Genomic DNA, 112,435 nt, shown 5'->3' with positions numbered 1-112,435 from the left:
CTAAAACTTGGCCTAGATCATCAATGGTACTCTCAAATGTTTGAAAGATAGCATTTCAGTCGTTGAATTTTATTATTATATTATTATTTTTATAAATATTTTATTTGTGGTATTTTGGCACTTTCCTGTGGTCCACTGTTGGCGTCAGCGTTATACAGCATGTTTACACTTGATAGAAATGTGTTTTAATATCAGATGGCAGAGGTTTATTTTCCTTTTACATCAACAGTACAGTTGTATAGTTACAAATGTCCAGCCATGTTCTCCTCATGGAACATTTCTTTTTTACATGAATGAATGGCTGAGAGGTATGTTTTTATGAGTACATTGTTTGCACCTTGCAATAAATATTGATATGTTCTTGATAGCTTTGTGTTGTGTCCATTTGCTTAGACTTTTGTGAGTTTAATGTCATTTGTATATGATTGTAAGCCATAGACAGTCCTCACTTTAGATGAGCTCACACAAAATACTTAACTAACGAGTAGTAACTACCTGAATTAATCATTTGTTCACTTCCTGCTCAGCAGTAGACAAAGTTTGAGACCAGCTGGTGAACACAGTGGAGCATTTAGCAGCTCAAGAGTCAGATATTCTTCTCAGGAGTTGGCAGAGACCAAAGACAGAACGAAAAGAGTTTCATCAAGTGGACACAAACTCAACTCATATAAGATAATGTTGCTCTGTGTCTGCTGCATATAAATATAGGAAACTGTTTGCCAACACCTTCACAATAATAACTTACGGTGATATGATGTTAATGTTTATCTCTTGTTCCGGAACACAAGTGGCCAAATATCAATTAATGCAGCTTTAATTCAAGGATTCAAGCGTCATTAATTGTCATTATGCAACACAGGGATGCACAACGAAATGCAGTTGTAGCTCATTTTCAACACAACAAACCAAACAGTAGTACATTCCTGTAGTGCATTTTTCTAATTTGCATCATAAGGAATGTAACCAGCAGCACCAGAAACACTTCTCTGATCAGACAATATGGCCGACATCTTAACATTAAAAATTCAACATGAGGACAACATTGACCATCAACTTTGATTGTGTTTAATTAAGCAGCAAGCATCATGATGACATCACAGAGTCCTGCTCTCTGACTGTCCGCCCGTCAAGTGCAGCTTGATCCGGGATGAACGATGGAGCAGGTCTCTGTGAAGATCCATTTGCAGGTACAATAAACATTTGCAAGTAGGATTATGAAGTGTCTGCACAGCAATGAAGTGCAATGTTAAAAAATGTCATTTTAAGGCTTACTGGCTGTTCTGCTGTAATCTAAGGACAGTAAATAACACTCATTCTAACCCTGCTCATGGCAGAGGTGCTGATCCCTGCCAGACTGTCTGACCTTCAGACTCGTGCTCCTGGCCGTATATTTCCTGTCAGGGAGTAACTCTGCTGTGAAAATCTCCAGAAGAATCTGTTTCTTCATATCTGGCGCCCTCTTCTGTTAATAAAAACACTATAGAAATAGACTGTGTACTACTAAAAAGACTTAAAAGACAACTGTTGATAGAAACATGCAATAATTCAAAAGATCTACCACGTACTCAGAGCAGCTTTACTTTCAACAATTTATGAAAACATAGTCAAATCTGAACAAAAGCTGAACAAAATAAAAGACGTACAGGATAAAGCCGGGGAATGATGAAAAGAAAATGGCATAACAATTTAATATAAAGTAAGGAATAGGCTACATAAAACAATCCAATTTAGACACAGAATATGCATTTTTACATAGGGTTATTACATTGTTAGCTTTATACTGCTACTGGGCGCTGGGCCATTGTTGTTTACATCCGAAGGAGCAATGGCACAAAATGCTGATGAGTCGTGCCGTCTTCACAGCATCTCTCAGGCAATCATTTGCCTCACATGAAGCTCTTGTGAACTCTCTGACCACGTCATAATAATGATATATTTCGTTTTACAGTTACATCTCAACTAACAAATGTGCGTGTGTGTGTCAAGTCATTCAAGTTGTGGCATGTTGGGCAGCAAGATATGCCTCCTTCTCCCATGAGTGCTTTTAATTTTGGAAGTCATATAACTCTGAGTTGAATTTGTAAAAAAAAAAACATTTTAGGAGGAAGTACATTTCTGTCTCAGGCTCACCTGTCAAACAGTGACCCCATACTTGGTTGCAATGATTTTGTGTGTCTTCCTATTCCGATTTCAAGTGGACATTGAGCCTGTACTTAGTTAGGACCTGTCTCTGCTTTTTAACTCTGACAAAAATGTAAAATGTATCTGCATTTTAAACCACATTAAACCACATTTGACTTGGAATTCGGAAATTATGAAATTTTGTCTTAATTGCATTTGAGCTCTTTGATTATTTGTTGGTGCATTCACTGCCCTGTTGAAACTCCCTGATGCTGTTAGTTAGGACTCATACTATGTTCAGTGGTATGGTTATTTATGCTACGCTCATACTAGTTTTCTTTATATTTACTGCCAGGGCCCAGTTCCGACAGAACCTTTCTACTCTGTCCAGCTGTTGCTGTCCTTGTTCATTAGGAGACAGTAAAACCAGGTCATCGCTATAAAACAGACACTTCACCTCTCTATAGATGGGAGAGGCCAGGAGCAGCACAATGATTCAACTGAACAGCAAGTTCATTTATAGATACATTAAATGAAGTCAGACTAAAATTGCAACCCTGACGAACACCTCTCTGGTGAAGAACTCAGTTTGTCTGTCTCTTATTCTAACAGCTAAATACATTGATTTAACCAGCTCATACATGTTGCCCTCTGTACCACAATGTAGAAGTGATGGAGCCCTTCATATATAAGTCATAATACAGTCAAAAACAATGAAACAAGTACATTTCTTACCATTTTTTGTTTGGTGCACATATATGTTAATTAAGGTGTGAAGGATAAATGTTTCTAAAATACATTCATTTGTTATGTATTTATGTGAAAACAAAACATTACTCATTTAGTAATACAATAACAAACTTCAAAAATCATAACAAAGTTCATTTTTCGCCCCACAAACTCGCTGTTGGAACATATTAATGTCATAACGATTCTTTTTTTGTGTGCGCGCGTGCATCAGTCAAGCGCCACAACCGGAAGTTGTCGCCCCGGCAGAGCGCGTCTGCGGCCGGCGGGCTATATAAAGGAGTGGGCTGACAGCGGCGAGGCCTCTGCGGATTAAACATCACGGTTGAAAGGGGTCCATCCGTTTCTCCGTCCCCAGAGAGGAGTCAACGCGCACGAGTCACAGATACGAGGTGAGTCAGCTGGTTGGTCGGCTTGGCGTTTGTCTTTAATGACGTGTTTGGTGATTAAAGTTTAAATAATTAACATATGAAGCGAAAGTAAGGATTGTGATGCCATCAACAAGTGTTTGGTTTCGTCATATTTCCAAGTTAGTGTGGCTTTTAAAACGACTGCTCGAGATATAATATAATAATTCAGAGCTGAATTGCTTATTAAATCCTGCCTACTTGCCTAACTTCCTCGTCTGCTAATATGAATCTTGACCCAACCCACAGCAGAAGTGACTCGTGAACATGCACAAAAGGATATTTAATGCAGGGAGAGCAAAAACGGCTTTCGTGACGTTTATGTTGGTCTTCACACATTCGGCTCAGCTGTTCAGTGGCTGCTATAAATGACTGTCAAGGCTGAATCTAATGAAACACTCAGCTTGCTACCAGCATCATCTTTTGTCTGTTTACCGGCCCTTACGTTCCAGTGTGGAGCTCATCATGGTGCAGCTTTCTCCTTCCGCTGCTGTGAGTGTCAGCCCTCCATCTGAGTGCTCAGAAGAGGAGCAGGGAAGACGCGAGAACCTGTTGATGGCTGATGGCCTCAAGGTGTGCTCCCCCAGTGCTCTGAGCGCCCTGCAGCTCAGCCTGGAGACCTCCACCATCTACTATGGCTATGACTCCTACATAGAAGATGGTCTCATCTGCCTCAAACACAAAGTCCGCAATTTGGAGAAGAAGAAGGTAGGATGGTTATAGGTCAGAGTAAATTCCAGTTAATGGGTTTTAAAATGGATACGTGGAGGCAGGCACATGTTTTTGTTACAGCTGAAACTTAAAGACTACAAGAAGAGGCTGATTTGGGGTGAAGAACTTAACAAGGATCAGATGGTAAGACCAGGCTGTGTATTGGCCACCACGAAGATGATCTTGTATCGTTTGTGTTTGTCGTTTGGGCTTAAGGCAAAAACCTTAAGCACAATTTGTCTTTGTTTTCCAGGAGGCTGTAGAAAAGTATGAGGAGGTGCTACATAATCTGGCATTTGCACGGGAGCTCCACAAAAGCCTGGATGTCTTGACTCAGAATGTAAGTCTTTGGCACTAGTACTTCTTTTCATTGTTGTTGGGCTGTAGTGACAGGTCAGTATAGTTGGAGCCAGTAAAGGCTCGATATGATTTAAATTCCTGCCTCTTCTCAATAATCACCTGTTTCTTTGAAGCATCAGATGTCGATGAGCTAACAAACCAAAGTGTATCTGGACTCATGGTTCACAGGCAGCACGTCATGGATGACAAAGACCGGAGTAGTTGAACATCTGCAGTCACATTCTTTTGGAATGCAGCATGTTTTATTTATCTCTTTGCGTCTGCTTTGGCATTTTGTTGATCCAGTACTTTTCAAATTAAATTAATGAATTTCACTTTTTAGTAGAAGACTCTACAGTGTTGAGTCACTCGCTAATTGGGGGTACATGTTATGTCCATTGATATATTTACTGATTTAAGAGAAGACGTACAATAATGCCAGACAACACAAGCGCCCCCTGTAAATGTAATGGTTTCGTCCCAAAACCATGTGATCAGCATAACCGGATGCAATTTCTCTCAGTGGTGGCCATTTTTAATAGATTCTGATGAGTGTCCTCATTTTATTTTCATATTTTATCTGTAATAGTGCAGTGTCAGGCAGAATATTAACTGACCAACAGCTATGTCGGGTACATTGTTATTGTTTGCAATTCTTCCTGATTCTAATTCAAATGCATGTTAAAATGTAAGATGAACCTGATGAGGAGAAAGCAGTGTCTCAAGCATGCTCGGCCTACCATTGACATTATGGGCTAAAATAGAGATTGTCAACTACGCTGCTTAGATTGGGGCCAACCCCTGAATAACAACGTTGAAGTAACTCTACCGGCATCACTGGAAAATATCCTTTTCCTTAAAATACCAAATATTTAAAATTTAAGCTTTGCAATAGTGGCTATTTTGAGAAAGGACATTACTTTTTTTATATGAAATGTACCCCAAATTACCTAGAGTTATTTTTGTTCTTTGGTTGCTAATATATTAAACATCAGCAGAAGTGAATATGTTGGCACAATGTAGCGCCAGCTACTATGAAGGGAAGCCGGTAGGGAGAGATGGACGTCTGGTCCATGTACGTTCCTCTCTGTCTATGATATTGTTCCTCGCGTGTAGCTGCCATGTTGGATCTGGCGGTTGGTCTTTGTCCTGCCCTTCCTCTAGTGTGATTGTATGTCTGTGTAAAAAAGTGACATTGACGAGCGTGGCGTTTTAACCAAAGTTTGTCACGCTGCTGCGGTTTCTAGCACGGTGAAAATATTCAAGGATCATTTATTTTCATTATGCAACATCGGGTTGTCTGACAAAACAAGAACAGTTGCACATTCCTGTGCATATTTTGAATTTGCATCCAAAATCTAGATAGCAGGAGTTTAAATCCCCTAACTAAACCTTTTGGCTAAGCATATCATTATTATATTAAATATGAATTGATATATTCATGAACCAGGACTTCTGAAACATTCAGAGTTGAGCGTTTGCTTTTGTCTGTGAAACTGTACCCAGCTCAGCAGCCAAAGAACGATCGATAAGAGGCTGTTAATATATTTTAGCTTGAACATTGTCAGATACACACTTAAACTAGTTAATGGTTGGGCTTTTAATTATTTAGTACTAGCTTAATTGGATGGCTACTTGTTTGTCTTGATGGTAGTTTGGCTCCCACACATGGACCTGAAGTTAAACGGCTTAATTTGAAAAGTATAATGCTGATAGTTTAAACTAGTGGTTTAACGTTAACATCAGTGTGAAATAAAGTTTTACTGATTATTGTTATTAGTCAATATTCAGTAAATATGTGATCAGGACATCATTTAAGCTTTTCTAGTCTCTGATCATTTTACACTGTAAACGACTCGTTCGTGTTTAAATTGACAGGAGAGCTAGTTTAACGTTAGCAGCACCGCTAATGGCTAACGAACGAAGGTTCCCTTCAGTTACATTATGATGCGTTCAGGCTCTGTTCAGTGAAAAGGTAAACTATAACTTAATAATGATGTGTTGACATGTAATCTCGTAAAATGAAGTTTTGATCTTCTTTTCGTTTCACTGAAGCGTGATGGTTATATGACCGTTTCCCATTTCTTTACACAGTCCTTTGCATTTTTATTGAAAACTGTAAGGTCTTTTGAGTTGCAAGGGTTGGGTAGTAGAGGCAGACAAGGCAGTGCTCCATAGTATGGTCTGCTTCTCCACATTCACAGGTGGTTGGGCCTTGTAGCACAATCTGACCAGAGCAGCTTTTGATCGTCCCGTTCTGAGTTTATTCAAGTTTTGATGATTAACTTGAATAAAGATGTTTTCCCAACAACATAAATGGATATTACAAATGAATTATGAGCTGTAATACCTCCTAAGCAGCGTATAATAAATCAGTAAAACTTCTAATTACTAAACTAAGACTATGGTCTTTTAAAACTGGTTCTAGTGGTCTTTAAAACTTGATGTGCAACAACAGTAACGAGGGACTTCCAAAACATTGAATTGGTCACGATTGAGATCTTCAAGTTTCAGACCACTTGTTTTCAAACTGCTGCTTGATTCATCCTGCCACTGCAGTTGCTGAGAGCCCAGAAGAAGGCAGTGAGGAAGGAGCAGGTGGTGAAGGAGGAGACAGAGAGGAGGCGTCTGAGCACTGTGCTGCAGATCCAGCACCTCCTCCACTGCATACAGCAGGAGCACGTCAGGAGAGACCTGCTGGCTGGACACAACCAGGCGCCACACGTTGCAGCCCAACAGCTGCATAGCCTGAGTCAGCTTGCTGCCCTGCTGGGAGTCAAGAGGGATAACGGACTGAGGTGATTGGCAACATATCTACACAGACAAAGAGCTACAGGGTGCAATGATGACAGTGTAAAGTGGAAATAAGTCTTATTTTCTTTTTTACCGGTCATACACAGTGACCATAATATTGGATGAGAGGTGATCCGGTAAACGATACACTGACCCAGATTCACCAGGAGAAGAGATTTCTGAACACTGTCTTAGCGTTCTGTGTTAAAGTCTTTGGTACATTGGTATTTCAGTACAATCCCAGTTTACGCTAATCCAGCCCACAACACCCACCCATGCTGCTCATGAATGATTGCTGACGATACAATTGTGGTTCTGGTTGTTTTGTAGAATCATCCTAAATGGCTTCAAGCTCAGCCTAAAGGGAAATGACAAAGCAACATTTGCACTGCACTGATCTCTCATTACCGCCAATTTCTGCTTGCATTGACTGACTTGTAAGTAACTGTCAACGGGGAGGAATGGAGGGGGAGCTGGTGATTTTGTCAGTTAATTTCCAATGGTTCTTTTAAAGCGATTTATACAATCTAATTACAATTATTGTGATGAAGTTTTTGTTTGACTAACTGAAAGCTACACGGTCTTTACTTATATCTTATATTTATATACTTCTGTGTAAAAACACGACAAAATGGCAACATGACGATAACATGGTTAAATGGACTTGTACAGCACCTTTTCTATTCTTCCGACTACTCCAAGCACTTTTACGATAAATGTCATTCAGCCATTCACACCCCGACGGCAGGGAGCAGTTTGGAATTAAGTGCCTTGCCCAAGGATCCATGGACTGGAGGAGCCGAGGATCGAGCCATGATCATCTGATTTAAGAGATGACCTGCTCTACCTTCTTAGCCACAGTTGCCCCACAATATATGGAGTACAGTGTTTTTGAACATTATGTAGAAACTCCCCATGTCTGTATGCTTTGGTGCTCCCAGCACGTGTTTCATGGTATAAAGTGAGCCGCCACAGCACAGTTCCAGGTTGGAGCTCAGAGCTTCTTGTCACACATGGTTTCTTGGCTCATTGATGACCTCACCTGTCTATCTTCACTGTGTTACAGTTTAGAGGAGCAGATGGAGCAAGCGGCTCCGGCCTATTTGGACCTGCTAGAGGGGAAAGACAAGCCAGTGGCTGGATCTACATGTGAGTATAAAGCACATAGATATCGGAGCTTTGTTTGCTGAGCCCCTTAGTCATTTTGTTACTGACCTGTAATATCCAAATGACACTTGATGTCATTTGGATATTACAGGTCAGTTTGATTTTTGGTGATGCTGCTCACCTGTTTTTCAAAGGTAGATGGTAAATGTAGTAATCCTCCTGGTTGCAGGAGCTCGACAGAGCACAGAGGAAATGCTCGCTCCAGCGTGATAATAAATTACGCCAAAACATTAACGTACAAATTAAGAACCATTACTAACGCATGTTTTGACTTGGACGTCCTTTGACATTTTTTTTTAAATCAGAAGGGTTAAGGTCTGAGCACTGATTCCAAATGACCAAAGAGAGAAAGCTCTGCGTTTTCACCAATATTCCTCAAGGGGGCGTCTTTATTTACTTTCAGATATTTCTGCTTACTTGTAAGATTAAATTGAATGTATGAAGGCCTCCTTCTGAACAAAGCGAAGTACAGCACTCCGTAGTTTTATAGAACGGGATTCATTTAACAGCTTTTCTTTTAGTTGCTGTTTATATCTATTATATTTTATTAGCATATATTATATACACACTTTTGTTTTGTCCATCAACTTTGACTGCTTTCTGAGGAGCATCATTGAAGCAAACGATGTGCCTCCCCATGGCCTGCCCGAGCAGGGTTTAGGCTTTTAAACAATATGACCTTTAACCTTCCAGCTATAGAACAACTTCCACACGCGTGTGTTTAAATGGCCGTATTCAACACAAACCTGAGACGGTGGTTATCAACTCTAACTCACTCAGGTCCCTCGGTTCCTCAGTCTGGCTATGAGCTTGTTCACTTAAAAGGTTTAGTGTTGGTAGCGTTTTACCAAACATGGACGGGTCTACTGTCAGCAGAGCGGCGTAGGCTATTTATATATAAAGAGAAAACTAACTTCTTTGTATGGATAGATGTAGATACTCTATTCATCCCCAGGGGGAAGTTTGTTATAAGCAGTTGCAGCTGGCAAAAGATCTGACTGTTGTGTAAACGAATACATTTCTAACATCACTCCTGCATCTAGAGCATGATTACGTTAATATATTAAAGAAATGCGTTGCTTAGATGCATGTGATGCCTTGCTAACCCCAAACCCTGCCTCTTGGTAAAGGCCTCTGTTCTGATCCAACTCAGTTGTCAGCCTGCTCTTTGTTTGGGATGAAGGGTAAGCTGTGTTTTATTAAAACTGAGGCCAGAGCGTAGAGAATCAAACCTATCCCTTATGAAAACGTTGTACCTGCCAAATTGAATGAGATTTATACTGACTGTTTAACGTTGGTCCACTTGGTTTGGAAGGGAATGTGATGGTGAACTGTTCAATGACCTAAACTGGTCTGTAAACTGTCAAGACATTTACAGGCAAAGATAGTAGTTTAGATTGCTGATAGACAAATGCTCTGACCGCTACGATACATCAGTATTTAGCAGTAATTACTATTATGATTATTGCCACTGATGCACCCAACGGCTAAAGCTACAGAAATGAAAACCAACTTGTAATAACTCCTCATTTTGCTTGAGGGTCCTCTGACTTTTTTAATTGACTCATCTTTTCAGTTAAGCTTTTCAAAGAAGAGCTCAACAGGCTGTTGAACTGCAAGTACTTCAGTCGTCTTCCATGTCCACCCAACAAGTCTCCAGAGGCGTTACTGAGGTCAAACGGCCACAGCAGTAAGATGATCGTGTTTACAGTTATTGTGTCTGCACACCGATCACGTCATGCCTTGAAAAACGTGCACGTATGAAGTTTAATATGTTACTGAAACCACTCTATACCTAGTCTGACTTGTGAATTTATTTACATTTTTTGCTTCTGTCAGCCCCATCAAAAGCAAAAGACGTTTCTAAGGAGGTAAGACTGATATCAATTCATTTTGTATTTTATAAAATCTGTATTTCAGTGCAGTACGTTTTGACTGAAGGCAAACTCCAAACTGATGCTCTGTTGGTGATATGGCAGTTTTTTAACAGACTGTACCTGAGTGATACGGAGACTCCTCCTACTCAGAACTGGAAGGCGGACATCCAGAGAGAGCGGGAGCCTCCTGACTGCTGGGATATAGAGTTTTCCGATAGACCTGGTTCCCCCCAAGCTACAGTCCACAAACCATGGAGAGGAGCGGCCACTTTTATCCCCAAGTTCCCAGCCCCCACCAAGAAACTATATATTGACTGCAATCAGGTGAGAGGTCAACAGCCCCTCTATTAGGGATCACTGGTTTGTCTTAACTGTTGAAGTTAAATGCATCTTTTTTCCACCAACATGTATGCATTTTGCATAGCTTGATGGATTTTGACGTCAAACTGCTGCTATAAGTTCTTACTTTAAGGGTTGAAAAAGAGGCCATTTTTGTGTTTTTTTTTAAATTATTTTTAATGCCTTAGTAATGGATACAAATAGTCTCGCTAATCGAGAGACATGGTCTTGTTTACCATGCTTTGCAAATGACTTTTTTGCTGCGTCGTCACTATTCCTATCTATACAGCAATGCGTTTTGTGATGAAGCACACTGGTGGAAGAGGTACTAAGTTAAAGTAATGCCAGTGTAAAAGTTCTGCATCAAAGGATACCTGAAGTACAAAAAGCTAAAGTTCACATTATTTACACCGGCCCATTTCAGTCAAATATATCATTAGACTATACCTATTGATGCTTACCTTTTTTCTTTTTTTCATCACTTTAATGTTGCAGCAGGTAAAGGTGGAGCTAACTACTTTATATACTCAATCATAGTTTATTTATATTCTGTATTAAGAAGCTGAATATGCAAAGTATGAGTCTAAAGTTGCATGCAATGAAAATAATCAAGTTGAGTAAAAGTGCTACTTGAGGATTGTAAATGCACTTAGTTCCAGTCCACCACTGGTTAACTAGCGCACACAGATCTGGCCTTGATTTATGTTTTTAAGTGCACCAGATTGATGCATTTTAATTTGAATGCATACGTTGTAATTTTTTACATTTCAAAGTCAAATGCATGTGTTCACATCCTGTAGGTTTCATTTTCTCAAGAGTGCAAAGTTTAAGTTATTTAAGCATTGGTCACAGCAGCAAACGAGGAAATCTCAAAACATAGTCATCAAAAGTTCACTGGAACATCAAAGTCCGACTTGAGTTTTAAGGCTAACTATGTTTGTTTTTCTAACCTGCAGAGTGTTTTCCGATGTCTTTGTCTGACTAATGGATACTATTTTATTTAAATTGGTCCAGTAATGAGGTGTATTGCTGTTAATGGGCAATGGTGCTCTTTTAATTTCCGTTCACTAGAAGTGTTTGACGGGCTCAGATGAAGTATATGACGACGTTCCAGAAAGGAGCCTAGAGAGAAACCTTTTTTCTTTGACTGTCTGTTGATCTCGTCTGTTAGTTTTCTGTGTCTCGCGCGTTCTGAAATGTCTTGTCACACATTATCGAAATAAGCTTAATATTGAGCGAGGACATTGGAAATCTTAACACTAAGCTTTTTAGTTAACTCTGAAAACACTGGTGTCCCGTGGCACGCCTTTCTTAAACCTTCAATTCATCTGTTGTCTTCCAGTCATGACACAATACCGGAGAGCGAAAAGTAACGGACGCGTTGTTTTTCCTTTTCAATAATTTTATCATACATTTATAAAAGCTTGTCAGTGTCACAAACCTCCACTTTTAGTGAATCACATTGCAGCATGTTTAGCGGCTGCCGGCTGAAGCGGTGTCCCTCACTACTGGACCAATTTCTATATTGTTGCTCGTTTTTCGTCGTGAGAAAATGGGTGGCTTCTTGCATGGTAGCCCCGCCGTGTGTGAAGCTCTTTGAGTGGTTGGAAGACTAGATGGGCACTATACAAATGCAAGGCCAGTTATCCTATTGATGTTAAAAAATGAAAAGGAAGTTTTATAGTTTTACTTTAATACCTCCACACATATGGTTCATCAGTGCGTAACCGAGCCAGGCTTTTGGTCAAAGCAATTGGTCAGGGTTATAGATTTACTTAACAGGCGTATATCTCGGGCAATAATTAATAAGATGTTTGAGGTCCTTTTTAAATAAAACTCTCCATTAGTTCAACAGGAAGCGCCGACAAGAATATGTTGCAATTATGTCCTCAGTATTTCATACATTTGTTACAATTGTGATACCCAAATTTAAGAGACTATACAAAACAATTGTATAAAAAAAGACATGCATATTTATATTCAGCTTTCAAATTATGAATGGCTGCGTAAAGTGGGTATTCAGTTGTCTGTCAGGAAACTGTTAAAATGGTAAACTAAGACTATAGGTTGTATTGTACAGCAATTCTGCAGGATGAACTCATGAGGAGGAAATGTCTGTCTGCCTTTTCTTTATTGTAAACTGGACAGCTGTTGTGATTTGTAAGGCCATAATGCAGAATGTTATTGTTCAACAATAATTCATACTTGTTTTCCCAGAGAAAAGAAACTGGGGTCAAAAGCAAGCAACATGCCAAATCGGTGAGTGCAAAACATTTAGTTTAAAATGTACAGATGGCTCTCTGTAAACAATTTGCAAATGTTCTTCTTCTTCTTCCAGGCAGTTCCCATGGGTATACCTGTGGAGGTTTTCAGCTCTCCATACGTCTTACCCAAAGACCCGGTCCTGAGGAAGCATTACCTAGAGGATCTAATGACAAAGATCCATGGCTCCTTCAGCTTCATGCAGGTGGCGTTTGACTGTTTGCATACCCAGATCTTATTAACCACCCACTACAAGATGCAACTATGGTTTGAATATTGACTCTACTTTGCTAGTGTTGAAGATGGTTGAAGGTTTAGATGTTATGTCTGGTTTTAGGACTCTCTTCTGGATGGTGATATCTCCCCTACCAACGACCATCCAAGACTGAAGAGACGGCCGTCTGGATCTCCATCGCCTCAGGGTAACTTGGAACTAGTCAGCGAGCTTTGTAGTTATGATCGCAGCACAGCTCCACTCACAAATCTTTCTGGAGCTTTAATCCATATCACATGGTCTTCATCAGTTGGAGTTTACTCTTCATGGAAATGGAATTTTTAAATAGTGATCCACCTGCAACGGGGCGACTGAGATCCATGATAAATGAGAAACTTATCAGCTGAGGAAGAATATGGGCATGTATCACGACAGAAACTTAAGTTCACTCTGGCTCTCTTGGGGTTATCTGGCTTCACTGAACATTGGCTTTCCTGGATACCAGTATCACTAAACTAGTTAACTGCTTCTGTTTAATTGTTCCAATCCAGCTACAAGCATATCATGTCAGAAGAGCAGCGCTCCTAATTACAAGCGATATTATCAGTACCATGAACACGTAATGAGATGAAACGGGGAAACACAGGCATATTTGGTTATAGCTACAGCAAAAAGTGATGTTAAACAAGGTGCAATGTTAACCATTGAAACGCATAACTAGAAATCATTTCTAGTGTTTCTACAGCTTCTTACTCTATTCTAAACATACTATAGACCTGCATCTTTAGCCTTACTTTAGTGTTCATCAGACAAAGCAAAGATACTGTGATTACTAATATGAGTTTACAATTCACAAAGTTGAAAGTCCCTGCTGCTCGAGGGGGAGAAGACCGGTAGTTAATGACATGAGGTCTATCTGACAAATGTTTCTCTATAATCATGGGAACTAATTAAGACAACAGAATGCATAGTTCTAGCAGAGTTAAAAAGCTTTCATGCTTTTTTGACAGCTGGCTGTAGATGGCAGCCATTTTGGACTGAAACCGACAATGAGTCCAATGTGCCCAAGGAAGTTTAAAACCACATATACGATTTTCGGAGAAGCTCTGCCCGTGTGCTTTAGGTGGACGTGTAAACCAATTGGGCTGTTCAGACAATGCGCTGTGGCCAGTTTGGTGAGAAAACACACTGATAATCTACTATAAACAATATAAATGATGTTATATATGATATAAATGATCATTCTGTTAAATAATAAAATATCCATTCCATACTTCCCCTCTATACCTGCTGTTCTCTGGGAGTTGGATTGCCTTGATAACGCTCCCACATGATCCTATTTTCAAATCCATGCACTATATTAGAAATCGCCTAGTGTCACTGCTGTTTGCTCTGTTTAGAGAAAACTAATACATGGAGTAAGTACGCAACTTAAAAACCACAAACGCAACAAGCAGACAGACGGAGAAAGATTAGCTCTATAGAAAATAGAGGAGCAGAATGTGTTGACCAGGCTACTGCTTGCGCATTGATTGACATTGATTGACCTTAAAGCAGTCTTTCTCACACTCGGATGCCTCTCGACAAAGAACTGGAGAATGCACAAACCTACTCCTTTTGAAGAACTTGTACTGTTATGTTGTGCTGTAGTCGACGCGCTGCCGAATCATTGACCATGAGACAATAGCAACTGATGCTTTACACTCAAACGCCACATGTCCATTTTCTCACACGGTGAAAAATAACTTTATGACTGATACGATTAACCTGCAACACAACAAGCTCAGATGTTGCTGACTAGGTGAAAATAAAAAATCTTAACCACGGGCAGGGTATGTGCATAATGATGCAACATGTTTTTATTAGTGCTTGGAAACGATTAAACATTTTTATCGCGATTAATGTCATTGTTATGCGCAAAATTCAATAATGAATTCAAAAGTAGTGTATTGAAATCACTGCTATATGAACAAAAGGTCAATAACATTTGGTTTGCAAACACTTTAAACACATCAGGTTCTTTTTAACAGCAGTATTCCCTTTACACAGTAGCAGTTATAACACAGTTATAATGATTCTGATAATAGATATTCAGCCGGTGTTCACAACTTTATCTTCATGTGTTTTAAGAGATGCAATTTGAAATATACACCTTGAAAACTGCAAACCTATCTACGTCATGTTTTTTTCTTAATGTTTGATAAATTCTCAGTAGCGATAACTAAATGATATGCTTATTATACAAAAACACTTTGAAAACATAAAAATAATTTAAATGAAGAATAATTTTGTTTTGGTATTTTAGTCAGACACTATGAAACGCTGATTACCGTACTATGTGTGGTATTTGTTATAAATGTACGTTGGTACATGGAGGGTGATAAGAAGCTGTACATGGAGGGACTTAGGACCCAGGGGAATGTAGGTGAAGGAAACAGGAAGAGACGGAAGAGACTCCACACAAACAGCTGTTGTTCTTGTGTTAAAAATGTCCGCTTAATAATAAAAGAGAACCTTAATGCTCGATACAATAATTGTCGGCGTTAATTAACGCGTTATCTTGCTCAGCACTAGTTTTTAGATGTCCATCCTATATGGCCTACGACTCAGCAGTAATCGCTACTTTCTCTACTAAGAGCGTTTTTATCTCTACAACCTCATCCAGTAGATGGTTGTTGAAGCTCTATTTTTGTGAATTCAGTGGCAATGCCACATCAGTTGGACCCTTTCCAGTGCTTTAGGAGCGTTCCAAACGTAATTTCAACCACTTCCTCCGGATAAAATGTACCAATGTTTTTTTTTTCATGCTACTAGTATAGCCATATAAAAGATGAATATTCCATAAGACTTAAAACAATTTTATTTTTTATCCATCTGAAATGAAGTTAATTTTTTATTTCAGAAAATGTTTTCTTTAAAACACATAATTTAATATGGCACTAAATGTCTTTGGTTTTGCCAGATCATTTTGTTAAAATTATTTTTCTATTAAGGAAAGTTGATTTAGAGATCCCGTCTTATTTTCTCTTTTCTATACTTACTACGTATTACTATAATAGATAGCTGTGACTATCTAAAAAAATGACATTTGGTCTCAGAAACGCACTAAGAAACAAAGACTGCTAGCTAGACATGGCTTAATATGGACGTTATTGTGCAAACTGAGTATGTTGGCATACCTAGTATTTACCCGAGTGTTAGCTGAAAGCACTGCTGGCCTATGTACAACCTCATGGAGCTGCAAGCATGGCTACACATAGTCCTGTTCAGACCGCTCACCAAAACACCAATGTATTTGGGTGAAAAGCACTGAATACAAACATATTTTGCTTACAATAAATGTCCGCTGGGTATGGACAGCAAATGCACTTGAGCAGTGAAATTCATATGAAAATGTTACCTTTTAATGTATTGATCTTTATTTTAAACTCCCAACTAACCAGGTCAAACAGACTTGAGAAGCCCTGTTGATGTCCTGCCCAAAGCAATGCACGTAAGATGTCAGAACTTTCCATCTGTGATAAGTCTGTTGTGATCAAAAATTGAAATCATTGGACTTGTCATCACCTCATCCTCATCCCCCACTTAGTCCACCCCACTGCCTACCAGGCTTCTGGAGCACAAAGCCAGTCTGACAAATGAGGATCGGTGCCTGGAGATCTGTGACCTGGAGCTTTCCTCCACAGACTTACCTCATGTAAGTATGTTGCATGTTAGAGTTTTGTGCCACTTCTATGTGGTAGTAAATGCTTTTAATGTTACTTTTAACCTTTTCTTGGTGTTCCACAGATCCCAGTAACTGAGTCAAGGAAGCCGTCCCCCCGTATTGGGGTGGCATCTTGCTCCTCCAGCCCTCCTCAGGGGCAAACTTTCTCTACACCCCCCATCAGGCGAACTCTGACATCTGCCCATTTTCAGAACATCCAACCAGTAAGTATTAGCAAAAGTATGCATCATTCAGGCCCAAGCACCAGCTAGCGGTTGGTGAGGATCCTGTTGAAACTGAATAAATTATTAGGGCCAGAGTCGGCGAGGCCCTATCGTAATTCATTGTATATTTTTATTTTTACTGCCATCAGTGTTTGAATGGGTCATTGTTAACATGTAGTGGTAAAGCCCTTTATAATGGTCGGAAGACTAGAAAAGCGCGATAAAAGTAGTCTTTTTTTTTTTACCAAAAGGCTGTTGTCTGGATATGTTTTGACATTCTTTCCTGGGGCCTTTGCTTTTACACCTGGTATTACCAAGCGCCTTATATCAATTCTTGAACTTTGTTAAATCTCGATGTGTAAATGGAGCTGGCAGACTGGTCATGGACCTGATGCATCCCAGGTCAAGGGACGCAATGCCGGATGCTGTTGGGATTGTAACAAAGTGTAAGACCAGTATTGTGTGACAGCCAAAGGCCTCTTTTCAGTCGCCTTAGTCATTACTTTCAAAGTATAAAGGTGGTTTGAGCTTGTAGAGAAATGTGCTAGTGCTTGTTTGGCTACCCTACTTTGACACATGACCCTTGTCTTGTACACCATAGCTGCCCCTGGAGAATCTCTCAAGCAATGCTGCTGCATGGGCTTTTGGATGTTTTTTTCCTTTATCAGATAAGGATTGCATGTAAATACCCAGTAGAAATGGAGTTTTCTGGTGTAGCTTGCTGGTCTTCAGTTTGATTGGATGGTGAACTTGCACACTTGCTTCTCATTGGTATTTTGCAAGACTGAGTCTTTGTTGGCCAGATAACACTCCCGGGCTATGGTCAAATCAGTTGCTCCAGTCCAGAAGGTGGTGGCAATACACCTGAAGCTGTCTGGTAATAGCTAAGAATTGCCCGCCGAATAACAAACCTTTGCAAATGCAGGGATCACTCTCAATCAAATGTCAGTCGGTATCTATTACTGCATTGACACGGTTTTGATATTGGTTAGCTATCTGATCTGCCCAAGACACATTGGGTGTAAATGGACTGTACTTGTATAGCACTTTTCTAGTCTTCAGACCACTCAAAGCACTTTAACACTGCATGTCATTCATACACTGATGGTAGGGGGCTACCATGCAAGGGGCCACCTGCCCATCAGGACTCTAACAAACATTCATACACCGCAGGCACAGTGGTTAGTGTCTTGCCGAAGTACACATCAACATGGATTAGTCTGTGTAAATGGAAATGCTTTCAATCATCAAAGGGATGCCTAGTTTGCTTTTTACCTAAAGTAAAGTTACAGCAAGACAAACCTCAACAGTTGATTTGCCTGTCATTAAATACAAGTTTTTGAAGTCCATACCTGAGAGGAAATGCAAAATAGCCACTGTAGTAGTAGATTATTTGTTCTTAACCCACTAGAACAAATCAAATGTGGGCACAGCAGCATAACCAAATGGCATGTGGTCACTCGAGATGCATTCTGTTGTGAGATTTGAACAATAGTCTGTTAGTTTATTTGATGTACATTTTCTTCTCACTGTAGGTCTTCAAGGCGAATGCCTTCTTACCTCAGAATGGGGAATTAAATTACAAACCAGACACTGCAGTTTTTGAAAAGGCCGGGTACAGCACTGCCAGTACCCAAACGCCACCCGAGTTTGCTCCCTCAGAAGACGAACCACAGCTGGGTATGTTGATCAAATGAATTGTTCCAAAAATCTTAACAGGCATGGACTGAATGTTCAACAGCCTATTGTCTCAGACCCATTTTGTGCTGCTTCACCCTTCTAGTGTACCAGTCAGATTATACGATTGGTAATGGTGGCCCGATCTTCCTGTCCCCTGGCCAGTCATGTGAAAGCGTAGGTCGTCACAGCCATTCGTACTACACCAGAGGATCAGTGAGAGGTATGGCACGTGGCAGCAAGGGACTGGCACAACCCTTTCGCTCTTCTGGTTGGCATCGAGGTATCTATCCTCAGCTTTCCTTTTCCACTTTTTGGGGTTTTCACCACCCCTGCATTTCCTGTCTCTACTTATGCTAGATATCTTATCAAGATCCGGTGTTGTAGGGTAGCTTTGTCACAGCCTGGCTAAAGCTTCGGCTCAAATGAATCTGACTGGGGTAGTTCTGAAGCTCATCACTGAGTTCTACTCCTTAGGAGGATCCTACACCCCCCAGACTGATCTGAGAGACTCTGGTCCTCTCCTCTATGCTGCTAGGGTAAGTAAATCGCTATGTTCTCTATTTGGTGGTCTTATTGGCTCTGTGACTGAGGCAGTACTATGACTAGTATATGAAGTTAATTTTCTTTGAACTGAGCTTCAATTTTCCATCGAAGTTGAGTTGGCTGTTGGTAAATTGTCTCACACACAAGAACACTGGTAAACATACCCGTGTCGCTTTATCAGAGAAAACTTACACCAAGAGCTAAGAATTCCTACCTGTAATAATGACCTTAAACTCACTAAATGACTGGCTGAGATCAGAGTGTGACATGGCTTCATACTTACATGTTGACAGGGACTTAAATGATGAGACATGTCCCGGGTTAGCCAAATGTATTCAGAAGATAATATAAAGGCAAATGGTCAAATTATTACCAAAAATGACTGATGTACACTTAGATCACAGTTCACATTTCAGCTTCAACTGACTGCAATTGTGCACACAATGTTCTTCTATAGTGAGAGATTATAAACATAATTAAGTCTCTTTAGATGATCAAACAGGTTGAACCATCAATTTAGCCACAATTTCTGACTGCTCGTTTCTATTTTTTGGTCATTGATGCATGAGGGGCTATTCTTGTATTTTGGGCCAACGTTGATAATTAAGCAGATTTATCATTAAAAAAAAGCTATAACTTTAAACTAGAGAAACCGTGCAGATGGGACATTTTCACTGCATAGCGGTCACCGTGTGTGCGTGTGTTTTGTCCTGCTCCAAACTACCATTATTATGTTAGCCCTTTAAAAATCTTAAATCGATCGACCTCAAATTAATGTTACAAAAATGATCAATAATTAGCTCACAAACATAAGCACAAGCCAATAAATGTGTATGCTTGCAAGCTGCCTTGTGTTAAAAGTCCTGTTGAAGTTCTTGGTTTCTTTCAGGACTCTGGATATCAACACAGCTATAGACGTGGCGGAGGAAGGCATAACTTTAGTGGTAAGAACATATTCTAACTCTCATACAATAGATCTTCCCTGAGGGATAGATCACGGTTTTAAACGCCTGCTTTAGTTTATCACTAAAGGACGCTTGTTGGAAGGGATGGGTATTGGATGATACTGTTACGATAACTATACTAACACAATTCTATTACTCATATCTATTTATAAACTGTTTTTACATTTAGAGATTCTGTAAAACCTCAACTTGCACAATAATGTATCAAGGCGCACTAAATTTAGTAAGTCAGTAACTTAAGATGAGTTTTATAACAAAAGAGACTAGAACAAATGCAAACAACACGTATTAATAGTAAAGAGTCAATGTGTTACACTGTGGTAGATTAAACATACAGGATATATCCATAATACAAGGATTAATGTGCAATCATATTTCTGTTGAAGTTCCTTAAGGCAGGATTTTACTAAATGATCGGCTTAATTAAGTCTTGATCCACAGCTTCTGATTGTTTCTTAGCATGAGTATATAAGTTGAAAAGGATCAAATGGGAAAACTAACGGCTCCTCATAAGAACTAGAAGGCTGAGCCTTGGGTCTTATATGTTACAAATGTATTTGAGTGTCAAGATTGACCGACATGGCAAAGTGTGAGTCCAACCACTGACTCAGCCGGCAGTCCTGAGAACAGTTTCTGGAAGAATTTTACAAGTTAACATTTTATGGTTAACAGTAGTGTTTCTGAAATTCTGTGTGCAATGATGACTTAAAATATTTGTAATGTTTGTGTATTTGATAGAGCACATTTCTATGAATTTAGAAATGGGTTGGTTCAGATGGAGGTGAGTTCTGTTCCCACCTCTGACAAACTTACTCAGCTGCTGACCAAAATACCCAAGACTGCCGTTTTTTAGTAAATTCTGGGATGGATTCCTTTGTTCACATCGAAGTGTACGAAGTGGAAAAACGGTGTGATTTAACCAGACTAAACGATGCAAGTTTTGCAAACGACAGTGTTTACTGAACATGCTTTTTTTTCTTTGACTCTGCAGCAGCCTGGAGTGACTCTTCCCAGGTGAGCACACCAGACCGAGAGGGAGCTTTTACAATTGTGGACTCTGGTCATGGGGATTCTTTGGTCTCCACCATGGAGGTCCCTCTGACTCCCCATGGCCACCATCACACCCTGCTTCCCATGCAACTCTGCCCGCTCTCCCAGCCGCTTAGAGTGGCCTTCAACGCCTCTCGCACTGCCAACTTCGCCCCTGGAAACCTGGATCAGCCCATCGTGTTTGACCAGCTGCACAGCAACCTAGGGGAGATGTACGACACCCACATCGGCCGCTTCACCTGTCCGGTCAATGGAACTTATGTCTTCATCTTCCACATCCTGAAGCTCGCCATCAACGTGCCCCTCTACATTAACCTCATGCGCAACGAAGAGGTGATGGTGTCTGCGTATGCCAACGATGGAGCCCCAGATCATGAGACGGCCAGCAACCATGCCATCCTGCCTCTCTTCCAAGGAGACCAGGTTTGGCTCCGGTTGCATCGCGGTGCCATCTATGGCAGCACCTGGAAGTACAGCACTTTTTCTGGCTTCCTGCTGTACCAGGATTGAACTTTACACTCTTCTTCCATTACTAAATGATGATTAAACTTGCATTTCAGTATTGTGGAAATGGGGATCGTGAATACTTGACAAAAAGCAAATGTATTTGATTCCCCATGAATGTTTTGTTCTTCATGGTGGTGCTCCCATCAACTGATAACGTGTCTTCTTGTTGTAAATCACCCGTTCAAGTCACTGATTTTGGTGAGAACTCTAAAGCAATGTTTTTGCCTTTTTTTTCTGAATGGCTTTGGATGACAGACCAGATGTTGAATCGCTAATGAACTGGATTTATCTAATGAATTATTACTGACTCTATCAGCCGCTCACTTGTTGCTGGGCTCCTATGTATTCACGATACCAGCAGTATGTGAAGCTGAGAAAGTAAGGATTGTGTTCTTGGTGGTGGGTATGGTGTTGAACACTTAAAGCAAAGCACTGGATTACTGTTGAGAGATGGAGGTGGTCCCTTGATGTGCCTAAATAAAAAAATTAAAGCAGTGACGTTGCAGTGCTTAATCTTGCTTTTACAATTACAGATGGGTGTTTTATTTAAATTAGACATGCATCTGCACAACACATTTTCTTAGCTTTCCAAGCACTTTAGGCCTTTCAGCCTTTAACTGGGCTGCACAGCTACAAGATGAATCAATTTGAATTATCACTCAAAGCTCCAAATTGTAATAACAAATCATTGCTCAACATGATAATGGGTCTTGGCCTATAACCTAAACTGCACATTACTGAACTGTGTACACACTAAACACTTACTAGTACTGGATGGATGAATTACTTTTAGCTTGCCATACAATTGATCACCTAAATGAATAATGGGAAGGAGTTCTTTCTTCTGCTCTCATGTCTGTAAATGGAGGGGATGAAACATGAGCCGCATCTCTAAATATAACCTAGTACAACACAACCTTTAACGATGACCACGGTAATAAAAACACTAAATTTACACACTGCTGAAAATGTCAATCAAACTTTGTAAAGGTAGAATTTATGGCAGCCATTAAATTGTGAGTGTAAAGAGTGTACATGTTGGTGTGATTGAGGTCATGGCATGTCAACTGAGCCATCGCCATGAGAACTGAGGAAATAACCTCATTTGCTGTTGATCATGAAGTTGGAAAGTGGACACTGACTGTTTCTTGACATTTTCAGTCGTGATTGAAGACTCAGCCTTTTTCATGCAAAGTGGCATTCTGAAATAAAAGAATTATTTAAAGAAAATTATAGTGACAGCTGAAAAACTGCTGTAATGAAATAAAGACAACCTGCAATAAAGTCAATGATCGGCCTTTTGAGGATATATTGCATTATTTCACAATGTAATGGTTGTATTTGTGATGTATCCATATGAGTATTTTCATGTCTGTTTAATTTCTAACACTTCGCTCTCCATAGACGCTCCATAGACTCCACAGCAGAGACGGGTAGTTGTGATCCCAGCCTGTGATGGACCAGAGCAGCTGGAGCGATGCGGGCAGCGCCAGCAGCGCCAGCACTCCGGGTGGCAGCAAAACACAACGCAGCCCTGTGTCGACCATGGTGTGACACAAGAGGAGGAAAACCGTAAATTGTCTGTTTACTTTGCTTTACGTGCACCGACAGCTTGTTGTCGGTAAAACGGGGCAGGGCCACCGTTCTCCGTCAAGCTAACCTCAATGCAAAGAAACGCGAGTGTGCCTTCACAATAAACGCACCGTCTCCGCGCTAAAGACGTTTGTTCTGAATGATCCGCAGATGCGCCATTTATTTTGAATGCTGTGACCGGGACTTGTGTCTGTAACTCGGAGATGTGAGCGTGTTTGGGCCACAGCTGTACATCCGTAACGCTCGGCTGAATGTAAGGCAGAGACGTTATCCGACGGTACATGTGCGCGGTAATAAAACGCAGGAGGAACCGTGGAATTGATCACATATGGATCCCAACCGGATAATCCAGGCCCTGAAAGGGACTATCGAGCCCAGTCTGAGGATAGCGGCGGAGAATGAACTCAATCAGGTGTGTGAGCTAAAGTACTTTGTTTTCAGAGGGGCTTTGCATCTAAGAGGCATCACCGGCAGTTTGGCCCACAAACGATGCCGGTGTTTGTGGAGGATGGAAGGCCGTGTGTTGGTGAGTGGGCTCGGTTTCGGCCTGGTGATTCACCAACCCTGTTTGGCAGTTGATAGCAGGCCTGGGATCAGTAGTTTGACAAAACTCTTCCCCACACTGACTCTGCAGCTGCATGAAGAACAGCTCGGTCAGATGTGAGCCACCAGGAGCTGTTGTGGCTCCAAACTTTGTCAAGTCAACGCTGGAGTTCAAGAACGGCTGTCCGGTGGTGGTGACGGAAGTGATCATGGCTCCTGAATAACTGATGAAAACAATGTGATGTTTTTATAAATAATGTGAATTTACAACCTAATGGACACAGCCTGTGTGATGTGATAACCGTGCAGACCGTGCTTATAGACTCATCTACCCAAACTTCACACAGCAGGTCATTCAGATCCCACCCTCAATAATCTATATATGTTTTGCCATAAATCATTCAACTGTTCTCTTTTTTTATTATTCAAAGCAATTGTTCCAGTTTCCCCCACATGATGGTCTAAAAGTGGTTTACCAAGAGTTTCCAATATTCCTTCAGGTTGTGGAAAATATTTGGAGTAGTTGTATTTATTCATTTATATTTGTTTCTGTGCCTGCAAATAATGAAATTGAATGACACCAAATACAGTAAAACTTAATCTTTTAAAACCAAAAAACCCAAGTTTACCGTTGCTTTACTTTTTACATCTACATGCACAAGACATGATAACGTTATCCACGCACGTGTGTCTCTCGCTCCTCAAAATTCACTCATTTCTGTGTAAAATGTGTTCACTCAGCATTTGAGGATGAACCCAGTTTGGTTTGTTCCTGCCCAGACTCTGCTGGGTTCAGCTTCTCTATCTATTCATTCTTAATAGAAGACGCTAACATTCAAATGATCCTCTACTTACTACTATAAGACTTTGACTTTCATGTCAGCATTTGGTTATAAATATTTGTTTTATTGTCTAACTGCCTCGCACCTGTGCACATGTGGGACAGTGATCTGAAACCTTATATGCCACATTACCTTGATTTGTATTAAAGTACTCCAATCAGCATAACTGGGAAACTAGTCAGCATGTCCCAGGATGTGTAAAAGATGTCTGACTGGATGGCAATTACTTACTTTTACATTTCGAACTGACGTCAGTCTGGTTCTGCATTATTTTACATGGACAGCAGTTTGGATGAATGTTATGAATGAAAGTATAACACTTCTCTCGTTTGGCATCGTCAAATAGACATTGTGTTCAGTTCAATTTATTTTATTTTTGTAAAGCCCAAAATCACAAATCACATATTAGCCTCAGAGGGCTTCACAATCTGTACACATTCGACATCCTCTGACCTTTGACCCTCACATCAGAACAGGAAGAACTCTCCAAAAACCCCTTTAACGGAGAGAAGAGGGAGAGACCTTAGAGAGCAACAGAGGAGGATCCTCTATCAGGGTGGACAGAAGTGCAATAGATGTCATGTGTACAGAATGAACAACACAACAGAGTTACAACACATTCAATGCATATGACAGCAGGCAGGAGGCCAGACCGGGGTCTTATTTCCTTATTGGTCTTTTGAACTTCCACCTCAATATTATCTCCTTTTAAATTAGAGCCACATTTATGAACATTTTACAATCCTAGATTTACAAACTGCTGAGGAATAGTTCAGTGATTGATTTAATCAAAAGAATAGGCAAGTCAAGTCTTCTTGTTCATAACTAGAAATATGAGCACAGCTTTTTTGAAAACGTTTGCCAACATTCTCTTCTTTCGGGCTTCACAAGGCTTCACACAGTCATTTCAGCTTCATTTTGGTCTAAATTTGTTTTAAGAAGGACTGACACCAACCACACTCTTTCTTTCATCATTAAATGTATATGTATGTATGTATATATGTATATTAGGGGTGTAACGATTTACAAAAATCTCGGTTCGGTTCAATACAGTACAGTGGTGCCACCGTTCGGTACGTTTTCAGTACAGCAAAAAAGCAGACATGCCAAATCCTCGCTGGTGAGACTCTCAAGGGGGCGTGTCTGAAGAACATGGCTCCTCCCATTCAGTAGTGAGGTAATGTGTCGGTACAGTCAGGTAGCTTTGTGTCTGAAGAACATGGCTCTTCATCTTTGGAGTGAGAAGATAGGTTCAATATCAATAATCATATAACAATAATCACAACAATATAATAACCATATAATTATAATAATATTACTAATGATAACAACAGGTGATGGGAAATGACAGGTGATGGGAATAGTGTGTCTGTGTTTATGTTTGTATCTTTGTTGGGTGCATGTTTGTGAATGTCATGAGGAATATGTAAGGATCATGGTATACGTGTGACGGCAGATATATACGTGTGAATGATGGTGTGTACCTTTTATTGTGGATGGTGGACAGGAAAAAGAGTTGTTGAGTGAAATTTGTGTAAAACTTAAGAGTTAAGGGTATTGACAAATTAAGTCACAGTCAGCGGTTTGTTTTTTATTGAGGCAGATCATTTTTCCATTGATATTATTCTATTAGTATATTTTTCCAAAGTATGAAACTGATTTTGTGTCTTGATTTCCAGTTCAGTTTTGCACACTTGTCAGGCCTGGTGAATATAGTCATCTGATATAGGTTGCATATTGTGTAAGAAAATGGCTCTCTAGCGCCCCCCACCAGTTGGACCGGCGACGCCCCTCGGCCAGTATGTCCGATTGACTTGAAATTCAACACACATGTCCAAATCTGCTAGCTCTACAAAAAAGCCTCTCAGACCCCTAAACTCCGCCTACCTAGATTTTCCGCCATTTTGAATTTTGTGAAAAACACATTTTTGCGAACGCCTCCTACACGCTGAGTCTGATTGTTACCAAATTTGCTCCGAATCATTATTGGATCTACATCATCACAAGTTATTAAAAGCTTTCTGATATCTCTTTGCGTTTAGAAGATATCGACCAATAAACATCTTAGGGGTGTGGCTTATATATCAATACACATAACTTCTCAACCATTTGTCCTTAAATCACCAAATTTGCAGCATATGTGCACATCGCATCCTGTAACATACCCTGACATTTTCATTTCATTCAACCATTAGGGGCGCTACAGTTAACCCGCCATGTTGTGCTTTTTTGTCACTTTTCGCAGTTTTCAGCCTTTGTACTTTAACAAACTAATGAAAAGTTATCAAATTCGTGAGTTTTCATGGAAGAAACGACGTGGCGTGGCGGCCATTTTGCCTCATTCGGCATGAACAATAAAGTTGTTATAACGACGAGGTACCGCTCTGTATCGGCGGGTTAAACAACAAGCTGATTTGGCAGCAGCAGGAACAGCGAATGTCGACTTGAAGAGTAATCTTCCTTCTGCAGGTTAAATTGGGGAGCACGATGCAAGTTATTTTCTCCTCAGGGATCCAAAACTGTTTATTGTTCAACCATCGAATGTAGAACTATTCTTAGGGTTTGTCTTAAAAGCACCAACGTTGTTTCTGCCTCCTTTCATACGAATCGAATCGTGTGGGACGGTGCAGACTGAAGGTAAGCGTGTGTTTACATAGCCTTAGTGACATCAGGGCCGTGTCACAGGGACTCTCTGTGGTTCCTGTGGCCCTCGTCCAATGAGCCTCCAGTGTTGTGGTTTAAACCAGTTTAGGCTTTCAAAATTACAAGGAGGCCTCTCTTTGTTTCAGTCACATGGTGAAGTCCCAACAGATGGTTTGCGAGAATGGTTCATATTCCATGTGAGGGAGACGGGAGCATAGTCGCTCATGGTGATATTAGTGTGTCTGAGGTTTGGGAGATAATTGAGTTGCTGGTTAAAAATAAGTCAATACGGAAGTGATGAACCGGTGAGAAGAATAAACATTGTCTGGCAGTCGGGTGTTTTAATGACCAACAATCACCAAGACCAAAATCACTCAACGACTGTTTAATGCTTTCTGTGGTTTGGCAGTTAGTGTGCTGTTTGAATTGTTTGATCTGTCTATTGATGGGTTTATGACTGTATTGAAATCTCAGATTATTAGTGGAAAGTCAGACAGATTAGAGAGAGAGAGGTAAAAAAATTGCGGAAAAAGGATGAGTCATCATTATTTGGTCTGTAGACAATAGTAATTGGGCTATTGTGTATTATGATATTTATTATGATAAATCGTCCTGGATCTATGATGGTGTTATGAATAAATGAGAGATTTTTGTCTATTATTATGGGCAAAGAAAATGTGATTGAATTGTGGTGTTCTTAATTTATGAGTGCTTGTAATTTGTTTGTGGTTGAGTATTTTAAGTCTTTTTGCCTGTGAACCAATTCTACGGATGTTCCAAGTATAAAATGTAAGTGACTACATGGAGACGAGATGTGGTCAGTTTGAATGGATTTAAGTTTTGTGCATGTCTGTGTGCATGTATGGGTATATATCTACACCTATCTGGGTATGTCTGTGTGTCGGACGGGCAGGTGCTCTTCCATAGCTGTGGAGCATGAGTGAAATGTGTGTGCGTGTGTGTTTGTGCATGTGTTATGGGGGGATAGGGAGAGAGATTATGCAGGGTGGAACTAGAGCAGCCAGGGGTGATTTCTTTTGTCTCGGTAGAGTACTTTGCCATCAATGTATATTTTAGCAACTGAGATGACTGCTTTTTTTTCTTCTTGCATGTTTTGTCTTCTGATTGAGAATAGTATTTTGCATCTGTTCAGGATTTCTCGGGGGAATTAGTCGTTGAGTCCATAGTCCGTGCCTTTCAGTTGTCTGCCGTGACGTTGTACCAGGTGTTTTAGCTTGAAGTGTTTGAATTTTGCAACGATGGGACGTGGGCGTTTGTTCGAGGGTTTTCTTTATCCCATGGGATGTACTCGGTGGAATGTAATGTCCTTAACAGTGTCCGGGGAGATTTTGAGGTAAGTGAATTCCTTGATCAGTTGTTCTGGGTTGTCATATTGTGGGCACTCTGGGATACTGGAAAAAACAAGAATGTCTCTCATGACTGTAGATCGAGTGGTTTATTTCATGTCCTTGTTTTCCTTAGCAACAGAGGCGAACTGACTTGTGAAGGAAGTAACGGTGTGTTGGAGGGATTTGTTTTCTTTGGTTAGTGTGGTTATTTGTTCTTGGCTGAATTCAAGACTTTTGCGGAGCTGGTGGAATTCTCATTGAAGTACTTCAACAAGAGCTATTCTTGCGTCTAATCCGGAGAGTTTATTGTTGATTGAAACTGGTTTGTTGGATCTCACGGTCACAAACGTTGATGTACATCATGTGTAAATCACAGCATTTACATGGCATGTTAATCGAATCATCTTTATAACATGGGGCTGATTTCCTGTTGTCCGTAGTTGGCAATAACTCTAAATAGGCATGTAGATGCCTTCAGGGCTAGACTTTTATCCAGCATTTGCAATTTGAAGCAAGTGAATCCAAGTTACAACAGCTTCCTGTGTCATGGCGATACATGCAAATGTCCCGCCTTGCCACAGCAACACCATTGTGTGAAAACCCAAAAGCGTCACAATTTAGCATTGTGGACATCTTGAGATTCTGCTGAACAAATTTGAGATGGATCTGTTGAATCCTCTAGGCGGAGTTACGAAAAGGCAGAAAAAGCACTTTCAGTACCAGGGACTGTGCTGCCCTTACACTTTTCTGCTCTGGCCTGAATAATATTAGTGATCTCGACAAAGACAATAGGTTCCTCGCACTTTCAGTGACAAGGATCTTTAGGCCGTGGCACTTTTGTGTCCTATGGGGTTTGAACCCTATATAATAATAACAAACCAACACAAATTCAATAGGGTTCGAACCCTTTTGGACTATAAACACAATCATTAGTGTCACTGATCCACTGACTGCTGTAACTACTGTAGGTCCTCAAAATATGTTATCTTGTGCGTACAAATAATAGACTCAAATTTACCGTTTCTCACTTCATGCACACACAAATGAAAATGTAAGTGGAATTGCATAGCACCTTCTCGTCTTCGACGAATAACACATTCATTAACTGATGGCACAGCCTTTGGGAGTAATCAGTAGCATCTTGCCAAAGTTACTTTGACATGCGGACTGGGGGAGCGTGGGATCGGACATGATCTCTTGAACACTGGACGACCCACTCTTCCTCTGAGCCACCTCTTGGTTTAATGACTGCCTTTTTAATCCGAACAAAATGTTAAAAAACTATCTGTCTTCTGTGTGTTTCAGTCATACAAGATCATCAATTTTGCCCCGACCCTGCTTCAGATCATTATGTCGGAGCAGGTGGAGTTTCCTGTTCGCCAGGCAGGTAAGACTCAACAGTCCATAAAACAATACTGCTGTTGTTTTATGGACTATTCATTATTTGGTCACGGAACTTAAACATTGTTGGACATATCCATCTTTATTCTGTAGTTACGAAAATACTGACTACATTTTGTGCGAGGTAATTACACAATTTAATATTCATTCAATTCAATTGTATTTGTAAAGACACTCTATACAAATTTAGAATCAAATCACAAATTTGCCTGAGGGCTTTACAATCTACAGCATACAGCGTCTTCTGTTCTTGGACCCTTGCATCAGAAAAAGTAAAAACTCTCCTCAAAAAACTCTTTTAACAGCAGGAAAAATGTGGAGAAGTGCAGTTGATGTCATGTGTACAGAATGACACAGAGGGAAACCTGTGAGGAGAGAAAGCACAAAGACTCCAGTAAAGAAACCAAGGTAGTAACGTGCGTTAATGGGACATGAATTCATACAGAAGGAGAGAGAGAGGAGAAGAGAGAGTCCTAACTATAAGCGTTCTCAAAGAGGAAAGTCTCAAACATACTCTGGAGTGTGTCTGCACCCCAGACTGAAAATGGAAGCTGGTTTCACAAGAGGAGCTTAATAGATTTTGGAGACTTTAGGAACCACAAGTAACCCAGCATTCTGGGAAGGCAGTGCACTAGTGTGGTAATAGGGTACTATAAGCTCCTTATAGTATAGTCGCCTTGACATCTTTGATCATGAAGTCAGTACATCCTGGGGCTGAACGCTCTTAAACTGTGGAGATGACAGCGAACTTTAGGAGGACCACCCCCAACATTGCCCCATATCACCATACGGAACAACACTGTAACACTGTATCTGCTGTAATCATCACACTGGGTGCATACAAATGTGCGGTTAAACGCGGTTATGTGAGAACGTAAATGGGTTAATGTTGTCATGTACAGATGCAGCCACCTAGATTCCCCCCTCCCTCCTTGATGGCAGGCCCAGGCCGATCAATGACCGGGGCCCCATTGGCACCTTGCAGGGTCCTTGGTGGAAATGAATTCCCCATGATGACACAGTTAAAGTAGTGCTGAGTGATAATTCAATATGATCATTTATTGTCCTTCAATGAATGATATAGTGATGAAATCATATATCGAGATATTGTGATACACAATCATATCGTGCTGATAGCAACACTCCAGTATAGATACATCAAACCAATGTCTTAATATGATTACTCTGTATTTGTGTACATGCATGTAAACTTTCTCTATAATTTCACGAGAAACTGTTATATTCATTTTGCACTAAAATGCTTAATTGAATGAGAAAATACTCATCTGTGTGGTTATTTCGTTCTCATTCCTTTCCCGGGACGGGCAAAAGTGCCAGAGATGTCCTGTGACTTTAATGCGTTCTGGGAGCACTGTGCTCTAGTGGGGTAATAGGGTACTATGAGCTTCATTTTACAGAGAGCTATTGTAGAAGAGCTAATACAGGAGTAATATGATCTATTTTCTTGTTTTCTGTCATTACACATGCTGCAGCATTCTGGATCAACTGGAGATTCTTAAGAGACTTATTAGAGCAGCCTGACAATACGGAATTTCAAGAATCTAGTCTAAGTAACACATACATGGACAAATATCTTTTCCTTGTTTTTAGACAGGATGTACCTGATTTTTGTAATGTTACATAGGTAAAAGAAACAGTCCTGGGAATTTGATTTATGTGGGATTATAGTACATATACTATACAAAGATACCATCTTTTATGCCATCTAGAGTAATCTTATCATTGGATAATTGATTTCAGAAGTGTTCTGGACCTAGTAGAATAACTTTTAACGTCTGACTTTAACATCAGGAAGTTGCAGGTCATCCAGGTTTTTATGTCCTTAAGACATGCTTAAAGTAGTAAACTGGTTGGTTCCATCTGGCTTGATCAATAGACATAATTGAGTATCAACTGCATAACAATGAACATTTTGTTAAAAAAGGAAGCATATATAAGGGGAATAAATAGGTCCAAGCACAGAAAGTCATGGAACCTTGACAAACTTTGGTGTGAATGAAGTATTCATTGTTTACCTGTACAGACTGGGATAGATCTGATAAATAGGACTGAAATCAGCTAGGCGTGGTATCTTTATTTTAAATGTTCCGGTCTCTGTAATATATGGTCAATGGTGTCGAATGCAGCACCAAGTCCTTTGTCTGATCAATTAGAAGGTCATTAGTTATTTTTACCAGAGCTGTCTCTGTGCTATGATGCTTTCTAAATCCTGACTGAAAGTCCTCAAATAAACTCTTGTTTTGTAGAAAGTCACACAACTGATTAGCGACTGCTTTCTCAGGGATCTTAGAGAGGAAGGGAAGGTTAGAGGTCGGTCTATAGTTAGCCAAGAGTGGGCTTCTTAAGAAGAGGTTTAATTACAGCTACTCTGAAGGACTGTGGTACATGGCCTGTTAGTAAAGACAGGTTGATCATATAAAGACGTGCTAATTAATGGTAAAACTTATTTAAGCAGCCTAGTCGGGAAAGGGTCTAAGAGACAGGAAGAAGGTTTAGACATAGAAATTGTTAATTGGTGAAAGTCGATCGGGAAAAAGCAGTGTAAGTATATGCATCAGGTTTTACAGCTGTTTCTAAGGTTCATGTGTTTGAGGATAAATCGGTTTAGGGCGGGAGGTGATCAATTTTGTCTATAATTTTCATCATTCAAGTAGTTCATGAAGTCGCTATGAGTAGATATAGGCTATAGAAGGCTATGAATGCACGGCTCACCAGTGTCAGCCTGGCTACAGTGCTGAGGAGAAACCTGAGGTTTTCTTATTTTTCTCTATCAATGATGAGTAATTTGCTGCGCTGGCATTATGGAGGGCCTTCCTATATGTTTTAAGGCTTCTGCCAGACTAACTGAGATTTTTCTAAAGTGGTGAAATGCCATGTCCTTTCAAGTTTTTGCGATGTTTGCATTCGTTTGAGAGTTTGAGGTTTCTACCATGGGGCTAATGTAGTTTGTTTTATCATCTTCATTTTCAGAGGGGCAATAGAGTCGAGTGACAGTGAGCCTGAAGCACTATCAAGGAGGGAGAAAAGTTAATATTTAGGAGTCCTCTGTTATATTTAGACGGCATTGAAATAATTGCAAAATCTAGCTACAGCAATGTTAGATAGACATCTAGTCTATCTAGCCAGAACCAGGTCGATGGTGTGGTTAAAACAGTGAGTGTGTTTCTGTACACTCTGACAGAAAGCTAATCAAATCTAATAATGAGATAAACGCAGTACTAATGCTACGTTCACACCAAACGCAATTAACGAGGCGCGAATCGCGTAAATCGCGTCATTCGCGCCGCTGGTCTCGCCGGGGATTATTTGTGTTCATTCACGTGAATCGCGCTAGACGCGCCGGAGAGGGGGTGTGGCTTACCACCCTGAAAGCCGTTCAACTGTCCGCCATCCATCATGGAAAAAATAACCTCTATTTCTGCTTAGTACGTTTTGTGGGAGTCCCAGATATCATGGGAAACTAAACGCCGTCATGTCTGGTTCATGACATAGTCCAGAGGAGCTCCGTGGATTTCATCGAGCTCACTGTGTCTAGTGAGCCACACGTCGGCTGTTTACTACAGCTGTATGAACACAAAATAAACTGATTTGGCTGTGATTTAACGGTAATAAACCGACAAAAAGGGACTCCGAAATAACTATGTAATGATGCCGATTTGTACTTGTTTTCTCAATGGAGCTCAGATCGATCGGTGCTAGGCTATGCTAACATTGTAGCAGCTCCATCAACACTCACAATAACGTCATCTAGATGTAAATACGGCAGCGTCTATTCATTGTTTGCACCATATGGTTTACACACACACATGTATACACATAATTTGGTCTCTACTGATATGAGGTATCGTAGAGCTCTGGGTGAACACAGACGGCTACAGTATTTGTTTCCTGATTCAACAACGGCAGGAAGTCAGTGACGACAGGAGAAACATCTCAACGCTGATAGGCTATCGCGCCACAGCGTCACGCGATTTTTTTCGCCGAAGTTAAAAAATTTAAACTCACGCGTTTGATGCGAATTCGCGCCAAACGCGCCGCGCCATCGCAAATTTGCGTCACTCCAGTCTCATCGCATCTGTGCATAGACTTTGTATGTAATCTACTCGCGCGATTAATTTGCGCCGCGTTTGGTGTGAACACGGCATAAGGCTATCATTATTGTTAAGGAGCCAGACTCTCGCAGACAATGGAAGGCCACTCCTCCTTCCTTCAACAGAGCAGGGCCGAAACAGCTGGTTCGAGTTATAATCAAAAAGTATTTAATAATTAACAGAAGCCAAAACAGTTACAAACTGAATTACACTGTCGATAGTAATATGTTCCATGGAGCAGAGGCCTAATGAGTTCCTCCCAACAGTCCAGCCTAACTAGTTATCTGTAAAGAGTGCATCACAGGTCTGAAGATTCTTCTGGGAAACAGTGCCTTATTGTGTGAAAATGTCTTGTATCAGCTCAGTGAGTGGCTGAAATCCGATAAGCCCCTCCTGGCCTTTGACCCATTGGCCTGGTCAATCACTCCTCTTCAGCCAGCATCAGGCCATCCCCCGCTGCAGCAGCCTCTCCATTCCTTGATCGCTTCCTGCTTCCTTCCTGTTGCCGGTGTCTCTGCTTTGGCTCAGCTATTACCATATATGGTCGTCCCTGCAAAGCCTCACTCTCCTGACATCAATCTAATCTCTTTCACAGTTCACTAATTCAAGTTCATTGACTATACTTACAGTGTTCAATAGATACAGTGACTATACTTTTTAGTGTAATACATTCAATGATTATGCTTTTATGGTTTAACACTTCTATAAGTAAATATACTGTAACATATAACATCCACCTCTAGGGGTGCTATTAAACATATATACTAAGAATGCTTTTAATACTTAAATTCAATACATTCAAAAGTAAATCATTAAAAAACTAAAAACGGTCTTGGCAATCTAATAAAATTGGTAGCTATACACCAGGGGTGGCCAACCAGTCAGAGACCAAGAGCCACATTTTTTACTGTGTTACCGCAAAGAGCCACATCATACACATGGGCACACATGAACATCACCCTATCCCTTCCTCACACACACACATACCTTTGCTCAGCCAGATTTATTGTAAATGTCACACACCAATATGATAATGACAGAAATTGACTCCTAAGACCACAGGCCAGTCATTTTCAACAATGAACATTGTGTACACCAGGGGTGTCAAACTCATTGTCGCTCTGGGGCCACATCAGCATCATGGTTGCCCCCAAAGGGCCGGTTGTCGGCGGGGGGGGGTGCTGCTGCTCCTTCTTCGTCGGCGGGGAGGGTGGCTGCTGCTGCTGCTGTCACATACGCTGGTGGAGGTGTGCGCGGCGCGTGCGGATCGGGGAGGAGCTCCGCCTTGCGCGATACAACGGATATTTGTAAATTGTCCGACTTTTACATTTTTACTTAAAGCGGGGCTTTCAAACAGTCCGTCTCGGCGTTAAATGGGTCGACGAGGAACGTAATCTGTGGCCGCACATGCGCGTTTGACGAAAATACCGTATTTAACTCAAGCGAAGCGAACACGAACATTAAAAAAACACAAATACAAACTTCGATATGAACGTAAGAGCCGCATGAAACCGGGCAAAGAGCCGCATGCGGCTCGCGAGCCGCGGGTTGGCCACCCCTGCTATACACCTATATAGCCCCCGTCAGGTGATCAGCTTGAATTGTTGGTCTTTATAGGCCTATTGTGTTATTGCTGTGGAATTTGAACACACGTACAAATAGGGCTGTACCAAACAGTCAGAGCTTGTCTATTTATTGTGTTTAGACCCGGTATTTCTGCACAATTGCAGATAAAACTTTGACTACACCAATATTATTAGTATTATACTATTTGTGGAATAACATTCAAGTGGGGGCTGCAAAGGGATCCAAACATTTCCAATAATTCCAGAGCAGGGCTGGGGCGATTGGTCAATGTCATCAAACCCAAAAACATGATGATTTGCATTCCAATGCGTTGGAACGTCACAAGAAGTGGCTGCATTCAGTCAAAGCATGCATTTCCCTGGAGAACAAGCAGCAGCTAAATAAAAGTCTCATACAATCCTCAAACATGTGGAAATATTTTAGAGAAGTGTCCCAACAATGTGGTGCTCTGTAAACTGCACAATTGCAAAGTGGCACAGACCACGGGGGCTGTTGAAAGCATCGTGTCTATACAGATAAACACACAGTGTAACAATACTTAAGTAAGATTTTAAATGCAGGATTTTTACTTAAATAACTTAAGTAAAAAAATACAGGCATCAAAATATTATTTTAGTACCAAAAGTAAAATATTCATCATGCAAAATGTTGCAGGTGGTAAATATGGAGCTCATTTTAATAATTACTTTATGTACTGTACCGCTATTTAATGTTTTGGTTTAATTCATGATCACACTGCAACGTGCATCACCTCTGCTCTGTCAGGGCTGGGCTTCTCACATCTACACACAAAGACACACACACACACACACACACACACACGGAGCAAAGTCAGTGTTGAAGACACTGAAGTGAACCAGATGAAGTGAAGATTACTCTCATTGCTGTTAATGCAATAAAAGGGCAATACTTTAACAATAAATCTGTTCATTAGGAGGTAAATAAAAGCGATATCCAGCATCTGGTAAACAAACACAGCTACGCTAACATTAGCCAGCGTTCACTAGAGCGGTTACTGATGGTGGCAGGTGAGTAGCATCACAGTGGCCTGTGAAAGCGTGAACACACTGCTCAGCTGTCATATTACTGATATATCAAACTTATACAGGCTGATAATGTCTCCTCTGAAAAAATAGCAAGAAGTTACCAAGCATTACCCAGAGTTAGCGAATGTTAGCTTAGCTAAGATTGTTTGACAGCTAATATTTGTGTTTGTCAACTGTCTGACACACTGTGTATAACACTTTGTTTTTTGGTTTTAGTCAAAGTTAAGGATAGCAGCACTATAAATGGAACCTATAAACTAAATATCACCTGGTAAAAACACATAGTGTTAGGATTAGCAAACGCTAGCTAGAGTTAGCCAGCTGTTACTTATATATTTAACTATTGCAGGCTGGTCATGTCTTCTCTGACAAGATACTAATTGTAACATCAACTCTGCAAGCCAAGGCATTTATTTGCTTGCGACAACTTTCAAGTTAGCTACTTGCCAACTTAACTTAGCAATTGACAAATGGTAGCATTAGCATGTCGGGTGTCAGTGTATTCCTTTAACATCGTGGACACCTTCAATCCAATCGCTGTATCTTTGTTTGGATTCTTTTGGGGATCTTTGCAGACTTATCTGCCCACTTAGATGGGCAAGTCAGATGTTTGAAGCACCAAAGCTAACGTTAGGTGTCTGACTAGTTTCCTCCCTTTGCTTTCCTCCCTGTTCTCTACCTGAGCCTCACCCTGTGAGGGCGGCTCATGTTGAAATGGAGGAGACATCTGATTGGCTACAGATAATTCCCTGTTGAAAAAAATGTATTTGTATACAGAGCGACTTCAGGGGATTCTCAAAAAACCCACACACACATGCATTGAAGTTCACACATGATAAGCATTTTGTAAATAGAAATGTAACAATTTCTAAACATGTTTTTTGTTTTGTTTTAATTGTTTTAAATACATATATTTATGGATTTCCTTTACATTTATTTAAACCAAAAAATATATGTGTGCATCAGACATATATCTGTAAATCATATTGTTTACATGTTGATTTTGTTTAAATTTATATGACTATTTGTGTGTGTATTGTAAAATATTTTTGTGGAGAGAGTAATTTATATAGAAATCACAAAATACATTTTTGAATCCTTTTGTGTGCATTCATTAATATTGGGACTGATCCAACCCCATACACAAAGGAATAAGATGACTTTGGATACACAAATAACTTATTTTGTAGGATGCATTCATTGTTTGATTTAAGTTGTTTTTTTTAGATAGAATGACAATAGGTGGAATATAGAATATCACTAAAGTTATCCTTTAAATCCAGTTTATTGAGACTCATGAGATCACCTGGAGTCTGTGCATGTTTGTCTGACTACCGGGCTCTGTGTGTGTGTAGCGGCCATCTACTTGAAGAACATGGTGAGTCAGTACTGGCAGGACAGAGAGCCGTCTCTTGGGGAGGTCGTCTTTCCCTTCAACATCCACGAGAACGACCGGCAGCAGATCAGAGACCACATAGTGGAGGGCATCATCCGCTCTCCAGAGTCCATACGGTACATAGTTTGAACACATACACTTAGGACGGATCTGTTACTCTCATTCATTTTTACTGTCTGTTTATCTTCTTAGAAAAGCATGATTAAAACCTGTAGACTTTTTCTATATCTAAAATCTAAATGAAACACTTTTCTTTTATAACTTTTGTAACTTTAATTTTACAGAGGTCACAGTTGGAACCTGAATGGTATGCAGACACTGAAGGAACAAAACTGCTTATTGGCTGATACAATAAATTACTCCATATGTTTTTACGCTGTCCGTAGCGCCCAGCTGACCATGTGTCTACGAGCCATCATCAAGCACGACTTCCCCGGCCGCTGGACCGCTATAGTGGACAAAATCGGCATGTACCTGCAGTCTCAGAACGGCGGCAGCTGGTACGGCAGCTTGCTGGCTCTCTACCAGCTGGTCAAAACATACGAGTGAGTAAACTGGTAAACATATTGTTCATATTCCTCTTTTCCACCTCACCACTCTGAACATCCCTCCTGGGGAGCCAGTAGCCAGAGTCTTACAGAGTCTATTTAACTTTTTCCATATTTGAAAGCTGGGCTATCTCAGCTGCAGAACGGTACCAAACAGTTTGATATAAACCACTGAATAAAACCTAATCAATTTGAGTTAGACTATTGTAAACTATTACACAAGTGCCTTGTTATCATGACACAGACATACTATGTTGATATATATGTGTAGCTATATGCATAATAAATAAATGGATAAGATTAAACTTAACATTTCAGCACAAATCAATTTCCTGGGTTATTTACCAAAATAAATAAAGCACTCGAGGTATAGTTCAACTTTTTGGGAAATAGATATCAAAGATAACATATATCAATGTCATGCCTGTGAGTTAAGTGCATTGCTGAAGTCAGGATGTGGTTAGCCTAGCTTGTAGTTTTTGGTAAAGTTATGTTGGAACTATTCTTTTGCGATCAAAACCAGAAGAACTAGGACTGTGGATATACAAACCCTGTACAACCAATTTTATACCACCCTCACTATTTAGGTTCATTTCAGGATGGCCATGTCATTGTGGAAATATTAGTGTATTGGAATCATCAGAAGAGCCTTCTTTTGTGCCATCACATCCATTTCTCTCGTCATGCACTGATGAGCTTAAGCTAAAGCCAATCAGAGTGATTTGACAAGCGCACTCTGCCGCCGATTCAACATGCTCAATCAGCCGAAAAGCAAACTCCCGGCCTGGTGTGTCGGGGACTTGCGGGATTTGGCTAGGTGTCCGTTTGAGTCCTTTCTTAACGGAGGATCCTGGAAGGAAGTACTGCTTATTTTTGTGCATCTGTGCTTGTGTGTTCAGGTACCGGAAGGCAGATGAGAGGGAGCCGTTGCTGGCAGCCATGCAGATCTTCCTGCCAAGGATTCAGCAGCTCATCAGCCAGCTGCTTGCTGACGCTACCATCTTCTCTGTCCTCATCCAGAAACAGATCCTCAAGATCTTCCACGCTCTCGTACAGGTTTGTGTCGAATCATTATAAGAGCCAGGACCAGTGACCGCAAGATTCAGACATTTTGGAGAACTGGAGGCAGGAGAAATGTATTTGTCAGACAGACGCATCTCAGCTTGTTCCCGTCATCAGGGATATTAGAAATAACATTCAGATAATACCTAATGAATATGAAACTCATAAGAAAAGATATTAGAGAATTTTCACTGTGGTGATGATGATGATAATGATGATGATTGTGGTGACAGCATTGACCTTCTTGTTGTCCTGCAGTACTCACTGCCTCTGCAGCTGATCAACAACACAGTGATGACTCAGTGGATGGAAATCCTCCGAGCCATAATGGACCGAGACGTCCCAGCTGTAAGACACATACACATACACATACCCATACACATACACATACACACACACACACACACATATGTATTTGCATAATTTTCCAGGACCTGTCCTGTAAATGAAAGTGACTTGAACAAATATATCTATATAAGAAAGAGCTATGATTTCCGGGTTTTTCTGGACTAACACTATACATGGTTTTATGATGTTGAGCTTTCTCAGATCTTTTCCTTGTTGAATGTTTTTGGGGGGAGTTTTTCCTCATCTGAATCCAGGGCTTATGTTGTACACATTGTTAATCCCCTTGAAGCAAATTTAGAATTTTTGATATTGGGTTGTTTTAGTCTGACTCACTGGAGAGGCATTCCCCTCCCCTTCTATTTTGCAAGAGCACCATGGCTGCATGCTGTGCTTGGCTCCATCCAAGAAGATTGTGATTGGTTTAAAGGGCCAGTGTGGCAGCATCTAGACCAACTGAAGCTTCTCCCTTGTGTCAAGCATGGAGACGAACTACGGGGGCAGACTCGCGCTGTGAAGATAGGTTTGGCTATGTGAGACCAGGGTTATAGAAACAAAATGACTTGACCTTGAGTCTATGATATTAACCTTTATTGGGCACTGGATTGAGCTTTTTGAAAAGAGTGAATAAATGGGGAAGATTTTGGATGTACTTTATATTTTCCTGTACTAAATCTTCATATTGCCTTTGACAGCGTAATGCTTTAAATATTTGCTCAGAGGATCTCGTTATTTTGACTTCTCTCCGTCTTGCGCTCTCATTGGCTGTAGCTCCATCGGAATCCCCCGATAGGTCCAGGGATTCGTCCGGCCCACGTCTTTTAAACAGTTCACACATAGTGCTTGAAATACAATTTGCAAGCGCTGAGCCAACACCGATTTACATCTGATCTGGGATTTTTGTAGAGATTTCTGAGCTCCATTAACTGTCAGAGAGTGGAAAGTCAGGGCTTTTGTGAAGTGTGAACTAGACCCATGTCAGAGGGCCTCTTGAACCTGACTGTGTGTTGTGTGTGGAGAAGGAACTGAGCCCAACCATCGGGGAAACACCAACACAGAGAGGAGGATGAAAGCAGCGTACCTGTAAATGACAACAAAACATAGCAGCATGGAATTTGTTTCTGGTCATCTGGCTTAGACACTGCGGAAAAAAGCTTATGATGGTACGGAAAACCCTGAGTTTTATCCACATTTTGGAAAATGATCGGTCTATAGTTAGGTTTAATTACAGCTACTTTGAAGGACTGTGGTACATGGCCTGTTAGTAAAGACAGATTATAGTAACGATTTCTAGTAAAGAGGTCCCAACTGAAAGTAAAACTTCTTTAAGCAGCCTAGTTGGGATGGAGTCTAAGAGACAGGTAGAAGGTTTAGATGTAGAAACTGTCAATTGGTGAAGGTCGATGGGAGAAAAGCAGTCTACAAATATATCAGGTTTTACAGCTGTTTCCTAGGTTAATCTATTTGAGGATAGATCGGTGACGGGTGAGGGCAGGAGATTATTCATTTTCTCTCTAATAGTTATAATCTCATCATTAAAAAAGTGAATTAAGTCAATATTACTGAGGACTATAGGAATACACGGCTCAACAGAGCTGTGACTCTCTTTCAGCATGGCTACAGTGCTTTCGAGATGTTTGCTTTAAATTTTGAGTTCATGGGTTATACCATGGAGCAAACTTCCTTTTGTTTTACTATCTTCTTTTTTAGAGGGGCAATAATGTCTAAGGTCATTTGAGTGAGCCTGTAGCACTATCGACAAGATGATCAATCTGGGACGGACTTATTTTAGCACAGGAGTGATATTGAGACATGGTGTTGAATTAAATGCAGATGGAATCACTTCTTTAAATTGAGCTACAGCACTATCAGATAGACATCTAGTGTAGATGGCGTACACTCCGGTAGTAAGAATTCAACAGCTATTAGGTAATGGTCCGATAAAAGAGGGTTCTGTTGAATGGCTACTACATTTTCTATTTCAATGCCATATGCCAGAACAGGGACAAGGATGTGGTTAAAACAGTGAGTGGGTTTCTGTAAACTCTGACAAAAGCCAAATTTCAAACAATGAATATGCCTGAGCCTTTTATGTTCCTCCAATCCACAAATCAATTCCACAGTTAGACGCATCAGCTCATTTAGGGCGATCCAGTAGAAACGTTCATTCCTTTACGTTACCTCTGCTCCACTAGCTTTTAACTTCATTCATCTGTTTGATATTTTTACAAAAAGTTTCTTGAATTGACAGAATCATTTGGTATATAGTAATAATAACAAAATGTCATAATAACATATAACAATATTTTGTTATGACGTAAAATGGATCTCGTAAAAATGAGAAACTGATCAAATATTTTTCATTATGGTGGCAGAAATCTGGCTGTTTTTCTGTTCTTTTGCTGGATTCACAAGCTCAAAAAACTGAACATAAAGTGTGTGTTTGTTAGGAAACATTGGAGGTTGATGAGGACGACCGTCCTGAGCTTGCATGGTGGAAGTGTAAGAAGTGGGCGTTACGCATCATCACAAGACTGTTTGAAAGGTGAGTCCAGAGCTGCTCTCACATCACCAGCAGACATTACCAGCCATTCACAATGTGACAGTTTGATCTTCTGTGTTTTTTATGTTTAAATCAAACCACAAAAGGGTATGCACATAAGTCAAAATGTACACCCTACACATTGATATCGTAATCTTCGTTCTACCTCACGCAGGCTTCACCCTCTACTGGACTCTATGGGTACAGTAAGTGGAGCCCAATGAATGTACAACGTGCCGCTACATAACATATTGACCCAACCACACTGATCCTGACCGGCTGAAGGTTAGTCGCCGCGGCCCACCTACTTCTTTATAACCTAGGCCACCACAGCGGAGAAGTAGGGGGCCCCAGCCAACCCAGGTAGTACGTAACTCCACTTGGTTGAGCCTGTCTATTGGCTTCGTAGATGCACCCACAAAGCTATGCCGCCAGGCGTTACTTGGATAGGGCTTTACCAGGCAAACCATCTCCGAAGCACACAAACCGATGTTCAGTGCGCATGATGAGGGCTGTGCATTCAACATAACATGCCAACACACATACTGGGCAAAGCAGTTTACCTCCCTTTGCCTCCATTTTCGCACGCATGGGGTGAATGACAAAAAGCATCCAGCTGTATAACCCTTGATTTGAAAGAGGAACTTTTCCTGAGGGTAGCCTTTCTGCGGTCCCCACAAAGCAGCAAGCATCAGGGGTGCACCAACAGGGCAGTTAGTTCAAACACTCTCTTAGATGAGGTCAGTGCAAGCAGCAAAGCTTTCTTGGACAACAACGCCTTCAGAGAGGAGCGCTCCAAAAGCTCAAAGAGACCCTTCGCCAAAGCCTCGAGCACCAATGGCAGTTCCCTCTGTGGGGAAGAGGCATGCACTACCAGTAGCTGTCTCCTGACCCTCTGCAGGATTCGCTTCATGAGAGGGTGACCGAAACCATGTTGGCAGGAAGAAATGGCTGCTGCACACACTGTAACAGTGGCAGGAGACACACACTGACAAAAGGAGAGAATGCACCCAACTGCACATGCCAGGAGATCTAGCCTCCTTTCCTTGAACCAGCATTGCAACACTGACCACTTTGCCCAGGCAATGGTGGATCCCGCTCTTGTGCTTGGATGGTCTGCACCACCTGTACAGACAGTCCAGCTCTCTCCATCCTGTCCCTCTCGTGAGCCAAGTCTGGAGAGAACGACCCACATTTGGCAGCGTGCCTATTACACCCTCCTCCTGAGATAGAACCCCGCAGAATAGGGGGACGGTACGGGGTTGGGCTGCCATTATCTCAGTTATTTTTGTATACCACGGATGACGACCTGAGGCTACCATAATAACGCTCTCCAACAGGGGAGGTTTGACATGCAGCATTGGAAAGGCATAAAGCAGCTTTCTTGGCCATGGTGCAAAGGCGTCCAACCCAAGTGGTTGATTGTCCTGCTGTATCTGCCTGCTATGGAGAACCATAGCAGGCAGTGGGTCTTGTATCTGTTGGCAAACTGATCCACTTCTGCTTTCTCAATCCCCTAGGAAGGTGGATAGCCTTCAGAAAAACGGGTGTTCTGAAGCCAACAACCACAGGCTCTCCGCCATCCTCAACAGGGCTGTAGACCTGGGCTGTAGACCTTTGCCCTGCCTGTTGATATAGGCCAGCATGGTGTGGTTGTCGGCCCTTAGCGGCACATTCCTCCCCCATAACAGGGGCCTGAAGTGTTGGAGGATCAAGAACATTGCCTGTAGCTTAAGGACGTCAATGTGTCTGGGCTACAAATCACCTAGTCAGGCCCCACCACACCCAGTCAGGGTCAAATCCATCTACTCAGTGATGTTTGAGATCATTTTTCCTAGTGGTGTTCCCTGCAACAGGGGTTGTAGAGAGCCCCAGTATTGCAGGTCATCCTGTGCTGAGGTGGGAATGCTAACCAAGCACAGCTTGTGCTACTTGGCCTTAAGCAACGGCTGGCAAACCATCTCTGCAGACGCTGCATGTGCAGGAGACAAAGCTGTACCACCGGATGAGCAACTGACACAAACACCGGCGCATGCATTACGGTAAATGCCGTCACTGTTACAGCCCCGGCAGTTGCAAACTATATCCAGGGGTGCTGTCTATGTCTGGTCAGACAGAGTGGCCCGCAACCTGCATGTGGGGAGCATAACCTCCAGATACTCCACCTGTTGGTGTGGAAGAGGCCGCTTCTTGGCCAACTTTGTAGTGAGATCATTTGGGAAGTGAGGAACATAGCCCATTCTCTGGACCTAACCATGACAATGATGTCTTTGTGATTAAAAAAAAACACCTTCATCTCGCAGCAGCCAAAGCACAGTGTCCAAACACAAGAGTATCCTGAGATTTGAAGCCACCTCGACCTGAAAGTGTTCACCTTTTAAGTTGATGTAGGTGAACCTATCGCCAAACTGAACAAGTGCCAGTGATCGCTTGATGGTTTACATACGTAATGTCTTGCAGGCAATGCACCAGTTTATGATGCGGAGATCATGCCTGGTAAAACTGGGTTTGAGGACGAGTGACCAGCTATCTTTTCTCAGACCTCACGGCCACAAACAGAAGGCGGCATATGTTAGACCAACAGGGAAAAGTTCAAGCAGGAAATTAGAACCCTGAACACATCGCCAGTTGGCCAGCTTGAGAAAGATACAGCAGACATCACGACAATGTGTCCAATGTCTCCTGTTTCCGGTATGGATATGAGGTCCGTGAACACATCAACGGCTTGCCTGTTACCACAGTAGCTGACATCGTGTCACTGTTTTTCCCTCCTGTTACCCTAAATAGAGATGAGGTCTATGAACGCATCACCGGCTTGCCTATAAACGCAGCAGCTGAGTATGTGTCAATGTTTTCCCGCCCTGTCACCCTGTGTGGAGATAGATGAAGTAAGAACAGATACCCCTCTTTTCGCAGGTATATTTTGCCCCCAGGTAATAGGCATCCCACTGTTAACCCGGGAATAATTTGCGCATTCCAATCTGTAATAACACAGCGATGCGGCCACAACGAGGGGTAGAGTGGAAAAGGCCGAGCTGGTGATGAGGACCGTGATTGAATTATTGCTCGCTCACCGCCAAACATGTTTGTCGCTATAGCGGGTGAGGTGTACTTTCTGACAACATCTCGCCAATTATAGAGTTTATGAAGGGACACAGTGCCGTTCCACCGGCTGTCGTCCCTGCCCACTGCCTCCTTCACTTGAGTTGGGGTGGGGACGGCCGGTATGAGTTTTGATTGTTTTGACAATGGCCAGCAATGAAACGTCGTATTCGTTTCAGGCTGAATTCAATTCTGAGTGATAACTATGCCCTACCACAGTAGTCATCACAAGCTAGAAGACCCGGCAAAGAGCTGTCAGCAGTGGGCTTCCGTAAGACGATGTTCCAGACACGTTGACATCATTGTCATCTGCAGACGAAGCTGGTGTCTCAGCGGGGATGACCGGGAAGCAGTGGCGGAGCGGGGACTTACACAGCAATGGTTTCTAGCTCTGGTTTGCTCTCATCGCAGCGAAGCATCACATCAAAGCGTGGAAAGTGATCCCACCACTGCTAGCATCGAGTCTTGGGCAGCACTCAGCCGGCTGGGCAGGCTGGTGACTGCTTATCAGCTTTTTTGCGTGGTCCATGGTTACTGACGAGGGTCTTAAAGGGGGGACTCCATCTGGGGATACAGGCAGTCAGAGGGCAAATCGCATATCGATTAACGATGTGTGCTGCCTTATGGTCTATGAGGTCCACATGTATTCTGGCAGGCATGTCCTGGCTGGCTACGCGTATGCAAAATTTCGAATCATGCTCGTGAATGGAGGAGAGTATTAGACATATAAGTAGAAGGGACTATCCAATTCAAATCAACATAGCTCGATGGTAGAGTGTCCATTTTTGTGTGTATTGTTGCCATTGCAACCGTTGCAGCCACCTAACTTCCGCATAAACTAAACAGACTTACGGCAAGGCGCAGACTCACTGAGGTGAGGTTTTGCAGTGACAACTAAAACTAGCAGTGGGGTCATAACGTTACAAAGCACAGAGAGCTAAAAGTAACGTTAAATAAGTCAAATTTAATTTGATACCACACACCCTTGTCACAGTGTGGGAAAGCACATTTCTATCGCCAGATGAATGACAACTTTGTTTGGCTCATTTTCTGTAACCAGTGTAGTATTTAAGTATCGTGGAGTTAGCAAGCTAGCTAACTAGTGGATAGCTGGCTAGTTAGCTATCTTGCTTATTCCACCATGCTACACTGGTTACAAAAAATAAGCCGAGCCGTGGCCTGGTGGCCAGCGGCAGCGCTAGGTCTAACAGTCCCTCGCCGTTGTTCTGGAGATGGACTAGCTATATTACCTCTCTAACTAACCAGCCATCTGTCTCCTGAGCTGCTCTCTTACTGGCTACGACAATATTTTGTATTTGTCAAATGACCACGAAAACCAGTTCAATGTCCTTTCTACTCCTATTTTATTTCTATAGAATTACCCATAGTCCAGTAGAAGGCGGAGCCTGTGTGAGTTATTACAACATCAGTTCAATTCAGTTCCATTTAGCTCTGGCTGATCTCTCTTCTTCTCTCCTGCTCTCCTCACAAACTGAATGACAGATAACGGAAGGGAGTTAAATTGTGACGCGAGGCCAGTAACAAATCAAGGAGGAGATGGGATGGATGTTTCCAGGGGTGTACACAGATGATGAAATCCCGGCTGACACAACATACTTCTGTTTTCATTACAGGTATGGAAGCCCTGGCAATGTGACAAAGGAGTACTATGAGTTCGCAGACTTTTTCCTGAAGACATATGCAATGGGCATACAGCAGGTAAGCATGTGTCACTGAGACTTGAAGATGTTGGTTTAGATCAGATCAGGGATCGGCATTCTTTTCTATGTCAAACATAAACAAGGCCGCTGTGCCATTTTGTGGCATTTTCTAATGGGCATGCCATTTATTTATTTATGCACTGATAGTTAGTTATATTATTACCGAAGTTTGACCGTTTGACAATAGAGCTGTAGGCCTATTATTATAGTGTGCAGTGTCCCCTCTCTGTCACTCATGTGTAATGAGTATGTTACACATACAATGCCACGTTGAGATGTAAGCTCCTAATAAATCAAACCCTACCTTTCACTGCTAACTGGATCTATGTCTGGTCTGCAATGTTGGGCAAGTTACGCAGGAGGTGTAATGAGTTACTTTTTACTTATTACTTCTATTCTTCTTTAAGAAGTAATAAGTTTTACTTTTCTTATTACTTGGTGTCAAAAGTAATTAGTGACGTTATATTATATGTTACATCCTCGGCACGGTCAAACGTGCCTCAGGCGATATTTGCCTGATGCGATGTGAAGATGCACACTGACCTGCTGTGATGGACTCATCACATTCTAATTGTACTTACAGTGCATCAGCTTAAGGCAAATATTAAGCTATTTAGAATGTATTTAATGTTCTTAGTTGTGTTAGTATTTAACAACTTTATGCACTTTTTTTATTGTGATCGAAATGTGTTAGATTGCATTTAAACTACCCTTATCTGTCGTATTTGAGGTAACATTTGAGGATATACATTTTTTCACATATTATGCAAAATGCAGTTTTTTATGACTTAATCTGTGTCCCTGGTGTGTCTGCAGCCCCCAAAGTGTCATAAAAGACCATCCTCTCTCTTTTTCTCCAGTCAATCTCTCAAAAAGCATGTGTATAAATGAGCAGATCCGATTTGTCTCCCTTTCTGCGCCTTCACGTTATCTTCACGTTATCTTCACGTTATCTTCACGTGCCTTCACGTTATCTTAACATAAGCGTACCAGTAAAGCGTTACTGAGTAAAGCGTTACTGAGTAACGCTTTACTGCCCAAATCTGCTTGTCTGCATGTTGATATTAACAGCTTTACACAAACCGCTGAATGGTCTGTTGTCAGTTGACTGTGAGATTGGAATTTGTCCAAACTTTTATACACAGCCACACTGAACATCTCTGTATTTGTCAGTGCAACAGTTTGCAGCATTTTCCATCATTGCATTAATGCTCATCTCAACAGTTCTTGCAGACAAACCAAATCTTTAATCCTGGATATGATGGTGTCTTTATTTCGTAGCTCTTCAAACAAAACCTCTGCACTGTCAAGGAAAGCCTCCTGTATGTATTCTCTATCTATGAAGTTTCCTAAATTCAGCAATACACGCTACCTTCTGTAGCCTGATTTTGAAGCGACACAGTTTGTGGTACTCTGCTCAAAATATTTTGGCACGGCACATGATCTTTTTGTCCAACTGGGCTGAAAAATCAGCTACATTTTCTTGTCATGTCTTGATCAGATTTGTATAGTGTGGTGTCCTCTTTGCCAGATGTTTCCTGGTTACAACACCTACACTGTTGTACAGCAGCACAAGGACCACTGAGCATGAATTGTACGCTGTTGCACTAATGTAATATTTAACAAAGAAGTAGTATATTATTTGCTTTCTCATGTGTCACTGAACACTGGTATGCCCATGCTGGCATGTGTCGCGTGCGGTGCTCACGCTAAAGGCAGGTGCCTCCCCCACTCCTGGAGGGAGAACGTTTTTCTTTTTCTTTTTTTTACGGAGAACGAGGACCCTCAGAAGTGTGCTCAAACTGAGGGGACGAGCAGATTCACCTAATCAGCCGCCCTGGGGTGATGACGGATCAAAAGGACCCGCCCCTGTGGGCTCCCCTACACCAGTCTGAGCCCAGGCTCACGTTATCCTGTCCCTGACTTAAGGAGTCCTGTGAGTTTTTAGGTCCCGGGGGACTGTGAGAACGGGGAGAGGGGCAGAGGCCGAGCCCTATTTGACTCAGCCACTTGGCCTGATGGTAAGCCACGCGGAGAACATGCAGACACACCACTCGGTTACCACTTGGGTGTGTATAAACACTGGAGACAGTTCACACACGAGCCTCACCCAATCTATTTAAGTTCACTTTAAACAATTCTAACTCCTGCGGAGGGTCTAACAGCTATAAGTCTGATCCAAACTCACGGTCATTTACAGCTCCTAATCGTTGGTTTTTCCTACTCTACGGTGGAATGTGAAGTGTGTGTGTGTGTGTGTTTGTTAACAGTAGCGTGCCGTTGTGTGGGTTTCCTGCAACTTACCCAGGGGCTAAGCGAGCCTCCTCTAAGAGGAAATTCCTCTTTTAAAATGTTTCATTGTCAAAAAGAAAAACGAGGTAAAAGAAGATTGTACAGTTTCCACTTCAGTTTATTTAATCCAATTCAGAGTATATACTTTTCAGTTCAAAAATAAAGAAAAGTAAATCCACAAAAATCAAAGAAAAAGAGTAAAAAAACCTTAATCCGTTTTATATCCCAGTGAGCAAGTATTCCAAAGTCCGGAGATTTGTAATCCAGTCAGAAATAGTCCACAAAGAGTAAGTCCTTGTAGTCCTCTCCCCATGACTGCCCCGTGCTTTTATTTGATTCATCAGCTTTTATAGCCAGCTCCGTGGACCAGAGGGAAAGCCCAGCCCCTATGTGATTTTCTCCTGAGAACATGTTGTCATGCGTGGGCACTGCACCTGCACTGGTACGCCATAGCCTCTGCTCATGCTGGCACGTACACCAGCCCGCTGAACACGACGACCTCTGCTGGTACTCAGGACGTATGCAACATTCGCTCACAGGCCGAAAACAACCCAAAGTATTACAATAATACACCAAAGTATGTTGTTAACAGGCTGTGTAGATAATTGAAATAACAACAAGCCATCGAAGTAATTGGCCAAGCGTAGGGTTAATCTTTCAAATATATGTACTCTTTGGCGAGTCTATTGACTCTACCAAGCAGGTAGAGCCACATTCCTAATGCAGTTATGCGATAATTGACATATTAAAGCATGATAAATGAGTAAAAAGGTTCATTGTGGATGCGTGTATGTGTATGTCAGCGTGCATCGTGTATGAACCGATCCGTGCAGAATGCACATATAATTCATGCACAAGTACAGTACTGCCCATTGTCCCGTACACGCTGTGGAGTTGTGTGTGTATGTCAGGCCATACTCGTGCACAAGATGTACATGTACAGAGCACAGCCGGCGACTCTTTGTCATCAAGTTACATTTATATTGATTTTTGGTCTTTTGTTCATTGTTTTTACTTTATAACGCCCTAGTAATTCAATGACCAGGTCATTACATCAACATTTGCATATCTTCAGCACTCCCAACACATGCATTATGAGTTGCCTACCCCTGGTTCAGATTTTCATGATTATGTTGCTCAAGCTCGGTTTTGGTTTCTCTCTTGTCTCTTTTGTCATGTATTGTCTGTCCAGGTCCTGCTGAAGGTAGTGGACCAGCACCGACAAAAGCAGTATGTTACTCCTCGCGTCCTGCAGCAGTGCCTCAACTACCTCAACCAGGGCCTGTCACACTCACTGACCTGGAAACAGATGAAGCCACATATGCAGGTAGGACAATCATGGAGGAATGTGATAAAGAGTGATTGTGTAGATGGGTATGAAATTTGTGTAATTTTTCATCTAATTATTTGCATTTACTTTTAATTTTCCAAGGAAAGCCTTTTACAAATAGCTGCCATTTTAACCATGAGTTCCTGGCTCATACAGAGACATACGATAACTGTAACTCTACAGTCTGCTCTGACTAGAACTTTGATTCTTAGACCAAACCTGATTAGACTAGTGCTAATGAGTTCAGGTTGGGTAGTGTTCTAGTTCCCTCACATCAGGTTAGGGTTTATTAACTGTTAGGGTGTTAATAATACCACTGCATCGTTTTTCTGACCAAATGTTCAGGTTCATTTGATAACGTTTAGCCTTTCGTAAACAAGATTTTAGCTGTGGTTAAAAACCTGTACCAACTGGCCGGCCTAGCATCAATCCAACACTACCACACATTACAGTTGTATAATCCTAACGATGCATCATACAATCATATTTTCCTCCTTTTCTTAGGGTGATAACATCACAAAATAGGACACCAGACATTCAAAAGTATTTTAAAGTATTCTGGATCAACTGGAGAGTCTTATGGGCCGATCACACGAGACGTTTAGCTAGAAACGAATCGTTTTCCTATGATACGGTGCGCCTGATTCGTGCTCCTCACCTGCACCGCATGCTGCGATTTCTAGACGAGCATTAAAGGTCAAATATGTTCAACTTTTCAGCGTCGGGCACAGAGGTGCTCCACTCGTTAGTGTCACTCTAGACCGAGGCAGCCAATCAAATCAAGCAAGAGGCTGGCTTTACTACTTTACCACTGACATTGATATTACCGATTTTCACCTAGGATGAACTACATCATATTTTCCCTCTAACTCATGCAACAACAGAGCAACAGCAAGGGCTTGATGTCTGCATTGAATACATTTATCCCCTTTATTTACATTTGATCGCCTGGTTACGCTCGCACCTCCGTTCCACAGGCTCATCAGCTGTTTTGCCTAACTCGCTTTTCCACGGGACATCCACGCCTCTTGCAATGCCTCTTGCTGGGATGGGCCCCTTGAGAGACGTTATGTGTCTGGCAAAAACGGCAACACATTGTACTGTTCATGAGAAGTTTTGTGAATTAAACATTAAGTGAAAGTCATTCAGCTTGTTTGGTTTTTGTTGTTCATCCAAGCGGATCATTTGTATGCTTGCAGGGTTCTTTTCAATGTTTAGCATTTTGGTGCTTGACTAATTACTTAAAAAATGAATTGATCAATACATTTTTGAGCAACTCATTATGTATCGAATCAACCATTAGTGCTGATATGATCAGTCAATTAAGCACTGTGTTCGCGAAACATTCGCAAAGCCAAGTTCTTAGAATATTACAATTGAACATTGTTTACCCCATGTTTACTAGCTTGCTGTCTTCCCTGTCTGTGGTGCTATGTTGCTACACTGTCGAATATTGTAAAAGAGGGAAACCATCAGAATTACAGTGTTCATTTTGTGCATGTGTGCATTTGCTCATGAGTTCATTGCTCCATTGCACTAATAGTCGTCAAATTCTCCACAGGTTGCCTTTAGGCTTTGCAATGGTTCAGACTTTGAACCTAGTTGGTTAAGGTTGGTTTTGGTACATAAAGGGGAAGAGTTGCTTTTAAATTGTTCATTTATGTTCTTGAGAACTTCAGAGGGATGCAAAGTGTCCTCCATCACTGGTGTCACATGTCTTTCCTTGTTATATATCTTCTTTTCCTTGTTATTGATCATCTCTTACAGACCATATGCCAGGAGGTCATCTTCCCTCTCATGTGTTATAAAGATGAGGACGAGAAGCTTTGGCAGGAAGACCCTTATGAGTACATCCGCATGAAGTTCAGTGAGTACACTCCATTCATCTCTAAGCTCGCTCAGCCAAGAAAAGCATTATGCCAAATCAGGCTGTATGTTGGCTAATAGATAACACACCATATCTGCTATTAAATATCATTGGTAACATTTAGTAAATGCTCCTTTGAATTATCATGCAATTGTTAGACAGCCATGTACAGTAGATTATTAGAGCACAGGAAAAACTCCCTGAAAGTGAGTGGGCTTTTGTTTAGGAACTACTCTTTGTAGTTCAATCAGGAGAGACTTGATTAGAATGAATAATAATTTGTATGCATGCATGCGTGCATGCATGCATACATACATACATACATATATACATACATACATACATACATACATACATACATACATACATACATACATACATACATACATACATACATACATACATACATACATACATACATGCATACATACATGCATACATAACCCATGCATACATGTATGTATGTATGTATGTATGTAACCCATGCATGGGTTACATACATACATACATGCATGCATACATGCATACATAACCCATGCATGCATGGGTTACATACATACATACATACATATATACATACATACATACATACATATATACATACATACATACATACATACATACATACATACATACATACATACATACATACATACATACATACATACATACATACATGCATGCATACATGCATACATAACCCATGCATACATGCATACATAACCCATGCATGCATGGGTTACATACATACATACATACATACATGCATACATACATGAATACATAACCCATGCATGCATGGGTTACATACATACATACATGCATACATGCATACATACATACATACATACATATATACATACGTACATACATACATACATACATACGTACATACATACATGCATACATGCATACATGCATACATGCATACATGCATACATATATACATATATACATACATACATATATACATACGTACATACATACATACATACGTACATACATACATGCATACATGCATACATGCATACATGCATACATACATACATACATACATACATACATATGTACATACATACATGCATACATGCATACATGCATACATGCATACATGCATACATACATATATACATACATGCATACATACATACATACATATATACATACATACATACATGCATACATGCATACATACATATATACATACATGCATACATATATACATACGTACATACATACATACATACATACATGCATACATGCATACATACATACATACATACATACATATATACATACATGCATACATATATACATACGTACATACATACATACATACATACATGCATACATGCATACATACATACATACATACATATATACATACATACATACATACATGCATACATGCATACATACATACATACATACATGCATACATGCATACATACATATATACATACATGCATACATATATACATACGTACATACATACATACATACATACATGCATACATGCATACATACATACATACATACATATATACATACATACATACATACATATATACATACGTACATACATACATGCATACATGCATACATGCATACATGCATACATGCATACATGCATACATGCATACATACATATATACATACATGCATACATACATACATACATATATACATACATACATACATGCATACATGCATACATACATATATACATACATGCATACATATATACATACGTACATACATACATACATACATACATGCATACATGCATACATACATACATACATACATATATACATACATACATACATGAATACATAACCCATGCATGCATGGGTTACATACATGCATACATACATATATACATACGTACATACATACATACATACATGCATACATGCATACATGCATACATACATACATACATACATATATACATACGTACATACATACATACATACATACATACATACATACATACAGCGGGTAAAATTGGTTTCAGAGAAATAAAATAAAGCTGCTAGAATGGCCCAGCCAATCAGCTGACTTGAATCCAATAGAAAATCTATGGAAAGAACTAAAGATCAGAGTTCATAGAAGAGGCCCACGGAACCTTGAAGATTTAAGACCGTTTGTGTGGAAGAATGGGCCAAAACCAGACCTGAGCAATGCATGAGACTAGTTTCTCCACACAGGAGGCGTCTTGAAGCGTCATTACCAACAAATACATTTCAGTAAGCGTGTTCAATACCTGTGTCAGTCCATTTTATTACACATAACTTAATTTCTGAACTTATTCGTTTGGTTTTCTTTGTCTGAATGGATTATTTGGGTTGTTACCAACATCTGGTGAACATTTCATGTCAATAGCACCTTTAGAAATATATTTACTGAGAAAAATGGTGACGTGTTCAATACTTATTTTACCTGCTGTGTATATATACTGTATCTATATAAGAAATGGATAGTGAAAAGCCTTTGGTGATTGGACTCCATTGTGATGTAGTATATTGGAGGGTCTAGACAGAGTCTGGTGGTGGTGATGAAAGAATTTGATGCAATCCGATGATGAATGAGCAGCATGACTGTGATGCCGACTGGAGGTCACTGCCATGGCAACTGAAAGCAGTAGAGAGAACATTTTTAAAGTTTGACAGCAAAGATGTGATTGGCTTTAGGAAATCGTTCAGATAGACAGTATTTCGATACAAAATACCCCCAAATAAATGTATTACAACAAAATACAAAATACTGGTGCCAGAAAATGTAACAAAATACATGTATTTTGTATTTAAAATATAGGAAATACTTTTTTCTGGATTTTCTGTTTTCTCACAATGTGGTATAGCAGAGCATTCAGGTTTATATAATGTACACAAAGCTCTGGTGAACCCCACAAAAAGGAAGAACAGTCACAGAATGTCAGTGTAACTCAGCAAAGCTATTGAAAGACAACAACTTGATTATGTATATATATATTTGTATTAATGGGACTTAACAGCCCATAAACTTTGGCTTTGTATCAACAAGAAAATATTCATCACATATGACATACAAGCTCCCAATCTCCCTCTTCCTATAGCTACTCGACTGATAAGTTAACTTGCTAAACACTGGCTATGCACTAGCCTAGACAGCATGCTAGCGTCATTAGCATGTTAGCATCGATCGCTAGCTTGATATTGTAACCATCACCATATATATACAATAGGCTATGTAGCCAGACCCAGACATAAGTTGTACATCAAGCTAGTTGACATCTGTCACACTCAGATACAATATTTAACTTGACAGAAAAAAGTGGAAAAAGTATTTTGAGTATTTTAAATACAAAATTACTCCACTCTAAAGTATTTTGTTACAAATTACATTGGATTTTTAATCGGCCCTATCAAATACAATTTACAAAATACTCAAAAGTAATTGAAATACGTATTTCAAATACAAGTAATAGAAATACTGCCCATCTCTGGGTGTAGAAATGTGATAGAATCTGAATTGTAAGTCGCTTTGGATAAAAGCGTCTGTAATGTAATGTAATGTAATGGTTAAGTTAAAGTGAACGCCCACAATTATCTGATAGAGTGAACACAGAGAGAGAGATTATGAATCAAAAGGAGCGTAAAGAGAGTCTTCATTTGTGACCTTTCAGCTGCGTCATTGCCATTGGACATAATGGTGGAGAAGGGATGTCTGCATTCTTTTTGAAAATGTGGTTTGATTCCATTCTTTTTGTGAGTGTGGTTTTGTCTGTGTTGCAGACCTCTATGATGACCAAGCCCTACCAGCCACTGCTGCCCAGAGCGTCCTCTATAAAGCTGCTCGCAAGAGGAAGGCGGTGAGAAGAAGAACCGAGTACATTTACTCAACAATGGCAATTCTACACAATTTAACATACCAAGCGCAGCAAAGATATTTCCTTTGTTTTTTTCTTACCGTAGTGCTTTTTTTGCCAATCTTTACGTTTATTCTGCTACATTTTAATTAAAGCTGCACTAATCTGATCAAATAAGATAATGTCATTTGAAGGGTGTTGTTTGTAGTGATGAACCCACAGAGAACTGTCTCACAGTTCCCCTCAGTTGCACAGCCTTATAGCTCATTATTAGGGTTTTCAGCCCAAGTCAGACCTTCACCTGAGGCAGGGGGCAGAGGGATTACTGAGTGGGTCAGTCAGTCACCACGTTTACATGCACCAAATATACCACTTTTTGCCCTTATTCCGAAAAGGCGAATATTCCTATTAAACTGTATACGTAGCAAATGTAAAGGAATCCACTAGCATTCCCATTGACATGCAGCCATGCATATACTGATTCAAATAAAACGGCCCCATGCCGCATCCTCATCACCGAGGCTCGTGAATCCCACTTTGACACCATTCACGGCTTGTTTGAGAGGTCGAGGCCCTAACATGTCGTTCATCACCTGAATATATTCAAAGTGAAATGGCAGCGTTTGTGCCATTTTGCTTCTTTGCTTCAAAATATGTTTTTCCAAAGTTTTCCCCCGGTGGCAAACTCGTTCAACCGTGCGAACACAGCCTCACTTTTTCATCCCTTCAACCACCTTTGTGAAAAGGTCATCGTTGCGATATTTGCGCATATCCATTCATAATGCTTAAAAGCATGTGTGTTTCTCCTTCCGACCAGAAGTGTGGGCTTCTCCTCTGAGCATGCGCCTCTACTCCAGCTTTACAAACTGTAGTCTAGTTGATTTGTGTACAACACACAGAGCTGGTCATGAACAGGAAAGAGGCCATGTGTCACAAGGTGCCCGAAAAACCCTATTTAGACACATATTCCAAATGCACTCCATACATGTCCAAAGAATGTTCTGAAAACCCAAATAATATCGACATATTCCACGTCTTAGTCGGAAAAGGCTCCATTCAAAATAAGGCCTAATACAGAATATTCAAACGGAATATGATGTTTACATAAACCATGTCAAGTTCGGAATATTGTCATATTCTGAATAATAGTGGAATATGGGTGTGCATGTAAACGTAGTCAGTGATTCCTTCAGCCAGAGACCAAAGGATCCTAGTTTACCAGGAAAGGCAGTCTGCAATACATGCAAAGAAGAGCAATGGCTGTTTTTTTGGAAAATGTTGAAAATATATCTTTTGCAGCATTTAATTAAAGAAATGCTTAATGGCATGTTGCAGTTTGTCGTAGGCCTATTCTGTCTTTCGACACTAACATTTACATTTGTACTGCAAACATAATGGTTCCAAATATCGGTTATTGGTCTTCTTAAGTACTAATAAATAGTATTTTAATCAACCCTCAAATAATATAGCAGTCGATACCAACAACAGATGTGCTTTGAATCAATCTGATTGCAGCCAATTACATTGTGCAAGTAGGAGGGACAGATATGTTTAGCTGTGGTCAAACACCATGGCAACATGTTTGTTTGACATTTTACAATAAGCTTCAATTTCTGCATCATCCTTTTCTACATGTAAGCTTTGTGTTTTCCTCTTGGCAGGTTCTTCCTCAGATGATGGAGTTCTGCCACCAGATACTGATGGACCCATCTGCTGACCCTCGCCAGAAGGACGGGGCACTGCACTGCATCGGAGCTCTGGCTGAGCTGTTACTGAAGGTACGCACATCCACAGATACACCACTGTGTGGCCTTTTCTCCCTGTAACACAGGTTGGATGGAGCCTGTAAAGTTTAAAGTTATTTGAATCCACTTGCTACCTCTTTTGTGGTTTGATAATCTCTGGGCTGTGTTGTGTGTATGCATTTCTCATCCTATAGAAGCGGATGTACAGGGAGCAGATGGAACTGATGCTGCAAAACTATGTCTTCCCTCTGCTCAACTCTCCGATGGGTTACCTGCGAGCCAGGGTGAGTTCACTCCTTCACAGGGCTAATCTTTTTATCATTCCAATAAACCTGTATGTAGATTAAACCTGTATGTATGTGTATTTATATTTAGATATATATCTATACATATACAACGATATGACAAGCTTTGTCTAGCACAGCCGCTACAATTTCTGAAAAACCCTCCACGACTACCCAGAACATTCGCAGGGTTGAGGCAACTGTGGCTCATTGGTAGATGAGTCGATGCTTCCTTGGGCAAGACACTTAACCCCACATTGCTCCCTCAGGCTGTTCCTGCAGTGTGTGAATGGTTGTTAGAGTCCTGATGGGCAGGTGGCACCTTGCATGGTGGCCCTGTCATCAGTGTGTGAATGATGACATGTAGTGTGAAAGAGCTTTGAGTGGTCAGAAGACTAGAAAAGAGAAATACAGGTACAGTCCATTCACCATTTGAAGGGTCATGGTTATACCTGGACCTTGGCGTGCCTGACACACACACAACTACTATTGTTATTATTATTAGTCACATTTCTATTACCATTACTGTTACTATTACTGCTGTTATTATCATTCTGTTATATCCACGGCTGCTGTTGTTATTAGTAGTCATCATGTATTATTAGTGCTACTACTGTTACGCCCGGTCTAGGGGAACCTGGACGCAGCATAGTATAAGGTCTCCCCTCTCTCCCACTCCCAAGAACGACCAGTTATTCTGTAATTCAGTGCATCATATTTATTCTTTACATCATTGGTAGTAATATACGTCAGGGTGAGCCTGGCCCAAAACAATAGACAAAAAAATCTTTATTAATCCACTACCTGACCTATTCCCAAACTGAACAAAAGAAAAGACAGGCAGCTTACCTAACTCCCCCAAAACAGGAGGAAACAAAGTAAACTAAAGAGCAGCTCACCCCCCTTCTTATGTCCCGCCTCATGAGTCCCGAGTCCAATCACCTGTCATCTACAGGATACACAGTACACAGCACCACCCTCAGGCAGGGAGGCACACAGCATACATGATCCTATATTATGACTCGCAGTCATAACACTACTGCTATTACTTAACTTCTCTATGTATTATTTATATCATATCTTGTAATTCCATTACGTTGTACATTCTGTACACATGCCATCTCTTACACTTCTTGCCATCCTGGGAGAGGGATTCCTCCTCTATTGCTCACCTGGAGGTTTCTTCATTTTTTCCCCCGTTAAAGTTTTATTTGGGGGAGTTTTTCCTTTTCCGATGCGAGGGTCTAAGAACAGAGGATGTTGTATGCTGTGCACACCATTAATGGACCATTAGATATGTGTGGTTTCAGGTATCTAAAAACTGGATGGACTGAGATGAAACATGTATGGGTGTTGTATTCATTTGTGCTTTGGCAGTCGTGCTGGGTGCTCCACTGCTTCAGCCCACTGCGTTTCCATGATGAGCTGGTGCTCAGGAATGCTGTCGAATTGGTGAAACAGGATCTGATTGACGACAAAGAGATGCCCGTTAAGGTGGAAGCTGCAATGGCTCTGCAGACGCTGGTCAGCAACCAAGAACAAGGTGTGTGGAGGCATTTAGATGTTATTTTACAGTCATTTGTCGTACCACTTCAATCAACTGATACTGCTGTAAAGTTCAGAATAGAAAACAGGTGAAAAGACTGAAAACTGGATGAATATGGCTAATGCAGAAAGTGCAAATATGACCATGAAATGAATGTACAGTCACAACTTTTATTTTTGCCTTACCACAGTTATAAAGATAAATAAAATGATATGAGATTACATATACTGTGATTCATGCTCTTTTATGCGCGTGTGTAGCCAAGCTGTACATCAGGCCATACATCCGGCCGGTCATGCAGGAGCTGCTGCATGTGGTGAAAGAGACGGAGAATGATGACCTGACCAACGTTATTCAGAAGATGATCTGCGAGTACAACCAGGAGGTGGCCGCTATCGCTGTGGACATGACGCAGAACCTGGTAGGAACACAACACACACATTTGTTGGCATTCTGACATGAAACACTGGTTTCTCAAAGTTCAAACCCCTCAGCACCCCCTCAGCACAGAGACGAGGTGAAAAACAATTCCAGAACGGAATCAAACTTTGTATTCAACCCGGAAAAAACTTTTCCTTCACTTATTTTTAGTTTGAATTTATTGTTGTATTTTTCAAAGTTCAAGACCAAATTTTTAACTTTCAGTTTCTTTTTTTCTTCAAATGATCAAAACTATTGCCCTGGATTTGACTCCATACAAGTGGTGTTATATTCAGAGCCTATTCATGCCACTCAACTTATACTTATTCCTTGCCTCTCTGCCAAACAAATGCATATTATGGATTATGCTGTTTTTGGTCCTCATTCCAAACATTGTGGGCTGAAGGTATTTATCCCATTGTGGTGGATTTTTTTCTGGCAAATTGAGCTGAGACCTTAAAATAGTTTCATCACAGAAGGCATATCATTTCATGTTTGACAATGCCTTAAATATTCTTCATTTAGCTCTCTTAAACTTGCAGATGCATTGTGGTTTTCTGTGTCTTGAGAGTGTGTGTGTGTGTGTGTGTGTGTGTGTGTGTGTGTGTGTGTGTGTGTGTGTGTGTGTGTGTGTGTGTGTGTGTGTGTGTGTGTGTGTGTGTGTGTGTGTGTGTGTGTGTGTGTGTGTGTGTGTGTGCGTGCGTGCGTGCGTGCGTGCGTGCGTGCGTGCGTGCGTGCGTGCGTGCGTGCGTGCGTGCGTGCGTGCGTGCGTGCGTGCGTGTGTGTAACCGCTATGTGTGTGTTTGACAGGCGGAGATTTTCACTAGGGTCCTTCAGAGTGAGGAGTACGAGGAGAACGAGGACAAGACTGTCATGGCTCTGGGCATCCTAAGTACCATCGACACCATCCTCACAGTCATGGAGGACCACAAGGAGGTCTCACACACACACACACACACACACACACACACACAGCCATCACTGATATCATACATGCTGTTACGGTATCGTAGTCATATTTGATGCTATATATTCTTTTCATTCTACCTCTCAGATCACTCAGCAGTTGGAGGGGATCTGTTTGCAGGTGATCGGTCTGGTCTTGCAGAAACCTATCATAGGTATGGCAGGTGTGTGCACGGGCAGTCCAGTGTTTTTACATGAACACACTCACTTACACTCTTACGCACACATACTCTAAATCAGGTCCCTGCTGTTTCTACATTTTGCTGCTCTCAGATCCTCCTGACACAGGTTGACGCAATCTACATTCCTTCCAATGGTTTCACACTATGCCACTGATGCACAGCTGGAAGTCATTGGTCAAGAAACACTTGCAGTGAAGAATAAGACTGTAAATAAGGCTGGATATTAAATACTTTAGAAATTAGCTTTTCAAATGTGTTATGAAGAAAGTATGTATTTAACTCAAGGATATCCACAAAACCTTTTTGTCAGAAATACTGAATGTAAACATTCACAGACATCCTCTCTCTTTGATGTGACGCTAATGATCTGCAATCTGTTCTCGAAAAGAAATGATGAAGAGAAAAACACATGCCAAATAGAGAATGGGGGAAATGAGGCTCATTGTTTTTCATTTGGCAATGTGCAGCTGAATCAGGTGCTGAACAAGGATAAGAAACTTAAGAGGTGAAAGGGACTGCAGCGCACTGATTGATTTGCAGACTTTAATTGTGCAAACAGAAGGTTTTGACACCAGTGTCACTAGTTACACAGCGTTGAAGTTTCGGCTGTAATGCAAATTAAAGCCCAGTAGTGGTTCTTTGGGGATTTCATTTTGTTCCTCTCTGAGTTTACTATCTTTATAGTTTTTCTATGCATTTGACGGTGTAAACTGTATTCTTGATCAGACTTTTTGCTCTGTTGTTATCTGTTGCTCTTCATTGCAGCTGTTCATGTGGGGTGCAAATATACACACAACGCAACAATGTGGTTAAAAACAAGTTTTTGAAGGACAGTATTTAATAATGTTTGCTACTACCAGATTTCATTTTGATGGTTGTGTATGCCACCCTTAGTGTGAGTGTGAGTGTGAGTGTGAGTGTGAGTGTGAGTGTGAGTGTGAGTGTGTGTGTGTGTGTGTGTGTGTGTGTGTGTGTGTGTGTGTGTGTGTGTGTGTGTGTGTGTGTGTGTGTGTGTGTGTATACATATTAAAATGCAGGTGCTAGAGGTAATGAAGAAAATAAAGTGTGTGTGTGCGTGCGTGCGTGCGCCTTGTAATTGCCTTGAGGAGGATTGTATCCCTCCCACTTGGTTAATGGATTCATTGATAATCTCTTCCTGCCAGAATGGAAAGCTGTGTTCAGGCAGAGGCAGGTAAAGCAGAAGGAGGGGTCATAATGAAACAAATGAAAGCTAGAGAAGTCAAGCAAGTTATTCTCCAGGAAACGTACCACACTCACATACACATGTGCAGTCTAGCACAGTGGTGCTCTTTACCAACTACTTTATTGCACAAATCCAAATGTGTGCCTTTGCATTTTCTTCTGGTATTAAGGAGCATTGTTGTTATCTTAAAGCTGCCCGCACTATGATAAGATCTCCATATGGAAATCAATAAGGTTGGACTGGCTGACTGGCTGACACAAACATGGCGTCTCCCAGGTCAAGGGAAGCTATCCCATAAACAGACTCTTTTCATTCAAATCACTTTTTGCAAGGAAAGACTTGCTAGGGACACTACGACTTGTAGTTTTTGGTCGAGGTAGAGACTGAGTTAGGTGACCTTTCAACTTATTCTTAAAGGATCTATATGGGATTAAGGGCATAGCAGCAAACAACTATTTGCAATATAAAGATCTAGTGGAGGCCGCTGATAACGCTGTCCCGACTGAAAGCATTGTCGTGGACGCATAGCGCCCACCCTCAGGTCCCCCTTTCGATAGACAATGTTAGGGCTCTCAGCAATGTTGCCGTTGTTTGTATTGTGCATTCTGTTCGCGCTGCTAGCCGCTGACTCAGCCGTCTCCATGTTGAGAGCTATGTGGAGGCAAAAGACATAGATATGCTCTAAATTCCGTATTGAGCACATTGTAAGAATGTGATCAGACTTGGCTGAGATTGAAACTCACAGACCACCCTCAGATGTCGTCTTGACAATCCAATTATATTTTCATCACAACGTATGTTGCATACATTTACAGCTCTTTCGTGAGAACCTGGATTAAAGCAGTGTATTGTCTCTCCTCCTCTTGGTTACCAAGAAGAGCTGCCGGGTATTTCGCACGATGCAGTGCTCAGTTTTCAGTACAAAAGTCAATATTTATTGAAAAAAGACTTCAATAAATAGTGAAAATGTCCAAACTTTACAATATCGGCCCAGAGTTCACTATGTAGTCGCAGGTGATTTCCTTTCAGCAAAGAGCCTGACAAGGTCCAATCAGGGATCCGCCACAGATCCACCGTTACATGAATGGGAACTTCAAGGTGGCTGCATCTGTATCATCAGTTCTATAAATGTTGTTCTGTTTGAAATGTGTGGTAGTGTGGTGCACAGCCTGCGACACATGAGGAGCGCAGCAAAGGCTGCTTCCCTCTCTACAGGTGCTGGCAAAGCCACGTCAGGGTCAGTTTTACTGTCACTTGCTTTTTTCGATAGATTTTTACAATTCCTACCCTTTGCTCAGCCTTTCCACTAGCCTGTATGTACAGTGGGCTAGAGGTAATGTGTTTAAATTCATGCTGCTTGGCAAACTCCCTGTATTCTCCACAGCTGTATTGAGGACCATTGTCACTGACCATACATTGTGGTATTCCATATCGGTGAAACTTCCACCATACACTGCTTTCAAGCAGCCATTAGACGCAAAAGCAGAAAGGGATAAAACAATTCCTTAAGTAATTGGCATTTTAAGGTGGAACAAAAAATCCTCCTATTCTATGCTTTTTGATATTTCCAATTTCATCACATAAAAGATGCTTTTTAGTTGTAATGCCTATTGTAACCTTTAGCCTTTTGGGAAAGTGTTTGGTCAGTGTTTATACAGTGCAATGCACAAGTTCCTTATTCCTTTAATGAACATCTTTGTTGCCTTTCTCACCACTGATGACTCTGTTACGTGCCTATCTAGTATATGGTTAAGGGAGGGAAATATGCTTGTTTAATCAGATGTAAAATAGCTGTTAAAGGCCACACAAAATATACAATAACATAGCAACACAATCACGGATAAATCAGCAGGACTGACACAATATTAAGGGGGCGGCAGCGACTGGTGCCATATCATCAACAAACAATCCCACTACTTAAATTTACAGCTTTTTAGTTGTCAAAACCCCAAAACCAAAGAATATATATATCGGCAAAAAAATACTTGTTTATCTATATCAGTGAAAAAAATAACAACAGACACAAAAGAAAACACAAAGGACAATGCAACCAACTTCCCACTAAACCCTGCCCAACCCCAAGACCGCGGATCTAGTGCCTCTTTGCCAAATTCTCTAAAGCTTTGTCTCCTAGGAGTGATTCATGGCAATCTACACATCTCTCAGTTCTGTTATTCGCTCGCATGACTTCTCCTACACTCAAGTGGAGGCACGCATCTCTGCGTGCTTGGCTGACATCTCAAAGTGGATGACGACACACCACCTGAAGCTCAACCTGAACAAAACCGAGCTACGGTTCCTCCCGGGTAAGGGTTGCCCGCACCGAGACCTGTCCATCACCATGGACGATACTGTGGTTACGCCAACTCGGACTGCGAGGAACCTGGGTGGGACCCTGGATGACCAACTGTCGTTCTCAGCAAACATCTCATCGGTTACACGCTCCTGCAGATTCCTGCTCTACAACATCAGGAGGATTCGCCCCTTCCTCACTGAGGAGACGGCGCAGGTGCTCATCCAGGCTCTTGTCATCTCCCGCCTGGACTACTGCAACTCTCTACTTGCCGGAGCCCCGGCGTCGGCAATCAGACCTCTGGAGCTTGTCCAGAAAGCTGCAGCTCGTCTGATGTTCAATCGCCCCAAGTTCTCCCACACAACTTCCCTTCTCCGTGCTCTACACTGGCTACCTGTAAGAGCTCGCATCCAGGTTCAGACTCTGGTGCTAGCCTACAGGGCAGTGAAAGGAACAGCTCCTTCCTATCTCCAGGCCATGGTCAAGCCCTACACCCCCGCTCGATCACTTCGCTCTGCTGCATCGGGGCGATTGGTTCCCCCGTCGCTCAGAGGTCCCTGCAGCCGATCGACCCGGTCACGGCTGTTTTCTGTCCTGGCCCCACAGTGGTGGAATGAACTTCCCACTGACGTCAGGACAGCAGAGTCGCTGCCCATCTTTCATCAGGCTGAAAACTCACCTCTTCAAGAAGTACTACCCTGAGCCTTCCACTTAGCACTTATTGTATTCATATTAGTTTGTTGCACTTATTGTATTTCTTTGTTTCTGCACTGTACGTTTGCTCTGGTTTATGCTCTTAGATGCTTGTTTAAAAAGGAGATGCACTTATGACTTCTGGTGACTAGTAGTTCTCTTGAATACCTATGTTGAATACACTTATTGTAAGTCGCTTTGGATAAAGGCGTCTGCTAAATAACTGTAATGTAATGTAATGCAATAAGGCAAAATGACTAACAGCTTGTTTACTTGCCTCCAACTGTCACTTTAAAGGTGGACTCTGCTATTTTATTCCAATACACATTTTCTCAAATTAAGCAGCTTCTCTTCACTATTGGCTGTTATCTGTTCTTGTGTGCGCTTAAAAGAATCTTGAATAAACACAGCCCTTGCTTTGTAAATGGGAAACAAACAAAGTGGCTTGTACCAGCTTCTCCTTTGATTCTTTTTTTTAGGCTTCTCTCTAAGAGCCTTAATATCGCTCGCATTAATTAAGTCAGCTTTAGCCCCTGTGTCAATCTCAACTGGTACAAATCGCATTGATCAACAGTGGTGCAATTCATTTTCACTTACAGTATCTTCATCATGTGACAAATCTTGATAAAAGATGTTTCTCTCAAATCATCAGTCATTTATTTCTTCAACTGTGTGCACCCAATTCCCTTTCTTCATATATTTGGAGAAACATGTATTTCGCATAATAGTGTTGTCCTTTACACCTAAACATCTTTTTCCTTGAGCCGGACATTGTCTCGGTCTTTTCTCTCATCTTGTTCTCCTGATATATTAAAACAAGCTCCTGCTTTCTCCTTTCACTGACACAGCGCCTCAGTGCCTTGGCCCGCTGATGTGTGTGCATGCTTATACAAAGCGGTACTTGTTGGGGCACATATATAAACACATTATTACACTGATCCCACTTTAGCTGAAGTTCTACAGGTGCAGTGAATGTATGTGCATGTTTTAGATTCATTAACAGTCCTTTCTTGTCTTATGCAGAGTTCTACGAGGAGATCTTGTCGCTGGCGTTCGGCCTCACCTGTCAGACCATTTCCCCCCAAATGTGGCAGCTTCTTGGCATTTTGTACGAGGTGTTCCAGCACGACTGCTTCGACTACTTCACAGGTATGTCAAGTGACGTGAAGTCAATTCATTATTTGTCATAAGGGGGCAATTTGTGTTGCAGCAAGCATAAAAACAGAAACAAAAAGCATAGGCTTCAATATAACATAGAAACATACCGTAGTTGACAGACGACAGAATCAGAGTGTCTCATGTCCATCTAGCCATGATGATCTTGTATATGTTGACAGATCTGTGAAGTTGGTATGAACATGGTAGCTAAAGGCTGCCTATTTACATATCCAGCAGACACAGAGCAACATCAGTTACCTGATGAACTCCAATATTCACCATCCTTTTAGCTCTGTTTTGGTTTCTGCCAACTCCTGAGAAAAATGTCTGCTTGCAAACTTTGTCAGCTGTCTGGGCAGGTAGTGTATTGCGGCTTTAGCAGAGCTTTTTGATGAAACTTGAACACTGAAAAATGCTAGAATGCTCAATAGAACTCCAAAGAGCTGCAGAGTTGGATTGTCATGATGAGTGACAATTCAATTCAATTTCAATTCAATTTTATTTGTATTATATAATATCACAAATCATAAATTGTCCTCAGACACAATCAAATGTGGTTGAATGATGTTGTACAATCTGTACAACATGTACAACATCCTCTGTCCGTTGACCTTGGTATCAGAACAGGAAAAACTCCCCCAAAAACTTTAGAGGTCGAAAAAAGGTTGAAACCTCCAAGAGTGCAGCTGAGCAGGGATCCCTCTACCAAGATGGGCAGAAGCGGAGTAGATGTCATGTGTACAGAATGAACAACATAATGAAATTACAACATAGTCAATCCATATGATTGAAAAAGTACATGTAATGAGAGTAGTAATAGCAGTAGTAGCACCAATAATAGAAAAATGATTACTACTAATAGCAGCAGTGGATATGATAGAATAAAAGCAGTAATAGTAATAGAACTGTGTCAAATAATGATAATTGTAGTGTACGTATATATATATATATATATATATATATATATATATATATATATATATATATATATATATATATATATATATATATATATATATATATATATATATATATATATATATATATATATATATATATATATATATATATATATATATATATATATATATACAGTTGTGTGAAAAAGTGTTTGCCCCCTTCCTGATTTCTTATTTTTTTTATTTTAAGTATTTGTCACACTTAAATGTTTCAGATCATTAAACAAATTTAAATATTAGACAAAGATAACACAAGTAAACACAAAATGCAGATTTTAAATGAAGGTTTTTATTATTAAGGGGAAAAAAAAATCCAAACCTACATGGCCCTGTGTGAAAAAGTGATTGCCCCCCCCCCCCCTGTTAAAACATAAATTAACTGTGGTTTATCACATCTTTGGAAAGCTATCAGTCTGGAAAAGGTTACAAAGCCATTTCTAAAGCTTTGGGACTCCAGCGAACCACAGTGAGAGCCATTATCCACAAATAGCGAAAACATGGAACAGTGGTGAACCTTCCCAGGAGTGGCCGGCCGACCAGAATTACCCCAAGAGCGCAGCGACGACTCATCCAAGAGGTCACAAAAGACCCCAGAACAACATCCAAAGAACTGCTCCAAAGAAAGGAGCTTAGTGTATGATAGGAAGCCCCCAGGTACTCTAGGCCTACAGCAGTATATCTCTGAGCTGGTCCAAGACAAACCTGAGGCAGCCCTAACTATAAGATGTTAACAAAGAGGAAAGTGTTAAGCCTACTCTTAAGTAGAGGCTGTCTGCCCCCTCAGACTAAAACTGGACGTGGGTAGAGGAGCTTCATAGCTGAAGGCTCTGGTTCCCATTCTACTTTTGGAGACTGTAGGAACCACAAGTAACCCTGCATTCTGGGAGCACAGTGTTCTACTGGTCGGGTACAGTACCATGAACTCTTTAAGGTATAATGGTGCCTGACCATTTAGGGCTTTTCTAGGTAAATCCTGATTGAGTATAAAAAAACTGTTGTAGAAAGCCACACAACGGATTTGTTACTACTTTGTCAATGATCGTATAGAGAAAGGGAAGGTTAGAAGTGGGTCTGTAGTCAGCCATAACTCCTGGATCAAGAGTGGGCTTTTTAAGAAGAGGTTTAATTTTAGCCGGAGGTGATTCATTTTATCTCTAATGCTTAGAAAGAGCTAACTTCCATTGTTTTATGATCTTCTTTTTTAGAGGGGAAATAGAAAACACGATCAACAAAATGATCAATGAGGGAGGGACATCTGTGACATTTCACTTTATTGCTTGATGCTTTGTTCGGATACAAATAGTCCCCAGCGCAGCTTTCAGGAAAACTCACCTATCTGAGGAACAAAACTACAAGTGATAATGAATGATTATATGGAGTAATAATGATCAAAGTGAACACAGCAGTGGACCTGTAATATGAATGTAGCTGTTTGCATGTTGATACACCCACCCACAAAAATGGTGGTAATGTTAATGATTGTATCTGTTTATCTTACAGATATGATGCCTCTCTTACACAACTATGTTACTGTGGATACGGACATGCTCCTGTCCAACCCTAAACACTTAGAAGTCATCTACAGCATGTGCAAAAAGGTCAGGCTATACGTGTCTTCACCAGCTTGTTCACTTGAAATGTGAAGGATCTTGTTTTTTCAGTGCTAGAGCTGAGTCATGACTTGTAAACTATTATGACCTTTGACGTGTTGTAGGTGCTGACCATAGATGCAGGTGAGGATGCAGAGTGTCACGCTGCCAAACTGTTGGAGGTCATCATCCTGCAGTGCAGAGGCAGAGGCATTGACCAGGTCAGAAACAGCCCCACACAGTACAAACCTTTATTTCCATGTATGTTCATTTTTGAAAACATCTACCATGCATTTAACACAGTAGTTCCCAACATTTCAGGTGATAGAACGGTTGTCCACTAAGCAGGTCGCTGGCCCCGCGGTTTAGATGTCAAATGTCCTTTAGCAAGATACTGAACCCCATATTGCTGAGTGTGTTTGAATGCTTATCGCTACTGATAAGCAGGTGGCACCTTGTATGATAGGCTCTGCCACCAGTGTATGAACGGGTGTTTGAATGGGTGAATGCTAGTTTGTGTTGTAAAGCAATTTCAGTGGTCTCTAAGACTAGAAAAGCACTGTATAAATACAGTCCATTTACCATTTTAACCCCTAATATAAAATGTAATATTGTTAGAATATTATTTATCAGTGGTGGGCCGTGCATTTTCTACCTAAAACTACAGTTGAACCACCTCCTAATAAGCTCATTATGACGCCACAGCTACGGTTATTTGTTTCTAGGGGTGTAACAATACATGTATTCGTATGAAACCGTTCGGTACGAGGCTTACGAACAGAACAATACGTTTGAATAATACTAGTGCATTTGGAAAATGCAGAAGCTTAAATTGTGGGAAATCTAATGTTTTCGGTGGACAGCGCTCAAACAGGTAACCCATCACGTAAGAGACACTGAACAAAACATTGTACTCTGGTGAGGCGCGTGTGTTCTGAGAGGCGCGCTAAACTAGCTTACGCAACACGCTACAAACTCTCCCCGCAGCGTTTAGCTGTTCACTGATTCAAACAGCGCTAAAGCAATCGCCACACAATCCCCATTTCTCCAGACCATAATTCTTGCTTTGTAAAAGAAAACAGATACATGAATATCACATCTATCACATGACGGGATGCTTAACGGACAATGCATAGAGTCAAAATCAACATAATTAACACAATGACAAGAACAAACTCACAAGAACCAGTCACATATATTTATATGACAACAAAGCAACAAATCAATCCAGCAACACTGCAGCGCTAAAACACGTATTCATCCACACACTGAAGAGCACGAGCCATTCAAATATTATTCACATCAGAGGGATCAATATTAACCATATCATAAAAACGACACTATCGACAAATGAACACAGTAGTAACGATACTGCAGATGTAAAAACACAAAAACACTTCACTTACCAAAGCTGCTGTTCACTTAAAGACAAAGTCCATCCTCCTTTCTTTGTTGACAAAGAGTTTAAAACCACGGTTGTACAGAACATCGGTGCGGTTCAGTTCCAGCCAGAGGTCCTCCTGCGAACGTGTTCATTGAGCCACCTCAGGTTAGCGTAGCGTAGCTCCAAACAGCTCCAAACACCAAGATGCTCAGTTGCAAATAAAACGCATTCTTAGCCATAAAATGATGCTAGCCCACTGACCAATCACACCGCACGTTAATGCTGACTGTAGACTACCTCGGTAGCTCTGGCACGTCAAAGAATACGCCCCACATGTCAAGCTAAAGATCTGATTGGTTGAAGACTATGACAATCAACAATATCGTCCCCATTCACTTAAACTGCACAGGCTCTCTAGCGGACATCGGGCCTCTAATAATAATACATTTAATTTGTAGCGCACTTTTCATTCAGAGAATCTCAGAAAAAAGCTCTCCTTAAAACAAGCTGTGCTGGACATTCTGGGGCCTCTCTTCTACCTAGAGACACAGAGGTGAAATCTGATTGGATAAAAGCTCTACTTAAAACAAGCTGCACTGGAAGCAGAGCAACTGAGGAGCACAGTAGCTGTGCAATGAGAAAATAAGATAAATGGGAAAAATAACTAGAATACCTGTAGTGTATTTATGAAAAATGATTAAATTATAAAATAGCTATAATTTTGTGATTCTGTTTAGGCCAGCAGAGAAGGCTTAGCTGGCCCTGACGGCCCGCCACTGATTTATACAATTACACCACATATGTAGGTCACTTTGCAAGTTTGCATTCCTACTGTACCACCATTCGTGGTAGATGCTTTAAAATTGATGTGGATGTTTCAAACCATTTCCCCATTGCTTTGTGCCATCTTTGTGCCTTGAGAGAGAGAGAGAGAGAGAGAGAGAGAGAGAGAGAGAGAGAGAGAGAGGGGAGGGTGTGGGGGAGAGAGAGAGAGGGAGGGGAGAGAGAGAGAGAGAGAGAGAGAAAGAGAGAGAGAGAGGGGGGAGGATGGAGAGAGAGAGAGAGAGAGAGAGAGAGAATGTTCTTTTATATTTGTATACTTTATAATAACGTATCTGTTTTATCTTACTGAATGTTTGCGCCGTCTTAACAGGCTTTGCTCTACAATCTCTTTTAGGAAAGTTGTTGTTAGTTGTTGCCCTCAGATACCATCTGAGGACAGAACTGCATTGCTACAGTGAGTGTAGGTTCCGGGTTAGTTTGGCATCCCTGTGTTAGTACTGTGTTGTAACATGGCTAATTAGGAAAAGATAATGAAAAGAATGACTTTGGTCTTCAGAAATAATACTGTGTTTGTTTGATAAGAACAATTTGCTGGTCCATGTGAAATAATAGTGTCTATTGGTTAACAAGTTGGTCTTAAATACGCCCACAGCCCTGTCAGATGTTTCAACTGTTTATCCATCACTTGAAGCTAACTATTTCAACCATTTATCAATTAGCCTTGGCGTTAAATATTTTCTCAATCTTGAGTGAAAAATGGATGAAATAAAGGCATCTGACAGCTTTAGCTACATTGTATATGCCCATTGCCCAAATACAAACATTTAAGTATCATAATGTTACTTAGAGTTTGCACTGACTCCTCAATGCAGCCCTTTATAGATGGAACAGTCCCATCTTTTAGCATGAGCTCATCCAGCTACATACTGGACTGGGTTGACGTCCCTGTACTTTGCCAGGAGCAGATGAGCATATATAGGAATCCGGCTCAAACTAACATCAGCTTGTAACAAAATAAAACAAATGTTGGAAACAATAGTCAGAAACCAGTCCAAAGCCTGATGATTTTGCTCAAAGGAAAATACTTTTACATACATTTACCTCATTAATTGACACTTGCCATGTTTATTAGGAAAAGCCAACATTATTACATTATACATATGACAGAAAATAGCTTTTTTCAATTTGATTTAATATATTAGCTTAGCCTAATACAACAAATCACAAATGTGCCTCAGAGAGCTTTACAGCAGTTCAAATACTTTTACAGCAAGACCAGCTCTCAAAGTACTACTCATGTTAGTCACCAACATTTCAAGGAAAAGCTTTCCTCGGAGTGTCATGATTAGGCTTTGCCTCTGTGTTCTGTGTATTGTCTACCCGCCCGTTCGGCTTGTCCTGTTCCCGGTTTTCCCGTCTGTCTTCCCTGTCCTGCTGGAATTTCCTCCCTCGTCTCCTGTCTGTTCTGTGGATCCCCTGCCGATTCCTGTATGGTCTGCAATTTGGATTGTTTTGCTCATTAAATATACCCTTTCACACTACTCTGCCTGGTCTGCGCCTGAGTCCTCCACCATGCCCTGTGACACGGAGTGCCAAAAGGCTGGCAGGTTTATACTACTGGTTGACCTAAACCTCTTCAATCTTTCCTATTCTTATCCTGGTGCAAATATAGATGACATCAAAATGACATTTAGTACATTTTAGTATTTTGTATGTGTTCTTAGCTGATATTGAAAGGAAAGATGGTCCACATGAATACAAATCCTTTATACTGGGCTTACATTACAGTAACTAGAATCAGATTCTGTAATCTTAAACCTTTCTTTGTCCGTGAACATCAGGACATCAAGGGAAATTATTCCGCCCGTCTCTCTGCAGGCAACCAGAAAAGGAAAAAACCTCCAGATATCCAGAGGATCACTGACGGCGTCTGAGGCTGTTCCACCTGTTCCACTGTGGTTTGACCGACCAAAAAGCTGTAGGAGTAACAGCAGCCTCATTTCTCTGTGTTTCCTACGTGCAGTGCATCCCTCTGTTTGTGGAGGCAGTTCTGGAGCGTTTGATGAGGGGGGTGAAGTCCAGCGAGCTGAGGACCATGTGCCTGCAGGTGGCCATCGCTGCTCTGTACTACAACCCGGCCCTGCTCATCCACACTCTGGACAACATGCACTTCCAACACAACCCTCAACCCATCACTGCCCACTTCATCAACCAGTGGATGAATGACACAGAGTTCTTCCTCGGGTAAGGGGGAGCTTACTGTCATTTTGAATAAAATGAAAATCATAAATATTAGTTCACTCATGATTCTTATAAGATATTTACCAGCCGCAACAGTGACGCTGGTATTTCTGTGTGTGAGTACCCATGGCTAAATGTGGTCCTGGGAACTACCACAGACGCGGTTTAGAGTACTTGATAGCACCACAACCGTGCAAGATGCAGTCACACAAATTGATAGACGTGTAGTTGAGATCAAAATGAAGGCTGAGTTCCAACTTGAGTGTGGTCAGAGCAAGGGCACAGGCAGTAGGGGAGTGGAAAGTGGAGAAGGAGCCATTGCCCCTCGCACTGTACGCCCCTGGTCCGATTTGGCATCACAGCTGATGAGATCCTATCTCTAGTTTTATGTAGTCCAGTCTGACTAGAAGTAGCACATCACAATATGTCATGAAATAGGTGGTGCTAGAACCTTGGTGACATAGTGACTGTTGTGCTCTCAGTCACTAACCAGAATGTGTGTTTAAACATGTGTCATCTAACTCAAAGAACTACAGCGATTTAATGCATTTTCCCAAATATATTTTTTTAAAGGAGCAGTGTGTAAGATTTAGTGGCATCTGGACGACAGCAACCAACTGAATATCCCTCCGCTCACCCCTCCCTTTCCAAGCTTGTAGAGAACCTCGTAGAGTCCAAATGTGAAAGGCCTTCTCTAGAGCCAGGCTTTGGTTCGTCCTCTCTGGGCTACTGCAGAAACATGGTGGTGCAACATGGGGAATCTGTTCTTTATGTAGATAGGAAGGGGTCATACACAAGCTAATACAGGATAACACTTCTTAGTTTCAGGTGATTAGACACCCATGAAGACATAGTTATGAATAATATATTCCATTTCTGCTAATATATCCCTCTAAATCCTACACACTGGAACGAAAGAATACCCCATTGACATTTTATTTCCTGTTATATTTTCTCAATCTGCACATTAATTATTTATGGTTATTCAATAAACGTGTTTGTGTCATTATTTTGGTTCAGGCGAATGACAAAACATGTAAGGAAGGTTTACTTTGTCTCTTTGAATGCTTGTAAATACTGACAAACACTCTGTTTCATGGATTCCTTAAAAAGACTTTTAGGACTTGATACCTTCAGTCGCCTCCATTCTCAGACGTTCTCTTCCTCTCTCTGATCCACTCCCCAGCCTCCATGACCGTAAGATGTGTATCATTGGCCTGAGCGTGCTGATGGAGCTGCCCATTCGGCCGGCAGTGCTGGAGGGAGTCTCCGCCCAGATTGTCCCCTCCATCCTGCTCCTGTTCCTGGCCCTCAAACACCTCAACGCCTCCCGCCTTGTCAACAAACCTGACCTGCTGGCCCATGCAGGGGCACAGGATGAAGACCAGAATGGTGAGAAAAGATCAGGGAAGTGCAAAAAGAAGAACATAAGGAAAGCTACACCGCAGCACAGAGGTGGAGGAATTAATGTAGAATGAATAAGGGCAGAAAGAAAGCAGAGAGAAGGACAGTAATTGGCTTAATGATTTTTTCCGCTACTCAAATCTCCATTCAGCTCTGAGCTCAAATGACCTGCAGCACATTTATTTTCTGGTTCCCACTAGCTCTACTTGGCTTCACTCAAGCGTTAAAGAATGTCTGCTGCTTGTGGAGCAGACTGAAAGATGAACTTAGCCGTTTAGTTTCTCCTGCGGCCTTCTATTCAAAATGCTGAACATGTTCGGGTAAGAAATATGCTCTCAGTCACAAGGGAAGAATATAAAAGACAACGTTATAGAGCAAATATCCAGAAACAGAAAAACATTTTACAACAGCACCAAGCTTTAGTGTCAAAAGGTTATGTTCGATCTCAACATAGCAAGCTTTATTTTCTTTAAATTCTCAAGATCTAAAAAAAATGAGTTTTATCAATAACTTTTTTCTATATGAACACAAATTATAAGACAATTATCTAAACTCAAAAGCTGTGTTTCTGGACCCACGTCAGCCATTTTGAAACAAATGGCAAATAACAGCATAATGAAGAAGCCAATGCAAATGATGCCGTACAGTAAACTGTACGTATAGACTCATTGTTTCCTATGTATGTAAAACTAACTGCAAAGGATTCCATTCAAGGAGTTACAACCTTTTGTGAAATGGCTCTTTTTATAAGTTATGCTACTTTGTTTCCTGTAGTGATTTTGGGGATAAATATTTCCCTTAAGAATATAAAGTATGATGGGAAGGAAGATGAAAGATCTTGGTGTTTCATTGAGTGAAAGGACGAGCCTATAAGAGTCGTCCCACCACAGCTAGCTTGGCTATCTCGGTCAAGATTGTGACAAACCGCACATCAAGCTGAAAATAAATCCCTTTGTTAAGCTATTGGTTATGTCACCAACATTAGATCCATTTTTTTTCTACAACTAATTTTAATTGGGAGACACATACAGAAAAGCATGAATTCATAAGTGGGCACTTTAAATTGACATTGTGTTGTGAAATGAAATCAGTCTTAGAAACTAAAATCAAACAACTGACCTGAGAGCAGTCAGGTTTGCTAGCTAGATAGATGGAGACCATGGAGAGTCCAGTAAACTGATGGCAAATCTTAATCTAGTCCTTTTCCTACTATTTCTTTCTGCTAGTAGATCCTAATGTCTGTATTATTTTGTGTATGGGCAGAGGAGATTCCCAGTGATGAAGATGAAGTGACCGAGAACCGTAACGCCATGCAGCAGCAGTCCAGCATGCCGACGGGCCAGTCCGGCGAGGATGATGATGAAGATGAAGATGAGTACTGGGACGACGACTGCTTTGAGGGAACACCCCTGGAGGAGTACAGCACGCCTTTGGACTACGACAACGGAGAGGACGAGTACCAGTTCTTTACCTCCGCCCTGCTCCGTAAGTCATCGTTCAAACGTCAGATACAGCCCAGGTCTCTGCTTCAATAACTCTTTCGTGCCTTTCTTTTCTATACTTTATTATATGCAGGTTTATTGTTGTCAGAGCTGCTCAGGTCTCTGAAGCATCACAGCTAAATTACAAAACAAAGAAAAGATCCTTTCTCCAAACTCCCAGTGTATCAGATTGGTCATTCCTACCACGAGCGATAGAGAGGCAGCTTATATGCTTTTACAACGAGACAAATAGAGTGTCGTGTTCTTGATGCTCCTGTTATTGCCGTTGTTTCTTCTAGAACATGTTGACATGCTTCAAAGTTCAATTTCTTTTTTCTTATACTGTCCGTCTGAATGTACCTGTATTGATTACTTTCAGCGCTTTTCATCTGAATTTTGTTTTATGTTTACTTCCTGTCAGCTGATGTAATTGACATACACTGCAACCGATTATAAGCAGGGACCAATTAGAACACATCCATCCAGCCAGACTCCTGACAGCTCGTATAAAGGAACACTTATTGAAAATGGGCAGTGTGTATTTCTCCTCGGGTTGAGCATTCTGATACTTTCACAGTATTTATAAAGCACTTATAATAAAGAGACGCTCACTCTTTACAGTATGGGACCTTTAATCATCGTAGTGTATAGGCCTGAGTAACTCATATTTGAAATTACAAAGGCTTTATTTATAAATATCATTGTGGGTTTGAAGTTTATTATTCTGCATCCTCTTCTCAGACTGCTCACCAACATGGTGTTTCTCCAGCGTGTCTTCTGTTGGCTCAGAGTTTTCTTGACTTGACTGACGGTGCAACAACATCCATGACATTAAACATTTTAAGTTAAAGTTATGCAGTTCTACATGAACACTCTCAGAGTAGCAATATGGATTGATGTTACTTAGAAAGCCGTGACAGTAAATGATGTAGCAAGGCCTTGAGACCAAACCAAGATCTTTTTTTCAATTTTCAATAGTAGTACACTGGATCAGTCTGTTCAAATCCTCACATTTAAGAAGCTGGAACCAGCATTCATGCCGGGTGACTGTGGCTAAGTGGAGAGCAGGGCCGTCCTGCAATCAAAGGATCGGTGGTTCGATCCCCGGCTGCACTAGTCACATGTCAATGTGTCCTTGAGCAAGACAAACCCCAAAGTGCTCCCGTAGCTGTGCCTACGGTGTATAGATAGATACTGAATTGTAAGTTGCTTTGGATAAATGACTGTAATGTAATGTAATGCTTGATAAATCATTTAATAATTAATCCATTCTCAGAATTGTTATTTGGTCAGTTAATCTGCTGATGTTTGATGTTTTAAAACCCTCTCACACTATAAGCGTTCACTCTGTTCATGTGTGTTAGGGGTCCAGAACACGGATGCAGCCTGGTACCAGTGCTTGATAGCTTCGCTCAGCGACGACCAGAAGAAACAGCTGCAGGAGATCTACAGCATCTCACAGCAGAGGAGGAGCACTGCTGCCAAGGGCCATTGGTGAGAGGAGACACAAGCACACACTGGAATACAGATAGGTAGAGACAGGAAAGTTAAGTCCATTTTATTTATACAACCCAATATCTCAAGTCACAAATTGGCTTCAAGGGGCTTTACAATGTGTACAGCATACGACACCCTCTGTCCTTCGACCCTCGCTTCAGATAAACAATTAATTGGAAGTTAAGGCAAAAAAGATGAGTTCTAAGTTCGGAAAGAGAGAAAAGAGCAATCCAGAGACACTGACAGGGAAAGAGGGGTGTGAAAAAATGCTTGATGAATTCAGCTTGGAATGCTTCATAACTGCCCTGAAGGGTTCCGTCACAGTTTTCAGAGTATGAGGTCGAGCTTTCTGGAACACAGCATGAGGAAATGACAGTACCGTAAAACTATTCTGAAAATGTTGAGATTGGTTTTTATTCTGAAGTTAATTTGGGTAGATTTTGCAAAACATTTGTGAGTTTTGACTTTTGTCCCATTTAAATAAATAAAATAAAAAAGTAAATCTTCTCTTCCAAATCTTGTTGTTTTCAGAGCTCTAAGGAGACGGAGGAGGAGTCTGCAGAATCCGAGAACGGGACGAAGAAGAGAGGAGCTGGTCTGACCTGACTTAAAGTGTATTTCTGTCTGAATTATCTCAGTCAAGATCAGACCATATCAGACTTAATGGATCCCATCACAACCAGGTCCCAGGGTGCCATCAGAATGGATGAAATATTAGGGGCTGGGTCAGCATCATATCTTTGAACCTGGTGTACTGGAATATTCCGCTCACCAGGACAGGACTGCTGGCCTGTGTGTGTGTGTGCGTGTGTGCGTGTGTGCGTGCATTATAAATTGAATTGTCCTTGACCAGCAAAAGTAGTTTCAGTTCTTGTACAGTGCAGTCCCTTTGATCTGTGACTACGTAATTGTGTTGTGTGTGTGTCTGAGAAACTGAAAATAAAAACACATCAGAATGTGTGTTTGTACTGTAAGCGCTTGTTTTTGTCTTTCTATAGTTGAAAACGTTTTATCATTATTTGATATCATTATTTTATCATCATTGTATTGGTGGGGCGACTGTGACTCAGTGGTAGAGCGGGTCGTCCTTCAATCAGAGAATCGGGGGTTCGATCCCCAGCTCCACGAGTCCATGTCCATGTGTCCTTGGGCAAGACACTTAACCCCAGCCTCCCACAGACTGTTCCTGTAGTGTTTGATGGGTGTGAATGTTAGATCGTCCTGATGGCAGTTGGCACCTTGCATGGTAGCCCTGTCATCAGGGTGTGAATGATGACGTGAAGTGTTGAAGAGCTTTGAGTGGTCGAAGACTAGAAAAGAGAAAGTACAGTCCATTTACTATTTCATCTCATGAAGCAGGAAGAGCCTGATGTCTGTCAGGGTGACCTGTTTACAGACTGCAGATGGATGAGCAGGTTGAGGTCAAAGGTCAAAGACTTGTGGCCTCCAGCTATGATGTCACACATGAAATGTAAAATGGGAGCAGGATCTCAGGAGAAACATTTTTTTTGTCTTTCTGTTTGTCCCTGGGTTTAGTTTTTGAAAGGGTTTTCAGAAATATTTGGAGAAAATCATTAAAGTTCATGCAACATTTTTCTGAGTTGTAATACCAGCCGTCCTTCCTGCCTTTACTAAAAAGACATCTGTGGCAAAATGTACCAAATTTACTTGCATGACATCAGCATATCAGCTTTTTAATTTATAAATTAAAATGTGTAGAGCCTAATGTCACAAATCACAAATAATACCTTGGAGGGCATTTACAATCTCTACAGCACACAACATCATCTGTCCTTGGACCCTCGCATCGAAAAGTAAAAACTCCGCCCACAAAAAAAACTTTTATGAGGAAAAAAAGGAGGAAACCTCAGGGAGAGCAACAGAGGAGGGATCCCTCTCCCAGGATGGACAGAAATGTGATAGATGTCATGTGGACAGAATGAACAACACAACAGAATTCCCTATATCGAGGCCTAAAGCAGCATATCTTGAGGCTGGTTCGAGGCAAACCTAAGCCAGCCCTAATTATAGGCGTTATCAAAGAGGAACCCTACTCTTAAATGTGGTGAATGTGTCTTCTCCCCAGACTGAAAGTAGCAGCTGGTTCCACAGAACAGGGGCTTGATAGCTGAAGGCTCTGGTTCCCATTCTACTTTCTGAGACTCTAGGAACCACAGTAACCCTGCATTCTGGCAGCGTAGTGCTCCAGTGCTGTAATAGAGTACTATGAGAGCTCTAAGATGTGATGGTGCCTGACCATTGAGGGCTTTGTAGGTGAGGGCAATATTAGATTGTATTCTGGATGGGAGCCAGTGCAGAGAAGCTAATACAGGAGTAATATGATCTTTTTACTTTTTAGAGCAGAAGTAAATGTGTGAACACGTTTTTGTGCATCATTTTGAGAAAGAATATGCTGGAGTTTTTTGCAATGTTATGTAGGTAAAAAAAAAAGCAGTCCTTGAAGTTTGTTTGATGTGGGAGTTAAAGGACATATCAGGATATGATCAAAGATAACCCCAAGATTCTTTACCATGTGCTGGATGCCAGGGCAATGCCATCTAGACAAGTCGTCAAGGTCTAGTCTAGTACAATAACTAAGTGTTTTGGTCTCTGTACTATGATGCACTCTAAATCCAAGACCTGTGGATCAAGAGTGGGCTTCTTAAGAAGAGGTTTAATTACAGCTCCTTTGAAGGACTGCGGTACATGGCCTGTTAGTAAAGACCGTATCACCAAATCTAGTAAAGAAAAGAACTAAGAGTAAAACTTCTCTCAGCAGCCAGTCGGTATGGGGTCTAAGACAAGTAGAAGGTTTAGACGTAGACATTGTTGAAGTCAATTGGTGAAAAGCCAAGAGGATCATCAAAGTTATTACAATTCATGCTGTTCTGTTTCTATGGTCCATATCAACACTTTGAAACATGATAACAATTTAAAATTAGCTTTAGACATTTTTGGGACATTGTTTTTGCCATTATACCAATATATGCAACAATCACGTTTGAATCACACATACATAGATTAGAACACATGGGTCGGCAACTTTTTTGATATGATACATCAAAATATACAATGGATCGAAAACATGAGCATTATACAAGGTTGCTGCCATCCTTACAGGTCCCTTATGATACAAAATGCACTTTTTCATGGCTTTTAAACATAAATATGCATCCCCAGTGTCTGCAGGTCCCCCAAACCACCCTCTCTCTTCTTCTCCTGCTCCATCTGGAAACCTGTGTAAAAATGAGCTCATCAGAAAAAAGTGTCCACCAGGTGTCCTGGCTTTCTGCCATTGTGATGTTCTGCTATCACAGACCTGCTTACGCAGCACAAGCAAAGAAAGCTACTTTTTCTGTTGTTGGCTGCATCAACCAACAGAAAAGTCTTCATGTAACTTACTTGCATCATCTGAGGACATGAACCCAGTTGATTTATTTTAAGGTGTTTTAGGAGTTTTTACTGTAATGTCCTCACAACAACAGGAAAACTCTACTCAATGAGGATCAGTTACGTTACACAGCAAACCCTTCAAAACTGAAACTCAGAATGGATCTGTTCTGGCTGTCTACTCAAACTTAGAAGCTTCAAGATTTTGCCATATTTATGTTGTTTTAGTTCCTGTTTATCCAGCAGAATGTTTGCCTGTTAACGTCAGCATGCTGCTGCGATTTCCAGCTGTTTCTCTAGCTCTGCAATTTTTCTCACCCACAGGGTTGAACTCTTCTGCTCAATCAGCTGCAATGCCACGTCGTCTGTATCCAGCCAGTCCACCACAGATAAATCCAGGACCTTTGAATAGGACCAGAAAATTTGACATCGCAAAGGATGCTCTGATAAAGGATATAATACAACTATAATACTGAATACTGAAACAAGTAACATTGAGGAAAGAAGTTTGTCTTTAAAGTATACCGTCATACAGACTGCAGTTCAGTCTGCAGAGGATGAGCCAAGAGTTCAGTTTCTGAGATGCTTATAAGCACACAGGGTGGGGGAACATCAGGTATTACAATTGTAGAACAATTGATCCTTCCTCTTCTGAGCCTTGTCACACAAAGACATGTGTCTTTATTACTCTTCTTTAATTTAATGAATCTCTGGGAATGTTCACACCTAAACATTCTCTGGTTAAACTGCACCCCCCATTGAGTCACTCCCTCTTATTGTTAGGATTCCCGTCTGTGTGCTCCTCTGTTGTTTTTCCCCTGTCTGTTTTTGTTATGAAGGGCCATGTGCTTATGTTTGGTTTTTGTGTCAGCCAGTTTTCACCCCTGTGTTCCACCCACGACCACGCCCCTCGCCGCAGCTGTAGCTCATTCCGATGATCGCCACCTGCTGTGTTTAAATAGAAAGGGAGTGACCTTTTGTCCGCCGGACACTTTGCCGTGTTTAGTTTGTTTATCCTTTGTTTTTCCTTCTGCATATTCAAAATAAAGTCCTTTGCTGGATTTAACCTGCTGTGTGGCGTGCGTTTGGGTCCACCTACGACATCATCCCATAACACTTATCAAAGCAAAGACCGAGATAACCATATGGTCCTGTTACCACTCACTTAGGTACACAATCAATATGTCACACATATCGTTTTGTTAGTGAGTACGGCACATAAAACTAAATCACAGTAGAAATGTACTAGCACAACTACATTTTCTATCACACACGTCGCTGTGCTACTCGAAGGTCTCCGTAAAGCCGAACCACGCCCTACGTCCAGACGTCTGCCCCTCACTTCGGACCTCCTCACCCGTGGCATCCATACACTCCGCTCAGGCTATCTGTCTCCCTTCATGGACAAAGTATTAAAGTCCACGTTCTTGCAGGCTTCCTTCGCTGCTCCGAGTTCACCGCCTCAAACTCCAACCACCATCCGTCGTGACACGCCACCGCATCAGACATCACATCCATCCTCCCGACACAGTCGTCTATTGCCTCAAATGCTGCAAGACCAACACATATGGTCCACTCCAGCCCATCTACCTCTCCAAAAAGACTCATATCCAAGTCCGTACGAACCCATCCGCGACTACCCAAGCCCAAGCTCAAGTCCGGCCAGCCGAACTTCCCCACAAGATCTCCTGTTCGTCACAGGCAAAGGGGTCACGCGGTCCCGGGTTCACCACCACTTTCGCCATATCTTAGCCAGATCCGGAATACCCCCCAAGTGTACTCGGGCCACCCTTTCCACATCGGCGCCACCTTCACCGCTTCGAGCCAAGGAATTCCCTCCCATATCATTACAATTCTTGGTCGTTGGTCTTCCCCCGCGTACCTCTCCTACATCAGAAATGCCCACCGGCATCCGAGTTCGTCATTTTTTGGGGGATCTTTTTGGGGACTCTGCACAACCAGAGCTTCCAAAGAGACGGCCCCCACTCAACAGTCTCCATTCCCCCAGTTCCCGCCAGCTATCGGACACCAACGGTCCCCCATTGCTCGCCCCAACCTTCGTTCTACGACCTTCTCTACCCTCCTCGTTTCTTCTCCCCTACACTCTTACATTCCTTCATCCCTCTACCCCTATCCCTACCTCCCCCTACCCCTTCATCCCTCTACCTCAACCATTTCATCCCTCTACCCCTATCCCTACCTCCCCTACCCCTTCATCCCTCTACCTCGACCCTTTCATCACTCTACCCCTATCCCTACCTCCCCGTACCCCTTCATCCCTCTACCTCGACCCTTTCATCCCTCTACTCCTATCCCTACCCTACTCCCCCCTACCCCTTCATCCCTCTACCTCGACCCCTTCATCCCTCTACCACTATCCCTACCCTACTCCCCCCTACCCCTTCATCCCTCTACCTCGACCCCTTCATCCCTCTACCACTATCCCTACCCTACTCCCCCATACCCCTTCATCCCTCTACCTCGACCCCTTCATCCCTCTACCACTATCCCTACCCTTCAATTCTCTCCCTCTACCCCTGCTGGTTTGACTGTTAATGATATACGGTGGAGGTGGTGGGAGACAGGAGGTATGACGGCTAAGCTATCATCCCTGATGGAGAACACCTCCTACCCCATGCAGGACGGCCTGGCAGCTCTGTGCAGCTCCTTCAGCCACTGGCTGATTCACCCCCGGTGTGTGAAGGAGAGGTCCTTCCTTCCTGCTGCTGTCAGGCTGCACAACCAGCTGTGCTCCCAGTAGACCACACAAGACTCAAAATCTGTGCAATACAAAAATGATTCTGTCTGTATATATATTATTTTAGTTATTGTGGATTTTTAACTTTTTTACTTAGTTAATATTCTTTACTGTTTATTACTTATTTATAATACTTGTTTTGATACATTGTTTTTTTTACTATGTCTCCTGTGTGCACTGTCCACTATGCTGCTGTAATCCTGTACATTTCTCCACTGCGGGACTAATAAAGGATTATTTTATCTCTTATCTTAAAGAGAATATTTAAGTGCAAAGTAACGTGTGATATTAGTTGAAATGAAATGTGCGAGGCAACATTATTCCTGTATTGATGCATCTCACATTACTACACTACGCTAAAATCTGGCTTCAATTCACCACCTCACCATGTGCGTCTCCAAAATGTTCATACGCATGGGTCAGAGTTCCCGTACAGGTGATCACATTCTCCTGTCAAGTTTGTTTTTATAGATCACAACATTTGCGTGGGAAGGGGTTACTTGGTTGGAACTCATCTATAGATTTATACAGCACAAGTGATGAGATAATCTTACAAGAGTACATGTATGACTGTAGCACCATGACATTTCTTGACACACATTTTAAGGGTGGCAGTGAACATGACTTTTCAGTGTAATTGAGTCTCTCTGACAAGGCTGTTGTTGCTGTCAATGTGCTTTGCTTCTTGTTACTTGACTTGATGTTTGAGCTTCATTGTGCAGTTATGTAGGCATACTGAGTGTGATGCTAGAGGGCTGTTTCACATTCATCTGCTGAAGGGGCATCGTTTTGTCTGTGCTCACCTTAAATCTGCGTTGGACATGTGAACGTAGGGCTATCTGCAGGATTTCGATCTAGTTCGCAGCCAGTCAAGCATGCAAATGACATCTGAGGTGGAAACTTGAAATATCCGATGCACATACAGAGAATGGAGGCATGAGACATCTCACTTCATCATGTATTGAAACACGTCTGGATGGGTCGCTCAAGCGCAACGATTTGACCATTACATACATGGCCTATATAATATGCACCTCTCCTGCAGGAGTATTCTAATGCGGAACCTGATGTTTCTCGCTGCACACATCCCATCCTCTTATCGGACTCGTTCGTTTAAAGTTCTACTGACGCGCTGTGCGGAGGAAAAGGTCAGAGTGCGTTGCAGTCATGCGCTCCTGCAGTTTCCGCCGAGTTTCATTGATCTTCTGCAGCTGATATTTCTGTCGGCCCAGAGAGGTAACGTCCTCTTGCGCATGCGTCCACAGGCGGGTTCTCGGGTGCTGATGTTGCGTTCTGGTACTCCATGTAAGCTCGTACATTCCATAGTTATGGCTCAGTTGTGACTTTTTTTTTCAATATTCATACTATCTAATTGCCTTTCCTTCCTTTCATTATTCTCAAACAAACTCCAGGGGCTTGTCATAACTAGACTCTTCCCAGTCACATTTAATACCAGTGTATTTATAGTTGTGCTAATCACAAGTGGGATTTTCCTTTGGCTTTTTTTCAAGTGTTTACACACAAACATCATAGGCTAACTGGAGCTATCCAGGCTTATTCGTTTAGTCTTCAGAAGAATATTTTTGCGGCTATTTTTTCTTACTGTGTGAGAAGTAATTTTGCATGTCAATATGTCAATGCTGTTAGGAAACACGTTATTTCCCATCCATTAACTGACAACCCCAGAGAGAAATAAGTCAATGTTGGCTCACAATTAAATGCCATTTTGTCAGCCACTGAGTTAGACTAAGTGGAACCTAGCACCATTCCATTAGGGTTTATCTCAAAAAGGGACAAAGAAAGACACTAGCTCTTCCAGCTGTTGAGGGTGACCATGAGATGCGATTGAATGCTAACAAGCCAAGTGGAGGGAGTTAAGCCAAGTTTCTCACAGTCAAGAATGAGCTTTAACGCACATTTAATTTTGTTTTTTAAGACAATAAAGAATAGTTTATGTTAGTTAATAAATATATGTTAATCAATTCATAGGATAGTAAACCAATTGATGTTAAGTAATAGGCCAAATGAAATATAATACAGTAAAGAAGAATATCCAACTTTTTATTTGTATAGTATAAAAGTATCGTATAAAACACTACAAAGCCTGACGTTCAGAGACTGCACGTGAAGGCAGCACTTCAGCCACACCATCTCCGCACTCCACACCAGACACAACCGCTACCTGCCAGGCGGAATGGACACATCCTCCCCAGCTACTAGTTTCATTCTTCGCGCAGCGGAGCTGCGGGAGAAGCCAGGCCCGACATGACAGCGCTGGGACGGGAGAAGAAAGCCCGCCAGCAGCCGCGGTTCACCGTCCGGCCCGAGGCGGTGTGGGCTGCTGGTCGCTACGCCGTGCTGGCCGCCCTGTGCTGCCTGTGCTACAGCAACTCTCTCCGCGGGGAGTTGGTACACGACGATGTGTGGGCTATCATCAACAATCCGGACGTCCGACCGGGCTCCAGCCTCAGAAACATCCTCAGCAACGACTTCTGGGGGAAGAGGATGGCGGACAATACGAGCCACAAGTCCTACAGACCGCTCTGCATCCTCACCTTCAAGTAAGTTCTCCCTCATTTCCCAACTGCGCTGTTTTCACCTCACCTGGAGCCCCCGAACAAACACTTTATGCCGGTTCCACCGCAGTGTTGTTGCCATTTACCCGAGGTGAGAATCCTGGAGCTAACTAGAGCATGGAGCTGTGAACACGCTGCCGTCATCCAGCTCTGTGGAAGAAGCTGTTGCAGCGTCCCAGTTAACTTCAGTAGAACCCGAGCTACACCACCATCCAGTGCTCCGCCTCGGTGTGTAGGACAAAGCCCACCTAGTGTGCTGTGTCGCTGTGAGCTCTACGGGTATGGTAGGAGCTCTAGAGAGGTCCCCATCGTTTCATGAGACGTGTTGATGGAATGACTGTAGTGAGTTGGAGCAGAGAGGGTAGCCACACACACACACACACACACACACACACACACACACACACACACACACACACACACACACACACACACACACACACACACACACACACACACACACACACACACACACACACACACACACACGCTGTCTCTGTATGTAGCACTTTCATAGTAGTGGCGTTGGAAGAGTACAGTGAGGGTGAGGATGTAAGGAGGTTCTGGAGACAAAGGTTGAGGCTTCTAGTGCTGTGCTGTAGTTGGCTGGTGTTCTGAATGACTCCATGCTGAGGCCCACACAGTTCTCCCACATGAGGAGAAATGAGCCAAACCGAAACAAACTAAAAAGTTTCTTTTTTCCTTCAGTTGTATAATTCAGTGAAGGATGCTGTTTTAGAGCTTAATGCTGCATCCATAGGTCAGAATAGAGTAAAGACTGCTCAGTCTCCTCATATGTGAACATCTTATCATATAGGCTGCTACATTATGCTACCATTATTGTGTGCATGCTAGTATGTCGATGTTTTGCTTTTAGCTCAATTGCATCGCTGTGACTAAGTGCAAGTCACAAGACTAAGTACAGCCTCAGAGTTGCAAGCAGTTCTAAACGTTTAGACTTGTTTAAAGATACTCCTGTGGCCTCTTGTGGGCTAAAATGTAAATAGCAAAACATAAAATTTGCGAAATGAAATATAAAATATTCTCTCATGTCTGACTGATTGTGACTCATTTTCAGTAGTAAACTCTCCTGCTGGGACCAGCATTATATGCTTCTTATGGCAGCTTCATGATGGGACACTACTGCATCAATTGTTTAATGGCTTACAATGTGGAACCAGCAATTCATTAAACGGCCAACAGGTCTGTGTTGTGGCTGTCCTACCATCACAGTTAGAGGTTAAGGGCTGAAGGGCAGCGCTGGTAGGGATTCAGTGCACTGCTCAAGAGCGCTTCAGCAGTAACAACAAGGAGGTTTAGAAGGTGTGTGTCTTTGACCATGACACCTTTATTCAACCAAGACTACAGGTCAGTGACCTCTGACAGAAAATACACAGTCATGGACGGGTTGATGAAAACACAGAGCAGATAGTGAAAGCGCCAGCAAAGAGGAAGCAGGAATGGTTCAAAGAGCTGCTGACACATAGCTATGGCCAGCGCACACACACACACACACACACACACACACACACACACACAGACTAATGAGCTCCTATTGAGTCAGTTGATGATGGTAAATAGTAAATGGACTGTACTTGTATTCCTCTTTTCTAGTCTTCGACCACTCAAAGCTCTTTAACACTACATGTCCTCATTCACCCATTCACACCCTGATGGGAGGGGCTACCTGCTCATCAGGACTAACTACCGTCCACACAGCGTAGGCACAGCTACGGGAGAAGCTTGGAGTTAAGTGTCTTGCCCAAGGACACATGGATTAGTGGAGCTGGGGATCGAACCGCCGATCCTCTGATTGAGGCTGACCCGCTCTACTACTGAGAGACAGTGTGTGGTTGAAAACTTAAACTCATATGGTGACCATGGGTACACAACATCAGTCCAGACATTTCAATGTGGGCCAAGCTCACAGTCATTGGAACAAAAGCAAACTCAATTTGTTTTGAATGAGAGAAAAAGTCCGAAGGAGTAATACAAAGTAAAACCCTTCACCTGAATACGATCCTATGGAGCTAGAACAGTGATAGTGAGGCAACTGTGGCTAAGTGCTAGAGCAGGGTCGTCCTTTAGAGGATCGGCGGTTTGATGCCCGGCTCCGCTAGTCCATGTCGATGAGCAAGGCACTTGTGTGAATGAGTTATTCTGATAGGCAGGTGGCACTTAGCCCCTCCCATCAGTGTGTGAATGGGTGAATGATGACATGTAGTGTGAAAGTGCTTTGAGTGGTCAGAAGACTAGAAAAGAGGAATACAAGTTCAGTCCATTCTCCATTTAATAGTCATTTTTGGCATTGAAAATAAAATGAAAAACCTTCTCACTGAAAAATGAAACACAGGCAGCAGATATAGTCTGATGATGTTCTGATATTTTTTGCTTTCAGATGTTTTTCAATAACAAGCTTCAGACTTTTTCTTCACGTTTCTCTATTTTCCGAATCAGCTCTTTTTTTTTTTTTTTAAAACACGGACAGTTTAAAAAAATAATTGTTTTCATTTTGTATTCATGATTTTTTATTTGCATCAGGAGGAATGTAAACAGCAGCAACAAAACAATTCTCTGGACAGATAACATAGGCGACCTCTTTACATTCAGTCATGATGAAACACAGTGTCTGCCTCTCTCCGTCCTGCAGCTCCACCCTCAATCCCGAGATGGACTCGGGTCTCTGTGAGGATGCGGGCGCAGCAGTCACCGGCCTCTCGTTGCTGGGTTAGCATGGTTTTTCCTGTGACTGGACAGTTATTAGCCAGGAGCAGACTAGCTTAGCTTTCAACCCGGTTCTCCTCCTCCTCCTCCTCCTCCTGGGGGCGGTTAACTCAGCTTTTGACGGCCTTTGGTCCGGTGGGTGAGGCTGGGTGGTGGGGCCACGACGGTGATCGTCTCAATTTACAAGTTCATCATCTGAAGCACATTAAGACTAAAAGAAGGAATTCTTCTGACACTGAAATCAAGTTGCCTGTGGGTAAGGTGGTGCTTGAACACACATTCACACCCCTCCATGTTTTCTATACAGTCTTTGGCTTGACTTACACTTCCGCGCAGGTAGTGAAGCGATGCTGGGTGAGGTGACTGGGGAGGAGTGTGTGGCAGTCGCTGCGTTGTCTCCACTGAGCTCTGATACTTGCATCGGATAGCCGTTTTCAGTTTGTTTGCATACAGTACACTGTGTCTGTCCCTCAAATAAACCATCGGTTAATCGACCAATAAAGTCGTGTTCACTGCAGCAATTTAAACGCTGGAAACTAAACTCTTACTCTGTGATCTATGCACAATAGATGAATTCTACAACCGATGATGATGGTTTAATCCAGTGTTTTTCAACCTTTTCTGAGCCGCGGTACGTTTTTTACATTAGAAAGATCAACAACCAAAAAAGTTACAAAATGACACATTGTAGCATAATACAGTTTATATGATGACAATTGAATTACTCCGTGTGAAACCTGGACCTGTTTAGAGGAACACAAAGCTGATATCCTGGCAGAATGTGGTTGAAATCCCTGTTTTAATCAGCTGCGGTGCACTCCATAGCTGACCATGAGGTCGCTAGTCCGGCCCTCTACGCTCCAAAATACTGAGCCAAATTAGATTTGAGTTGACTTTAATCATTCACTGTTGCAATGTGCTTACGGAATAGTTCTGGATTGGCACAAGCACAAATAACACTTCTGGTTTGAATGTTTATGAGAAAGTGGATTTATAAGGCTGGAGTGAAGTGAAATGTGTGAGAAGCATCTTTTTACATATAATGGTGCCTCTCACGTTACATTTCTACTAAGTCACCACCTCACAAGCTGCCACCTGATGTCCCGTCTCCATGATGTGTGTACACGGGTCAGAGGTGATCACATTTGTCTTTATAGATCACAACGTTTGCGTGAGAAGTGGCGTGCGCCTCTTTCAGACCTTGTTTTGTGTGTACACAGCGGTTATTAATGAGACTCCTGGTCCTCCACCCAGAAAAGCAATCATTCAGATAATTGTAAAAATGCTGAATATCGCAGCCGATAATTGGCCAGGCTGATAATCAGTCAATCCCTACTTTAAGGTTTGGACCTGGTTAGACAAAACAAGCAAACATTTCTTTTTTTACATTTAAAAAAATATCAATACATGAACTAAGAAAAAAATCAATAAAGAAATGAGGATCTTTCAATATTGCCCTAATGACGACATTCAAGCTCACATGACCACCAGACATTTCCCTGCTAGCATCCGTTCATTTTGTCTGCCATACGTGTTTTTACTGCTCTAAAGTGACCCTCCATTGGTCATGTGACCCTCGTAGTGTTTGTTTGGGACCCCAGAGACTCCTCCTCCTCACTGAAATGCAGGGGAAGGTTTGATAGTAAATAAATAACATTTCATTAAAATTCAGCATTTTAATATTTGAGTTATTGTTATAAAGGTGCACACTCAATATTTCTGGAATGACTCAAATGACTGTTATGTAAAAATGGATGGTAAATGGACTGTACTTGTATAGCACCTTTCTAGTGTTCCATCCACTCAAAGCGCTTTAACACTACATGTCATCATTCACCCATTCACACTCATGCCCATCAGGACCCTAACTAACCATTCACACCCATTCATACATCATTTGGGGTTAAGTGTCTTGCCTAAGGACAAATCAACATGGACTGGAGGAGCTCTACCTCTGAGCCACAGCCGCCTCTGGTCTGTTGTGGTGAGCAACCCCCAGATAACTATACAACTCTGTGGTTCCTCATTGTGTTGCAAAACCCTTTAGCCTCTTTTAGCAAGTTGTTTTGGTTTTATGGCCCACAAAACTCTCTAATGGCAGGAGAGAGCTGTTTTCAGAAAAGACCCCAAAAGTCTTAAACGCCCACTGTTCACTTGCCCAGCTCCAAACAGACGGACGGAGAGATGATGGAGGGAACAATCTTCTCACCTAGTTCTCTGCAAGATGCGTTTCAACATACTTCCTAAAATGTTGAACTGTTGCTTTAATATTATGAATACGACACCCAGAACTCTGCTCTGCCCACTTTGGCTCTAGAATAATGTTCCCAGTGGACTTACATGTAGGGGAAATCTAGATGAGTGTTATGGAATGTGATTGGCTGCCCTGGTGATAGACATAATGTGTCCCCAGGCAGAGCTCCATCAGCACACTCAGCACTTAAGATAAGTGTGTGTGTGTGTGTGTGTGTGTGTGTGTGTGTGTGTGTGTGTGTGTGTGTGTGTGTGTGTGTGTGTGTGTGTGTGTGTGTGTGTGTGTGTGTGTGTGTGTGTGTGTGTGTGTGTGTGTGTGTGTGTGTGTCTGGTCAAGCAACAGGATGGTTTCATTGTTCAATGACAGTTATTGTATTTACTCAAGAGTGCAAAAAAACCCTTAAGCAGCTGCTTGCCAATCCACCGTCTGGTAACACAGTGAAGAAGATATTGGTGCCTTAATATTTCTCCTGAGATCGGACAGTGAGCCTCAAAAACACCCATTTAGCAGAAGTTTGAGTGTGTGCTGGAGCCACTGTAATGGCCAGAGCCACTGGAGGGGTAGATGATCCTTTGGGAGTGACAGGTGTTGCCTTATTGCTCACTCAGGGAGATATTCAATGCTTTGGGTTGTCGCTTCCAGGGCTGGTTGGCTGTCAGCTTCTCCACAACATCTTCATTAGTCTTTCATGTGAAGGATGCTGGTTCATGTGGCAGACCCTCCTGGTGATTGACTGTAGCTCAATCATTAACCCACACCTTCCACAGCTGCTGTGGAGCTGAAAAAAGCATCCACTCTATTCTCTGAGGAGAAATAATGATGAAAGGGTGAATCAGGACCTTTTCTCTGCTCTTTCTCTCCCTGCAGACTTTTACCAGCATTTGTTCAACTCTAAATGCTATCAAGACTTTGCTGATTACAAGTATTAAGAGAAGGTATTTAGTAAATGGAAAATATGAAAGTTAATCATAAGGCCACAATTAAAGGCAGACCACATGACTGTGTTCAAGCGGGATATTTTGCATCTGACACCTTCAGGGACAAGTGTTGCCATTAAATGCCTGCAGGTACTCATAGTACCAACTACAGGAGACCACCCCCCCCCCCCCCCCCCCCCCCCCACTGAGGAGAATCACCAACTGGCTGACGACCTGAATGTCCAGCACAGCTTGTTTTAAGGAGAGCATTTATCTAATCAGATTCAGCCCCTATGTCTCTATGTAAGGAGAGAGGCCCGATGTCCGCTAGAGAGCCTTTGCAGTTTAAGTGAATGGGGACGATATTGTTGATTGTCATAGTCTTCAACTAATCAGATCTTTAGTTTGACATGTTGGGCGTATTCTTTGACGTGCCAGAGCTACCCAGGTAGCCTGCTAAGTACATCTGCATTAACGTGCGCCGTGATTGGTCAGTGGGCCAGCGCGTGACTAATGTGAAATTTAAGGAAGCTGGCAGAAGTGAGTTGGAGTAGTAAGAGTTCAAATTGAAAGATATGGAAGAAATTATAAAATGTTTAGGGTTTTGCTTGGTGTAGTTTATTTATTTTTATTAACGGTGTTCCTGGCTGATTTTAAAATCACTGCTATATGAACAAAAGGTCAATAACATTTGGTTTGCAAACACTTTAAACAAATCAGGTTCTTTTTAACAGCAGTATTCCCTTTACACAGTAGCAGTTATAACACAGTTATAATGATTCTGATAATAGATATTCAGCCGGTGTTCACAACTTTATCTTCATGTGTGTAAGAGATACAATTTGAAATATACACCTTGAAAACTGCAAACCTATCTACGTCATGTTTTTATTTTTTCTTATGTTTGTTAAATTCTCAGTAGTGATAACTAAATGATATGCTTATTATGCAAATTCCAAACAAAAACACTTTAAAAAGTCCCCAAAAAATATTTAAATGAATCATTTCTTTTTTTCTTTTTTTGGTATTTTGGTCAGACACTATGCAACGCTGATTAGCGTAATATGTGTGGTATTTGTTATAAATGTACGTTGGTACATGGAGGGTGATAAGAAGCTGTACGTGGAGGGACTTAGGACCCAGGGGAATGTAGGTGAAGGAAACAGGAAGAGACGGAAGAGACTCCACACAAATAGCTGTTCACCGAGGTTCTTGTGTTGTGTTAATAATAATAAAAAAAAAAACTGCGTTAATTATAAAATAATTGTTAGCGTTAATTAATTAATGCGTTAACTTGCCCAGCACTAATTATATATATATATATATATATATATATATATATATATATATATATATATATTTACACTGTACATAGTCGTTACATTTTTATGCTTACATCTGTTCTACTTTTTTTTGTTTTTTGTTAAACTTGTTTTTTTAAATTTATTTATTTTTCCTGTTTATTTGTAAATTCTGTGTATGTACGTGGAGAGCAATGAAAAACTGGAGTCAAATTCCTTGTATGCATACGCGTGCATGGCCAATAAAGCTGATTCTGATTCTTAAATGTACACGGCATGTAAAAAAATGCCAGAAATGATGATTGATTGGTGCACCCCTTTGGAGAACGTGCTTCCAGTCCCGCATTATCTGCCAAGGTGAAGGACACACACAAAATGTGTAAATGCACACATACAACACAGCCTAAAGGCATTTCTTCTTGCTGAGACCTGATGTGCACCATAAACTGAGCAATGGCTGCTGGGAGAAATAAATAAATGGGGAAAGATGGAGATATCAAGAGGCCATGCGATTAGAATAGAAACACGAGGACAGATGACACAAGACAGGGAGGGAAGAAGTGGTGATGGATGCTTTTCTGATGATGGAGGAGGAGGAGGAGGAGGAGGAGGAGGAGGAGGAGGAGGACGACACAGCAGCAGATAATAGAAAGAGACAAGCAAGAGATGAAGACAGAATAATAAGAAATGAAAAAGAAGAAGGTTAAGAAAGTGATGGATGATTGTCTTCGTCCAAGACGAGCTAATTCAGACAATGTGAGAGCTTTATTTCTCAAATGCCGCTTAAAGTTTCAGAATAAAAGAAGTTATTACAGTCAGGGACATCATGTCATTTTTCCAGCCATGACATTTCATTATCTGCTCTTTGTTTATCATATATTCAAAGCTTAAGTAAAGCATTTCCACCCTGTTTTCAGTTGTCAGCCTGTTTTTACATTGCAGGGATCTGTTAAGGCAAATCACTGTATCTGATGCAGTACTCTCCAGAATAATGAATAACCTAATTTTAGTATTCTTGCAACCTTCCTTTGGTTCATGGCCCAGTCTCTGGTATAGGGCAGTATATATGCCAGCAGGGATTAAGTTGTGCACTGAGAAAGGCAAGTATATTGAAGGAAAGTAGCTACTTCTGCTACTGTTGCTGCGTGGTCACTAACCAGCAGAGAGACGGAGCTTAATTATCTCTCCTTCACCTCTCCAGTCACAGAGGACACTGCGTCTGTCTCACTGGATGTGCTTACGTCCTGAGTGCTCACTTTCAAAATGTCACTCATGTCAGATCCTTTTACTTTTGCTCTGCTAGTGGTGGGGCCTAAAAACAATATAGTTGGTTCATCAAACAGCAGAGAAATGTATCTCAACAACTCAGAGAATTCTTGCAACTCTCCAACCTTTCCTGTAGTACCAGTGTCTTAATTTACGCTTGTGTACCATCAGTCCATTTTTGTTTTCTTTGTCTGTATTGTGGTAGCAGCAGACGCAATGTAGGTAGCCAAACCAGATACCCTCTCCTCAAAAATACCTTCTTATTTATACTACAGGTGTTGGTGGAGTTTTAACCCTTGTACACTTTTCTCCGAAGTAGTGCCAGCAGTTGTGCCAGAAACCACTACTCTGCATAAGGCCAGATGGGATTAGCAGCATTAGCATTTCTGGGTCTGCACCAGACTCTCCTCCCAGCTGGACTTGCCCCGAAAACCTCCAAAGAGGGCCACCGAGGGAGGATCTTTATCAGATGCCCGAACTACCTTAACTGGCCCTTTTTACTTAGGGGAAGATCGGAAAGTAGGCGAACTTGTAAATTGAACTAATTCTATTTTAACCTAATTCATGAACAAGACCCCAATATACTTGGCCATAGTGCTGGGCAGTATACTTACAGTATACCAGTTATAATTTCATGTGCGATTTATACATTTTCATTTACCGCTGTGAAGCAGAAGGGCAGCAGAAGGGTTGTCGGCTGCATTGAGAGGATTAGTATTCACTATGTACCCTTCTCACTCATGGTTAGAAATTTGTAACACCAGCATTAATAGCCATTAATATAAGAGTACTTGCTCTCGATTAAGGAAAGACTGAAGCACGTATGGAGAGAGGACCGACCCGCCAGTCTAGGTGTAAGAATTCCTCCTCCTTTTTTGTAGTTGAAATGCTTGTAGCATACATGTAATGTGGTGGTTGGTCTTTGATACCACCTCCTCCCCCCCGTCCTTTGTGATTGGGAGGCTAAGTAAAAAAGTCACAGAGATGAGCTCAGCGTTTTACCCAATGTTGAACACTTTTAAAATCTTGGCGACCAGAAAAACAACCAAACATGCAGTGCTCAGTGCCTCGCCTTTTGTAGCATAGTGTAAATATGTAGCGCTCCCATTGCAATTATTGAGACCGCTGTACTAAATTGTTAACATAACAGAGCTCCTGTCGAAGAGACAAAACGGGCATTACGCATAATTCCATTGATTATTTCAGAATCAAAAAGTTAAGTTTTGTTTCCTCTGTCAAGTTCAGCATTATTCATCATAAGCACATGCCACCTCCTTCCCTTTTGCCAGAGTCTCTGCCCTGCTTGGTCAATGCAAAGAAAAGAAGAAATTACCCGGTTTACTAATTTAGTGCTGCTTAAAATATGCCCAATTGTTTTGACTGGAGCTGAAGTTATACCTTAAAAAAGTGAATTTTCCGGAATAGTGTTCTTCCACTCCTGGGACAGAAAATGTCTCGTTTTTGGGATAAAATATAAATCCCTCGTCTGAAGGCAGCGAACTTTTAATGGTCCCACCTCGTCAACAGCCACGGTGGCACATTACAGATTCCCCTTTTCCGTTATTTTCTTTCACAATAAAAACCCTAGACTTACTGCATTACTGTTTATGAGAGGGCATTTCAATTCACTCAGGCAACTCAACAAAAAAGCTTTCAATACTAATTGTACTTGCACGGATTTACCTGTTATAAGCAGCAGTGTGACATGTGAACGTGTAACTGATCCAAATTAAGAGTTTCTTCAAACCTAAAATATATGAACACACTTTGGTACAATAATTCACTTGTGTTGTTTTATGGTGTGTTTTCACATTCTCCATATTGCATCGATATTGTCAAAATAAAGTTCCATGTTCTGTTATCTATTATACAATTAGTTTTGGGTTTTTGTTCATAAGTGTTCTTGGTACCAGAACACCCTAGGCCGATGATTGATGATCATCATCATTTTTGGCCGTATCATCAGATCTGCAGCCGTCTTGGACATTTAGGTGAAGAGAGGAGCAGAGCTGTCAACTGATTACCACCTGGTGGTGAGTTGGATCAGATGGCAAGGGGAGGCTGGCGGACTTCTCAAACCCAAATGTGTGCTGAGGGGACATGGAATCCAAACTGGCCATGTTCAAAGTCTCCATTGCGGAAGCGGCTGCTGGGAGTTGGTCAGAAGGTCGTCGCTGCATGTCGTGGCGACAACCTGGTGCAGGAGGATTCAAGCTTAAGGAAGAGGCCTTTCGGGCTTGGCTTGGCTCTCCAGAAATTGCAGACAGTTACAGGTCGGCCTGAAGGGCTGCAACTGCTACGGTTGTCAAAGCAAAAACCCCGACGTGGGAGGAGTTTGGGGAGACTATGGAAAAGGATTTAGAACTTTTGGCCTCAAGGAAGTTCTGGCAAACCTCAAAACCTCCCCGGGCACCTGTCATGGGCAGCCCACATGCTCCCTATATACTGGGATGGTTCAAATGCAGAGACAAATTTCCCCCTTACCGGGATAAATAAAGGGGTAAGCAGGGCATGGCATAGGGGATATTGCCAAGCTGTGCAAAGAGCACTTTCAGAAACTCAACACGTCTTCCGTGGAGGAGGAGGTCCTTGTATAGCCAAAGTGAGAGCTTTGTCCATATACTCAGATTTAAGTAAAACACATTTTCAGTGGGTGTTGGCCTCTGCCAGCGTTGTCAATTGTCATCAATCCTGTTTCTGATTTTCATTCGTTCTTAATCATGAGGGAGGTTAAAATGAAGCGTGAGATGGGTGGATGTTCGTTGCGGTGTTAGCAGTGATGCAGGCGTTGTACTGTTGTGGTGAAGATGGAGCTAAACCTGAAGACAAGGCTCTTTTATCTACCAGTCCATCTACGTTCAGACCCTCACCTATGGTCATAAGCTTTGGGTAGCGACCGAAAGAATGAGATCACGGTTACAAGAGGCTGAAATTAGCTTATTTTATAGGGTGGCTAGGCTCAGCCTTAGAGAACGGTTCAGACATCTGGAGGGAACTCGGAGTAAAGCCACTGATCCTTTGTGTCAGAAGGGGCCAGCTGAGGTGGTTTAGGCATGTGTTTAGGATGTCTCCTAGATGCCTCCCTTTTAGAGTTGTTTTGGGCATGTCCAACTGGTGAGAGGCCCTGGGGTAGACTCAGAACACTCTGGAGGGATTATACACTCACCGGCCACTTTATTAGGTACACCTTGCTAGTACCGGGTTGGACCCCTTTTGCCTTCAGAACTGCGTTAATTCTTCGTAGCATAGATTCAACAAGGTGTTGGAAACATTCCTCACAGATTTTGGTCCATCTTGACGTGATAGCATCACACAGTTGCTGCAGATCTGTCGGCTACACATCCATGATGTGAATCTCCCGTTCCACCACATCCCAAAGGTGCTCTGTTGGATTGAGATGTGGTGACTGTGGAGGCCATTGGAGTACAGTGAACTCATCGTCTTGTTCAAGAAAGCAGTTTGAGATGATGTGAGCTTTGTGACATGCTGCATTATCCTGCTGGAAGTAGCCATCAGAAGATGGGTCCACTGTGTCATAAAGGGATGGACATGGTCTGCAACAATACTCCGGTAGGCCGTGGTGTTTAAACCATGCTCAATTGGTACGAAGGGACCCAAAGTGTGCCAAGAAAATATCCCCCCACCATTACACCACCAGCAGCAGCCTGAACCGTTGATACAAGGCAGGATGGATCCATGCTGTCATGTTGTGTACGACACATTGTGACCCGACCATCTGACTGTTGCAGCTGAAATCGAGACTCATCAGACCAGACAACGTTTTTAATCTTCTATTGTCACATGTTGGTGAGCCTGTGAGCCTGTAGCCTCAGTTTCCTGTTGTTAGCTGACAGGAGTGGCCCCCGGTGTGGTCTTCTGCTGCTGTAGTCCGTCTGCTTCAATGTTCCACATGTTGTGCGTTCAGAGATGGTATTCTGCAGACCTTGGTTGTAACGAGTGGTTATTTGAGTTACTGTGGCCTTTCTATTATCTCCATCCACTCTGCCCATTCTCCTGACCTCTGACATCAACAAGGCATTTCATCCACACAACTGCCGCTCACTGGATATCTTCTCTTTTTAGGACCGTTCTCTGTAAACCCTAGAGATGGTTGTGCGTGAAAATCCCAGTAGATCAGCAGTTTGAAATACTCAGACCAGCCCGTCTGGCACCAACAACCATGCCACGTTCAAAGTCACTTAAATTCCTTTCTTCCTCATTCTGACGCTTGCTTTGAACTTCAGCAAGTCGTCTTCATCACGTCTAGAGGCCTAAATGCATTGAGCTGCTGCCATGTGATTGGCTGATTGTCTATTTGTGTTAACAAGCAATTGAACAGGTGTGCCTAATAAAGTGGCCGGTGAGTGTATATGTCGTCTGGTCTGAGAAAGCCTCAGGGTTCCCCAGGAAGAGCTGGAAAGCGTTGCTGGGGAAAGGGACAATTAGAATACTGTCCTAAGCCTGCCTGCTGTCACCGAGGCCCTGGATAGGCGATAGAAAATGGATGGGTGAATAGTTGAATGGTATTGTATGAATCATAATTTCTAGCAACTACATACAGTATGATCGATGTTAGCATATATTATCATCATGTAGAGCTAGGCTCATTGTTATTCATGTTTAAGAGTAGTGGTCATACAGGCCCATATCATAAAGGTCACAGATCAGATTCCTCCAGCAGCCACACGTTCTAACATGTCCTTGAGCAGGACATTGAACCCCGACCTGCTACATCATTGTAAGTCTCTCTGGATGAGCACATCAGCTAAATGCCTCAAAAAATAAATTAGAATTTCTCTGAAGCCTTCACATCAAATCGGATGGGTTGAGACCCCAGCCTGGCCCTCTGGGAAATTCATCTCACAGCCCTTCACTTGTTCCACACTCTTCTCAGCATCAGCTATTAGGGCAGATCAGCATCAGCGAAGGTCAGGGTGAGATAATGGTGAGGGTTAAGGCTCCCTCTCAAGCAGGTTTCACCAGCCCTCCTCATTGAATTATGAATAGAAGAGAGATAGTTGAGGCCAGAGTCTCTTCCATCACAGAAGACCACTTTAGAACTAATTATAATCAGAGATAAGAAGATGTGAAGCGGTGCTCTGTTCAGCTCTCCCTGGTTTGATTTTGTTCCATTCTACAAAACATAAAACCATTAACAAAGTTTTTACCCTTTATTCTTTTCAGTTGCGTCAAGTAATATAAATCATCGTATTCCTCTCTGACTGACGGTATCACATACATGTTCTTTACCATCTTGTTTTAACTCTTCATTGAAGCTGTGGGATGTTTACCCTGAGTTCAATATTAAAACACAAGACTTGTTTTTTTGGCTGATTAAAAGGGGTATGTTGGAACCTTTGGGATCACTACTAAGTTTAAAACAAAGTGCTGTGAGTTCAAACAAAATGTGGTCTGGGAATGACCGTTTACTCAAATTTTCGGAAACTTGCATCCATCCCTTGGCCCTGATTGAAAAAATACAGAATCTGTGAATTTGCATATCATTTTTGTTTCTCAGGTTAAAATGGCTCGTACCTCACTAATAAAATATAAATATAAATAAATCTAATATCATGGAATGACAAGTGGAACCTGAACTAGTGTAATGCTTCACTCACTGATGTTCTGTTGGTTGGAGAGGGAATTGCCACAGCGTAATACAAATTATGATAAACCAAGTGAAAATTGCATATGTCACTCACTGTTATTACTCACTGTGGGATTAGCTGCAAGGAGATCTTAAACAGGGTGTGATTTGGTTTTGGAAATCCAACATTTTCTCTCAAAGCAATCATGTTCTTTTCCTTTTAAATTCACTGACTACACTACACTGACTGATTGACATTCTGTTCAGGATAATAAGACACTTCATCACTTTACCCACTTTACTTTAAAGATTCCCACTGTAAACCCACAGCAGGAAGGTAGTTTTTTGTCTTTAGATGGTTGGGGTTTTTGGGAAACTGACTGCACTTATTTATCCATCAGTCTGTAGCTGAGTTTTAATCATATCTGATATATTTTACACTTGAACATTAACACGTTCACAGAGTCAGATATAATGCAAATGACACTCATCCCACCGTGCTGAATATTTCTCTCTCTCTGCCAGGTTGAACATCCTGCTGGGTGGCATGACGCCTCTCTATTTCCACATCATCAACGTGTGTTTGCACTGCGCTGTAACCTGCCTGCTTCTGTACACCTGTAAGCGCTTTGTGTTTGACGACTCACGTCTGGCATTTGTCACAGCTCTCCTCTTCGCTGTGCATCCCGTCCACACCGAGGCCGTGAGTACAAGACACACAAACTGTCACAAACTGTAGGAGTTCATGCAAGAGTTGAACCCTCAATGTTCCATCTTCACATCTGAAGCACAATACAATCCATTGCATTGAAATAGCTGCTATTAGAGCAGTCACCACTGCCCATTTAGCCAGCGGTAATACTTCACCCAACAAGCTGGGGACCTGAGGAGCACTTCAAAGGAATTCTTCAACCAGAGATGCACTGATTGCAATTTTCATTCTAAGAACTATACTTTACAGCAAGGCTCCTGACTAACTTTTTTTTTTTTTTACCACCATGCTGAAAAAAAAAGTCGACCCTCCTGAAGCAATTATAAACTGTCTACTAATTTAATACCAGACACTGTTCTCTTTTTTTAAACTTTCCAAATATATTGGCAAAATATCGTCTGCAGACGCTGAGTTCTGATTTGATTCCGAGATAATACAGACCTTAAAGTTATTAAAATCAATCCAATGTACATGCTTTGAATCAGTGGCGGGCCGTGCATTTTATACCTGGACCTTCTGTGCTGTCCTACTACACTTGAGCCAGCTCCTAATAAGCTCATTATGATGCCACAGCTACGGTTATTTGTTTCTCGGGGTGTAACAATACACGTATTTATATTAAACCGTTCGGTACGAGGCTTACGAACCGAACAATACGTTTGAATAATACTAGTGCATTTGGAAAATGCAGAAGCTTAAATTTAACAAAGAGTTTAAAACCACGGTTGTACAGAACATCGGTGCGGTTCAGTTCCAGCCAGAGGTCCTCCTGCGAACGTGTTCGTTGAGTTGTAGATCCACTCAGGTCTCAGCAAAAGTTTTAAAAAGCACTGTAGCTTGTAAGTGTCCAGTCATGCTATGGTGTCTTGTTGCTGCCTTGGTTAGCCAACTCAGGTTAGCGTAGCGTAGCTCCAAACACCAAGATGCTCAGTCGCAAATAAAACGCATTCCCACCCATAAAATGTGCAACGCTTCTCCGATGCTGTCAGCCAGAAATACCGTTCGTACAAATCCTTTTCCTGGCTGGGTCAGGACTGCTAGCTGTGGAGTCGGCCGACCCTTTCTTACGATGTCCAGTTTTTCCTGAAATGTCCTTCTCCAGAAAGGCGTTGGCAGTAACTCCCAAATCTGTTTCTCCTCCTTCAGCCATTGAGTGTTAACAAAACAAAGCTAGGTAAAACCAAACCAACCAAAATGCTAAAAATGTAATGTCACGTAAAACGTCTTAGATATCTTTAAACTCTTAGTATTACAAAGTTCTGCTTACTAGTTTCACAACAGTCAGACTAGCCCACTGACTAATCAAGCCACACGTTAATGCTGACGTACTTGTAGGTCCGCTAGTCTGACAATATCGTCGCCATTCACTTAAACTGCACATGGATTCACTTGTAAGTCTGCAGGCCTAGAGACAGCATAGGGGTGAAATCTGATTGGATAAAAGCTCTACTTATAAAAAAGCTGTGCTGGAAGCAGAGCAACTGAGGAAGACAGTAGCTGTGCAATGAGAAAATAACATAATGGGAAAAAAAATTAGAATACATGTAGTGTATTTATGAAAAATTATAAAATAGCTATAACTTTGTGATTCTGTCTAGGCCAGCAGAGAAGGCCTTGCTGGCCCTGACGGCCCACCACTGCGTGGAGTAAAAAGTACAATATTTACTTCTGAGATGTAGTGGAGTAAAAAGTACCATTAAATGTTGTGAAACAATGGTGACTGGGTCCGCCCACTTACTGTCAAAAAGAAAAAAACTTTGCAAGCAGCAGAGCAGTGATAGAAGTCGTGCACCAGGGGCGCTCAAAGCATGGTTTTCTCCTTGCAGGGTTCATTTTATAGATATAGATATTCTGCCTGGAGTCATGTGAAAGCGCTCGCGAAAGTCATTTGCGTGGGTGGCTGTTTGAGTTACATTACGTTACATTAGAGTCATTTAGCAGACGCTTTTCAAATCAAAGCGACTTACAATAAGTGTATTCAACATAGGTATTCAAGAGAACTACTAGTCACCAGAAGTCACAAGTGCATCTCCTTTGCTAAACAAGCATCTAAGAGCATAAACAGGATGTGTTCAAAAGTACTCTTGTAAAATAGATTTTTTGGTGAGAAACTTGAATAAATCCAGTTGTTTGAAGGAGATGTTTTCATAGCGACATGAAATAGATATTAGAGAGGATATTATGAGCTGTTTCACTTTCTAAATCTAGCTGCAGATACCTTTTTATAATTTGAATTGTGTGTTTTTAGGCAATGAACCAATATATATGAAAATAAAATAATAACATTGAGAATTCTTTGTCCAATTGTCCAAAGATCCTTTTAATTTGACTTATTTCTTGATAGGCCTACATTTTCTCCTACATTTTCAGACAAGTAAGTCTGGCTATTGAGCAGGTAAAACATCTCAGCTATTTGGCACAAGGGGCTAAAAAATCTCATTGTCATACCTGGTTACTGTAGGCAACCGTATCATCGAAGGAAGGAAGCTAGCAGCAGCAACAACAACAACAACCAGCAATGTAGCATTTAAAAGGCTATTTTTTGATAGGAATCTGGCACAGTGCTCTCTCCACTTAAAGCACTGGGCCACATTATATCACTTCCACCAAACTTATCTTCACGTGTGTGTGTGTGTGTGTGTGTGTGTGTGTGTGTGTGTGTGTGTGTGTGTGTGTGTGTGTGTGTGTGTGTGTGTGTGTGTGTGTGTGTGTGTGTGTGTGTGTGTGTGTGTGTGTGTGTGTGTGTAGGAATGAATATTGAATATAAGTCAAACACTGCTTGCAAAGTATATTATATATGTTCATTTAATAACATCAGTGATTGCTGCATTCCACTGAGGTGTTATTGTGAATGCTGGCTTACTGGAATAGCTTAGTGGGACACTTAATGGAACTGAGCCATCGCCAAAGTTACTGATTAAACCTGTGCTTTTCCAGTTAAAATATCTGCTGTGATTGCACCTTGCTTTTACATGCCATTAATTGTGGTGAGTGGAACATCTCTCCAGGTCATCAGTTCAGCTGGAGTCAGTGGAAACCACTAGAAAAGCCTTTGACATTCACGAGAATTCATTTATCATGCAGCCTACATGGTTGGCTGATTGGTTGAAAGCATTGTGGAATGATAAAGGTATCATCCTTGGACAGTGTCTCACTGATTGTTTTTTAATGATTTAAGATAAATTTGTCTTTATTTTTCTATTTACAATGCAACCCAGTGCCAAAAGGGGAAGCAGAGTGAGCGGCAGAATGTATGCTGGGGTTGATTCAGAGTATATTCGGAGCCTAAACACAGACGACATTCCCTCGGGGCCTGCTGGTTTGGTCTCAGTTGACTAGTGTGTGCTGCTGCTTTTTATCAGGAAATCATGAGCACCGCATAAAAACAGTACCTCCTTAACTACCTCTCTGCCAAACTGCACATCTTTTTCAGTGCTATCTTTGTCATTCTAAAATCAGTCTCACACCTGCTTGGATACTCAAGTACAGCACTTGAGTAAATGTATTTAGTGACACACTTCACAACCAAAACTTGGGCAAAATCTGATCAAAATGTATTCGTTACATTTCCCTTTTAATCTCAGTGCAAGGTTGCAACCCCAGTGTCTGCATTTGACCATATTGAATTGTGTGTTCATTTTGTGTGCATTCATGCCCACTTCCAGGCTCCGTACTTAAACAAACTCCTCCTCCGGAAACCATCCCAAAAACCACCCGAAGCTGCCCTCAAATGATTGTGGACCGTCCCAAAAAGACTACCAGTACAAATACTGCTACATCACCGTAGTATTAGTACATCACCGCTGCTATGCAGTCTGGCAGCTTGTTGAGTTTAATGTTGTAAGATTGTTTTTTATTCCACGACTTTGAGTCGATTGCATCGCTGCTTGTTTTTCAGTTTGAATGACTTGTGCTTTGCAAAGCCTTGTAGCCCATCACTGTTTAAACGGGAGGTTAGCTAATTCTAGGCTGTACTCATTCAATCACACAATACAGTGATTAATGCGGATCTCCAGATCGCATATTCTTTATGAATATTGAATGATAACAATTGTTGGCTGATGAATCGGGAGGACAACCAAAGGACACTACTCCAAAGGTGGTGAGTCGAGCTGTGAAAATTGTGGAATCTGTGCACAAAAGATACATAGGAAGCAGCGTAGCTTATTATTTATCTCCCTTACTCCAACAGGTGAGGTTAACAAAAGGCTCAGCTCACTACACAAGCACGGTTGACAAATGTGAATGGGGATGAGCTCCATGGAAAGGGCAGGAGAGAAATAGAGCAGAGGAGTATGTGCAGCATGGAGAAAGAGTTGAGCGAAGAAGGAGAGATGCATGAAAAAATGGTGTAAGAGGACGCTGAAAGGAAACGAGAGACAAGCGGAGAGGGAGGGAGGAAGGGAGCGAGGCAGGGAGAGCTGCAGGGGCTGTAGCAGGACAACATAAAGGGCATATTTAAAGCTTGATCTACAGCAGGTGATTATTCATTTTTTAGCATGATTATATAATTCAATTTATTTGTATAGCCCAAAACCACAAATCACAAACTGTACAGCATCCTCTGTCCTTGGAGCCTCACATCGGAAAAGGAAAACTGTTTCTGGAATCAGTTCATATTTTAAGGTTAAAGATTCTTATCATCATCGTTATCATATTTCAATATTGTTCATCTTTCCGTCATCGTGCAACACTTTGGCTATACTCTGTGAACGTCAGGTCACAAATGGTCAGTGCTTTAGAAAGAAGTGATGGAGTGATGGGATCAGAAAGTTGACAATGGAGGAGGTGAGGAAAGAAAAGAGGGAAGAGTCACAAAGGAGGAAGAGGAGGAATGATTGAGTCAAGGAGAAGAAAGACTGTCCCAAACATCACTTGTGTGTGTGTGTGTGTGTGTGTGTGTGTGGTATCTAAATTGACAGTGATTCTGACAGCTCTTCCTCACCACCTTCCTCAGCTTTGAGAGCAACTTGTAGCGATTCATTATGTGTGTGTATCAGTGGCGGGCCGTCAGGGCCTTCAAAGCCTTCTCTGCTGGCCTAAACAGAATCACAAAGTTATAGCTATTTTATAATTTAATATTTTTTCTTAAATACATTTAATTTTTTCTTATATGTATTATAATTTATAAAAATATTTTTCCCATTATCTTATTTTCTCATTGCACAGCTACTGTGCTCCTCAGTTGCTCTGCTTCCAGTGCAGCTTGTTTTAAGTAGAGCTTTTATCCAATCAGATTTCACCTCTGTGTCTCTAGTAAGAAGAGAGGCCCCAGCCTGCAGACTCACCCAGTGCTGGCATGTGGAGATTAAGTTGAATGGGGACGATATTGTTGATCAACCAATCAGATCTTTAGTTTGAGATTCATGGCCGGCACCAGAGCGTTTGCAGGCCTAGTTACGTCAGCATTACTGCAGCTCAATGCCTCTCTCCCGCAAGGTGCAGAGTGTGCTGTGATTGGTCAGTGGGCGGGCACGTGACTATGTGCCCGCGAAACATGATTGCTAGCAGAGCTTTGTAGCAGACAGAGTTCAAGTGGAAATATTTGAAAGACATTTTACCTAGCTTTGTTTTTTTAATATCAAATGGCGGAAGGAGGAGAAACGGATTTAGTGGTGGAGTTACTGGGAACGCTTTTCTCAAGAAGGACATTTCTGAACAAACTGGACATAGTAAGAAACGACCCCACAGCTAGCAGCCCTGACCCAGCCAGGAAAAGGATCTGTATGCAGTGTCGGAGAAGCGTTGCACATGTTATGGCTGGGAATGTGTTTCATTTTAACTGAGCGTCGGTACTTTTGGAGAGACTCGAGTGGATCTACAACTCAACGACCACGTTCGCAGGGAAACAGCTCCACAACCGCGGCCCGCCCTTCACCGGTCCACGGCCGGTCCACGGCCGAAGACGACCACCGGCGGTGGAAGACTGACTACCATCGGCGAAATATAACTGGGGAGGCTCGACTGGCGTCGATGAATCGAGTAGGACTTCTTACTGGAACTGATGTAATGGGATTAAACTCTTTGTCAACAAAGAAAGGAGGATAGACTGCATTTGGTAAGTGAACTTCGTTTGTTTACCTCTACTGTTCACTTGTCTATCGTGGCGTTTTTATGAATAATATTTGAATGGTGGGTGCTGCTGATCGTAAGAGGAGCGGCTGTTGCCGGACCTTCGTTGGCGGGGGCGGTGCTTGCGGGAGAGCGACTGCTGCATCAGGCTGACTAATTAGCTCGCGGAGTTTTGCAGTAGCTTGCGCGGTTCACTGTGCATACGTGGTGACCCGTGTGTTAGAAAAGAATGGCATGCGATCTACCGGCACTACCTCTGCGATCGCGATCGATGTATTGGGCACCCCTGATTTGGACTGTATTGTCCGGTAATGACGCAGCGTCCCGTCATGCTCGTATTCATGTATCTGCACTCTGCATTTCGTGTTTTGTATGATAGGTGTTGAACTTCATGTAACATTTTATTTCATTTGTCAAATGTTGCAGTGTTATGTGAATATGCGGCTTTTACACGAAACAAATAATAACCCGTAGCTGTGACGTCAAAATGAGGTTATTAGAAGTGTAGAACAGCACTGAAGGCCCAGGTATAAAATCCACGGCCCGCCACTGGTGTGTATCAAGAGAGAGAGAGAGAGTCTTCACACCGATATTTTATTCATGCAGAGAAAGACAAGTCTATCCTGTCCTCTCTCACCCCGACTCCTCCTTTCATCTTGAACCTCTCTACCTCTCATTTGATCACTCATCTCTCACTTCCTGCTCTGTTCTCTTCCCTTTCATATCCGACCGTCCCGGCCCCTCAGCGTATTGGTGGGTGACTAAGCAAAGTGTTTATAGTGCATGCTCAACGTAACACTCAGGAAGCAGCGACTTACTGATGTAAAGCATCTCCTTTCATCTCACAGCTTCCAACAGGTTTAAGACACGTGTGTGTGTGTGTGTGTGTGTGTGTGTGTGTGTGTTAGAGAGACACTTTTCCTGATCGACAGACACACACACACTTCTGATGCTACCCTTTCCCCACACAATGTATTCTCTTTATGAAAGTAAAATTCTTAAATATTGTGATTTTCATGGAAGACTATAGCCCAAAGTTCTTTGCTTTCAGTGTTCTTGAAGTTATTTTAATTAATAAATGGAAAGCAAAGTTATATTTGTCCCCCCCCCTTTCTTTGCTGATCCGAATAATGATCCGAACCGTGACTCAAAAACCGTGGTACGATCCGAACTGTGAGGTTTGTGATCCGTTGCACCTCTAATATATATATGTATGTATATATATATATATATTAATATATATATAAATAATCCGTTTTTTTATGATAACTGTAGCAAGCAAAGCAGAAGAATGATCTTTTTATTCTTTGAAGATGCACTGCTGAAATTTGTGATATGAGTTGAATGGCTGTTTGTGTGGATGATCACATTTTTGTTACACCGAATAAAGTTCTTTAATTTGATTGATTCCAGAGTTCCTTCTGCAGCACCACAGTTTATACACTAACTCATCCCGTGTGCCCATTTGATTTAGCTGTGACGGGGTGTAATATAGTATGTTGAGTATTTTAAATTAACGTAGCTTGTTTTATTGCAAGTCTTAAATTTGATGTAAATGAGAAGTACAAAGCACGTTTTCAAATGTCTGTGTCACTGATCACTTCGATGATGGCAATGTTGTTGAGTAATTTAAGTATTCAAAATTATGAATGATGCTTCAATTGGGCTTTGTATATATAAACATTTCCAGTCATTGTCTAAACTTTGTAAAGTATTTTCTTTAATGCGTTTCCAGTATTTGCTTACAGAGGGATCAAATAACTCACTAATTACTGACAACAGGATAAATAATAGTGAAAAAGTTGTATCTATCCTATCGACGCCATAGAATTGTCTCCAAACTCATATTTCCACAGGGTACTGAACTTAATATAATTGAGTTATTTGGAAATCTAATACAATACATGGTATTTGGAGTTTTTTAATTCTTGAAGGTAGCAACTACAACTTAATGTCAGCTTTATCTGTGTTGGAAGGTGTATTTTTGAATAGAACTAGGGTGGCTGTTCATTCCTGCTTCAAGTCTTTATGCTAAGCTAAGCTAACCTTGTCCCAGCTTTAACCCACAGTTAATTCACATGATATTCAGAGTGATCATTTGACTCTCAGCCAAAGGGCAAATAAGTGTATCTCCCAAAATATGGAACTAATCCTTTTACAGAAAGCTATACATGTGTTAAACAACGAACAACAGAACATACCAGATCCGTTCCCAATTTGCCAACAAGGGGTGAATGTATCACAATGTTTCCAAGATGGCAGCTGGTTTGCTAACTTGTTGGCATGGTTGTAAATAGTAAATGGATCGTTTTTATTTCTAGTTTTCCGACCACTCAAAGTGCTTTAACACTACATGTCGTCATTCACCCATTCACACACTCATGCCGTGATACCATGCCACCTAACTAACATTCACACACCGTAGGCACTACGGGAGCAATTTGGGGTGAAGTGTCTTGTCAAGTGTCTTGACAGTCTTGTTAGACATGATTTATCAGAATTTAAATTGTGTTGTTTTTCAGTGTGTTATGATTATATGAGAACTGAATTTATGACTTCTATTGATAGACATTCACATCAAGCTTTGAATGTCTTCTGTCATATGTTGTGCTGTCATCACCTGAAAAAGATGATTTTGTGTTGTGGTTATATAAATGTAGTTTATGGCGCTGTTAGACTGCTGCTAGACCACCCTGTGTGGAAATTTCAATCATTTTTGAAAGGTTCAACTTTATCAAATACAAATGGAAGCAGAATATTTTGTTACATGGAAACATGTTATGAATTCTGGAATGGATTAAATCTATCCTTTTTTCTTCTTCTAGCATGACCAGAAGGTCAACCTTTTTAATGACCTGGTGAAGTATCTCGGCATGGATTGGAACAAAATTTTGTAAAGACATTCATGGTTCCGAGAGGATAACCCTAATGACTTTGGTGATCCTCTGACTCATCTAGTGCCACCATGAGAGTGTTTTCTAAAATGTTGGGTAAGAGTCAAATGTGTCAAAAACGATTGGATTGCCATGACATTTGGTTGTGACAGTCTTGATGAATTGTAATACATTTTGGGACTTTTAACGGCATCATCAGGTGAAAGTTAAAATTTGTAGTTTGCTCAATGGCCATATACCTGCAAATGAATGACATGTCCAATTAAATGGTGAATGGTCTGTACTTGTATAGTCTTTTCTAGTCTTCTGGCCACTCAACACTCTTTAACACTACATGTCGTCATTCACACTCATTCATACACTGATGACAGGAGCTACCATGCAAGGTGCTCATCAGGACTAGCAGAGCCGGGGGTTGAACCACCGATCCTCTGATTGAAGGAAGACCCTGCTCTAACACGGATCCACAATAGCAAATGTTAGCATGCTAACATGCTAAACTAAGATGGTGACCATAGTACCTAAAGAGTAGCATGTTTCCATTGCCTTTGTGACCATGTTAGCCTGTTGACGTTAGCACTTAGCTCAAAGTGCAACGGAGCTGGTTCCATGACTGTGGACTTCTAGTCTTGTTTGGCTTTGAAAGGTACACTACCATTCAAAAGTTTGGGGTCACTTAGAAATGTCCTTATTTCTCAAAGAAAAGCACTGTTTCTTTCAATGAAGATAACATTACATTAATCAGAAATACACTCTATACATTGTTAATGTGGTTAATGACTACTCTAGGTGGAAATGTCTGGTTTTTAATGAAATATCTACATAGGAGTATAGAGGCCTATTTCCAGCAACTATCACTCCAGTGTTCTAATGGTACATTGTGTTTGCTAATCGCCTTAGAAGACTAATTGATGTTTAGAAAACCCTTGAAAACAGTTATGCTGGTGAGAGAAGCTATAAAACTGGCCTTCCTTTGAGCTAGTTGAGTATCTGGAGCATCACATTTGTGGGTTCGATTATACTCTCAACATGGCCAGAAAAAGAAAACTTTCATGTGAAACTCGCCAGTCTATTCTTGTTGTTAGAAATGAAGCTATTCCATGCGAGAAATTGCAAAGAAACTGAAAATTGACACGAAATTGTCTGGGTGACCCCAAACTTTTGAACGGTAGTGTACATGTATGTATCTTCATGCCTCTTTTCTCTCACTCCTTAGTCAATATGCTGAACACATGAGTATTATTATTTAATATTAAACATGACCACAGGACAGCCACACCACCATTTTAACCACTCAGGCATTTCTACCCCTATCTGAAACCATGAATA

At 41.6% G+C, this 112,435-nt stretch overlaps 3 protein-coding genes across 5 annotated transcripts in view; all 3 read left to right on the top strand.

Annotated features, from left to right (window-relative positions):
• Positions 1-3,740: 3,740 nt before the first annotated feature.
• Positions 3,741-21,655, top strand: caprin2 (caprin family member 2; the record flags this gene model as incomplete). Its single annotated transcript, XM_079183664.1, is given in 18 exon segments — positions 3,741-3,983; positions 4,068-4,130; positions 4,240-4,326; positions 6,885-7,123; positions 8,185-8,267; positions 9,862-9,975; positions 10,125-10,156; positions 10,313-10,486; positions 12,840-12,968; positions 13,101-13,185; positions 16,421-16,470; positions 16,567-16,747; positions 16,750-16,907; positions 18,443-18,587; positions 18,691-18,867; positions 19,062-19,123; positions 20,020-20,074; positions 21,087-21,655. Coding segments are annotated over 18 exon segments (2,646 nt in total).
• A 1,774-nt stretch (positions 21,656-23,429) lies between these two features.
• On the top strand, positions 23,430-80,179 carry ipo8 (importin 8; the record flags this gene model as incomplete). 3 transcript variants are annotated; one of them, XM_079184200.1, is made up of 25 exons in its annotated part: positions 23,430-23,657; positions 29,928-30,009; positions 38,124-38,280; positions 38,551-38,709; positions 39,612-39,768; positions 40,033-40,122; positions 42,570-42,664; positions 47,398-47,482; positions 50,969-51,103; positions 52,874-52,973; positions 56,753-56,829; positions 58,488-58,604; positions 58,766-58,855; positions 60,233-60,398; positions 60,662-60,822; positions 61,632-61,757; positions 61,876-61,942; positions 67,183-67,308; positions 69,777-69,874; positions 69,991-70,086; positions 74,056-74,276; positions 75,460-75,665; positions 76,941-77,162; positions 78,523-78,652; positions 79,187-80,179. In XM_079184200.1, coding segments are annotated over exons 1-25 (3,048 nt in total). In that variant the 5' UTR covers positions 23,430-23,573. The 3 variants fall into 3 exon arrangements, with proteins under 3 accessions (XP_079040326.1, XP_079040325.1, XP_079040327.1); XM_079184199.1 differs by lacking the exon at positions 79,187-80,179 and having other exon boundaries at positions 61,876-61,951; positions 78,523-78,656; XM_079184201.1 differs by lacking the exons at positions 23,430-23,657; positions 29,928-30,009; positions 79,187-80,179 and adding an exon at positions 32,480-32,585 and having other exon boundaries at positions 61,876-61,951; positions 78,523-78,656.
• A 6,889-nt stretch (positions 80,180-87,068) lies between these two features.
• tmtc1 (transmembrane O-mannosyltransferase targeting cadherins 1) overlaps positions 87,069-112,435 on the top strand; it is a gene marked incomplete at its 5' end in the record, with an annotated part of 95,607 nt that continues 70,240 nt past the window's right edge. The window contains 2 exons of the mRNA XM_079184061.1: positions 87,069-87,364; positions 101,954-102,131. Of these exons, the coding sequence (XP_079040187.1) occupies positions 87,069-87,364; positions 101,954-102,131 (474 nt within the window). The remainder of the gene's footprint in view (positions 87,365-101,953; positions 102,132-112,435) is intronic.

This window comes from Pholis gunnellus, assembly GCF_910591455.1.
Source record: "Pholis gunnellus genome assembly, chromosome: 22".
NCBI classification, from domain to species: Eukaryota; Metazoa; Chordata; class Actinopteri; order Perciformes; family Pholidae; genus Pholis; species Pholis gunnellus.
This window is presented reverse-complemented; position numbering and strand designations above follow the sequence as displayed.